General features: G+C 42.9%; 2 protein-coding genes across 3 annotated transcripts; both read left to right on the forward strand.

The window, feature by feature from the left end:
• Window positions 1-451: 451 nt before the first annotated feature.
• On the forward strand, window positions 452-52922 carry LOC137323423 (activin receptor type-1B). The gene is made up of 9 exons (XM_067986897.1): window positions 452-500; window positions 1349-1594; window positions 10770-11003; window positions 18655-18885; window positions 23524-23691; window positions 26766-26922; window positions 31690-31811; window positions 44375-44505; window positions 52806-52922. The coding sequence occupies exons 1-9, from the start codon at window positions 452-454 to the stop codon at window positions 52920-52922; spliced, it is 1455 nt and encodes a 484-aa protein (XP_067842998.1).
• A 30671-nt stretch (window positions 52923-83593) lies between these two features.
• On the forward strand, window positions 83594-91426 carry LOC137323668 (cytohesin-interacting protein-like). 2 transcript variants are annotated; one of them, XM_067987435.1, is made up of 8 exons: window positions 83594-84014; window positions 84473-84522; window positions 84861-84915; window positions 85026-85128; window positions 85259-85352; window positions 87241-87307; window positions 88077-88143; window positions 89411-91426. In XM_067987435.1, the coding sequence occupies exons 1-8, from the start codon at window positions 83832-83834 to the stop codon at window positions 89869-89871; spliced, it is 1080 nt and encodes a 359-aa protein (XP_067843536.1). In that variant the 5' UTR covers window positions 83594-83831; the 3' UTR covers window positions 89872-91426. The 2 variants fall into 2 exon arrangements, with proteins under 2 accessions (XP_067843536.1, XP_067843537.1); XM_067987436.1 differs by lacking the exon at window positions 84473-84522 and having other exon boundaries at window positions 83597-84014.
• The last annotated feature ends 52753 nt before the right edge of the window (window positions 91427-144179 follow it).

The raw sequence follows: 144179 nt of genomic DNA on the forward strand, positions 1-144179 counted from the left end.
AATCACTGACGAACCAGTAGGAGCAAGTTCACGATTTCTGCGTTTCAGTGTGCTTGTGCAAACACGGGAACTTGCTTCTTCGATTCTCCATTAAAAACGGAGAGTGCTGTTCAGCTCCTCTGTTCTTTCGGGAGCAATTTCTGGCTCAATAATTATATCTATAGGTGGACTAAGACCTGAAGGACACTGAGTATGGAACCATATAACTTGGTAACATCGTAATGTTTCGGGTAGGAAACGACCATAAGCTGATTTATTTGTCCCCCCTTGTGCTCCAGGAACACCCGAATGAGAAGCTCAGTGCATTGGAAATGTGGATAATGACCCATAACACCGGGTCTCTGCCCTTGAACTTTCTGCTGTTTTTATTTCTGAAGGTCCACATTGTTGCACAAGGGGCAAGTGCAGATATTTTAAATAAAGTCCTTTTGGCCGTGTTTAAAGTGTCATGATGACCTGCAACCCAATTTCCAGGTTTTTACAACGGTCGCAGATTGTGTGTAAGCTGTCCACATAGAATGTTTTAGGCACTTTGAAGCATGAGTCAGCCATAATTTTGAGATGGAGAAAGTTTAAAATTACTTAACTAACTTCATCTTGGTTTTGCTGATCAAACCTTTGGAGGGATTATGTCTCTTGAAATTTTTAGCAGTTGTGAAGGGCACCTGTCAAAGCTGCATGATGGGGTGGAGAGGGTCCTTTTTGGAATCTGTCTTTAGATGTATTATTTGGAGGAGGATGAGCAGGAACCTCTTTTGGATGTACATGGGGCGAGACAGCACCAGCGAAGGAGAGCACCAGCTCAGCTATCCAGCTGAATGGGTACATAGACCCTGATGGAATTCTTGAAGCTAAAGTGGAAAAACTTTAACACCAGAGAATCCGGTTTAACAGGGAGGTGGTGAGTGTTGTCACTTGCTGGGAGAGATCCTGCAACCACTTTTGTGAGCCACACTATGCCAATCAACAACACCATGGCACCCAATTTCAGTACCACTGGGCGGCTTTAGGGGGCCATCAAAGGTGAAAAGTTAGTGCACCATCCAGTTCCACATTTTAAGATTTATGTAAGTCAGATGTTCTTACCTAACCTTTAATTGAAGGTCACAATCTCAACCAGTAACTTGCTTCATGGTGAGTGGGGGTGGAGGTGTTAAAGAGAAATTTCCCCCCCTAATTAGCCTTGGGTTTTTATATGGTTTTTCGCTTTTCCCAGGAAATTACATGATCCTGGGTGAGTAGGGAATGTCTTACGGCATCACAACTGTGTGGGACAGGCTGAATGGACCATGTGGTCTTTTCCTGGTCAGCGTCACATTCTAACGCTGGTTAATTTTCATTATTTTAGGCCTGAAATGTTTCTGCATCACCTGTGTGAGTAAAAACTACACTTGCGAGACAGATGGAGTTTGCTTAGCTTCTGCCACTCTTGCTGGTGGGATAGTAGAACAGTGGAAGACCTGTGTCCGGCTCCGGGAAATGATTCCACCAGGGAAACCCTTTTCCTGTGCCAATTCAAAAAATGTGTCCAAAACATTCTGCTGTGACACTGACTATTGTAACAGTATTGATGTACAGCTGCCATTACCCAAAGGTAAGAATTAGAGCTTCTGATAATTTTATTACATCTTGATCCAGAATTTGAAAGTCATTTTGAATTAATGTTAATTTGCATGATTGAAACAAATATCTTGTGTTGTTTTTGGTTGTAATTATAGGCTACAGATGCTAATTAATATTATTTTGCTGTAAATGATTTCAGTATGTAATCTGATTTGTTTTTGATTTTTTTTTATAATCAGTTGTATGTCTGATATTTTATTTTTGTTAAGTTTGCTGTTTGTAAATCACTGGATTCTATAAAGGTGTCAGTAGCTATTTATAAAACCCATGTAATTATGATTTTATACTTGAGTTTGTATTAATGACAAATCTTTTTTCAAACTGTTTTGCTTATAGATGTGCCATATTTTTGTGCAATTTTACAAGCTGTTTTCTATGGTCAGTTTTCATGAGTTATTAAACACCATGTCGGTTTGCACTGAACATCTTTAAACATAGAGAGCTACAGCAAGAGCATTGGATGATGATGAAGGGGAATGCGCTGGGAGAGTGCTTTGGTTAGAGGAGGAAGGAGAATTCCAATGCTAACCGATTGGGACTAGAGAGAGAAGGTGTAGACACATTGCCCTAAAAATTGCCTTGAGGGTGTCCTCAAAGTGGAGTCAGTAGCCAAATGAAACTGGGATACTAAATGGCTAAAACTGTGGGTGCTTTTAAAAACAAGACATTGTCACAGAAATTAGAGCAGCATATGCTATCAAGGCCACTGAGCCAGAGATAGCTCCCTAACTGAAAATAAAATATCAGTTATTTGTACTGAGAGACTGAGAAGTTAGGTGAAATAAATCGCCACTACAGCAACCTCAGGTCACCAGAGTTACAAACATGGCTGAGGTGATCGACACCAAAAGAGATGAACTCTTCTAATACACATCACTCAGATTGATCAATTGAATGGAAGGATGTGTCTTTGAAAATCAGTGATCTGTAAGAGAGGGTGCTTTGACACAAATTCATGCTTTTCTTCTTTGCAATTTTTGTTCTTGTTTTTTTAGTAGTCTTTACCTAGTGTAGTCTTTACCTGATGTATGTAGAAGGGTGTCACTGTAAAAAGGCAAAAATGTATTTCTGACAGAGAGAGGGAGAAGTTACAGAAGTCAGATTGTATAATTACACCAGCCAGACATAAATAATAACAACAACAACAATTTGCCTTTATATAGTGCCTTTAACATAGTAAAGCTTCACAAGAGCGTTGTCAAACAAAATCTCACACCGAGCCATATAAGGAGGTATCAGGACAGGTGGCCGTAGCTTGGTCAAAGAGGTACATTTTAAGGAGCGTCTTAAAGGAGGAGAGTGAGGTAGAGAAGCAAAGAGGTTTAGGGAGGGAATTCCAAAGCTTAGGGCCCAGGCTGCTGAAGGCACGGCCATCAATGGTGGAGTGATTAAAATCGGGGATTGCCAAGAGGCAAGAATCGGAGGAGCACAGAGATCTCTGAGGGTTGTAGGGCTGGAGGAGGTTACAGAGATAGGGAAGGGCGAGGCCATGGAGCGATTTGAAAACAAGGATGAAAATTTTAAAATCGAGGTGTTCCTGGACTGGGAGCCAATGTTGGTCAGCGAGCTCAGGGATGATGGGCGAATGAGACTTGGTGTGAGTTAGGATACGGGCAGCAGAGTTTTGGATGAGTTCAAGTTTATGGAGGTTGGAAGATGGGAGGCCAGCCAGGAGAGCATTGGAATAGTTGAGTCTAGAGGTAACAAAAGCAGGGATGGGGGTTTCAGCAGCAGATGAGCTGAGGCAGGGGTGGAGACTGGCGATGTTACAGAGGTGGAACTAGGCGTTCTTGGTGATGGAGCGGATATGTGGTCGGAAGCTCATCTTAGGGTCAAATAGGAGGCCAAGGTTGCGAACGATCTGGTTCAGCCTCAGACAGTGGCCAGGGAGAGGGATGGAGTCAGTGGCTAGGGAACGGAGTTTGCAGCAGTAACCAAAGACAACGGTTTTGGTCTTCCCAATATTTAGTTGGAGGAAATTTTTGCTCATGTCGGACAAGCAATGTGATAAATGAGAGACAGTGGATGGGACAAGGGAGATGGTTGTGAGGTGGAGCTGGGTGTCATCAGTGTACATGTGTCACTTAGTAGTGCAAGTTTTCCTGTCATCAAGGGAGGTGAGATTTAAGCAAGCTAGTCTGGATACAGTTACCAGCACGTAAGGAGCAGAGGATTCGAGAGGAACGGATAACACCTCTGCAGAAGCAGGTTTAACACCTGCACCCCGGAAGCCAGCACCATCATCTCAAGGGATGGCAACACTTGTACCAGCTTGAATGAGGGAGAGTGGAAGATGTGTACCAGCTTGAACTAGATTGGAGAAGAGCGTCAGGATGAACTGGAAAGGTTGGAGGAGGACAGTGGGCATTAAATTCGGGAGCACCTATTTTTGAGTGCCCTAATATAGACGACGCTGCGAGAAGAGGCAGAGCAAGGTAAGTGCTCCAAGTTTGTGAGTGGTCAGGAGTTTTTGTGCTTGGTATCGCAGAGGTTGGGGAGGGATTAGGGGCCTCGGACTGGAACGGGGATTGGACTTTAGATCGGGAGCCTCAGGAAGAAATCGAGGGGATGGATCGTGGAGGGATTGTGGGTCCAGGGGGCCTGGAAGTTGGGGCCGGTAGGGGGTAGAGACATCGAGGTCGGGGTGGGAGCCAGAGCCTGGAGGTCGTGGCCCTCTGGACCAGGAGTGGCGGCGATCGGGCTAGTGATTGTGGTGAGTACTTACCTTTTTATTTATGCTATGGTTAGGGTTGTCAGTCAGCACTGGCGAACCAATGTTGGAGCGCGTACCTGGAGTAGGCGTTAGGTCCCTTATTTGCATATGCAAAGGGACTAACGTTTACTTCAGGTATGAGTAAAGGATGCCTCTTGTTTGTCCTTACCCAATATAGCGGTCGGCACACTTTCGGACAGAAGTTTTCGCTTCCTGCCAGCCATTTTGGAACCTTAGGAGACTGAATCGTGCCTGAAAAAATGGGCACTAGAATCATAAAAAATTTATGGCACAGAAGGAGGGCATTCCGTGCCGGCCGAAAACGAGCCACTTAGCCTAATCCCACTTGGTCCGTAGTCTTGTAGGTTACGTCACTTCAGGTGCATATCCAGGTACTTTTTAAATGAGTTGAGAGTTTCTGCCTCTACCACCTTTAAGGCAATGAGTTCCAGACCTCCACCACCCTCTGGGTGAAAAAAAATTTCCTTAGCTCCCCTCTAATCCTTCTACCAATTACTTTAAATCTATTCCCCCTGGTTATTGACCCCTCTGCTAAGGGAAATAAGTCCTCCATATCCACTCTATCTAAGCCCCTCATAATTTTGTACACCTCAATTAAATCAACCCTCAGCCTCATCTGTTCCAAAGAGAACAACCCCAGCCTATCCAATCTTCCCTCATAGCTAAAATTCTCCAGTCCTGGCAACATCCTCGTAAATCTCGTCTGTACCCTCTCTAGTGCAATTTCATCCTTCCTGTAATGAGGTGACCAGAACTGTATGCAGTACTCAAGCTGTGGTCTAACTAGTGTTTTATACAGTTCCAGCATAAACTCCCTGCTCTTATATTCTATGCCTCGGCTAATAAAGGAAAGTATTTCATATGCCTTCTTAACCACCTCACCTACCTGTCCTGCTACCTTCAGGGATCTGTGCACTCCAAGGTCCCTCACTTCCTCTACATCTCTCAGTATCCTCCCATTTATTGTGTATTCCTTTGCCTTGTTTGTCCTCCCCAAATGCATTACCTCACTTCTTTGGATTGAATTCCATTTGCCACTTTTCTCCCCACCTGACCAGTCCATTGATATCTTCCTACAGTGGACAGATTTCCTCCTCACTATCAACCACGCGGCAAATTTTTGTATCATCTGCAAACTTCTTAATCATGCCCCCTAAATTAAGTCCAAATCATTCATATATAGCACAAAAAGCAAGGGACCTAATACTGATCCCTGCGGAACACCACTGGAAACAGTGGCAGGAAACAAAGGGTAACGGTCGATAGGTGTCGACCATTACCCTTTGTTTCCTGCCACTGAACCAATTTTGGATCCAACTTGCCACTTTCCCTTGGTTCCCATGCATATGTACTTTTTTGACCAGTCTGCTATGTGAGATCTTGTCAAAAGCCTTCCTAAAATCCCTGTAGATCACATCAATTACGCTACCCTCATCGAATCCTCCTTGTTACTTCCTCAAAAAATTCAATCAAGTTAGTCAGACACGACCTTCCTTTAACAAATCCATGCTGACTGTCCTTGATTACTCTGTGCCTTTCTATGTGACGGTTTATCCTGTCCCTCAGAATTGATTGCAATAATTTGCCCACCACCGAGGTTAGACTGACTGGCTTGTAATTACTCAGTCTATTCCTCGGTCCCTTTTTAAACAATGGTACAACATTAGCAGTTCTCCAATCCACGCCTGTAGTTGGGGAGGATCGGAAAATGATGGTCGGAGCCTCCGCTATTTCCTCCCTTGCTTCTCTTAACGACCTGGGATACATTTCATCCGGGCCTGGTGATTTATCTACTTTCAAAGATGCTAATCCCCTTAATACTTCCTCTCTCATTATGTTTATCCCATCCAATATTTCACATTCCTCCTCCTTAACTACAATCTCTGCATCGTCCCTCTCTCTTGTGAAGACAGACGCAAAGTATTCATTAAGAACCATACCAACATCTTCCGTCTCCACACATAGGTTACCTCTTTGGTCTCTAATAGGCCTTACTCTTTCCTTAGTTATCCTCTTGCTCTTAATGTATTTATAAAGCATCCTTGGGTTTTCCTTGATTTTACTTGCCAATATTTTCTCATGCCCTCTCTTTGCTTTCCTAATTTCCTTTTTAATTTCACCTCTGCACTTTCTATACTCCGCTAGGCTTTCGGTAGTATTGAGTTGTTGGTGTCTGACATAAGCTTTCCTTTACGCAGCCCAATTTAACCCCCAGTGTCTCTGAAAAGTTGGGAAGTTGAATCCATACAGTGTCTTTGTGAATTGAGTCTGGAGGGCCATACAGTGCAATTGTGAACTGGGGAGGGGGTTTTCTGGATATGGGAGAGTGATTAGGGTAACTTTTGGGTAAGTGTTTGTTGAAAAACCAAATGTCACTTTCAGATTAAAAATCTATTCTGAAATAAAGAAGTGCTTAAAATTAATCAAGACTGAATCATTTTTTAATATAAAAATTTGAAATTTTCCATTTAAGCCTAGTGAAAAGATCTTCATTGACAAAGGTAGATGTAGGAGTTAATATTTCTTGGGTCATGCCCAGGGAACACCTATTGCTTGGCTGCAATGGTGTTGACCCGGGACTTATGGGGATTTGTCTGAAGCAGGGCCTGTGCCCGCAATAGGCATGGAGCAAGAGCTGCTATGAGCCTGGAGGGGTGTTACTTTTGATGTGCAGGAAGACTGCCCAGACCCCTGAAAAAGCTGACAATGGGCCTTGTGTTTGAACCCCCGTCAGGCTGGAGGCTCTGAATGGGCTATTCACCAAGCTAAAGAAAGCCCAAAAAGATAAGTGGCCACCTTTTTGTTGCAGGGACCCTTTGGATCCTCGAGTCTGAAGACCTTCTGGTTGCTGTTCTCCAACAGCAGCCAGAAAGTCCCAAGGCAAACGACCAGCTGCCTGCAATTGGGCTTCTGTTTTTGCCCCTGTTCTCTGGTGCAAGGTTTTACCAGTGTTTGAGGCTGCCCCGGGAGTGTGACTGGGTCAGGTTCATTTTATGGTGGACCAAATTTGGGCGCTTTGAAGCTTGTACAGGCGAAATGCATTTTGGGTGCAATCTGCCTGTTCCAAGACCTGGGCAAGAGGGAACCAGGAAAATTGGCCCCATAATTGTTGCAAAGTTATTCAGTCAAGCTTTTATTAACGAGGTTAATCAAGTAATGGGAAGTGCAACTCTTTGGTAAGGCTACATTTAAAATATTTGCTGTTTTGAGTACCTTACCTTCACAGTGATAATGATGCATTGGAGACAGTTCAGGGAAGAAATACGAGGATGATTGGGGACTCAGGGTGATAAGTTATGAAAAAAGACTGAGCTGGTTTTTCTGGGAGAAACAAACATTGAGTATATGATCCAGATATTTAAAATGATGAGTAGCATAGATAATGTAGATAAATTAGTTAACTGGAAAACACCAGGAGGAAATTAACAAGCTTTTAAGTACAACTAGAGTAAACCATTTTCATATTCTTACTGAATGTGAAATAGGCTCAGCAATTGCAGTTAATTTTATGCCAATTAACTCCTTTTTTTAAAAAAATGAATAAATATCTAATATGGATGGATGCAAGTGATCAAATGCTTTTGGCACTTGATGGTTATTTTACTGCTGGGACTGTGGAACAGATTGAAGGTGAATAGTATGGGTTGTAAATTTTAGTTAATACTGCCAACTTTTTTTTGAAGCAAAATTTGCCTTCCTGATGGTTTTATCTATAGTTAGTTGAATTGGATAGAATCTACGATAGCATAAATTCTCCATGGCCTATCAAAGGTTTGGATTTTTCTTGTAGTAATATGAGTTATTGATCTTAGCAATGCTGTTGCTGAAGTGTAGAATGATGGTAAAATCCCTCCTGTTGGCCAGAACACCACATGAAGGTTACCTGCCTGAGCCTAGTTGTAGAACGCTGTGTGAAACATGGTGCTGGTATGAGAAAACAATGTGCAAAATCAGAGTAGGAATAATAAGTTATAAGGAAGAAATGCCTTCCCGTTAATCTACTGGTCTTTGAAGCACAGCAAGTATTTACATTTTTGTAGCTCAATTTGAAATACCTACAGCTGCACTAAAGTTATGTTAAATCCTGCCTGGAGATGGTACAAGTTAAAGAATGTGATTGTGGTAATTATATCTTCACTGATCAAAATTATGCATCAATTATTGCTATGGGAAGCAGGTTTCAGAGAACTAAACCACATGGGGGCACTCAAGGTTCTTGAAGATAATTTTAAAATTAATTGAAATAAGTTTTATTAATATTGCCATTATTCAAAAACATAATGTAAATTATGAAAATGCATCATCATGTCACTTGCACATGGTCATTGTACTTCATTAGCTGTGAAGTGCTTTGGAATATCTTAAGGTCTTAAAAGGCACTATATCAATGCAATTCCTTTCTCTTTTTTTCATATTATGTTCACATGTAGTTCACAGTTTGAGGTTACTGGTAAACTTTTTATATTTCAAAGTTTTATAATTTTTCTTCAGCAAAACCAGTATGCTATAATGTGTTTGTTTTAAAATTTAATGTTGTGGAAATCTTATTTGGTGTGCTTTTGAAGCTATATTTTTAAAATTTTAATAGTTACTTTTCTGCCTTGTTGGCTCTGAAATATTACTGTGCTGTGAGAAGAAAGCTGGCAACCATCCTCATTTTTGTAAATTGTGGTTAAACGGCCGCTTAAGTCTCCAATGTGGTGGGCAGGAAGCGCACACTCATTATGAGCCGAAAGTTTGCTGCCCACCATTTTGATATAGGCAAAAAACTAGGCATCCAGAGCCTCCACCTGAAATGGGTGTTATGCCCTTTGCATGTGCAAATGAGCGGCCTAATGCCTGTTTGAGACCCCCATCTGCAATATTGGGTTGGTCTACATGCGGCCTAACTGGCCTTCTTAAAGGGACCGCTACAGGCCGGCATCAAAATGGTAAGATTTTAAAATATACTTAACCGATTGTGGAGCCAGGAGGAACAGAAGTGTTCCTCCTGGCTCCACAGTCAAACCACGCGGGCCGCTGCCGGCCACCCTCCCTATCCCGGCCACCGTCTTCCCCCCCACCTTCACGGTCCCCTTTAAGGACTTGCCTGAGGATCGCTGCTGGCCTCACAGTGGCCCGATTTTTGAGGCGTCCTATTCAGCGAGCAGCCAATTAATTATCCCAAGGCTTGCCCTGAATCCCCACAGCTTTGAATTTAATTGATAACCTTTTGTGTGGAACTCTGGGTACACCGAGGGTGAAATTGGTCTTGGACGGTAGTACAAAACAAGCGATAGCAAATCAGAAGCCTGTTTTACAGCCCACATGATTTTCTATTCCACAAAGGGGTGTAAAATGGGTTGCCGATTCACTATTGCCTATTTGCACTCGTCCCCAAATCCAATTGCACCACAATGTCTTAGGGCCCTTCACAGTTCACTTGGGTTGTCACTTCCTCAAAAGTAGAGGTTGATCAGGCAGAATCTTTTCCTTCTGAATGCACATTGACTGCTAGTTACTAGGTTATTATTGTATAGATAAGCCTCAAGTTTATAGCTGATAATTGATTAGATTATTTTACACAGAATAAAAGCAAGACTATAGTAGCCTGTGTCTGTTTTGTCACTCTTTTTGAATATGGACACTGTTAGCCTGTTTTCAATCTTCTGCTACCTTTCCAATTTCTAGTCACTCCCTAATGATGATTGTCAGTGCCTCACACTCCTTCCTAGTCTCTCTGTGTTCTGGGATAAATGCTGCCTCTGCCAGATGATGGCACAGGCTCCATCTGCGACAAGCCACTTTTTCTTGCTTTTTGTAGTAGCCAACATGACTAAGATGTGTTGAGTAATGAACATTTTTAATAACACATGGACATTCCATTCTCCATATTTGCATCTCCATGCCTCTCTGTTCCTACCTGCCTGCAGATTGGAAGAGGAAGCTCCTCACCTGTTCAGGACTGTTAAACTGGCATAATTTATCATCATAACTATGTAACTTGGCTATTCCTACAATATACAGTTAGCATTTCAAAACGTGCATTAAATTGGTGTGCAGATAAGCTCTATCAGAGTGGTAAGGTACAGTTTGATGCCCACCATCTCAACTGCACTGTCAGGGTAATATGAGCAATGGAAGCTAAGGATTTACTCATGGGGTGGGAAATTGGAGGGCATGTCACGTGAACATGGAACAGTCTCACCCTCTACTTTACTGATAGTTGCAGAGATGAATGGAAGGGGTCTGGGTGAAGATCAGTTGGCCACTCTTTCCAGGAAATGGTGTGTTGTATAAAGGACCTACTCTGAGGAGATGTTTTGTTAATGGAGAAGGAATGGCTGATACCTTAAAGAATATATTTAATAAACTGATGTATGTGTTATTAAAAAAAACACTAAAATGTGCTTTCAATTTTCTCTCTTTATAGAAAACCATCTTAGTGAATCAAGCTGGGGACCCATGGAGCTGGCAGCTGTAATAACTGCACCTGTGGGTTTCTTATGCTTGGCTCTTTTGGTGACAGTGCATGCCTTCTGTAGACAACCGTGTGCACACATGAAAACAAAGAGGCATGATGATGAGGACCCTGGACGTAGCTATGTTACAGCAAGAAAAACACTGAAGGATCTTATCACCAATATGACTACAGGATCAGGCTCTGGTAAATTACATGGAGTCTATAGCTCAGAAACAGATCATTCGGCCCAACTTGTTTATTCCAATGTTTATGCTGCATAAGAGCCTCCTCCCACCCTCTTCATTTATCCTTCTATTCCTTTCTCCCTCGTGTGCTTATCTAGCTTCCCCTTAAATGCATCTATGCTATTTGCCTCAACTACTCCTTGTGGGTAATGCGTTCCACATTCTTATCACTCTTTGGGTAAAGAAGTTTCTCCTGAAATCCCTGTTGGATTTATTAGTGACTCTTATATTTATGACCTCTAGTCTTGGACTCCCCACAAGTGAAATCATTTTCTCTACTCTATCCTATCAAACCCTTTCATTATCTGAAAGACCTTTATCAGGTCACCCCGCAGCCGAAAGTACCCCAGCCTGTTAAGCCTTTCCTAATAAGTATTTCTTCTCAGTTTTGGTATCGTCCTTGTGAATCTTTTTTGCTCCTTCTCCAATGCCTCTATATCCTTTTATAGAAACTAGAACTGTGCACAGCACTCCAAGTGTGGTCTAACCAAGGTCCTTAACAAGTTTAACTTAACTTCTCTGCTTTTCAATTTTACCCTCTAGAAATGAACCCCAGTGTTGGTTTGCTTTTCTCATGGCCTCGTCGCTACATTTAGTGATTTGTGTATCTGTACCCCTAGATCCCTTTGCTCCTCTGCCCCATTTAGGCTCTTATTATCTCAGCCGTATGTGGCCTCCTTATTCTTCCTATCAAAATGCAGTACCTCACACCTATCCATATTGAAATTCATTTGCCAATTACATGCCCATTCTGCAAATTTATTAATGTCTTCCTGTATTTTGTCGCATTCTTCCTTTGTATTAACTACACCTCCCAACTTGGTGTCGTCCGCAAATTTTGAAATTGTACTACCAATTCTCGAGTCCAAATGTAATGTAAATTGTGAATAACAGTGGTCCCAGCACCAATCCCTGTAGAATACCACTTCCCACCTTTTGCCAGTCTAAGTAGCTACTCTTTACCCCTACTCTCTGTTTTCTGTTTGTAGCCAGCTTGCTATCCATTCTAGGTCAATAACAGGATAACAATTAGTAAGAAAGTTGTTATAATATGCATTAGAATCATCGTTAAGAAAATCCAAAGGAAATTATGGTTAACGAGTGAATTCTTTCTATTATTCAGTCTGTTGCTGGTGTAGCTGATTCCAATGCATTTACTTTTCCCAGTGGTGAAGAGCAAATGGAGGCCTCGACTGGAGGGAGGGGGTGCTCCCTAACTTGCCTAATTGGACAAGCCTTGTGTACTTCATATTTCATGGGGAGAAGATGTCCTGGAGGAAGAGAAAATGAAGGGGGTGAAGAGGAAGATTATGTGGAGAATAATAGTGACAAAGATGCATCTGAGAATAGTACTGCAGAAACCAGGGCTACATTTACAAAAAGATTTAACGTTGGATGGTGAGGCAGCTAAATGGTTATTTCTAGTAACCCAGGAAGAGCACTTTCTTCACAAATCACACTCTGCACAGCCTGTCACGTTTTAATTGATTTATTATGCTATTGTCCTTTTGGGCAATTGTTACAGCAGTGTGTTTTGAAATGAGGTTAGAGTGGTTTTACAGGATACACGCGGGCTCCACAGACCCTCTAGATCAAGTACTGGTAGCAGATTCTTGCTTTCATTCTCCAAGTCTTTACCTGTTAAGGAAAGCCAGTTACCCAAGATGCTTTTCTGAATCACTGGAGCAAGTGTCCAAACATATAGACGTCTTGGGGCACCAGGTTGGTGTACAAGCACAAATAGGTTGTTCATCTCCGAGCAGCTCGGTTGCAGTCTGGCTCGCCTACAGGGTTACTGAACTTCAAGCTTTAGTTGTAGATTAACCCCATTTGATTTGGCCTGAGAATAGAGTAGTCCTTAGGACTTGCCCAGCGTTTCATTTAGGTCAAGAGATTGTTGTATGTGCATTTTATCTGCCTCCATATCAGTTGGATAAGGATCATAGTGTCCATTGTGTAAATATACACAAGTGTTTGTTTTGATTTGGGTAATTTAGTGACTGATCTGTGATCTAACTCCAAATATCTGGCTTAGCCCCATATCCCTTAATACCTTTGGTTAACAAAAATCTATCAATCTCAGATTTAAAATTAACAATTGATCTGGCATCAACTGCCTTTTGCAGAAGAGAGTTCCAAATTTCTACCACCCTTTGCATGTAGAAAGTGTTTCCTAACTTCACTGCTGAAAGTCCTGGCTCTAATTTTTAGGCTATGTCCCCTAGCCCTAGACTCCCCAACCAGCAGAAAGAGTTTCTGTCTACTCTATCAGCTCCCCTTAATATCTTGAAAACTTTGATCATATCACCCCTTAATCTTCTAAATTCCAGGGATCACAACCCTAGTTTTTGTAATCTCTCCTCGTAATTTAACCCTCGGAGTCCAGGTATTATTCTAGTACATTTATGCTGCACTCCCTCCAAGGCCGATATGTCCTTCCTAAGGTGCGGTGCCCAGAGCTGAACACAGCACTCCAGGTGTGGTCTAACCAGGGCTTTGTATAGCTGTCGCATAACTTCTCCCCCCTTGTATTCTAGTCCTCTAGATATAAAGGCCAGCATTCCATTAGCCTTTATGATTATTTTCTGTACCTGTCCATGACATTTTAATGATCTATGTACGTGGACTCCTAAGTCTCTTTGGACCTCCACCATTTTGAACTTTTCTCCATTTATAAAATACTCTGATCTATCCTTTTGAGGTCCAAAGTGGATGACCTCACACTTGCCTACATTGAAATCCATTTGCCACAGTTTTGCCCATTCCATGAGCTTCATCTTTAGCTAACAGTCTCTTATGAGGGACTTTAACGAATGCCTTCTGGAGTCCATATAAACAACATCCATAGGCATTCCCCTGTCCACTACTTTAGTCACCTCTTCAAAACATTCAATCAGGCTTGTCAGGCACGACCTACCCTTTACAAATCCATGCTGGCTCTCTCTGATCAGCTGAAAATTTTCAAGGTGTTAAGCCACTCTATCCTTAATTACAGACTCTAGTTATTTCCCAACAACAGATGTTAGGCTAACTGGTCTATAATTCCCTGGTTTCCTTCTCTCACCTTTCTTAAATAGCGGAATGACGTGCAACTTTCCAATCTAAAGGAACGGTTCTTGAATCGAGAGAACTTTAGAAGATTATAGTTCGGGCATCTGGAATGTTCTCACCTACTTCCTTTAATATCCTGGGATGGAAACCATCTGGTCCTGGGGATTTGTCACTCTTTAGTGCCATTATTTTCTTCATTACTGTTAATTTGCTTATGTTAATTATGGTGAGTCCCCGTCCCTGATTCACAGTTAATTTCCTTGGGGTGTCCGGCATGCTATCCTCTTCCTCTACTGTAAATACTGACGCAAAGTAATTATTTACCATGTCCGCTGTTTCCTTATTTTCATTTACAATATCACCATTATCAATTTTTAGGGGCCCACATTGCTCTTGACCAGCTGCTTTTTCCTAATATAATTGTAAAAAATTTTTGTGTTGATTTTGATATCCTTTGCAGGTTTCTTTCCATACTCCCTTTTTGTAGGTCTTACTGTCTGTTTTGTCACCCTTTGATGTTCTTTGTATCTCTCCAGGGTCTGTGTGATTTTTTTGTTTTGCATTTTTGTATGCTTTTTCTTTCGCATTTTTGTATGCTTTTTCTTTCATTTTTATGTTGTCCCTTATCTCTTTTGTCATCCCATGGCTTTTTTTTGGCAAGTGGAGCTCTTGCCCCTTAAGGGTATAAACTTGTTCTGTATCACGTTAAATTCTTTTTTGAGCACCTCCCACTGATTTTCTGTCTTATTACCCATTAACAGAGTTGCCCAGTTTACTGTGTAAGGAATCTTACAACACCAGGTTATAGTCCAACAGTTTTATTTGAAAATCACAAGCTTTCGGAGGCATTCTCCTTCGTCAGCCTCCGAAAGCTTGTGATTTTCAAATAAAACTGTTGGACTATAACCTGGTGTTGCAAGATTCCTTACATTTGTCCATCCCAGTCCATCACCAGCATCTCCACATCAGTTTATGTGGACTGTCTCTGTCTCATCCCATTGAAGTCAGCCTTACCTAAATTTAGAATTTTAGTAGCTGATATGGGTTTCTCCCTTTCAAACACAATGTTGAACTCTATCATATTATGATCGATATTAGATAAATGTTCACACACCATTAGGCTGTTAACTAAATCTGGCTTATTACTCGTTATTAAATCTAATATGGCCTGCATCCTTCTTAGTTCCAGGACACATTGTTGCTGAAAACTATCCTGAACACACTCAAGAAATTCGCTACCTTTCTGACATGAGCTCGTCTGCTTATCCCAATCAATATGAAAGTTAAAATCCCCATTAAAACCACTCTGCCTTTGCTACATGCTTGTTTAATTTCTGCAATTATTCATTCTTCCATTTCACAGCTGCTACCAGGGGACCCATACATAATTCCCACTACAGTCTTAAATCCTTTTCTATTTCTTAATTCTACCTATAAAGTCTCCACTGCCTGCTTACCTTAGCAGGACACATTCTGCTAAGATGTGTCCTTAATGACTTGTGAGTGGAGAAAAGAGATATTGTTAAAAACCATGCGGCGCATTAAGTGGTTATTGTGGCTGTAGACTTAAGTTTTGTGTGGCCAATGTATACCTGGCCTAAAGAGTGTCTTACAGTGTTGTGGTGTGTTGCATCTTTCACAACTTATCAGTTCAAGGGGGACAGGAAATGGAGCCAGCACTGACAGAAATCCTCTCATCATCCGATGAGAAAGGGCCCAAGAACAGCGTGGATAGGTGAAAGTTGGAGGCAGACCATCCCAGCGTGCAGTCAGGACTGTGCACCAGCAACGTTTCAGCTGAAATGTACCGTCCACCTAACCCTGCATTAACATTCATCTACACCATATGAACAAGTCCATCCACCCTGCAATAAAGAATCTCCATTCACTGACCAACATTAACACAGATGTCACCTGCCATTTTTGGCTCAGTACCTCCTAAAACATACATAACAGACAAAGTCGCAATTTCTAAATGTGTGACTTTTTAATGGCTGACACAACTGCCATAGCACAAGATAATCACCCAAGTGTTACCCCATGGTGCTTTTCTTAAGTTATTTACTGCCTATTCTACTTTTATGGGGCGCTCCCCCATTGGCTTGAGCATGGGTGGTGGAAAGCTGCTGATGCCCAGATAGTGTCCCTTGAGATGCTTGTGGTCAATGATGTCTAGTAGCTTGGGGTCGTGAGGGCCCAGCTGTAGATTGCAATATCTTGGCTGCTGCTGGGACAGCCTGACCCAGCTGGCTTTTCTGAAACATGGTGGCCGTTGGTTGAGTGAGTGGCGAGGGAGCTGACGTGCTGTCATTCCTGCGACGGCACTAGCACGTCCATGGTGCTGCAGCTCATCACTCCCACTGATGTGGGATCACTTTAGGTGATCTGAGACACTGTTGAAGCCCTTATCCAAGTGGTCCACCAGCCTTTTAAAGCTGGTGGAGGTGGTGAGCTGAGAGCCTGAATGGCACCAGTTTGAAGTTTGAACAAAACTGTAAGAGCTGGTGATGCAGAATCCTGTGCAGAGGGCAAAGGCTGCAGTGTCTACAGAGGTGACCACATGTTTTGTGGTCGACTGCAGGGTACTAATGCCATTGGCCAAAATGCTACACATGCTGGAATTGTACTTCTCCATACTCTCAGGGTCTGGTGATGGGAAGAAGCTAGATAAAGGGAAAAGGGTCAGCATGGAAAAGGTTATGTAGTAGCAGATGACCAGCAGCACTAGTCGGCAATAGGGTGCCATGCTGCTTGTAGAAGTAAAATATGAAAAGGCAGATACCCCGCAGAGTGCTGGCTCCAGCCTTGCCATTGCCGACGCTTGTTGAGCTGCCTCCTCAAATAATCAGCAAGGTTTCCTCCCCTATCTGCTTGAGGGCCTGGATTGACCCCTTCCCCTGGTTTTCACCTCCACTAAGTCCAGCACTCTCATCACCCATGTGCTTCCTAAGCTCCAACGGATCCTGTGTCCTATCAAGTTGACTTTGAAATTCTTGTCCCCGCTTTCCAATCCCCTCATAATCTCCTCCTCTCTTATCCTATGTCCTGTATGCATCCTATGCCCCTCTAACATTGGACTTCTCCTTGTCCACCCACTCCCTCTGCTACACCATCAATCAGTCACTGCCTTCCTGCACAGTCCCCTCTGTCCTGTCACCTCCATACTCTCAAAAGTTTCCTCAAAACCTTTCCCTTTGATTGTGTCCCTTACCCAATGCATTTTTTCCTTTTCCACTCTGGTGTTATGTCCATTATTTTGCCCTTCTGAATGTGACCAATCCTGTGGAATTCCAGTTGTTGGTTGGAGCTGTGTAGGACACCAAAGATGGAAAGTTTGAAGTGGAATGGCAATTTAAGTGGGAAGCCACAGATGACACTGTGATTAGCAAATTTTTTGTCTTTGTGGGCTACTTTGTTGTATACCATGGAGTCTCATGGGCTACATGTAAAGAATTACAAAACAAAACACAAAAACATTTTCTCAAGTTAAGTTATAGCTAAATTAATAATTCATTTTGTGTTATTAAATTGGCATTAAAGTACTCCACCCAACTGCTTGAATTCAATCTGAATTTCATGGGCCATTTCCAGTTTTTTTTAATGCTGCTCCATTTTCTTGTTTGAATTTAGCAGCTCTCATGATTTGGAAAGGCCTGTTCTCGGCACTACACCCCCACTCATGGAGTTGTGCACCAATGAGGAAGCAGTGCTGAGAATGGACTTTTCCAAATCACGAGGACCACCAAACTTGAGCAAAACCTGGAAGTGGAAACTGATCAGACTGTGGAAACAGACTGCAGGAATATGAGTCCCTGGAGCTCTGTGCATTAGATAAGATTGGCTTGTGGACCACAAATGGCCTATGGATTATGTTTTGGACATCTCTGGCACACTAGTTTAGAGAAAGTGGCTGTAAATCGCTGTCTCGTGTTGAAAGTGTGTTTCAATCTATGAACAATGTTATGGGAAAAAGCAAATGTGGGGAGTGTTATGGTTGCATAGTAAAGTGCCAGGGGCAGAGTAACTGTAAGGGGGTGATGGAAGAGTGTCACGGACACAGCTGCTCCTCAAGAAAACAGGAAGGGAGGGAAAGAATTACTTGGTGCTAGGAACACATTATAAGCAACGGAAGATGATCTGACAAAAGATGATTGGCAAACCTGATATTTAAGACATGTGACGTTATTAAATCTCTGCCTTTTTGTTGTTGTAGTAGTTTGTCTATCTAATTCCTGTTGTTCTCTCTGATGAAGGGTTTCTACCTAAAACTTAAACCTGTCTTTTTTCAGATTATGATGGACCTGTTGTATATTTCCAGTATTTTCTACTTTTATATATAGTTTATTATGTACTTAGAATTATTTTTCATACTATCCGCTATTTGACATGCAACAAACTTTTTTGGATGTAATAAAGAAGAAAATATTGGAACTGTATTAAAAATCTGCTGAGGAATTTACTCTTCAGAAACTAAATACAGTATTTTTGTGCATTCTTTATGAATGTGAAAACTGAAAATAGCTCTATTGAATACTGAGTCTATAATACTTTCTTGTTAGGTTTGCCACTACTTGTCCAAAGGACAATAGCCAGGACAATTGTTCTTCACAAAATTGTGGGAAAAGGACAGTTTGGTGAAGTATGGCACGGAAAGTGGCATGGGGAAGACGTAGCAGTTAAAATTTTCTCCTCGCGTGAAGAGAGATCCTGGTTCAGAGAGGCAGAAATCTACCAAACTGTCATGCTACGACATGAAAATATCCTGGGTTTCATTGCTGCTGACAATAAAGGTGATATATTCATAAGTTTAAAAGAAAGGAATTTTAAAATGAAACTAATACCCAAGTAAATAATGTACTAATTAGATTTGTTGATTAGTTTACCATATCAATTGTTTAAAATGTGCATGAGATCAAAGAAAAAGATTGCACAATGTCTGTTACTTGATTCATGTTTTATTTTGTGTATCAGCTCTGACAACTGCCAGCAGTGATATTCCCTCTAGAAGCTGCTATTTTACCATGAGTAATTCATCGTGTCTATGATGTTATCAAACAAGTCTTCAGATTTCTTATATAAGATTCCAGAAGAGTGCTCGTAGATCAATAATTAATTACTTCTGAATCAATGTGTGTTAGGTTTTTAAAGGAACTTTGGATTCTGTTTAAATTACAAAGTATTAAATGGAAACAAAAAGCCCCCAGGCATTATGTAATTTGATATGCTGATTGCAAAAAACAGAACATACCTGATGGTGTTCAGATGTCTTCCTCATGCATATCAAAGTTCAAAAACAGATATTATGAAAATGGTAGAGTAATTAATAGGAGTGAGACCTGAACTGAACTGAAAATCTGAATTGCACCAGATTTCTCCTTTTTGTTTATTGTTTAGTATCATTACAACTGGGTGAACTGGAGAGAGCCCTAACAAGGGAGGCAACTTAAACTGACCTTGGTGGCCCCTAGAGGTACAAAAGAGGACCAACTAGCAAGTCAGATCCTTTGTGATTACTTACATTTCGTCAAGGGTTCAGGGTGTCCTATCATTTTACAAAAGATGTTTCTCTGAGCGTGTACACTGTTATTTTGCCTATTGTACTATAAATTTTCATGCTCTAGTAGTGAGTTGTAATGCTGCAGCCAGAGTCACAAAAACAAAGGAACACTGGTGTCGTGGGGCATATGACTCTTGTTGGAATCTGCACCTGATCTTTGATAGTCTAGTGGGCGAAGATTTTTTATCTTGTAACAGATACTTGTCTGTCCAGTAGTCTTTGGGGAAGTTGGTAGGTGGTCTTGTTGGGAATGACTCATCTGTATGATCCTTGGGGGGGTGGTTCATCTGTACGATCCTTGGGGAGTGGCTCATCTGTACGATCCTTGGGGAGTGGCTCATCTGTACGATCCTTGGGGAGTGGCTCACCTGTACGATCCTTGGGGAGTGGCTCACCTGTACGATCCTTGGGGAGTGGCTCACCTGTACGATCCTTGGGGAGTGGCTCACCTGTACGATCCTTGGGGAGTGGCTCACCTGTACGATCCTTGGGGAGTGGCTCATCTGTATGATCCTTCAGCTGCATAACTGTCAAATTTTGGACCTTCAGAGTTGAAAGGTAACCTGAAAGCTGAGGGAAATCAAATTCACTCTCCAAGTAACTGCCCGTTTCCCTGGGTCAAACAAGTAGCAATTGTTCATCAGTTTGTTGTCGTGATGATTCTAAATATAGAATAGTGGAAAACTGTGTGCATAGGCTAGAGTAACTACAGATGATCTAAACATTATAGCCAAATTTGTATGTCCATCAGAATTTGATTTCAATTTTAGAGACTAGAAACAATTGATCTCTTCTTCATTTTTGTTTTCTTTTATTATTCTCCATTATTTTCCTTCTTTGACCACACATCACTACTTGGTGCTTGCACCCAACTGTGATTGTTAGCTTGGAGAACAATTTACAGACTTCCCATGGCCTGTGGTAACTATGCTGTTTCAGGAGACACTCATTTACAGGTGAGATGTCGTTATGTTACAAGTAAGGTGAGAACTGACGACACACTTCAGACGTACTAGCCTGACAATCCATATTATTTTAACGCTGGCATTAAACCAAATAAATAAATGGGTTAACCTTGGTGTTAAAATAATTCCAATTGCAAAATCTAGGATGTTGTGTGTGAGTTGAGCTGTTGGCTACTATTGTGACTTAAGGGAATGGAGTTCAGTTATTTTCCACAAGGTATTTTCATCAAAGGAAAGAGTCAAACTGGACTCCTCCGGAGGGTCGCTGCCCTCAGCTTGACATGTATGCTCAAGCTGTCAGGAAATGCGTCAATGCCAGATTCATCAGCCGCACTCACAAGACAGTCCAGAATGTCACCCGAGCACAACGCAACGCCATCAACGCTCTCAAGACCAACCGCAACATCGTCATCAAACCAGCGGACAAAGGAGGAGCCATCGTCATACAGAACAGAACGGACTATTGCAAAGAAGCATACTGACAACTGGACAACCAGGAACACTACAGACGGTTACCCGCAGATCCGACCAAAGAACACACCCACCAGCTCAACAAACTGATCAAGACCTTCGATCCAGACCTTCAAAGCATCCTACGCGCTCTCATCCCACGTACTCCCCGCGTGGGAGACTTCTACTGCTTCCCAAAGATACACAAAGCCAACACACCCGGACGTCCTATCGTATCAGGCAACAGAACCCTGTGTGAGAACCTCTCTGGATACGTCGAGGGCATCCTGAAACCCATCGTACAGGGAATCCCCAGCTTCTGTCGCGACACTACAGACTTCCTACAAAAACTCAGTACCCACGGACCAGTTGAACCAGGAACACTTCTCACCACGATGGACGTCTCGGCACTCTACACCAGTATCCCCCACGATGACGGCATCGCTGCGACAGCGTCAATACTCAACACCAACAACAGCCAATCTCCAGACACCATCCTACAACTCATCCGCTTCATCCTGGATCACAATGTCTTCACCTTCGATAACCAGTTCTTTACCCAAACACACAGAACAGCTATGGGGACCAAGTTCGCACCCCAATATGCCAACATTTTCATGCACAAGTTCGAGCAGGACTTCTTCACTGCACAGGACCTCCAACCAACACTATACACCAGATACATCGACGACATTTTCTTTCTATGGACCCACGGCGAAGAATCACTAAAGAGACTACACGATAACATCAACAAGTTCCATCCCACCATCAAGCTCACCATGGACTACTCCTCAGAATCAGTTTCTTTCTTGGACACACGAATCTCCATCAAAGACGGGCACCTCCAGCACCTCACTCTACCGCAAGCCCACGGACAACCTCACGATGCTCCACTTTTCCAGCTTCCACCCTAACCACATCAAAGAGGCCATCCCCTATGGACAGGCCCTGCGAATACACAGGGTCTGCTCAGACGAGGAGGAACGCGATGGACACCTACAGACGCTGAAAGACGCCCTAGTAAGAACGGGATATGATGCTCGACTCATCGATCGACAGTTCCGACGGGCCACAGCGAAAAATCGCATAGACCTCCTCAGAAGACTAACACGGGTCGCAACCAACAGAGTACCCTTCGTCATCCAGTACTTCCCCGGAGCGGAGAAACTACGCCATGTTCTCCGCAGCCTTCAACATGTCATCAATGACGACGAACACCTCACTATGGCCATCCCCACACCTCCACTACTCGCCTTTAAACAGCCACCCAACCTCAAACAGACCATCGTTCGCAGCAAATTACCCAGCTTTCAGGAGAACAGCGTCCACGACACCACACAACCCTGCCACGGTAACCTCTGCAAGACATGCCAGATCATCGACACAGATACCACCATCACACGAGAGGACACCACCCACCAGGTGCATGGTTCATACTCCTGTGACTCGGCCAACGTTGTCTACCTCATATGTTGCAGGAAAGGATGCCCCAGAGCATGGTACATTGGCGAGACCATGCAGACGCTGCGACAACGGATGAACGTACACCGCGCAACAATCGCCAGACAGGAGGGTTCCCTCCCAGTCGGGGAACACTTCAGCAGTCAAGGACATTCAGCCATCGACCTTCGGGTAAGCGTACTCCAAGGCGGCCTTCGAGACACACAACAATGCAAAATCGTCGAGCAGAAATTGATAGCCAAGTTCCGCACCCATGAGGACGGCCTCAGCCGGGATCTTGGGTTCATGTCACGCTACACGTAACCCCACCAGCGAACAAATGTTATCTGTTTTTAATATAACGAGTCATTTGCTGTCTTTCTGTTCCTTCTGGATGCGTCTATGTTTCTGCCTCTCTCTCTTTTTTTTTGGTTGTTTGTATATTCGGTGGCCCTGTAGGTAACACCTCTCTGTCTGCACACTGTGATTTCCTTGGCAACGGGCAGTTGGAAAGACTATCTGTAATCACCAGGTATTGTTCTGTGATTTATAAATGCGAAGGGTTCGAGGATTTCATTTCCACAACATTCACCTGAGGAAGGAGGAAGCCTCCGAAAAATTGTGAATTTCAAATAAAATTGTTGGACTAATTGTTGGTGTTGTAAAATTGTTTACAATCTTCAAAAAAAGTATAAGGTTTTGTAACAAACTTTGTTACAAAGTATTATTTACCACTTTTGGAGTAAGGGTTATTCTCTTCAGTTACAGATTATTCTACTTAATTATAGTTTTGAGCTTTGATTGCCCTAAAAGTGATGGTATTATAGTCAAATAATGGCCTTCTGAGTGGAATTGTTTAAAGTCACACTTCCGTATGTGACTAAATATTGAATAGTCACAAACCTAACTGAAATGACCATTTAGAAAACAATATATATTCTTAATAGATTTTAAAAAGAAAGTGTTCTTATTAGTTAACAATGATAAATATTGTTTACATTTTTCTTTTCTGTCAGATAATGGCACATGGACTCAGCTTTGGCTTGTGTCAGATTACCATGAGCATGGTTCACTGTTTGACTACTTAAACAGATACACTGTGACTGTAGATGGTATGATGCAACTTGCCTTTTCCATAGTAAGTGGACTAGCACATCTCCATATGGAAATAATTGGCACACAAGGTAAAATATTTTAGTTTCCAAGTTATGTAAATGGTTGAAATGAGGGTTATTGTTCATCCTATTTCAGTAGCTTTACAGAATTTTACTAGGTAGCTATTTTTTATAAAACCAACCAGGTTTGATTTAATTTAATTCAGTTAGGATGTGTCCAAAATCTGAATAGGCATAATAATACTTAATTTTTTTCTGAAACTGTTAAATACACTGTGAAATGCCAATTATTGCTCAGAATGAAGAAAAGGCTTTGTGCTTATTTTTTGTAATAGTATGCTTGACATTAAACCTGGCAGGGATGTGTACAAAGTTTAAATTAACCCTCCTGATGACTGATAAAATAACACACAGCTTTGATGGACTGCTGGCAGGTCCACAGAAATAATAGCTCCCTAAGTCAGCTAGTTTTTTAAGTGTGATCACCCAAGTAAGCACTGCAAGATAGAGCCATGAACTTCTTCCAAACACGGTTGTTTTACATATGTATATATATCACACAGTATTTAACAATAACTAGTAACGATGATACCAGTCAGCACGAATAAAAGTAGCTTGCCACTTCCTTCGTTCCTTCTCTGGCCTCGATATTAACCCCTTCATGACGGGTGAGAGAGGGTCAGGGGTTAATCCGTGAAATGCGCGAAACACGATCCTATACCGCCGTGCACACACCCGATGCCATTTTTAAGGCGGTGTGTTTCGTGGCGTCAGTGTCCCGCTGTGGAGAGGCAAGCACTTTGTTAACATGTTCAAATTGGGCTCTCACAGTGCAATTGGGAGCCCAATTTAAAATTCACTGCTGCTGCGTGGGTTTCCCAGGGGGCGGGACTTGGAAATATATCACCATTCCTTCATCGTCGCTGGGTCAAAATCCTGGAACTCCCTACCTAACAGCACTGTGGGAGAACCTTCACCAAGCTGACTGCAGCGGTTCAAGTAGGCAGCTCACCACCACCTTCTCAAGGGCAATTAGGGATGGGCAATAAATGCCGGCCTTGCCAGCGACGCCCACATCCCATGAACAAATTTTTTAAAATGGCAGCGAAAGGTTGGCAGGAGCTGCAGGCTCCACAAGGTAAGTACCTTGTCCAGCAATGTCTTGTCCTGGCCAATATTTATCTGTCAACTAATATCACTAAAAAACAGATTATCTGGTCATTATCAAATTGCTGTTTGTGGGGGCTTGCTATGCGCAAGTTAGCCGCTGCATTTGCTACATGACAACAGTGACCACACTTGACAAAAAATCTTCATTGGCTGTAATGCATTTTGGGACATCCTGGGATCATGAAAAGCGCTATATAAATGCAAGTCATTCATTCGTTCATTCGTTCGCACACTCGCTCACTCACTCGTTCACTCATTCACGCACTCACACACTCCCTGTGGGCCAGGAGGAGCAGGAATGCATCTGCCCCCCCCTCTGCCAATCGCGGCCTCTCTCTCCCCTCCCGATCACCGCCATCCCCTCTCTCCACCTCCCTCCTCCTTGCAGGCCTGTGTTCGATCTCTTCCCTTCCTCTGCCGCGATGGCCGACCATCCCCCCTCCCGATTGCCGGGCACATCCCCAAAGAGACCCTGGCTACGGCCACCTGCTGTTGGTTTTCCCTCCTGGCCACCAGCCAGGCTGTCAATTTGACCTTATCGGGCGGGAAACAGATCCAAAAAATTATAATAAGATGCTGCCATTAAATTCGGCAAGATCTCCTCGCCCCCGGCCTTGCCAGGTTCTTTGGCCGTTTTTTGGCCTCCCCCGCACCCTCCATGCCTCACTGTAAATATCGGGGCCTCTGTCTCTCTCTGTCTCATACACTCTCTTCCCCTCACTCTACAGAACCTTCTAGGTTTTCCTTAACTCAACTTCCTCCTCCCCTTCCCCAGGGATGAGAGAGCCACAACTCCACCTTTCCACAGCTCAGTTCCCCTTGAATCATCATCTAAGTTTTCATCTTACATACTGTGATAGTGAACTAAACACTAATATTGGTTTAAAAGACTACTAGAACACTGCAATGCTGTAATATTAACCCTAGACAACTAAAATATATAGTTAAATATAACTTTGAATAAAGACTTTAAGTACTTCCTTCCATTCTGACATTTTTATTATATTTTAATTTTTTAAACCTAATCCATCTATTTTAACTTTTTTCTTTTTTTAAAAAAAAGAAAAAAAATGATAAAACATTTTACTTCCCTTTTCCTTTTTCCCTCCTGAATTCAACTGTCTCTTTGGAGCTGATAACATTTTCCAAAAACACAGTGGGCTTCCTTCGACTAAAAATTAGCTCCAAAGGCTGTATTTTTCATCCAATTGTAAGTCTGAAGGAATGGAAGGATTGGTACTGGGAAGTGGTTAGTCAGTCATCATACTGATATAATATGGAAGACTTAGTGAGATGGTTAGTTAGCACATTGTCCTTCATCTTTAGGACTTGTTCTGAATCCAGCCCAGGCTGATGGGATGAAAGTCACTTCTCTCTTCTGGTTAGAAGGATTCAATGGAAAATTTACTTTAGGTAGTCTATTCAATAGAGTTCTTAATGGCTGTGGGTTCACAGCAAAAAATGCTTTTAACAGCACTAAATTGGCAGTTTCCTTCAACGAAGGCAAATAGATGGCTGATGGGAGAAATAGAAAATTTCACACTTTATATTTGGGGCTATTCTAAGGAAGTTGGGAGCACCCGATATTGGCACCGGGTAGTAAAAATGGAAAAATATTCCATTCCTCTGCAGTGACAACGCCTCACTTTAATAAACACAAAAGATCATCAAGAAATATAAATTTAATGCTGCTACAGCATTATTCATTTTTCAAACATTTTAGGTTAATGTTACAAATCCGTGCTGTAGGCAAAGAGTCTTGCCCGCCATTATCGCATATTGTAAATTTAGGCGTGTACTGCCCACAGTTTTCCAAAACAGGTGGGTTCCAAATTTCCAACATATGCTGCTGATGGGTGAGGCTTCCTGCTCACAGCATGGACTTGTAAAATGACCCGTTATGTGAAAATTACTGACAATGTAAGCACCAGTGACAGGATAACAACTTTAAATGAATCATGATTTATGTACAGGTAAACCTGCTATTGCACACCGTGACCTCAAATCAAAAAATATTCTTGTGAAAAAGAACGGAACATGTGCCATTGCTGATTTGGGTTTGGCAGTACGGCATGATTCAGCGACAGATACCATTGATATCGCACATAATCACAGAGTGGGAACCAAGAGGTATTGCTTAAAATCATTCTATATAATCTTCAATTTTTTTTTGCGTATGTACTTTTACTTAGCTATTGTAAATCTTTAGATTGGATATTTTCCACTATTTAAATTCATAGAAGGTGCTCCGTAATAACCATTCTTCTATGCATGAAGAATTAATCCCAAGTGAAAAAGCCAGATAAGTCATGAAGCTTTCCTCACAGGAAAAATAAACTCAATATTGTACTATGGTAGGCAAAACAGTAATTGAACAATGGGAGAGCTTCAAGGAGGAGATAGTTCAGGTACAGAGTAGACACATTCCCACGAGGGGCAAAGGAAGGACATACAAAACTAGAGCTCCCTGGATGACTAATGATACAGAGATTAAAATGAAACAGTAAAAGGAGGCTTATGATGAATGTAAGGTTCCTAATACAGTAGGAAATCAAGGTAAATACAGAAAGTACAGAGGAGATCTAAAAAAGGGAATAAGAGGGGCACAGAGAGAGTATGAGAATAGATTAGAGGCTACATAAAAGGGAACCCAAAAGTCTTTTATAAACATACAAATAGTAATAAAGTAGCCAAAGGAAGGGTGAGGCTGATTAGGGACAAAAAAGGAGATCATCTTGTGGAGGAGGAGGGTATGGCTGAGGTAATAAATGAATACTTCGCATCGGTCTTCACGAGACAAGACGATGCTGCCAATGTAGCAGTAAAGGAGGAGGTAGTAGCGATATTGGATAGGATAAAAATAGAAAAAGATTGGCAATACTCAAATTAGAAAGGTCACCCAGTCCAGATGGGATGCATCCTAGGTTACTGAGGGAAGTAAGGGTAGAAATTGCGGAGGGTCTGGCCACAATCTTCCAATCCTCCTTAGATACGGGGGGTGGTACAAGAGGACTGGAGAAGCGCAAATGTTACAACCCTGTTCAAAAAAGGAGAGAGGGATAAACCCAGCAATTACAGGCCAGTCAACCTAACGTCGGTGGTGGGGAAACTTCTAGAGACAATAATCCAGGACAAAATTAATTGGCACTTGGAAAAGTATGGGCTAATAAATGAAAGTCAGCACAGATTTGTTAAAGGAAAATCATGTTTGACTAACTTTGATGAAACAACAGTTGATAACGATAGTTGATGAGGGTAGTGCGGTTGATATTGAGTATGTGGACATCGATAAAGTACATAATAGACTTGTTAGCAAAATTAAAGTCCATGGGATTAAAGGGACAGTGGCAGCGTGGATACAATATTGGCTAAGGGACAGAAAGCAGAGTGTAGTGTTGAACGGTTGTTTATCAGACTGGAGGGAAGTATATAGTGGTGTTCCCCAGGGATCAGTATTAGGACCACTGCTCTTTTTGATATGTATTAATTACCTGGTCTTGGGTATAGAGGGTATAATTTCAAAGTTTGCAGATGACACAAAACTCGGAAATGTAGTAAACAATGTGGAGGATAGTAACAGACTTCAGGTGGACATGGACTAGTGAAATGGGAAAATACTATGGCAGATGAAGTTTAACGCAGAGAAGTGTGAAGTGATACATTTTGGTAGGAAGAATGAGGAGAGGCAAAATAAACCAAATGGTACAATTTTAAAGGGGGTGCAGGAACAGTGAGACCTGGGGGTGTGTGTACACAAATCTTTGAAGGTGGCAGGACAAGTTGAGAAGGCTGTTAAAAAAGCATATGGGATCCTGGGCTTTATTAATAGAGGCATAGAGTACAAAAACAAGGATGTTATGCTAAACCTTTATAAAACACTGGTTTGGCCTCAGCTGGAGTATTGTGTTCATTTCTGAGCACCACACTTTAGGAAGGATGTTAAGGCATTAGAGTGGGTGCAGAAGAGATTAACTAGAATGGTACCAGGGATGAAGGACTTCAGTTATGTGGAGAGACTGGAGAAGCTGGGTTGTTCTCCTTAGAACAGAGAAGGTTAAGAGAAGATTTGATAGAGGTGTTCAAAATCATGAACGGTTTTGATAGAGTAAATAAGGAAAAACTGTTTCCAGTGGCAAAGGACACAAATTTAAGGTGATTGGCAAAAGAACCAGAGGTGTCATGAGGAAACATTTTTTTACACAGAGAGTTGTTATGATCTGGAATGCACTGCCTGAAAGGGTGATGGAACCAGATTCAATAGTAACTTTCAAAAGGGAATTGGAAAATACTTGAAGGGAAAAAAATTACAGGGCTATGGGGAAAGAGCGGGGGAGTGGGACTAATTGGTTAGCTCTTTCAAAGAGCCGGCATAGGCACAATGGGCTAAATGGCTTCCTTCTGTCCTATAACATTCTGATAACGTTCCCCATTGTTTATTTTCTTTATGCATCCGGTATGTGGATAATTTGTTTTTAAAATGTACATGCATCCTCTTGTGATCTGGAGAAGATTTTTGTGTCTTTTGCACATGTATTTCTTAAATCTGTTCAAAGGTGAACCTGTAGGTGAGGTGAGGCTCGATAATAATTGGTACAACTTATCTTAATGTAATGATACAAAATAAAGGTCACGCCATGCTTCACATCAGCGGGTCAGCTTACTTGACTGAATCAAGGGTCTCCTAACTATCCTCCAGCATCTCTAACCTCTTCACCTCAGCAAAGGCCCTCACAGCTTTCCCTTTAACATTCCTGATTGCCCATTCAGTCATACTACTTCAAAAGGGCCTTTCTTCCAGCCTCTTGCCTGCATCGCTTTATAGATAGCCAAAAAAGGAGAATAAAGCACTTTGCAATACAACGGGTCTGAGGTGTTTTCCAATTGTCGAGACAAGCTAACAAATGGGTTATTTATTTATACTCTGAGGAAACAATATTACCGCTAGCTCATCAGCATCATAACTACTTATCATCTCAGCCTTTCTTTTAAAAAGTATAGTTTATAGTTTATAGTTTATAAAGACCCAACATTAAACGTTTTTTTTTTCAAATCCTTCCTGTGGAAAAATGGTCAAAAATCCTGAAACTTGACACCATTTAACATCTTTTTGAAAGGTTGTATTGGCTCAGACTTTATTGCCTCCTCCAGAATCATGTTCCACACGTCATTACTTTCTGGGAAAAGTAAGACTTCCGGACATGCAACCTCAATACCTGCTTCCTCAATTTGTTTGGGTGGCCAGTAGTTATTTCTACATGACCCCATCATCATCAATATCACAACTTCCATTTACATGGGTCCTTTAACATATAGCAGAGAAAAATCCAGGACCCAATAACCAAGTAATTTGGTTATCACCGGGAACCGGTGCAAAATTGGTGACTTGTTTAGAACGTGCTGCCGAAGACGGAGGCCCCAAGCTCACTGCAAATTGGGCCTCGGGCCTCATCTCTATCATACCAGCTAGCTGTAGACACCAATTGGGCACCTGATGCAGCTTGCCGGTCAGGGCCTTCCCAAAATTGGCCAGCTTAGCAACCAAACCAGCCTGCAGGTAAGCATGGGGAGGGAGGAGTGCGACCATAGGCCGGCAGTGTCCCACAGTATTGCTGTAGATTTGGCAGTCTCCAGTGGTCCCTTTAAGGACTGTTGGTTAGGTTGCTGTAGACCTGGAAAAATTGAGTGGAGCATGCACGGCACATGCTCCTTTCAGCTTATGCCGAATATGGCATCAGGATCCTGAAATAGGCATTAAGCCCCCGATTAGCATATTCAAGGACTTAACACCTTTTTTAGGCAGGTGTCTTAGGCATTTGGAAGTTGCTGGCTGCTAACTCAGAGATCGCACCTGGAAATTGGTCCCTCCGATGTGCATTTTGCACCCAAAAAACAGGGGACCAATTTCTTTTCCAATGTCCTTCCTGAGGTTGGGGGACCAAAACCGCACAAATGATGAGATACTAGAGCATTATATAACCCTATTATTGTAGTGACTAGCCTAGGCAATGCGGCACATGGCCATATTGCTTTGGTCGTGCTTAGGGAAACTAAATATGAACTTTGAGGGATTGGCCAATGATCACTCCCAAAATCGTTCTCCCTCTCAGTTACTTTTAACTGACACCTACTTATTATGTGTATTTATATACATAATCACACACTTGCCTACATTGAAGGATTTTTTTTCCCAGTGTTGGGGTCACTTCCCCAATCTATTCAAATCTAGCTGCAACCTATATCCATCTGAGTACAATTTGGTGTTCTCTACAAATGTAACTACTATGCCCTCTTCCAGATCATTAATGAATGTAATGAACAGAAGGGGACCCAGCACTGAATCCTGGGGCACTGCACTTATGATTGGCTACCATTGGGAATCTTCCTTATATAAAACACAGTTGTACACTGTCTCCTAGTTAATTTTTTTAATCCAAATTCTCATTTCATTCCCCAAACTATAAGGCCTAATTTCCTTGCACAATCCTTTTATTAAATCCCTACTTTATTAAAAACTTTTTGGAAATTCAAGTAGATGATGTCTACTGGGCCTCCATGATAGACCATTCTAATCGTCCGTTCAAAATTTGTAGTGAAATTATAAGAGCATTTACAATTTTGCTGCAAATGCTGAACAGAAGAAATCTTGTCCCATTGTATAAACTCACATTTATCAGAAGATTTGCAGAAAGGGTGTTCAGGAAATGATACATAACGTGCCTAATGATCTCCCTCCTAATTTAACATTTTCAGTTTTATGGCTATTCTCTTTGAAATGGATTAATTTAAATGGAAAGGATTTCAGTATATTTCAACATTTAAATGATCAGAGATTGATTACGTTCATTGTTATGCTTAATTGAAGTTCATGATGTTAGTTCATATATTATTGAATTTCAGGTACATGGCACCAGAAATTCTTGATACTATCAATATGAGGCATTTTGACTCGTTCAAACGTGTAGACATATACGCCTTGGGTCTGGTATATTGGGAGATAGCACGCAGATGTTCTGCTGGAGGTAATCAATTTTGAGATTTGAAAACTGGGAGGTAAATACCAATAGACATCAATATTTTAGAAGTGGACTGTAACAATATCAAAATAATTCTGGATGTCTTTTTTTTGTTACATTAATTAGTAAACTTACATTTAATTAGTAAAACCGATAAAGTGTTTTGTATAATTTGCAACAAAATTCCACATTATTAACAATGTAGAATGTTGGACTGTTAATATTTTGCTTCTCTTTATATACTTGTGGAATCTTGCTGTAGAAAAATCAATGCTCACTGTTTTCCAACCAACACAGTTTGCTTGTAGGAATATTTTGTGGTTTTATCATGTTTCTGACTGGGAAAATTCATACATCTATGAACTGTGAATTTAATTGTTTGTGAGTTATATTTATCTAAAACTTTTATAGGAAATCATTATTTTTCCTTGGCTGGAGTGATGGCACAAAGCACGAGATCACCCGTGTGTTATGCTACAGATTGCTGAGTATTGACCCACCCCCCAACCTGCTACTGAGTATTGACCCCCCCCCCCAACATGCTGCTGAGTATTGACTCCCCCCCCCCCCCCCCCCAACATGCTGCTGAGTATTGACTCCCCCCCCCCAACATGCTGCTGAGTATTGACCCCCCCCCCAACATTTTATTGAGTATTGACCCACCCCCCCAACATGCTGCTGAGTATTGACCCACCCCCCAAACATATTATTGAGTATTGACCCACCCCCCCAACATGCTGAACTCCTGTGGAGCTGCAGGGAAGTTCAGAGCAGAGGCAAAGGGGTGAAAGGTAGATTTGGAAGCAAAGTAGCCGTGGGCTGTTGCTGTGTATTTCCTAGTGACTAGTTTTAGAGAAGTATTGATAGATGGCTTGGCTGCAGGTTGCCGATGCTGCAGAGCAGGAAGACCCCAGGAAAAAATAATAAACTAATGGCATAAAGAAAAGGTCACTTTTTTGTTTAAAATAAAAATCATATTTTGCATGTTTACAAAGTATACTGGGAAATGTATTTTTAATGCACTTCTGTTTGAAACTGCACAGAGGGAGGAAGATTTTGCAATAACCTTTCTAGTTTTTCACCTTCTTGGGTCTGCGGTATATTATGTTCAGTTATATTCAGAATATTTGAAGTCTGAGATAAGCTAAATATATTTGCCCCAAAACTTTAGGTCGGAACTGGCCAGAGCTTTGCAGGGCGATGGAACCGAAAAGATCCGCCAAAGGTAAGTATCGAATTATTTTTGTGGGTCCCGGTGGAGCATGAGTGCTCCTCCGGGGCCCACAAAAATAATCTGGGCCACTACCGCCCCGAGACCTCCATCATCCATGATCGTGACCTCCTCCCCCATCGACTTACCTTGCTGGTGGATGCCCCAGCCTGTTCTTAAGGCTTCAATCCGGCAAGCTGCATCGGGACGCCTGTTTGGCATCCCACAGCTCGCCTGCCAAATTTAAATGAAGCCGGGGCCTCAAAACCGTGGGAGCCTGTTCACTGCTGTAATGGGTAGCCAGCCAGCTGCTCCACCGGTTGGTGAAAATCAACCCCAGTGAGCGTACTTACCGTTGGCAGACCTCTTCCATTCCATCGCCCGTGGAACTGGTCAGAGCATGCACGCTTAGGCCAGTTCTGACCTAAAATCGCAATTGGGGTCCAATTTATGACATAGGACCCCAATTTCCACATTAAAAGGGGCCTATTGCCTGAAACAGGCGGACGCTTTGGATACCTGGCGATAGGCTTTTTTCAAAATGTAGGAGTAATCACCTGATGAAATATGTACACCCTTTTCTGTATGACTCCAATCTCCATGAATAACTGAATATGATAGCATAGTATCATAGTAGGTATAGCACAGCAGGAGGCCATTTGGTCCATCATGCCTGTGCCGACTCTTTGAAAGAACTATCCAAATAATCCCATTCCCTTGTTCTTTCCCCACAGCCCTGTAAATTTTTTCCCTTCAAATATTTATCCACTTCCCTTTTGAAACTTACTATTGAATCTGCTTCCACCACCCTTTCAGGTAGTGCATTCCAGACCATTGCAACTCACTGCCTAAAAAAATGTTTCCTCATGTCACCTCTGGCACTTTTGCCGATCACCTTAAATCTGTGTCCTCTGGTTACCAACCCTTCTGCCACTAGAAAGAGTTTCTCCTTATTTACTATGTCAAAACCATTCATGATTTTGAATACCTCTATCAAACCTTCCCTTAACCTTCTCTATTCTAAGGAGAACAACCCCAGCTTCTCCAATCTCTCCACATAACTCATCCCTGTACCATTCTAGTAAATCTCTCCTGCACCCTCTCTAAGGCCTTGACATCCTTCCTAAAGTGTGGAGCCCAGAATTGAACACAGGACTCCAGCTGTGGCCTAACCAGTGTTTTATAAAGGTTTAGCATAACATGCTTGCTTTTGTACTCTATGCCTCAATTAATGACGCCCAGGATCCCATATGCTTTTTAAACAGCCTTCTCAACGTGTTCTGCCACCTTCAAAGATTTGTACATGTGCACCCCCAGATCTTTCTGTTCCATTAAAATTGTACCATTTAGTTTATATTGCCTCTCCTCATTCTTCTTACCAAAATGTAAAACTTCATATTTCTCTGTGTTAAATTTCATCTGCCATGTGTCTGCCCATTTCACCAGTCTGTCTATGTCCTCCTGAAGTCTGTTACAGTCTTCTACGTTGTTTACTATATTTCCGAGTTTCGTGTCATCTGCAAACTTTGAAATTACACCCTTTATACCCAAGTCCAGGTCATTAATATATATCACAAAGAGCAGTGGTCCTCATACCGACCCCTGGGGAACACCAAACTATACTTCCCTCCAGTCTGAAAAACAACTGTTCATCACTAGTCTCTGCTTTCTATCCCTTAGCTAATTTTGTATCCATGCTGCCACTGCCTCTTTAATCCCATGGACTTTAATTTTGCTAACAAGTCTATTATGTGGCACTTTATCAAGTGCCTTTTGAAAGTCAATATACATGGACAACATCAACCGCGCTACCTTCATCACCCCTCTCCATTACTTCATCAAAGAACTGAATCAAGTTAGTCAAACACAATTTTCCTTTAACAAATCTGTGCTGTCTTTCATTTATTAGCTCATACTTTTCTAAGTGCCAATTAATTTTGTCCCGGATTATTGTCTCTAAAAGTTTTTCCACCACCGACGTTAGGTTGACTGGCCTGTAATTGCCGGGTTTATCTCTCTCTCATATTTTGAACAGGGGTGTAACATTTTCAATCCTCCAGTCCTCTGGCACGTCCCCATATCTAAGGAGGATTGGAAGATTGTGGCCAGAGCCTCCGCAATTCCCACCCTTATTTCCCTCAGTAACCTAGGATGCATCCCATCTGGACCAGGTGACTTTTCTACTTTGTACTGCCAATCTTTTAAGAACCTCCACTTTATCTATTTTTATCCTATCCAATATCGCTACTACCTCCTCCTTTACTGCTACAATGGCAGTATCCTCTTCTCTAGTGAAGACTGACGCAAATTATTCATTTAGTACCTCAGCCATGCCCTCTGCCTCCTTTTTTCTCCCTAATCGGTTCCACCCTTCCTTTGACTATCTTTTTACTATTTATATGTTTCTAAAAGACTTTTGGGTTCCCTTTTATGTTAGCCTCTAATCTATACTCGTACTCTCTACCCCTCTTATTCCCCTTTTTAGATCTCCTTTGCACTTTCAGCCTGGTTCTCTATTGTATTATGAACCTTACACTCATCATAAGCCTAATTTTTCTGTTTCATTTTAATCTCTACAGCTTTAGTCATCCAGGGAGATCTAGCTTTGGATGCCCTTCCTTTCCCCCTCGTAGGACTGTGTCTACTCTGTACCTGAACCAACTCCTCTTTGAAGGCCTCCCATTGTTCAATTACTGTTTTGCCTACTGATTTTTGATTTCAATCCACCTGGGCAAGATCCCTTTTTAACTCATTGAAATTAGCCCTCTTCCAGTTAAATATTTTCACATTTGATTGTTCCTGTTCCTTTTCCTTTTCCTTTTCCATAACTATTCTAAACCTAATGACATTATGATCACTGCTCCCCAAATGCTCCCCCACTGAAACATACTCCACCTGGCCCACTTCATTCCCCAGAACTAGATCCATTATTGTTTCCTTCCTCATTGGGCTGGAAACGCACTGTTCCAGAAAGTTCTCTTGTACACATTTCTGGAATTTCTCTCCCCCTTTGCCCTTTACACTGTTACTGTCCCAGTCTATTTTGGGATAATTGAAGTTCCCCATTATCACTACTCTATAGTTCTTGCATCTTTCTGTAATTTGCCTGCAAATTTGCTCCTCTATCTCCTTCCCACTATTTGGTGGCTTATAGTATGCACCCGTAATAGCTCCTCTATTGTTCCTTAATTCTAACCAAATAGACTGGGGGTTAAATTGGACAAGGCCAATAATCAGGCGCGGGTAGTGCGATCCGTGACTAACCGAAGTCAGTATCTGGCGCATAGCACCACGAACATGGATTCAGTGCAGGAAGAAGATCAATGCTTTGACACAAGTGGTCAAGGTGAGTGAGGTCAACTGTAAAGTGGCATCTTCTATCAACTGCACCACTAGCCGCATCCACTGCTTCACGCACTACATCCCCCATCACCCACATACCAACAAACTCTTTCCATCAGTACTCAACTCTGTCAATCAGATGCTTCCTCTCACCCTCACACATTACCACTGTTGCAAGCCGCCCTCCCACAACTCACAGGCCACAAACACTGGCAGCTATTCAACCATGACAGGAACATCACCCAGACACACATCCTGCTTTCTTGCAGGCGAAGGTGGCGCATAACGGGATGCAGCAAGTGGCAGTGGCATTTAACCCCTTGAGCCTGCTCCGCCATTCAATGAGATCATGCTTGACCTGTGACCCATCTGTCTTAGCCCCATATCCCTTAATACCCTTGGTTCACAGAAATTTATCAATCTCAGATTTAAAATTCATAATTGAGCTAACATCAACTGCTGTTTTCAGAAGAGCGTTCCAAACTTCTACCACCCTTTACATGTAGAAGTGTTTCCTAACTTCACTCCAGCACGTCCTGGCTCTAAATGTTAGGCTATGTCCCCTTTTCCTAGTATTCAAGTCTAGGAGACCCCCAAAAACAGTTACAACTGCATCAGCAGCCAGAAGCAATCATCCAGCAACTAAGTTGTAAATCCTGCATGGTCCCTTTAAATAGTGCTGGTGGGGGGTCCTCCAGGCGCTCTTAAGACATGTTCAGATGGTTGCGGTTAAGACTGTGCGTTGAGTGGAGCGTTCCCAAAATGGTGTCTATTACTTTTAATCAGCGTTGCACACTGATTGTATCCATTTTCTCCTTACTTTACATGCTGCCGGCATTCGCTCTCTGCACATGTGCTAATACCTATACCAAGATGGCGCCCAGCGTCGTCACACTAAAAACGTGCATGCACAGCCAAGACGCCATCTTGGCACTTTGAGAGGCTGCGTAGTACCGAAACAACGGGCGCTACATGGCCCAATTTCTAGCCCCTTCTGTCTTTGACCTCTCAATTACATCATCCCTTTCCAGTGCTATAATAGTTTCTTTGATCAATACTGCCACCCCGCTCCTTTCTTTCCTTCCCTATTTTTCCTGAATACCTTGTAAGGAATATTAAGTACCCAATCTTCCCTTCTTTGAGCCAGATCTCTGTTATTGCCACTATATCATAGTCCCATGTGGTGACTTGAGCCTGCAGCTCACCAACTTTAATTACCGCACTGCGTGCATTTACACACATGCACTCCAATCTCATCTTAGTCTGCCTTGTATTTCTCCCCATCTGATCCCTCCTATTTCTGAACTATTCTTTATTCTAGTGCTACTTGTCCCTCCCATTCCTCTGTGTACCTTTTTTCTCCTCTCTAATGTTTCATCCTGGTGCCCATCCCCCTGCCAAATTAGTTTAAACCCCCGCCCACTCCCCACGGCACTCTCCAATATCAATGCACGTCCTATTTTAATACAATAAACTCCAAAGTGGGTAAATGTGCCTTTCTTCCTCCTATTGTACTTCTCTTAGGTGTAACCTGAAGGCTAGTATCGCAAAAAGGTCGTTGGCTGCTCTTTTGCCACAAAAAGGTCGAGGGACTGAGGTAGCCCTCCTTTCATGGCAGCCTGGTGTCGCCTGCTATGTACCACTGGCATGGTGCTCTGATGGAGAGGCTGCAGTCCTGGTATGTGCTGCTGCACTGAGAGACAGCAACCTCAGGCAGGTCAACTCCAGCCGTTGGCATTTCATTGGGCCCTCGATCTGTGGCCTCATTCATCAGCGGGATGGCTAGTGTAATGGAAGCTATTGGATCTCAAAATCCCTGAGAGGCAGCAGCCTCCATCCTGGCCATCGGGTTCTGGAAGCCGGTGCACAGGGTACTGTCTACTTTGTCTCTAACTGCCCCTCTGGCAGTCGTCTGCATTTCTGTGAGGGTGGAGGCACCAACTGTGACTGGTCGCTTCTTGGGTGGGGGATTGCTGCAGATTGCAATGAAGCTGCCACGTGCTTCAGTTATAGATATCTGTACCAAAGAAAAAGTGTCCCTGCTGGAAATGAGGGCTGTAGACTCAATAATCACACCTGCTAGTTGTCGCACATCCTTGGAGTCTGACCTCAGAGCATACACATATTCAGGTGAGTCCCCATGAGATCAGGGTCCCAGAATTCGGAAATCATGAGCAGTCTTCTCCTCAGCCCCAGCTGGGAAGGTGGCATATCCTTATCTATGTCCCACTCCCTTGTGCTCTGTAAACCATCCAGCGCCACATCTTCACTAACACTGTCTGATTCCCCACAAGTGAAAGTTTCTGTGCTGGTGCGTGGGATTGAGAATGCAAGTGATTCTAGGAGTGAGATGAAGAAGGTTGTGACAGAGGAAAATTGAGCACAATCCAGGACCAAGGACTCATGGGTGGGCTTCACCTTGACTTCCTCTCCCTTTTCATTATCCTCCTCATTGCCTTCGTTTTCCTCGTAACCCATGAGGAAGAAGCTCTGTTCCTTCCGTCTTCCTTCTACTCCTCCTCCTCCTATTCATCTTCCTTCTCTCATTCCTTATTGTCTGTCCCCCACTCCCGTTCTGTGGTGGATTTGCAGAAAAGGAGGGTAAAAGCTAAGAGTGGCTGAGCTTTACGCATTGGGAATAAGGAGACAAAAAAAAGAGTATGAAAACTTGTGGCTTTGGTGCTTCACAGGAATACCGCAGGGACATTGTACATGTGCAGTCACTAAACTGGCATTATTGTCCAGACCATGCTGTCAGCTACAGTAAGAGCAAAGTGACTCCCCATGAGCTCCATGCCCTGTTCCTTGTAGGGAAGATGCCCACTTCGGTGCCCTGCTTCTTGTGCAAGTTTGTCCTGCAGTGAGTTGAGTGAATTAAATGAAGGATACAACTGAGGGTTGTCACCCAGTTGGCATCAGACTGCTAATATAAGTAAGCTATTGGTATCACCCTGTTAAAGTGAAGAAAGGGGTTTTAAGATTGTGTATGCACGATGCTGTTAGGGGAGATGGCGACACTTACAGTAAGATCTCTAGTTACTGCCCCCTTTAAGTAGAGTGCAATATGAAAGATTAGTTGCGTAGCTCTTAATTTTAGAAGTTGGAGTGTGCTGGTGCCCAGGGTTTTTAAGAAAGAAAGTGTTAAGCCGCTGATTAGACAAACATTGATAAAATCCTGGAAACTTTCTTCGTGGCTGTTCTCTATGGTAGCAAAATGATGCATAGTATGGGGAGAGATTTTAAAGTGGGGGAGAAATAGATTCAAATCTAAATGATTAATTTATTTCTGGGGTGAATGTTAACTGCTCAGTATATAAATGTGTAATTTTGGCAGTTTTAACACGCTGCATATAGCAAAAGTTTTCTGCAAAAATGTTGGGATTAGGTAGTGAAGTTTTAGAAATAACAAGAGAGGAGCTATAGATATTTTTGCTTTCTTAACATGCATTTTGCCAATGAGAAACAAACATATTGTGATTGGTCCACTCCTGATGATTTGCTTTAGTACACAGTACATTTATGACATTAACTTTTGCACAATACTTGCATTTGTTCTATAAGCAGTGTGATCTTTGATATTTAACATTTGTAGGCTTGGGAATAGAATGTAACATGTCTCAAGTAAGCCTTTCCATTAACATTGCTATACTCAACACTTTTAATAGTCAAGTTTACCAAATATTAGGCCAAAGAAACAAGAAAGTGCTCCATAGTTCACAATCAAAACTTTGCTTAATTCCTTGCTAATGAAGTTAAAGCAAGTAAAAGCTTAAGAACCCACTATCCCCATTCACCAAAATGCACAAATGCCATAGAGCAGAGAATGAACCTGGAACATTCCTATTATGTCCTCAGCAACTCTGTCTTAACCAACTGAGCCACTGAGTGAGCTGAAAATTTAAATTTTTATATTTCATGAATTCTAGATGCTCCTCTACGTCCACCTTATAAACCTCTGAATTACCAATCCACAGTAGTCACTGACTTTGTTAGCTTCTCGATAAACTAAGTAAGGAAGCAATCCTGCACCACCATAGAAGCATTCACCCCCTTTAGTTTTTCCACTCCAGTTGTCTGGGTAATTGAAACCCCCCCATGATTAATGTTTTGACTTTTTTGCATGGTTTCCTGCTGTGCCAAAACCTCTCCCAATCTGTTTCTCCTGCGTTTTGCTCGTAATGGTGAAAAGACTTCTTCTGCTGGTTGGGGGGTGGTGGGGGGTCTAGTTTACTGTCACCTTCATCTTGATGGGAGAGTCCGTTATTGGAAAACACTAACTCGCGACAATTGGCTTTTATGTTTAAAGGTAAACTAAAGCTCTTTGATCAAATTTGGAGAGATGCCATGAAATCTTAAATAAAAACTGAAAATGCTGGAAATACTCAGCAAGTCAGGTAGCATTTGTGAAAAAGGAAACAGTGTTAACATTTCAGGTTGATTCGTCCCTTCATCAGAACTGGAAGAAGTTGAAGATTAAATGTTTTTTAAGCAAGTACAGAGCCAGGAAAAGTGGGTGGGGGTGGGGGGGGGGGGGTGGAGGAAGGGAAGGAGAGGAAAGAACAAAAGGGAAGGTCTCTGATAGGATGGAGGGCAGGAGTGATTAAATGACAAAAGGGATGATGGTGCAAGGCAAGGAGGATGGAAATGGGACAAGTAAAGAAACAAAAGATGGGTCTAGAGGAGCTGTAAATGGCAACATCAGAACCATTACCAGCATCTGCTGTCTGGAAAAAATGGGAGCAGTGATTATATAATCATAGAAGAATCATAGAAAATTTACGGCACAGAAGGAGGCCATTCGGCCTGTCGTGTCCGCACCGGCCAAAAATGAGCCACCCAGCATTATCCCACTTTCCAGCACTTGGTCCGTAGCCTTGTAGGCTATGGCACTTCAAGTGCTTCTTAAATGTGATTAGGGTTTATGCCTCTACCACTCTTTCAGACAGTGAGTTCCAGACTCCCACCACTGTTTGGTGAAATTTTTTTTCCTCATCTCCCCTCTAATCCTTCTACCAATCACTTTAAATCTATGCCTCCTGATTATTGACCTCTCTGCTAAGGGAAATAGGTCCTTCCTATCCAGTCTATCTAGGCCCTTCATAATTTTGTACACCTCAATTAAATCACCCCTCGGCCTCCTCTGTTCCAAAGAAAACAACCCCAGCCTATCCAATCTTTCCTCATAGCTAAAATTCTCCAGTCCTGGCAAAATTCTCGTAAATCTCCTCTGTACGCTCTCTAGTGCAATTTCATCCTTCCTGTTATGAAGTGACCAGAATTGTACGCAGTACTCGAGCTGTGGCCTAACTAGTGTTTTATACAGTTCTAGCATAACCTCCCTGATCTTATATTCTATGCCTCGGCTAATAAAGGAAAGTATTCCATATGCCTTCCTAACCACTTTATCTACCTGTCCTGCTACCTTCAGGGATCTGTGGACATGCAGTCCAATGTCCCTCACTTCCTCTACACCTCTCCGTATCCTCCCATTTATTGTGTATTACCTTGCCTTGTTTGCCCTCCCCAAATGCGTTATCTCACACTTTTTTTTATTCGTTCATGGGATGTGGGCGTCGCTGGCGAGGCCAGCATTTATTGCCCATCCCTAATTGCCCTTGCACTTCTCCAGATTGAATTCCGTTTGCAACTTTTCTGCCCACCTGACCAGTCCATTGATATCTTCTTGCAGTCTACAGCTTTCCTCATCACTATCAACCATATAGCCAATTTTTGTATTATCTGCAAACTTCATAATCATGCCTACATTTAGGTCCAAATCATTAATACATACCACAAAAAGCAAGGGACCTAGTACTGAGTCCTGCGGAACCTCACTGGAAACAGCCTTCCGGTCACACAAACACCCGTCAACCATTATCCTTTGCTTCCTGCCACTGAGCCAATTTTAGATCCAACTTGCCACTTTCCCTTAGATCCCATGGGCTTGTACTTTTTTGACCAGTCTGCCATGTGGGACCTTGTCAAAAGACTTCCTAAATTCCATGTAGACTACATCAAACGCACTACCCTTATCGACCCTCCTTGTTACCTGCTCAAAAAATTCAATCAAGTTAGTCAGACACGACCTTCGCTTAACAAATCCATGCTGACTGTGCTTGATTAATCCGAGCCTTTCTAAGTGACCATTTATCCTGCCTGTCAGAATTGATCGCAATAATTTGCCCACCATCGAGGTTAGACTGACTGGCCTGTAATTACTCGGTCAATCCCCCTCTCCCTTTTTAAACAACGGTACAACGTTAGCAGTCCTCCAATCCTCCAGCACCTCGCCTATATCCAGGAAGGATTGGAAAATGATGGTCAGAGCCTCTGCGATTTCCTCCCTTGCTTCTTTTAACAGTCTGGGATACATTTCATCCGGGCCTGGTGATTTATCTACTTTCAAAGATACTAATCCCGTTAATATTTCCTCTCTCACTATGTTTATCCTACCCAATATTTCACAATCCTCCTTAACTACAATGTCTGCACCGTCCCTCTCTTTTGTGAAGACAGACGCAAAGTATTCATTAAGAACTATATCAACGTCTTCCTCCTCCACAAATAGGTTACCTTTTTGGTCTCTAATAGGCCTTACTCTTTCCTTAGTTATCTTCTTGCTCTTAATGTATTTATAAAACATCTTAGGGTTTTCCTTGATTTTACTTGCCAATATTTTTTCATTATGATGGACAGAAGATATTTACTAGAATGATTCCAGGGATGAGGGACTTTAGTTATTTGGATAGACTGGAGAAGCTGGGGTTGTTCTCCTTGGAACAGAGAAGGTTGCGAGGAGATTTGATAGAGGTATTCAAAATCATGAAGGGTCTAGACAGAGTAGATAGAGAAACTGTTCCCATTGGCGGAAGGGTCAAGAACCAGAGGACATAGATTTAAGGTGATTGGCAAAAGAACCAAAGGTGACATGAGGAAAAACTTTTTTACACAGCGAGTGGTTAGGATCTGGAATGCACTGCCAGAGGGAATAGTGGAGGCAAATTCAATCATGGCCTTCAAAAGGGAACTGGATAAGTATTTGAAAGGAAAAAAATTGCAGGGCGGGGAAGTGGGACTAGCTGGATTGCCCTTGCATAGAGCCGGCCCGGACTCGATGGGCCGAATGCTGTAACCTTTTTATGATTTTATGATCTGAAGTTATTGAAATCAGTGTTGAGTCCAGAAGGTTGTAAAGTGTCTAATCAAAAGATGAGGTGCTGCCATGAAAATCTTTTTGTGTGCGAAGCTAAATAGCTAGGTCAAGTGGGAAAGGATTACATAATAAAATTCAAGTTGGGGAAGGGATTCTTATTCCTAATCGGAAATAAGCAATTTTTAAAAAACTTTTTTCTCTCAATTTATTTGTATTTTCCTCGTGATTAATGGGTGTGAAGTGCAGGGATTTATTGACTATTATGAGTTAGAAATTTGGGTACACGGGTGGTGCAAGGAGCAATCCATGCATCTGAATGGTGAGGCCCAAGACAGCCTCGATATTGGGTGTCAGGCCTCATTCCCTTCAAGCCAGCAAAGAATGATCAAAGATAAGGCCGCTGCTAGCCTCGCAGCGGCCCTCAAGCAAGGGAGGACCGAGCCTGGGGAGATTGGATACCGGGGAATTAGGGGCCGGGAGATTAGAGGCCGGGGGGCAGGATTGGCAGCGATCAGGCGGAGATGTTGATAGTGGGTTACTCAGGGCTGGTGGTTGGACCTTTTCCTGTTGGAGATGATTGGCTGCCACATTTGTGGTGAGAATGTAAACTTCTATTTGTCAGCTTAAGCCTGGATGTTGTCCAGGTCCTGATGTCATGTAAATACACCCACCATTTGTTATATTGTAGATATCTATGATTATATGGAGGGGACTTTTATAATGGGCCAAAATAGATTTTTTAAATTGGGTATCTTTAAATGAATTTAATATAATATGAGCATTTTAACATTAATATGTTTAAGAAAAGTGTCACATTTGTGACAGTGCCATAATCAATAATGCATATGCCTATTTTTTACGTAGGACTCCACGATGAATACCAGTTGCCGTATTATGATCTTGTTCCTTCGGATCCTTCCATAGAAGATATGAAAAAAGTAGTCTGTGATCAAAAACTTAGGCCAAGCATTCCAAATCAATGGCAAAGCTTTGAGGTATGGCTTGCACTGTTTGTCAACTGATATTTGTACATTTTAAATTTATACAATTTTCAGCTCATTTCAGCATTAATGGCAGAGAACATATTAGTGTTCTATAGTCAGCTACCAGCTTTCATTTATTACCACAAATGATGTATATTTTTTAATCAACATGTATTTGCCAAATAGCTGAAGCAAACTGACAAAAGTGGTTTAAAACCAGCAATTTAAGGTACATTATAAAAAGAGCAATTAAACCAAACCATGCTAAGTAACTGCAAAAAAATATGATTTGCCTCAAAAACAGCATCAACACACTCCTACTTGATCAGCAAATTGGATAATCAATTATTGACCGTGTTAGTCATTAATTCTACTTAGAACTCACAAATTACATACACTTAGAGCTCACATTCACATCAGGTATTCCATTAACTTCTCCTTAAAGTGCGAGATGGAGATAACACAATAGTTTCAGAGCAAATCTTTCCATCTGTAACATATTGTGGCTTTGGTCTATTTTCTTCATAAGAAAGATGCCTACCTTTCCCCTGTCATCTCTCGAGCCTAAAAAGTAATCAAGCATACACAAAGATAAACTCTGTGGTCAGATGGAGCTAATTTTGCACAGAAACATTAAAGCAGGCCTGAAATGTCTGTCATCTCAATGAAACTGTTGTTCCTAGGGAACCAGTTTCTGGCAGTCTTTCTCTTGCAGTATCAAGGGCAGGTGGGCCTATGTCTGAAGCTCCCTCGTGCGCAGGCTTTGGTGAGGCGTTAAGGAAGCTGGCTTATTGCCACCAGCTGTAACGTCTGCAACCACTCCTTGCAGTCCACTGGAACTGGGCATAGGCTCTGAGGTGCTACTGGTCGGTGTCTGGACTGGATAGTTCAAATCAGGTCTTTGAAGCCTTGTGAAAGTGTCCTGTTAAAAGCATCTGTTGCAACGCTGTTGGCTTCCAGGGCATGACTGCAGTCTGCCTTTCAGGGAGCTGGTAAGAGGGCAGCACATTTATGCTACTCAGAAGGTGGAAGAACAGGGCACTCAATGTTAGATCAGGAAATCACAGTGTACAGGTCTCTGCCATTCATTTTTATACAATTTAAATTGCAGTGCTCTATTCAGGCACAGTCAGGTGCAATCATTTGAAAAGCCATACAGGAAATTTAACTGTAATGCTATTCAGATGTAAAGTACGGACAAAGGATTAGTGCCAATAGTCCTCATTTTTCAGCCACTATTTGGGTACTAAGTCCAGGAAAATCAACCAGTTATACCTTACTTAAGTTTGAATCCATATTCCGTAATCCTGGAGCTTCGTAAGTACTGAGCTTTTTTGCTTGATGATCTTAAATATCTCAATAAGGTCATCTCTAAACTGCCTTGTTTCCATCCCTTGTACCCTTAATCTTTTGTCATAGCTCAAGTGCCCAATTCCCTTTTATAAGAAATAGGAGCAGGAGTAGGCCATACAGCCCCTCGAGCCTGCTCTTCCATTAATCAATTTAGTTGCCTTTCTTTGTACTCCCTCCAAGGCCAGGATGTCCCACCAGTGGTGAGATGTCCAGAACTGTACACGATACTCAAGGTAGGGTGGACCAGTGCTTTATATAAGCCAACTATCAGTTGTTAGGACTCGTGTTCTATTTCTTGAGCAAAAGATTCTATTTGCCATTTTCACCACTGCTGCACATTATGCTGGCGTTTTAAGGATATTTTCCACTAAAACCCACATCCTTCTCCTCTGTTGCTTCCTGGACTTTTCCCTATTATTTGTACTCTCATGGTTTGATTTCCTCCCCCAAATCTATGACATAGCATTTCTCTACATTAAAAGACATTTCCCACTTTTTGGCCCAATCTGTCCAGATCCCTTTGCAACTGGTCCACTCGTCCCATACTATTTATAGCTCCTCTCAGTTTGATTCCATTGGCAAATTTGGACGCATTTGTTACTGTCCCTTTCTCTGAATCTTTAATATACATTGAAAACACCATGTATATTGTATACCCCAGAACAGATTTCTAGGATACCCCACTAGTCACTCTTTTCCCTGTGGATACTGCTGCCTTTTGCATCCTCTGACTCAACCAGTTAATTAATCACTTCAAAAGTTTACCTCCCCTTCTATGCCTTTATATTTTGTAATTTCCAATGTGGTACTTTATAAAAGGCTTTGCTAAAGTTGCATCTACTGAGTTTGTCTTGCCAATTAACTCAGTTACATCCTCAAAGAACTCTAGTAGATCTGTGAGGCATGAACTATCATCTGTAAATCACTAGATTGATTCCTGGGATGAAACGGTTGTCCTATGAGGAGAGATTGAGTAGAATGGCCTATATTCTCTGGAGTTTAGAAGAATGAGAGGTGATCTCATTAAAACGTATAACATTTTTAGAGGGCTTGATAGGGGATGCTGAGAGGCTGTTTCCCTTGGCTGAGAGTCAAGAACTAGTGGTCATAGTCTCAGGATAAGAGGTTGGCCATTTTGGACTGAGATGAGGAAAAATTTCTTCACTCAGGGTTGTGAATCTTTGGAATTCACTACCCCAGAGTGCTGTGGGTACTCAGTCGTTGAGTATATTCAAAACTGAGGACAATAGATTTTTGGACACTAAGGGAATCAAGGGATATGGGGATAGAATGGGATAGTGGAGTTGAGGTAGAAGATTGGCCACAACCTTATTGAATGGCGGAGTAGGCTCGAGGGGCCGTGAGGCCTACTCCTGCTCCTATTTCTTATGTTCTTATGTGTATTGACTCCTTTTTATCATTCTTTGTTTCTCCTGATGCTTCACTATTCTCTCTTTTTCTGTTATTTTCCCAAACTACTAATGTCAAGATCATAGGTCTATAGCTCCCTGGGTTATTCTTTCACCCTTTTTCACAAATTGGCACCAAATTTGCTCTTCTCCAGTTTCTTAGCACAACTCCTGTATTTATCAATTCTCTTAACGTATCAGTCAAGATATGAACAATTTCATTTGCCACCTCCTTCAATACTCTGCTTTGAAGCCTGTTAGGGCTTGTTCTTTTTTAGTGTCCTTAGCCTGTATATCACTTCTATGTAGATAATTTCTATATCTATGTTTTCTTTCTCTCACCTTTTAAATTTTCTTCCTGTATGGGGATAATAATCCTTACATTCATTTGTAAATACTGCGCAAAGAAATCATTAAGAACATCTATTATTCCTTGGTCATTAGTTATCATATGCCCCTGGGATCTCTCAGGGTTTCCATTGTTTCCTTTGTCACCTGGTTTCCTTGAACATGTTTATAAAAACTTTTCATTTTTTATATTCGCTGCAGTCCTAATCTCATTGTGCCTTTGTCTTTCCTAATCAATGCCTTTTCTGTAGCAATGCCTATCTTAGCTGTTGTAAACAATTTTACAACACCAAGTTATAGTCCAACAAATTTATTTTAAATTCCACAAGCTTTCGGAGGCTTCCTCCTTCCTCAGGTGAACGGTGTGGAAATGACATTTTCGAATCCTTCGCATTTGAAAATCACAGAACAATGCCTGGTGATTACTGCCCGTTGCCAAGGCAATCACAGTGAGCAGACAGAAAGGTGTCACCTAAAAGGCCACCGAATATACAAACCCCCAAAAAAAAAGAGAGAGAGAGAAGGAAGACAGTCAATGACCCGTTCTATTAAAAACAGATAACATTTGTTTGCTGGTGGAGTTACGTGTAGTGTGACATGAACCCAAGATCCCGGTTGAGGCCGTCCTCATGGGTGCGGAACTTGGCTATCAATTTCTGCTCGACGATTTTGTGTTGTCGTGTGTCTCGAAGGCCGCCTTGGAGTATGCTTACCCGAAGGTCGGTGGCTGAATGTCCATGACTGCTGAAGTGTTCCCCGACAGGGAGAGAACCCTCCTGTTTAGTGATTGTTGCGCGGTGTCCGTTCATCCGTTGTTGCAGCGTCTGCATGGTCTCGCCAATGTACCATGCTCTGGGGCATCCTTTCCTGCAACATATGAGGTAGACAACGTTGGCCGAGTCACAGGAGTATGAACCGTGCACCTGGTGGGTGGTGTCCTCTCGTGTGATGGTGGTATCTGTGTCGATGATCTGGCATGTCTTGCAGAGGTTACCGTGGCAGGGTTGTGTGGTGTCGTGGACGCTGTTCTCCTGAAAGCTGGGTAATTTGCTGTGAACGATGGTTTGTTTGAGGTTGGGTGGCTGTTTAAAGGCGAGTAGTGGAGGTGTGGGGATGGCCATAGCGAGGTGTTCGTCATCATTGATGACATGTTGAAGGCTGCGGAGAACATGGCATAGTTTCTCCGCTCCGGGGAAGTACTGGACGATGAAGGGTACTCTGTTGGTTGCGTCCCGTGTTAGTCTTCTGAGGAGGTCTACCCGATATTTCGCTGTGGCCCGTCGAACTGTTGATCGATGAGTCGAGCATCATATCCCGTTCTTACTAGGGCGTCTTTCAGCGTCTGTAGGTGTCCATCGCGTTCCTCCTCGTCTGAGCAGACCCTGTGTATTCGCAGGGCCTGTCCATAGGGGATGGCCTCTTTGACGTGGTTAGGGTGGAAGCTGGAAAAGTGGAGCATCGTGAGGTTGCTCATGGGTGCGGAACTTGGCTATCAATTTCTGCTCGACGATTTTGCATTGTCGTGTGTCTCGAAGGCCGCCTTGGAGTATGCTTACCCGAAGGTCGGTGGCTGAATGTCCATGACTGCTGAAGTGTTCCCCGACAGGGAGAGAACCCTCCTGTTTGGCGATTGTTGCGCGGTGTCCGTTCATCCGTTGTCGCAGCGTCTGCATGGTCTCGCCAATGTACCATGGACTACTCCTCACGATGCTCCACTTTTCCAGCTTCCACCCTAACCACGTCAAAGAGGCCATCCCCTATGGACAGGCCCTGCGAATACACAGGGTCTGCTCAGACGAGGAGGAACGCGATGGACACCTACAGACGCTGAAAGACGCCCTAGTAAGAACGGGATATGATGCTCGACTCATCGATCAACAGTTCCGACGGGCTACAGCGAAATATCGCTGAGGTGCTGAGGTGCCCGTCTTTGATGGAGATTCGTGTGTCCAAGAAAGAAACTGATTCTGAGGAGTAGTCCATGGTACATTGGCGAGACCATGCAGACGCTGCGACAACGGATGAACGGACACCGCGCAACAATCGCCAAGCAGGAGGGTTCTCTCCCTGTCGGGGAACACTTCAGCAGTCATGGACATTCAGCCACCGACCTTCGGGTAAGCATACTCCAAGGCGGCCTTCGAGACACACGACAACGCAAAATCGTCGAGCAGAAATTGATAGCCAAGTTCCGCACCCATGAGGACGGCCTCAACCGGGATCTTGGGTTCATGTCACACTACACGTAACCCCACCAGCGAACAAATGTTATCTGTTTTTAATATAACGGTTCATTGACTGTCTTCCTTCTCTCTCTCTTTTTTTTGGGGGTTTGTATATTCGGTGGCCTTTTAGGTGACACCTTTCTGTCTGCTCACTGTGATTGCCTTGGCAACGGGCAGTAATCACCAGGCATTGTTCTGTGATTTTCAAATGCGAAGGATTCGAAAATGTCATTTCCACACCGTTCACCTGAGGAAGGAGGAAGCCTCCGAAAGCTTGTGGAATTTAAAATAAATTTGTTGGACTATAACTTGGTGTTGTAAAATTGTTTACAATTGTCAACCCCAGTCCATCACCAGCATCTCCACATCATATCTTAGCTGTAGTAATGCAAGATTTTTTTTGTCCCAACATCCCTTTCCAGAATCATTATTTTAAAATTCGAATTACTGTTGCTTTTATATTCCAATGTATGAGACTGCTGAGACAAAAATTCCTATTTTTGTCACAGAAATGATCACCCCTTTTATGCCTGATTTATTGTACACATCTGATTTTAAAAGCAACTGTATTCATTTAGGAATTCATCCTCCTGTTGACTGAATTGGTCTGATTGTACCAGATTTACTGGGAGCAGGGTGAAAGTGCCAGTCAACCAGACAGCTTGACTGAGCAAAATTAAGGCAGAAGAAACTGGTGTTCGGAACTGATACAGGTGATAAACGAGGACTACTTCCCTTTGAAAATATACATTTTTACATCAGGGTGTAAGTGAGATGTGACCAGATGCATAGTGAACCATAAACTTCTTAAAAGAGATTATTGGTTTACCTAAAGATATCAAGGACTGAATGGGACAAAATCTGATGTAGTAACAACAACAACAACAACAACAACAACAACAACAACATGCATTTACATAGCACCTTTAATGTAATAAAATCTCCCAAGGTGCTTCACAAAGGCATAAGGAATAAAAGGATGTCAAGCCAAAGAGTAGAGATTAGGAGGGGTGGTCAAAAGCTTTGTCATAGATGTAGGTTTTAAATAGGGTCTTAAAGTAACACAGAGAGGTGGAAAGGCAGAGGTGTTTAAGGAGAGAATTGCAGAGTGTGCGGTCTAGTTGGTTGAATACATAGCTGCTGATGGTGGAGCAAGGTTGTAGGATGCTCAAGAGGCCAGAGTCAGAGGAATGGAAATTTTGAGGGAGGGGTTCTAGGACTGGAGGAGGTTATAGAAATACGGGAGAGTCCATGGAGGGATTTAAACATAAGGATGAGAATTTTAAATTTGAGGCATTGAAGAACTGGGAACCAGTGTACATCAGTGAAGACAGGAGGGAAAGCAGGCAGGATTTGGTGCAGAGTAGGATGCAGGCAACAACTATTTTATTTCAATCTGGTCAAAGATAACCTGATTGTCGTCATCATAAGCATAACAATAACTCAACCTCAAAATTATAATAACACAGCATTAGCTGGGTTCAATGTAATATAGCATAACTCAGTCATATCCAAAGTTGAGGGCTATAGCACACGTTTGGCAAAGTTAGTCTTTTTCAGATTATATAGCAAAGTAACAGATAGCATTCATACTCTTCCTTTTTAACTCTATCTTGGATTAAATGAATATGAAAGCCTACAACCTCATTGATCCAGTAGCTATTTAAGTACTGTATTAAAACCCTTCCATCTTTCTCTACAGTGCATTGGTTTCAGCTTCTAGAGTACAATTTCAGCAAGTCACTTGTCATCATCTTTCTTCCTGGTTGTTCTTTTCCTAACTTTTAGCTAGTATTTGACATATAATTACACTATTTTTGAACACACTAGCACTGTAAACATTTGCCAATTTGCAAATTATATTTACAGACTTTTTTCTTTTAAAAACTTCTGATTTCTGAAATTTATTTCAAAAACCTTCCCTTTTAAGTACCTTGCCTTATCAAGTTTAAAGCATTATTGTTTTGGGCAATCTGATCCATCAATCAGTCCTCTTCAAAGATTGAGATTCCAGTAAAGTAGTGCAAACAAAGCTGTCCAAATAAGTTAACTTGCAGTTTAATGCAGAAGTAAACACTTCGCATGCTATTGTTCATAGAACCATCTCTAAAATTGCATCAAAAGTTGACAAATGTCTGGTAGAATCTCCTTGGCTCAGTGTACAAAAAATGGTACTTTAAACTCTTATCAGCTCAGATTTCAAGACTTCTTGTCTCCTACTTCCAATGACTGAATATATTCAAAGATGTATTCTTTATCTGATTGAACCTTTTGCTTATCAGGGTCATTTTGGGGTGAACAAATCTGGTCAGTGGTTTTTTTTTAACCTCTGTCAGCAATATTGTCATCTCTGAAATTGGCAGACAGTTATTAGCCTTGTGATGCCAGATTGGCTATAGCCTTTTCCAGAAACTGACAAGATTTAGTTTGTATGATGGGTGATATTAAAGTTCCTGCAGAGAAAAGAAGATTTGTTTTAGACATTGGCCCAATTTTGCATTGAAAATTATAGATCACCCTCACAGCCTGGGAAATGAGGGCCGAGTGCCATCAACAGACTCTGGCAGCTCACTCCATAAAACCATCCTGCTTTTCTCAGGAATTCAGTTGAGATTGCTTGGATATTTATTTGAGAAAAGTTGACCTGAGAACTGAGGACACTAGCTTTTGTCCTAAAATGTTGTAGGGATATGAATTATGTAAAGTGAATGAGAAGCGGTATGATATATTTAAATTCTTTCATTAAATCCGATCTATTTATTTGTTTCAATAATATTTTGTTTAATTATTATTTAAAATGTTGCTACTACAAGCTAAGGAATATAAACAATACCAAAAGATAGATTGTATTATTGAAACTGCTATTATTAATCTAGTGTTAATTGCTGCGTATGTTCTAACCCTAATAACAGCGCTGGCTGATTATTAGCAACTGAAGCAAATAAATATGTAACTTTTCTTTGGTTTGATTTTAAAGGCACTACGGGTGATGGGTAAAATCATGCGGGAATGTTGGTATGCCAATGGAGCAGCACGACTCACAGCACTTCGCATCAAGAAAACCCTCTCCCAACTAAGTGTGCAGGAACAGTGAGCATCCAGTGGTCATTATGCTACCTCACAACTGCCAAGTGCCCAAACCTCAGAATTGAAAAGTTGCTTCTGCCAATAAATTGAGAACCAGGTACTGTCAGTGTTTATATTTACAAAGATGAAATAGTGACAAATCTGTCTGAAGATTGGTTAAAAGATGTGATTGGCCAGGTTAATTAACCAGAGTAGCAATGGCATTTGGTTCTCTTTCTTGTCAACAAAAAACATATTTGTGCAATTAATAATTAGTATGAAAGGAATTTTTACACTGAGCACGTATAGCTTTTTGCCAATTAGTTTTTCAGGGTAAATTAATTCATTTGATCAATTTATTTATAGTTTTTTTGATGTGATATTGTACCATGAAAACAAGTATAGAATGATACAAAGCTTCTGATTGTGATGTAAGAGCACTGTAATTGTTATTTAAAAGTATCTGTTTCCATTGAGAATAATACTTTTGGTGGAAAACTAAATGTAAGACCTGTGTTTAATCATTTAAATGAGCAAGTGAGTCAAGCTTTTAATGTCATTGTAATATGAGTTGATAACTCAACAGTTCATTCATAGATTAATCTTGATACTTTATCACTATTGATCTCATTAGATTGCACACAGCGGCCATTGCTGAAATCATCATAGTTCAAATTCTAAAAAAAAGGCAGTTTGTTCTCTACCTTCTGTTGGAATGTAGAATTGAACTGAGGCAGATACTTCCTATTGGCATTTTTTATTCCATTTTTATACAGGGCTGATGGCCGGCGCGGACACGATGGGCCGAAGGGCCTCTATCCGTGCTGTATAACTCTATGACTCTAATTTAGCCTAACTGATAAACTGAGAACCATAAAAAATTGATAATACCAGAAATCTAATAATAATAATTGTGATAGAGATAAAATTTTATACAGCAATGTACCAAAGTACATAAATCATAATAAGATAGACAGATCCTTCTGCAAAAAATACTCCTGTTTGAAAAACGCTATAGGGGATTCTCACAGATTTTTAAGATAAAATGTACATTATCAATTTTTGTTTTGCTTTTTTTGACCTACTTTCATGTAAGTTTTCCTCTACAATAAAGCAGCCTCCTCACACATCTTGCCTTTACCATTTTATCATAAGCCACAAGAATGTGTGCATGAGCGATTCTAGTCAAATCCCCACTCTAATTTTAAGTGCCTCCCTTAAAGAATTGCCAGATGGGACATCTTGTGACAGTTTCTGAGATTGGGAAATCATTGTGTGGAATATATGTGCATTAATGTTTGGGCCAAATTATAAATCTTATAATTTTTCTATTATGTCTTTAATATTACGGGTATCATTTATAAAGTATCATCTAGCAATCAATTGGTGATCTTGAACCTGAGTTTTCAGACCAAGCTACTCTTGGCTGTTCCTGATGACGGCCCTTTTAATCAAGTAATTACCGTAGCCTCAAATGAACAAAATTTGTAATTTTAAACAAATCTTTTAAGGTGTTCATTAGAACTCGAGCATCTATTTTCATATGTGCACTTAAAGAGCAAGCCAGACCTATGTTGGGCATAGACTAAGACAATCATGCAACTAGATTCAATAGGGCAGTGGGGGAAACAAAATTGATTCCATGAGTGAAGGTAATGTTTTGTGTGACAGCAATAAGTCTTAAAAAAAACCTTATGTACAAGTGGAATTAGTTCTGTATTTTATACTTCCCTACTAAGTGTTCTGTTTATCCAATGCATATTTATATGCCATAATTTGCATAATTTATTCAACATTTTGGAAACATAACAGTCTGTACATCCACACTGAGATGCTATGAAGTGAGTATTAACCAATGAGAAATATCAAAAATATGTTTTTAAAAAAAACAAACTCAGCTTTCCAAGAAGTGGAATAGCCACCTGAAGTCATTGTGCTCGTGGGGGAAAAATGGTCACGGTTTAGAGTTGCAGGTCGTGTTACAGTTACAATAAGTAACTGTTATGGTTAATGAAGAATTCTATTTATTAAGGGGTAATTTCCTCCCTGAATGTACTGGCCATGTATGCTCCATAACTAATTCAGGAGAGGGTTTGGAAAATCCCGTGAGTTGCACAGACCCGCTGTTATCCAAGAATGCAGAGTCACATATCTCTCATAGCTACCTAGTCCTGTCAGAGATCTGCCTTTGCCACTTATGCTTCACTAGGAAGACCTTTCTTCAAGTCAGAATTGTGTACTTAGTGTGTTGCACAAGGAGAAATGTAATACTGAGATACTGGAAATTGAAGGAGCATATGCATACTGACATTCATGTGCTCAATGTGTAGGCCAATCTGCATGCCAGTAAGTGACAGTGTCATAGGTTGACACTCCAGTGCAGTACTGAGGGAGAGCTGCACTATTGGAGGTGCCATCTTGCGGATGTATTGTTAAACTCTCAGGTGGACATAAAAGATTCTTATTAAAAGACAATCAGGAGAGTTCTCCCAGTGTCCTGGCCAACATTTATTCTTGAACCAACTTTACTAAGACACATTACCTGGTTATTTATTTATTTGTTATTTATGGGACCTTGCTTTGCGCAAATTGCCTGCTCTGGTTCCCTACCCTACTAGTAATTACATTTCAAAAGTACTTCATTGGCTGTGAAGCACTCTGGGACACCCTAAGGCTGTGAAAGGCACTTTATAAATGGAAGTTCTTTCCTTCAGCTAGGTTGTTATATAATGACTTTGTGCGATGCGCTTGAAAAATGTGTGTGTAATCGGGCTTCAATTATATATTGCATTTTGAAGGTGTGCCCAACTGAGATATGGGTATGCACAAGATGCAATGAAGGAGCTGTAAGTCTGTATGAGACATTGCGAGCAGCAAATATGGAACAAGTTGACAGGTAATAGTTTTTGGCAATAAGTCTGATGGTACTACCTGTTGGTCCTGGCGGATATCTTTAAGTGTGTGATATAAACAGAAAATGGTGGAAATACTCAGCAGGTCAGGCAGCATCTGTGGAGAGAGAAACAGAGATAACGGGCTCGATATTAGCACCTGCAATCAGGTGCGTTCCTGGCGGGGGGGGGGGGCTTCGAAAATTGGGGAATCCCGGAGCGGGTCGGAAGCCCGGCTCCAACCCGCCCACTTCCGGGTTCCCCACAGACGCGCTGACGTGCGCGCGCACCCCCGCATGTGGGACTCCCGCAGACAATTAAAGCCTGCGGGGTGCCACTTAAGGTATTTATTCTGGTATTTCAGGTCGTTAACAGACCTGATTAAGAAGATATTTTAGGAGGGGTGGGATTTTCCAAACAACTGGGACTGTTTCCCCTACTGGGGGAAACACTCCCAGTTGAAATGGACGTGTTGCAGCCATCAGCCTGAGGCAGCTGCAAAGGTCCATTTGACAGGTGGTGGGGGGGGAGACCCTCACTCATTGTAGGAGGCCACTCTGTTACTTTGGACAAAGTTTGACCTCCACCACCCTCCTCCTAACAATTAAATTCACCAACTTGCACACTTATCCTGGGGTCCAGACACATGTACCTACCTTGCGGACCCCCTCAGATGTACATCTTCCGGATGGGGGCCACCGTAGCTGCAGTCATGACCTCCTCGGAGGGCGAACAGCAACACCAGCCTCGCCGGCCACGCCGTCCACCTCTGACACGTGGAGCTCCACAACCACAGTGCTGTGACACATCCACCTGCACAGCAGGAGGGAGGGCAAAGGCAGAGAGAGATGCGTCGCAGAGGGCACTACCCTCGCCACAGGGTCCACAGACCGAGGCTCAGCTTCCTGGACCTCTCTGAGCAGCAGTGCACACGGAGGCTCAGAGTCACTCGACATGTAATCGTGGACATCTGCAGCCTCCTTCATGCCGAGCTGCTCCCGACTGGCCCGAGCACCATCTTCTTACCTGTCGCTGTCAAAGTCACCACTGCCCTCAACAACTTCTCGTCCGCATCCTTCCAGGGTGCCACCGGGGACATCACCGATGTCTCTCAGTCGTCTGCACAAAAGAGCCCTGCAAATACTCCTACACCCACTCTGCAGTGACACAATGGGCGGCATCAGGTGTGGGTCTTCATTGTGATCCTTAGGAAAGGGCATTATTGCACAAACCAGACAAGATTCGCAAAGAAGTGGCAGTAGTGGTGCCAATATAATATGTAATGTGAGTTGCTCAGAAATTAAATATCAATAAAAACCATGATAAACCCTCAAACACCCTTGTGCATCCCCTTCATGCTCACGACACGTTTGCCTTACGCTTCCTACTGCACATATGTGATGCATGTCCTGTGGCTGCAGCACAGGTAGTGGCAGGTTGAGTGAGGCTGACCATGAAAGAGATGCATGAGAGGGTGAGTATGAGATAGATCCATGAGATTGTATGAGGATTGGGTTGAGTGGTAGTGGCGGGATGAGTACTGGCGAGGTGAGTAAGTGCAGGTAAGATGAGGATGAGGTTTGAGTGGGTGTGAGGGGTGATGTGACAGAGTAGTGTTGGTAGTGCAGAAGGAGGTGTGGGTGGGGGCGGTGATGTGGCAGACGGAGTGTAGGGGAATGAATAAGTGTACTCACTTTGGCTGACCTACTTAGGTCATTGCAGCGCCTCCTGCACTGTATGCAGGTGGGCGATATGTTGATGGTGCAGGTGACCTCCTCTGCCACCCCGAGCCAGGCCTTCTTGGTGGCAGAGGCAGGCCGCTTCCTCCCGCCCGCCAGGTGGAAGATCTCTGTCCTCCCCCTCCTCCTCACCCCATCCAATGATACCTGGAGTGAGGCTTCATTAAACCTGGGAGCAGCCTTCCCCCTGGGGTGCTCCATGCTGTACTTTTTCCTATTTCTTGCAGCATCAGTCAGTGGAGGACTGCCCCTTTAAATAGAGCTCCTCCAGCTGACAGACCTTACTGCACATGCGCAGTCCGCCCGATGCGCAGCTCAGCAGTGGGGAACCCGGAACAAGAGGTAAGTGTATCCAATTAGCCTGTGATCGCGCGTGGGGCATACTGATTTCACCGGGCGCATTACCCACGCGCCCAATAGACCCCCCCGCCGCGAACCCACCGCCCTGGTAATATCGAGCCCAACATTTCAGCAATGAACCTTTGTCAGAACTTTAAGTGTGTCATCTTACGTATTTACTCCCAACTCCTGCAGAGAGTGTATATAGCATTGAGCCTGGTCACTACTTGCTGAATAAGTGACATTCCATTTTTATTACATGTGATTTTTACTGGAGTTCTGGGAAGTGTTTTCGTTGATTCTGTCTGTTTAGAATTAGGTCCACTGGTTTATGATGAAAGGATAAGTCAAACTCCATTTCTATTATATAGGATTATAGTATTTTTAGGGATTTTATTCTGAAATTTCATCCATTTTTCTAAGAAAACCACAAATTTGCCTTGACATTCAGTGTTTCACAGAAAGGATGAATACAAGAGTGGTAACAAATATGGCCTACAGCAATATGTTAAGCCTAAATAGTAATTATATTTCAAAAACACCAGAATCAGGAGCAGGACAGGCAGTGATACTACAGTCAACTTTCACAGTTAAATATGGAAATCTTACAAGATCAGGCACGTGCACCTTCTATACTAACAAAAAAGCCAACAGTACCACAGCTACCACTCTTGCTTCTGATTCTGGAGCTTTTCCAGCACGGCCACTGTGCATGATCGCACTGCTTGGCCCCTGTCGCCCAGATCCTAAGTATCCCATTATGCTGCTTGTTTGCTAGTAGTTGACTGCATGCAAGTTGGGCTGTGGGAGAGCTGTGTGAGCTTGCTGGCTGCTCCAGGTCTCTGCTGCTGCAGCTTTTGCTGTGCTGCTTTGATTTCTTCATCAGCTCTTCTCTTCATCAGGTATTATAAGTGTGCAGTTTAAGTGCCTCTCTTAAACTGCGCTTTTTAAAATCTAAAAATGACTTATTACAATTTTCTTAATACATATAAAAATGTATAGACCATTTAGTAATGTGTTGCAAAACTTGGTTGTTCTTGCCACAGAAATTGATCTTAAGGTGTTTCAAGTTCTAGGGGCCCTGCATATGACATTTCATAACCTGTCTGCTTTATCAGCTTTACAACATAGTTAGGAAAAATATTGTAAATTTAGCTGCACAAAGTTTATGCGCCCAATTCTGCAGCATTTAGTTTTGTGACTCATAGTTTAGGATGCTGCTCAGTTCACCTTAAATTAAAAAAATAAATGTTAAAGCTGTTTGTGTTAAAGTAGAACACACTGTATTGCAAATTTGTCTTTCTGCAAAAAGTTTTATTAGCAACAATGCCAAATGTATGTTTTCATTAAAAAAAAGTATGCAGAAGCTTCCATGTTTCATTCCCTCCAAAAATCTGAATAAATAAGTTAAAAGTAAAGCTATGATTTTGTTCATTTTTAGAAAAAATATATATTGATTTTAGCATTTTAATTAGAGTGTAATTGAAATCTGTATGATGTGATTGTTTTTATATTGTATGTTTTAACAAAGGTAGAAATTCTATTGTAGCACTTATATTGCAGATGAACCCTATTGTGGTTTCAGCTTTTTTTGTTGAATGATAACTTGCATTATTTTTCAGGAGTTTTAAAAAAAAGTTTAATGTAAATGGTACAGTAATAACAGATCAGAGTGTAAGTACATGGAGATGCAGAATTACACTTTTATATGGTAGAAGCTAGGATAACCAGCTGTAAGGGAAGATGGATGTTTTATTATCTCATTAAGTATTTTTTTTGTTTTGGTATTGTAGAGATGAGTGAAAATCTACAGAGAATTTCTGTGCAAATCTATAGAAAGTTTCACCTCATCCCATGTATATTTTCCCAACATTTTCATTAATAAAACCCCTATATCATGTTGTAATTAATAAAAAAACATTAGATGTGAAACAGGTTGCGCCTCTCAGACTGACTATATAATTTGCAAATGCAACTGAGTACATAATTCACAAATTATAGTTGCCCCACATGTGGTAATATTTAATCATAACATAGGACTAATGTTTTCTGTTCAATAATTACACTAAGCTTTCAAATAGGGGGAAATCATTTTAATAATATTTTTCTAACCCAATACAACAGATTTTTATTTCCACTGATATTTTGGCACATACATTGGTTGCAATGTGTCACATGTTACAGAAGGTGATAGGATGTCATAAACCATAAATGTGAAACTTGAGCAGCTATCAACATAATTTCAACCATTGGAGCATGTTACAGTCTCTCATTATCCTTTATGGTTACTGAAGTGTACTTTGTGAGAGACAATTTTGTTTTTCCTTTTTTTGTTGGCAAGTGTCATGCAAGTGTAGATAACTTAGAAAAATGAATATATAGCATTTAAGATTTCACAGTTATATGTGAGTGATGTAATGTTAAGTCCATAAGAAGCAATGGGGTGAATTTTCCTTTTTATTGTAAGGCAGAAAAAGTGAACATTCATCCCAAAGACTTTAAAAATGGCTGAATATTTCAAATTTAGTCCTTGTCATTAACCCTGTTAACCTTTGGAAATAAGTCTTTTAACATGTGTCACATAATTAAGACCACTTTTGGAATATCAATTGATGAGATCATTAGGTAGGTGAAAGCCATTGCAGTTTACAGTGGTAGATTCTTAGAGCCATCATTTGGTGGCTCTGAAGGTTTGGATGCTATAAACCTAAGGGATGAGCTACAGCAATGGAATCCATCTAATGGCTCTCTTGGTAGATTTTTGACTGACAGCTTGTTATAAATTGGATAGCCAGGTGGTGAAGGATAGAATACTAGAGCCTGGTCTTCAGTTGCTTCCAAGCCTTTATTCACAGAGATCCATATTACCCAACAATGCACCCCCTAGATAAACTCTCATATAAATGGATACAAGAGAGTCCCCAATTGATATGCATCACCTGAATTCAATTAACACGAGTTGATATAAATCATATGGATACAATTAACAAGCTTACAGCAACGCAAATGCAACCTCTGTTGTCACACTGTCCTAATTTTTTTGTGTGTGTATGTGCTGCACAGGTGGTGAAATTATATATATTCACTGATGTCTACTTTGTAACAAGTCAGAAGAGGTTACTTAATGTGAAAAATAGAACTATGTGCTATGTCTAAATAAACTATGGCATGACTTATGAGAGTTGTATTTACAAGTTATATTGACTAGGTAATTGACGTGACAAAGTCGTGAGCTAGTATGGTCATTGTTAAGATTTGGGTGCACTCCATATACTTTTTCTCATGCCCAACACAAGTACAATTCCATAGGCAACCCCATGTTCTCTATAAACCAAAACATGATCGTGTACGTGAAGTAATCAGGGATAGCAGACTATAGGGCAAACAATACCAAGGAGGTAGACACTGGAAATAATATGGATTACTACAGTGAGCTCCTGATCTCTGCAACTGATGAACAAATAACACTCTGACAGACTGTATATCTCAGGATAAAATTAATTAGCTGAAGCAAAAGTCAGCAGCAAAGAGCTACATATCAGTGGTTCATTTAACTTAACAAAATGGCGTTAGAAAACAATAAAAAGTCTCAAAGCACTTATAGACCTTGGAAGTAATGCTGTTAATTTGTCCAACATCTGTCCGGCAAAGTTTATATATGAAATCAGATGTTCACCGAGTATTCCACTAGCCCCAGCTTGTACCTGTGTGACAAAGCAGATATTTACTCAAGGGACCCCAATTATAATCTCTCTTTACTTTGAAGTCTAAACTAGGACAAAGGAAGAGTAAAAGGTTGTATTTCATAAATACAACTGTAAATCACAAATAAGCTTCAAAGGCACACAGTCTGCCTGACAGGTTTTCCTGAAGGGAATAAAGCCTTCCTACCTGGTGGTCAGGTCATCTGTGTTACTGGTCAGACTGCGCACCTAGACAGAGATGAGTTACCTGCCTTTGAGTTGCACGTCTGCATGTTCCTTCTCAGTAATACCAAGAAATCCAGTCTGCAGATGATTTCCCCCAAAATGTAGTTTTCAGAAACCATTACAAACTGGCACACTACAGATTCTTCATAAAGTAATATTAAAATATCTCTTTGTCATGCAATTAAACAAATCTGTTTTATAACACTTGTTTTGTATGGTCATTACATTCTATTTGTAATTCTTGTTGAATTTGAACTGAAAAAAAATAATTAAAATGATTGGCCCAGAATTTGCTGGAGCGGGAGATCTCGCGGCATGCCCCGTTTGTTAGATTTTTCTTTTCCCTCACCCTTCAGCTTGAAAATTTTTGCAAAGTGCAAATTGATAATGGGTCAGTGGGACATCTGGGACCTTGGTGAACGACGGGACCCAATGGTCTATCTCATTAACCAATGAGATTTAAGGATAGAGAAAGAAACAGAGAAATGACGGAGAAGGAAAGAGTGAATTCGAATCAAATTAGATACAGAAAGAGAAATAGAGAGGGAAAGATTGGATTGAGAGGGAAAAAAGAGGAAGGAAAAGTTTTTTAAAAATGTTAAAATCTAAAATTTAAAAAACCTCTAGGAACAATTTACTACCTGCAGGAATGAGACTCCACAGTTTCAACTGTTCTCTTTCCAGGCTGGAGAGATTGAGTGGCATTGCAGGAACATAAATCTCATCATTAACAATGTAAGGACCCTTTTAAGTACCAGCCCAAACTTTCTGCAGTGAGTTTAATTTGTTTTAACAGTGCCAATGCAGTAATTTCTTGAAACTCACGGGGAGGTTGACGGCGTTTTCACGAGGCTAATGGCGGAGTGGCGCAAATCGTCCAACAATTTGTGACGATTCACAACTCACGGCGTATTTCTTCCTTGCCACAAATTGCTGGATTATTTACACAGTAATAACGGTGTGCGCATTAAACTCATTGTTATTTTCCCAGCAAATTCTGGGCCATTATTTTATCCACAAAAATCAGTTGAAACTGCTTTGTGTTGCCCTTTTGATTTCATAACAGTGGAAAAATGATTTTTAATTTCTTTGGTATTTGCCTTCACCTTAATATAGATCTGTATGTGTATTCAGTATAGATGATTTTAATTACATAGGAGTAGGCCATTCAGCCCCTCGAGCCTGAGCCTGTTCTGCCATTTAATTAGATAATGGCTGATCTGTACCTCAATCCATTTACCTGTCTTTGATCTAAATCCCTTGATACTATTACCGAATAAAAATTGTCGATCTCAGTCTTAAAAATTTCAATTGACCCAGCATCCACAGCCTTTTGGGGAGGAAGTTCCACATTACAACTACCATTTGTATGAAAAAGTGCTTCCTAATTTCACTTCTGAATGACCTAGCTCTAATTTTAAGATTGTGCCCCCTTGTTCTGGAATCCCCAACCTGTGCTGTTGAATATCAAGTTAATTGACTGCAAATTAATGTTATATTACTGAATGAATTGCTTGCTTCTTGTTAATTGATAGATTTGATGCGGTCTTTTTAAACAGCCACATGTAAAGTAATGTTGCATCATGCAATATTTTGGTGTGTACAACTGAATGTATTTCTATATTATAAATATTCATTATGTGAGAAGCTTTTGTGCATTGTATTTTGGTTTATAATAAATTAATTTTTAAACCAAGTTCGCTGTGGCATTATTTTAAAATTTGTACAGCAATAAATGATTCATTTTGAAGAAATGGTACTCTTTCCCAGTTCCAGTATAATTGGTTTTGATAAAAGTCATTTTCACCTTTCAATTGTGCAGAAGGAGTTCACCATTCACAGAATCCACCATTATGGTTTTAAAATCACTGTCATTAAAGGCCCGATTCCCAATCACAGAAAAAGCAGTTACAATTGTGGTTCTTGTGTTTAGTCCCACGCTGCGAGAATGACTGCAGTCTTTGCTAGATTTAGCAAGGCTATCTAATTTAAACACACTCCTTGTGCATTTTCCAGGGAATGCTATGTGTTAGAGGATGCATTCATTTATTATTAGATATTCCATCTATTCCCTCAATCAATAAGGCTCTTGAAACGTTGAGGTCAGGCAGAGGAAATTTCAGGCTACTGAGTCTGGAGGAGTGATTTTAACCTGCCCATCTGGCAGAAACTGGGCAGTCAGTTAAAATCACCTGTAGGACTCGCCCACTGATGTCCCTCACTGATCCCACAGGCTATCATTTTAACCTAGTCTGAGCAAGTAAAAAGGACATGTGTTGGAAACCACTGTGATCCTTCTTGTAAAATGCAGATCAAGGCCCAACTGCTATTTTAACCATGGGCCTGAGCAAGAAAGTAGTTATGATTTTACCGCTAGGTCCACCTTGTGGGAAGAAGATTCAGGGTCAGAAGTGGCCCAAAAGGTAAGTCTTTTTATTTTTTAAAAAACTTTCCCTGTGGGCTAGAAGGAGCAAAATTGTTCCTCTGGGCTCCACAAGGAAAGTTTGGGCCTCCCCTGCCCTGGGCTTCTTCTCTGCATTTCCCCCCCCCCCCTCCCCCTCACCTGCCCCAATCATGGGGCCCAGCTGAAACCCCCCCCCCCCCCAACTCACCTGAGTTCCACGGATTGTTACTTTGGTCCCTGGCAGTGGCCTCCTGCCCAACCAGCTTTGTGCTCCCACCCGCTGCTGCCGGCTAGCTGCCACTTCCTGTGGTTTCAAGCAAGAAACTGGCTGGAAGCATACTGATGAGGCCCGGGAGTTGAAATCTCACGCTGCCGAGGTCAGGGCGGTTTGCTGTCCATCTCGGTCCCCACCCGTCCGATTTCTGCCCCGAGTTAAAATTGAGACTTGGATGTAAACAAAGGTTAAATTCAGGTGTAACCCAATCTTTCTCTTTCAGAAATCTGATTGACCTGCTGTGCATCTTCGACATTCTCTCTGGCCTTGAAAATTATTTTCTTGTTCAATTTGTATCAGGTTGACAATTGGCATTAAAATATGAAGTATAATTATAATATTTTTATAAATAATTTCTTAATCTTTTTTAAGTGCTCGATTTGATAAAGATTGGAATATATAGAATTTTTACCCATTTTTGCTTTATGGTTAGTTGTCTTTCCTACTTCTAAGTTTTATAAACATGTTATTATCACTAATTTAGCAGTTCTTGAGACAAGATGACCTTCCAAGCAGGTAGTAAATTACAGGAGAAAGGGTCATATCCTGCCATTTCCAGGGTAGCTCTCATATGATGATATTTTTGGTGATATTTATGGACCGTGATATTTTTGAAATGTATCTATGACAATACATTCTGCTACACAAATGATCATTAATATCATCTTGTATATATTTTCTATAAATGTTGTAACCATGTCAAAGCAATAAAGTGTGCGAATATTATTCGTAGTCTGAGTGATATCCTAATATGTAAAACTGTTTGTTGACTTGCTGATGACCTTGTATGGAGGATATTTCTGCACTAGCAATCAAATACTCAGGATGTGATGAAATACTATGTGATCTAATTAAAGCTGATTGTTCTCATAGGATCATCATCAACAACAACAACAACAACTTGCATTTTATATAGCGTCTTTAACGTAATAAAACATCCCAAGGCGTTATCAAACAAAATTTGACACCAAGCCGCATAAGGACATATTAGGACAGGTAACCAAAACCTTGGTCAAAGAGGTAGGTTTTAAGGAGTATCTTAAAGGAGGAGAGAGAGGTGGAGAGGTTTATGGAGGGAATTTTAGAGCTTAGGGCTTAGTCAGCTGAAGGCACAGCCACCAATGGTGGAGCGATTAAAATCGGGGATGCGCAAGAGGCAAGAATTGGAGGAGTGCAGAGATCTCGGAGGGTTGTAGGTCTGGAGGAGGTTACAGAGATAGGGAGGGACGAGGCCATGGAGGGATTTGAAAACAAGGATGAGAATATTAAAAATTAAGGCGTTCCCGGACTGGGAGCCAACGTGGGTCAGCGAGCACAGGGTTGATGGTAGAATGGGACTTGGTGTGAGTTAGGATACGGGCAGCGGAGTTTTGGATGAGTTCAAGTTGATGGAGGGTGGAAGATGGGAGGCCAGCCAGGAGAGCATTGGAATAGTCAAGCCTAGAGGTAACAAAGGCATGGATGAGATTTTCCTTTTTTTAAAAAAAACATACATGATGGGAAATGTGCCAACTTGGCACTGTTTCTTGGAAACCATGTGAACAGCACATTGTGATCCAAATAAACATAGTATTTGAAACTTTGAGACTGGGCACGAAGCAACTTACAGATTCTGGAAACACTGCAGTAGAGTTTCTGCTTAGGGCGCAATCGGCATTTGGGCGCAAATTGCACCAGTGGATTTTCAATCTGAGTTTCCACTAAAATGCTTTAACATAATCACAAAAGTAAAATCTTCCATGAATCAGCGCAATCCGGCAGCTTAACAGAGCGTAATCGTTTATTTCTTTTTCTTAAAAATATTCATTGATGTATTTCGGATGTATTTATGAGTGGTAACATGGTGCAGCTTTGTTAATACAGCTGAATATGGGTTTATCACAAAAAAAAAGCATTTTTTTTAATGTGTCTAGTCTTCCACCTGTGAGTAACCTGATTTTAAATCACTGAAAATGGCTTGAAAAAACTATACTGAACCATTTACTACTTTCATTGGTGTACACTAGTCAGTTTCTTAGTAAATTAATTTTCTTTTATATTTAAAAATGTTTAAAACATGCCTACCAATGCTATACGCTTAAGAAAACAAGCTTAATTTGAAGACCCTCATTGAACGGCTGCAGGTGGGCGCAATCCTCATTATTTTGTTCCCGGTGGGGGGGTGACCAATTTTGTGGGCAGAGCTGGCTTCAGTAGGTGATTTTTGATCCAGCGCAAAAGATCGCAGAAACTCAAATTACTGTGCGTAACTTATGCCCAGTGTAAATCAAAATTTTGCGCTGATTCGGTTGGATTGCCCTGAAAAAGCCAGCGCAGAAACTCTACCCCACTATGTTTGGCCTGGATGGACAGGTTGTTGCCATTGTAACAAAAGGACTTTGCAACTTGTAACCAGCAACAGGACTTTGCAGCTAGACATGTCAATCAATTGACATCTTGTTCTTTTTATATCTTTCTTGCATCAGAAAGATATAAAAAGAACCTTATCCGGATTCTTGGCACTGCAGTCAGTGAGGACGACAGAAGACCCATCTCAGAGGATGTCCAAGAAAGAAGACCTCAAATGCCGTGGAACTGATCACTCCACTGCCTTGACGTGGAACAATTTGTACATATTGTCTGTGAAATATAAACAATAGTTTAGTTTACTGGACTGTTGTATTATTTGGCTCTCTATTGCTTGGGTCCATAAATCCAGGTGCGAAGAATTCCTACACTTTGACGCCCGAACAGGGATCCGACGAATATCTTGTCCAGTGGTAGAACAGAAACAGAGTTTCTAGCTGGGAACATAGCAGGATATTAAAATGGAAGACGCAATACAGAAGTATATAGAAAATAAGTTGCCTAGGAGAGAGGAGTGGTTCCCAACAGAAGACCACCATGTCAAACCCTTCATGGCATACGATAATGGGTGGCCATGTATGTTGGAAGAATGGCCAGCTTGGAAAAAACAAGCAGTCATTGTATACCGTAAGCTTAGGCCATATGGTTCCTTGCCCTCAGTAAACAAAAAGACAAAGGTAAAAAAGAAAGGCACAAACTAAAAACAGAAGTTGATAACCTAAAAAGGGAGTTAGAGGAAGTAAAAGAGCAATTAAGAAAGACTCTCAATGAGTTGAAAGAGAGAGGGTCGGATTAATGATAAACGTATGCAAATCCCAGAAGGACACGTAGAATATTTTCAGAGCCGGGCTCTGGTTAAAGAGGGAAAACTAGCTGTGAATCAGGCAGCCCAATAAGAAACATTAGATAAAATGATAAAGTTGGAAAAACAAAGAGAAGGCTTAAAGGTCAATCTGTAAAAGACAAGGTTTCCTTTTTGGGAGTAAATTTTAGCAAAGGAGGGAGGGACATTGATGAAATGAAGGTAAAGATCATGCAGGAGTTGCCCTTACCAGAGCACGATCATTTTTGGGATTAGTGGGGTACTGTCAGAATTTTATAGATAGCTTTGCAACATTAAGTGTGCCCCTCTATGCTTTGCTGAAAAAGAACGTTAAGTGGGAATGGATGACAGCCTGTACTGAGGGAGTCAAACACTTAAAGAAAGATTTACAGAAAGCACCCATCCTAATCCCAGCTGGCCCAGAAAAGCCGTTCTAAGTAGAAAAGGCAGCCAGCGAATTCTGATTTTCGGCTGTCCTAACACAAAAGACGCATGAGAAACAGAGGCAGGTCGCCTATGCATCTTGGGCTCTCGCTCCAGTAGAGCTCAATTACTCTACATGTGAGAAGCCTCTACTAGCAACCTTTTGGGCCATTAAACACTTTACCTATGTAATGGGATTGGCACTGCTACACTTGTTGGCCAATCATACACCAACAGAGTTCTGTTGGATGGAAGGTTAAAAGACGGTTCAGTGACTAATGTCCGATTGGCCAGGTGGACCCTATTATTGCAGGGGATATATGGATACGCTGTAACTCTGGTCCACCGAGTCTAGCAGGGAGTTTGATATACCAAGGTGAAAGACCTTTGTAAGGTGGAAAATCAAACCTACCCGAAGGGACCAACTAAGGAGTGTTGCCTAACACATGGAATACATACGTAGTTGGGTCCAGCAAAATGAAAGATGGATAAAGAAAATCAGGGAGTGGCACGTACAATCCTGATATACAAACAGAACTAGCACTGAAGCTGCCCGTACATATGTCTGCTCAAATGGCCAAGTTGGCAGCTATAGCGTATGTGGTAACACATCCCATTGAGTTTCCAACCCCTTATATGATACACTCATGCTCCATGTATGTGTGCAATTCTCTAACAGAATATCTCTCGATATGGGAAAAGAGGGGGTTCATTGCGCAGATGGGAAAGCCTTACACTCCATTCCAATTTTACGGGTAATTTTTAATAAGGCAAAAGAAGTGCCCGGAGACATTGCAGTCCATAAAGTAAGGGCACATACCAAAAACTAACCTCTATGGGAGGGGAATCAGAAGGATGATGAATTGGCCAAGTAGAAGGGAACGGATTGGGATCTGGTAGAAATGTTCCCCCAATGGAAGCCAATCAGCCTGTGAAAGTACCTGACCCGATTGATTTGAAACAATTGCAAAATGGGGATCCTGAAATAAAGGCTGTAATAGCGACATTAGAAAGGATAGAAAGTCCACATGGAGAATATGCTAATAAACCAAAATAGGAGGTGAAAGATGGAGTCTTATATGACCAAAAATGGGTAGTACCGCAGAATGAGAGAAATGCTTTGCTAATGCACCAAGCCCATGATGCACCTTCCTCGGGAGATCCTGGTCCACAGGCCACCTTTGAAAGACTTCAACAGGTGGCCTGGTGGCCAGGAATGCGAGTCCAAGTGAAGCACTATTGCCACAGCTGTCTAATCTGTGTGCAACACAATTCTGCTGTAAATACCAAAATGGCACTGTTGCGCCAAACCTGGCCGACAGCAGGCCAATGGACCAATTTGCAAATAGATTATATCAGGCCATTTCCCCCATCCTCAAGAGGAAATAAATATGTATTAGTGATAGTAGACACCTTCTCTAAGTGGGTGGAAATGTTCCCAACCGCCATTGTGACGGCTCAGGCCACAGCAAAGATACTGATAAACCATGTGTTCACCAGATGGGGTCTTCCGAGATCCATTGATTCGGATCAGGGGAGCTACTTCACTGGAAAGGTTATGCAAACCGCAATGTAGCTGCTAGGAATCAAAACACAATTCCATATTTCACACAACCCTACGTCATCAGGTAAAGTTGAGAGGATGAACTGCACATTGAAAACTATACTAAAGAAATTAATTGGACAATGCCGTTGGACATGGGATCAATTGCTACCCTTGGCATTAATGGCCATGAGGTCTAGTGAGTCACATACCACTAAGATCTTGCCTCATGAATTAATGATCGGGAGGGTTATGAGAACAACCGAACATTTAATGTATCAGGATATGTCTGAACCCTAATACCAGGCCCTGACCCAGGAGCGGTATGTTACATGACCAATTACAACAAATAATGATTTTTGCCACTGCTAATATTGGTCAGTCTAAAAGAGCCAATAAAATGTATTTTGATGCAAAAGTTAAGCTAATAAAATGGGACGTGGGACAGACGTTAATGGTAAAAGCATACCGACAGTTGGGAGCTTTTGCTGCTAATTTTACGGGGCCTCATCCCATTGTTGATAAGGCTAGTCGATCTGTTCATAAGGTCACCCTCCAGAAGAGGAAGGAAAAGTGGTTCCATATTAACCAGCTAAAGGAATATAATGCAGATATTCTTGGCATGGTGGACATTATGGATGACACCCCCAGAATCGGATCCATCATGTGGGACGATGAAGGGATGGTTGTGCCCCAGCTGGGGTACACCAGGGTAGGGGGATAAATGCTATGGATTTAAGACCACAACCAACCCCCAGTCCTCAGATGTTTGATAGTCCCAAATGGACTAGAAAAAGAAGGCTAAACGTAAATAAGATAGTTATCAAAAACAGCTACTACCTGATGTGTTCTTCCTTTTGCAGTAGTCGGCTGATCAGCAGGAAGGAACACATACAGAACAAAATGGAGATATTGTGGTGGTGGATTTTATGTGTGGCACTTATGTAATGTACCTATGTTACAAACTAGTGGGAATGATTGGAAATGTGTCTTGATTGTCTATACGTCTACTTTCCCATATGGTATAACATGGGGAATGTCCTTTAAAAATAAGAAAGAAAACTATTCTGTTAAAATACAGAAGAAAGCGTGTGTTTAACCTGTTGCCACCCACAATGTAACTCTTATACAGATCAACATGACACTCCAGGCTGAGGCTCTGCGAGCAGTTGTTCTGTTCAGACATCCCATACCTCCTTTATCTTTTAATCTACAAGCTGTGATGACCCGAATCAGTACATCACAGAAACGCCTTGTTAAAATGTTTCAACAAAACCAACAGATTGAAAAAGGGAATCAAACATTGGGTGACAATGAGTGGTGGGAGTTGGTGTATAACACGGGTTCCTGGGTTAGAATGATATCTATGCTATTTATAGTTGTGCAAATGATACTGGTGGTTGTTTTGATTATTATGATATGCTGTGTTAAGTGAACTTTGAAAAAGCATATTGAAGAATTGTGTTTTTTTTTAAATTGTCCCGGAAAATGTGAAGCTTGATTGTACCGGGATGCGAAGTGTTAACTTGAGAGTGATGTATGTGTTAGCAAAAGTGAATCAGTCAGAAGATCTGAAGACTCACTTGAGGAGGGACTGATGGGAAATGTGCCAACTTGGCAACGTTTCTTGGAAACCACGTGAACAGAACATTCTAATCCAAATAAGCATAGTAGTTGAAACTTAGAGACTGAGCACAAAGCAACTTACAGATTCTGGAGACACAATGTCTGGCCTGGATGGACAGGTTGTTATCATTGTAGCAAAAGGACTTTGCAACTTGCAACCAGCAAAAGGATTTTGCACAAGTTGCAAAAGGACTTTGCAACCAGACATGTCAATCAATTAATACCTGCTTGCATCAGAAATATATAAAAAGACCCTTACCTGGACTCTTGGCACTGCAGTCGGTGGGAACGACAGAAGGCCCATCTCAGAGGACGAACAAGAAAGAAGACCTCAAGCACCATGGAACTAATCACTCCACTGACTTGATGCGGAACTTTCAAAGGAACAGGTTGTACATGTTGTTGTCTATGACATAGTTTAGTTTACTGGACTGTTGTATTATTTGGCTCTCTATTGCTTGGGTCCATAAATCCTGGTGGAATAGAATTCCTACACACTTTATGATTAAAGCAATAATAACAGTAAACAGAGCAAAGCACATTTTTGTTTTATAGAATTATTTTAGTCTCGAGTGATGTTACGTGTTCCCTGTCTACTGAAAAATAAATTGGAAGAGAAACAATTTTCTTCTACTTTATGTGTCAAATAGATTTGTTTTCATGTTACAATGCAGAGGAAAATTATGTGGAGACCCATGACACTGGGTGTGTACTGCCCACGTACTTCCTCTTGCGGATTGAGCAGGGGCCACAGCGTTGTGCCTCAAAGAGGCGTCCCAATTTAAATATTATTTAAATCATGCTCCAGTGATGCCATTTGGCTTGTTTCCATTGGTTGCAGATAAGGTACCGGCTGCTCCCATTTAAACTCAGTAATGAGGCTCTTAACATTGCCTTTAAAATACACTATCATTTAAAGATACAGGCTATTAGTTCTGTACTAGTGCAATATTCATTTTGAACCATTATGTTTGCTTAAATAATGACATTTGCTGCTGCACTCGGAGTGCATTTCTGGCCGCATGTTTTTGGGACAGCTGAAGGCGCATTTCTTAGGGGTTGAGAAGGTCAAAATCTGCAGATGGCAGTATTGGAAGGTCAGCATTGTGCTGAAGGAGGTGTTGCAGAGCAAAAAGAGAATTGTTCAAAAGTGCACATTGTATTGTGAAGTGCACCCATGGGAAGATGGGGAGAAAGTGAAAGAAACTATGCTTTGGAAGATTCAGATCATGGTAATATTAGTTAGGTCACAGCATAAATCAGAGGTGGCATTGTCATAGCCTACCTTGTTCCTCCTGCTGAGATCATAGAATTTCTTCCTGCAGTTACATTCTCAGGAAAATGCTATTGGCATTTATCATTCCTGCCAACTCCTGCCCTGCTTGTGTGCCCACATTCTTGGCAACTTTACAGCAAAGGCAAGGAAATAGGATTTCTTCATCTGCTCCACTTCCTACAGCAATAGCTTCATCTTTGAAGCCTATTTTTACTGGAATAAAAGTCCTTTATAAGCAGGGTGACTAAGCAGGGTCACAAAAAAAGAGTGCTGCTAATCAAGGAATATCCACAATCACTGTGCCAAAAGATTCCCAGAACAATTTCATCACTACAATGGTAACAAAAGAATAATTTCCGAAAAGGACAGCAATCAGTACCTCTAACTTGTTTCACACCTTTAAGGTCTGCTGCAGCACTCCAATTTCATCCATGATTCCAGAGCTTTAATAATGCCTCATCTCGCAAGCTGGCAGAATGCCTCAATATGCAAAGCATCTGGATCCAGGAATGCAGATGGTTTCAGGTGCTTCCAGTTTCCAAAGGGGGCAGAAGGGCCCCACAAATTGTTTGATTGCCAGGTCCATGTAATTGCTGTCAGACCATTGGATTGCACAGGCCAAAAAGGTTTGTGCAGATTTTCTTTTACATCTTGTGGCTATTACACAAGCAGCACGGAGGCTGTCTGCACTCCTACATTGCAGCAGGACTCCTGCCACAAGAAACCTATGTCTTTATTTGAGCAGGACTGCCCAGCAGAGGCCAGACGGTTTCCCACCAATGTCCAAATTACCCTGAGGTCAAACATCAGCTGGGACCAATGCACATCTCTGTGGTGGGTGCAAGTCCCTCCCACCTGCTTTGGTGATATGTTCCAATGTCAGAATGGTGAAAAATCTAGGTCCCCAACTTTGAGAACAGAGCAAAAGTAAACCCAAGGCTTTCGGGAGAGGCCAGTGTAGAAATAAATTACTGGAGACACTGGACAGTAATCTGGCAGAGTGGATCATCCACTCTTTGTAGAACCCACCTGATTTTAAAATCAATGGAATGAAAATCATGTGGGTTCTCCTCTGCACTGCCAGAGTACTGCCCAGGCAATGGTGACAATTACATCCATTTTAGGATGATTTGGGTAACCTTGGTTATATTTTTGTGAATTGTCTATTTTTTTTAGCTCATTATAATGTTGTTAATGTGATTTTTAGGTATATATGCTAGCATGGATGAGAAACCAAGATGGTCACTGAAAGCTATTCATTATTAACTTTTTCTTTGCTGTTTAGTAAATGGAAATGGGTTTGATTGGTTCTGTTTTAGACAATAAGATACATAAAGCAATCAAATGGTTCACTAGTGTTTCACTAGATAGTTTGTAATTCATTTTTTTTAATATACAATTCCTCAACCAATCATGATTTTTTTGTTCCTACAGACTCCCGGGGCCAATGGACACTTTCTCATTCTCTGTGTATGCTTTTCTATGCCCTATGGGCATGCACCAGGCAAAAGACTTTTAATTATATAAATAACAATTCACATCAGTGAATTGTTGCCTGACAGTCTGTACCATGTAGCTTTAAAGCCAACTGTTTTGAATCATGGAGGATAAATAAGTAAATAGATCAAGTACCATGGTGATGATTTTGCATTGGCACTCTTCCCCTCCCAAATGAGCTAAAAAGTTTCTGTCACTTGGAAAACGTTATAATAAATTCAATTAGCCTGATACCTTATATTTAAGATCTAGATCAGAAATTCTCTAAAGTTTTTCAGCAGATGCATTTTGCATATATGATAAAGTTTTTTTTATTTGTTTCAGACTTAGTAAGACATGGATACGTTAACCAGTGATTTTAATTCTGATTACTGTTTGTGGCTTTTGTTACTGGAAGCGTTTCAAGATTCTTGTCATTTTTTTTGCTACTGCAGGTAATTCACATGCAATGAACCAACGAATGAATCACACATTTTGTGAGGTTCATTTAAAAGGAAACAGAAATGACTGTGAATTAGGTTAAATTATTGATAAACGTCAGTTCACCAAAATTCTTTTTAAATCCAGCTTTTATTTTTCTTGATGTAAAGTGCTAAGAAGACCATATTGTTTTCCAGCACTAATTGTGCAAATACTGTGTTGGCCACATTTATACCATGTGTAGAAACAAATGTTTAAAGATCCTAATTCTATATAAATATTTTTCTTATTAGTGTTTTGAACATTGGACAATTTCTCAGCTTCATACAGTATTGGTTCTTAGGAACAGTTGGTAGATGGCATTGATGAGAAAACCATGTATGAGAAAAAACGACTTCAATCAGATCTAGATGTAATGGAGCAATAAGCCTGCGTCTGGAAGATGAAATTTAATATCGATAAATGTAGTCCTATGCAGGTGGCTGGGGCTAATTCCAAGCATGTGTATACCGTGCAGGGTTCCAAACAAAAAGACTGTTGAGCGACTAAAGGCATAGATGTTATAAGTCAATGAATCTTTAAAGGTTCACGACCAACGCCATGAGTCTGCAGCAAAAGTGAATAAGAATATTAAGATGTATTGCTAGGATAATCTAATATAAAACAAAGAGCACTATATTTTCCTTGTACGAAATCTTGGTTTGGCCTCATCTAGAGGCTAGACTGTGTCCACATGGACAGACTATTTGAATTAGATAGGTTAGGGCGAACCAGAGGACACGTAGATGAGTGATGTAAGCATAGAACTAGGTTAGATGTGAGGAGGTTTTTCTTTTTGCAGTGGGTCCTCGATCTTCGGAAGAAGTTGCCAGCTTGTGCAGTGAGTGCGGGTTCGCTGCAAGAATTCAAAAGGAAACTGGACGAGTTTCTGGCTGTGGTTGATATCACAAAAGGTAGGTGGGATATTGGGCGATGTGTGTCATGGCCACTGTGATCTCCCGGAACTCGGTTTGATTGCCTTCAGGGGTTGGAGATGCATTTCCCAGATTTTTATTCTTTGTTCTTCCCAGGAGATTACATGGCTGCTGATGGATGAGGGGCATTTGAGATCATGATGCTCATTTGTGCCATGACTGTATGGGACAGGCTAATGGACCAGCTGGTCGTTTCCTGTCCACCATTTTGGTATGTGTGTACTTGCACTTTCAGGGAATTATATATTTGAATCTCTAGGTTCTCTGTTCATCCATCCCTTTCAGCATCTTTCCATTATAACTTGGCCACCAAGACATTTGCAACACTATTCTGTGTTTCAATCACACTCTGGGTTCCAGCCTATGCTACGATTTATCAGCCTTATAAGGGGTGCAGCTGTGGTGACCAATGATGCAAAGGAGGACAGAGCTAGGGACTCCCTATAGTAGGAGTTCTTGCTTTCTTGATCCAAGTGGGACCAGATGTAAGGTTGGAGGCTGGTACCTCCAATGAGATGAGGCATACCGACCTCCGGAAGGGCACAAGTGGGCTGCACCAGGGAGTTCAGGCCAGGAAAGCAGCCTGGACCCCGAAAAAGAAGCTAATTATATTAATTTAGAAATTGTTAGCATCGGTCCCTTTGGTAGGGGTGCCAAGAGGGGTGGAAAATGTGTTTCTCGGAGACAATCCCCCTCCTTGATGGTAGCAAGCGGTGGAGTTTCCAGCACAGTGGGGCTCGTAGGCACCCAAGATGTGCCTGTACAGGCACGGTCACGCACCAGCCCCATACAAGTATGCTGCCCTCCCACTGACCCTACCAGGGTCAGTGCTGGAGGGCGCATGCGGGCACGACCCTGGTGTAAATGATCTGCCTCAAAACCTCAAATCGTAGAATCATGGAAAGTTACAGCACAGAAGGTGGCCATTCGGCCCATCGTATCCGTGCCGGCCGAAGAAAAGCTATCCAGCTTAATCCCACTTTCCAGCACTTGGTCCGTAGCCCTGTAGGTTACGGCACTTCAAGTGCTCATCCAAGTACTTTTTAAATGAGTTGAGGGTTTCTGCCTCTACCACCCTTTCAGGCAGTGAGTTCCAGACCCCCACCACCGTCTGCGTGAAAAAATTTCTCCTCAGCTCCTCTCTAATCCTTCTACCATTTGCTTTAAATCTATGCTCCCCGGTCCTTGATTAACCCGCGCCTTTCTAAATGCCGATTTATGCTGTCCCTCAGAATTGATTGCAAGGGAAATAGATCCTCCCTATCCACTCTATCTAGTCCCGTCATAATATTATATACCTCAATTAAATCTCCCCTCAGCCTCCTTTGTTCCAAAGAAAACAACCCCAGCCTATCCAATCTTTTCTCATAGCTAAAATTCTCCAGCCTTGGCAACATCCTCGTAAATCTCCTCTATAACCTCTCTAGCGCAATCACATCTTTCCCGTAATGTGGTGACCAGAACTGTGTGCGGTACTCAAACTGTAGCCTAACCAATGTTTTATATAGTTCTAGCATAACCTCCCTGATCTTATATTCTATGCCTTGGCTAATAAAGGAAAGTATCCCGTATGCCTTTTTAACCACGTTATCTACCTGTCCTGGTACCTTCAGGGATCTGTGGACATGCACACCAAGGTCCCTTTGTTCCTCTACACCTCTCAGTATCCTCCCAATTATTGTGTATTCCCTTGGCTTGTTTGTCCTTCCCAAATGCATTACCTCACACTTCTCTGGATTGAATTCCATTTGCCACTTTTCTGCCCACTTGACCAGTCCATTGATATCTTCCTGCAGTCTACAGCTTTCCTCCTCACTATCAACCACATGGACAATTTTCGTATCATCTGCAAACTTCTTGATCAAGCCCCCCACATTCAAGTCCAAATCATTAATATATACCACAAAAAGCAAGGGACCTCGTACTGAGCCTCGCGGGACCCCACTGGAAACAGCCTTCCAGTCATAAAAACGCCCGTCAACCATTACCCTTTGCTTCCTGCCACTGAGCCAATTTTGGATCCAACTTCCCACTTTCCATTGGATCCCATGGGCTTGTACTTTTTTGACCAGTCTGCCATGCAGGGCCTTGTCAAAAGTCTTGCTAAAATCCATGTAGACTACATCAAACACACTACCCTCATCGACCCTCTTGTTACCTCCTCAAAAAATTCAATCAAGTTAGTCAGACACGACCCTCCCTTAACAAATCCATGCTGATTGTCCTTGATTAACCCGCGCCTTTCTAAATGCCGATTTATGCTGTCCCTCAGAATTGATTGCAATAATTTGCCCACCCCGAGGTTAGACTGACTAGCGTATAATTATTCAGTCTATCTCTTTCTCCCTTTTTAAACAATGGTACGTTAGCAGTCTTCCAATCCTCTGGCACCACGCCTGTGGCCAGGGAGGTTTGGAAAATGATGGTCAGAGCCTCCGTTATTTCCTCCCTTGCTTCTCTTAGCTGCTTGGAATAAATTTCATCTGGGCCTGGTGATTTATTTACTTTCAAAGATGCTAATCCCCTTAATACTTCCTCTCTCACTATGTTTATCCCATCCAATATTTCACACACCTCTTCCTTAAATACAATCTCTGCATCGCCCCCCTCCTCTATGAAGACAGACGTAAAGAATTCATTAGGAACCATACTCACATCTTCCGCCTCCACACATAGGTTACCTTTTTGGTCTCTCATAGGCCCTACTCTTTCCTTAGTCATCCTCGTGCTCTTTATGTATTTATAAAACATCTTTGGGTTTTCCTTAATTTTACTTGCCAGTATTTTTTCATGCCCTCTGTTCGCTTTCCTAATTTCCTTTTTGATATCACCCCTGCACTTTCTATAGTCCTCTAGGCTTTCCGCAGTATTGAGCACTTGGTGTCTGACATAAGTTTCCCTTTTTTGTCTTATCTTACCCTATATGCTCCTTGTCATCCAGAGGGCTCTAGATTTGGCAGTCCCACCCTTTTTCTTTGTGGGAACATGTTTACTCTGAACGCCTTGAATTTCCCCCTTGAATGCCTCCCACTGATCTGATACTGATTTACCTTCAAGTAGCTGTTTCCAGTCCACTTTTGCTAAATCACTTCTCAGCTTAGTAAAATTGGCCTTTTTTACTCTTGTTCTATCTTTGTCCTTTTCCATAATTATGCTAAATCTAACTGAATTATGATCACGACAACCAAAATACTCTCCCACTGATACTCCTTCCACCTGCCCAGCTTCATTCCCCAAAACGAAATCCAGAACTGCCCCCCCTCTTGTTGAGTTTGCTACGTACTGGCTAAAAAAGTTCTCCTGAATGCAATTTAAAAATTTTGCGCTCTCTATACCTTTTGCACTCATTGCATCCCAGTTAATATTAGAGTAGTTGAAATCCCCTACTATTAACTGCCCTATTATTTTTGCAGCTCTCAGAAATTGGCCTACATATTTGCTCGTCTATCTCCCTCTGACTGTTTGGGGGTCTATAGTACCCAGCAGTGTGACTGCCCCTTTTTTGTTCTTTAGCTCAGCCCATATGGCCTCATTTGATGATCCTTCTAACATATCAGCCATCCTTACAGCTGTAATTGTTTCTTTAACCAATATTACCACCCCCCTCCTTTTTTATCCCCCGCTCTATCTCGTCTGAAAACCTTGTAACCAGGAACGTTGAGCTGCCATTCCTGTCCCTGTTTAAGCCATGTTTCTGTAATAGCTAAAATATCGTACTTCCACGTGTCTATCTGTGCTCTTAGCTCATCTGCCTTATTCACTATACTCCTTGCACTGAGGTATATCCCATTAAGCACTGCCAAACACCTTTGTTGTCTAGTTTCTAACCGTTGTTTCCTCTGCCTTCCAAACTCACTTACTAATTTTCTGCCTTCCATTTCCAGCTTTGCTTCTCTCCCTTCTGAATCTAAGCTCAGGCTCCCATACCCCTTCCAAGCTAGTTTAAACCCTCCCCCACTGCACTAGCAAGCCTCCCCGCGAGGATATTGGTCCCGGCCCTGTTGAGGTGCAACCCCTCCGACCTGTACAGGTCCCACCTCCCCCAGAACCGGTCCCAATGCCCCAGGAATCTAAAGCCCTCCCTCCTGCACCATCTGTCCAGCCACGCATTCATCTTCTCTATCCTCCTATTTCTATACTTGCTAATATTGAATATATGCCTGGTTTGAACTTATGATTTATGCATTTATAAATATTAACTTTGGAATGTGTGGTACAATTATTTCTATTATTTCTCAGCCCTGTGCCTCTTTCTCCATTTCTCTGAATAATCTCTTTCAATCTGTTTTCTCAACCGTTTTCTATTTTTTAATCTCTGAATCTCTCAGTAATGTCTTTCTTTTCTGTCTCTTTGCTATAAGCGTATCTCTCTTATCTCTACAATCTGGTTTCCTCTTACGTAGTCTTCTTGATCTGTAGGTGAGCTGCCATGGCCTCACTCTCTCTTTCTCTCTCTATTTCTCTCTCTCTTTGAGTCAGTGGACCTCAGTCCTTTACCGTTAATATTCATATCTCCGTGGCCATTTCCTTGCTTACCATTATACATCTATTGCACGTCATCAAAAAAATATTTTGCTAAACTGTTCAATCTACTCCGACCCTTTGTCAGTACCCCACTCTCTACCCCTCATTTCTATTTTGTGCTCACCTTATATTTTCTCAGTTGATCACTTTCATTTTTGTGATTTATGAATCAGTCAAATTAGATCAAAATAGATATTTTTTATATGAATTGTTTGCAGCTCCAACATGGACTGATGAGAATTCAGAATGAATGTTGATGGAGCAAGGAAAGGCATGGATTCCTCTCCACCAACCCTTGGAAAGTAGATGGTGAAAAATTGATTAGGTTCTCCTTATTTCATTCTTTCATAGAATCTTAGAAATTACAGCACAGGAGGAGACCATTCAGTTCATTGCATCTGTGCTAGTGCTAGCTTTTCAACTGAGCTATCTACTTGTATGACTCATTTCCATCTTTTTTCTTATCATGTCTGTCCATTCTACAGATGTGTGATGCCACAACGGGGGTGGGGGGGGGGGGGGCGGGGTAACAATCCAAAAAGGAGTTGTGCATCTTCATTACATTCTGGATTTTTTAGTTTTGTAGCTAGAAGGTAACAGTATTTTCTCCTTTTTATTTTTATTTTTTATACTGTTGATTGAGTCCAATTGTTACAGCTCTGCAGTCCTGCCACATCCAGTCGTGAATGGCGGTGGACAATTAAACAACTAACGGGAGGAGGAGGCTCAGCAAACACCCCTATCCTCAATGATGGTGGAGTCCAGCACCTGAGTGCAAAAGACAAGTCTGAAAGGTTTACAACCATCTTCAGCCAGAAGTGCCGAGTGGATGATCCATCTCGGCCTCCTCCCGATATCCCCACCATCACAGAAGCCAGTCTTCAGCCAATTCGATTCACTCCACGTGATATCAAGAAACGGCTGAGTGCACTGGATACAGCAAAGGCTATGGGCCCCGACAACATCCCAGCTGTAGTGCTGAAGACTTGTGCTCCAGAACCAGCTGTGCCTCTAGCCAAGCTGTTCCAGTACAGCTACAACATTGGCATCTACCCGACAATGTGGAAAATTGCCCAGGTATGTCCTGTCCACAAAAAGTAGGACAAATCCAATCCGGCCAATTACCGCCCCATCAGTCTACTCTCAATCATCAGCAAAGTGATGGAAGATGTCGTTGACAGTGCTATCAATCGGCACTTACTCACCAATAACCTGCTCACCGATTCTCAGTTTGGGTTCCGCCAGGACCACTCGGCTCCAGACCTCATTACAGCATTGGTCCAAACTGGACAAAAGAGCTGAATTCCAGAGGTGAGGTGAGAGTGACTGCCCTTGACATCAAGGCAGCATTTGACCGAGTGTGGCACCAAGGAGCCCTAGTAAAATTGAAGTCAATGGGAATCAAGGGGAAAACTCTCCAGTGGCTGGAGTCATACCTAGCACAAAGGAAGATGGTAGTGGTTGTTGGAGGCCAATCATCTCAGCCCCAGGACATTGCTGCAGGAGTTCCTCAGGGCAGTGTCCTAGGCTCAACCATCTTCAGCTGCTTCATGAATGACCTTCCCTCCATCATAAGGTCAGAAATGGGGATGTTTGCTGATGATTGCACAGTGTTCAGTTCCATTCGCAACCCCTCAAATAATGAAGCAGTCCAAGCCTGCGTGCAGCAAGATCTGGACAACATCCAGGCTTTGGCTCATAATTGGCAAGTAACGTTCGCGCCAGATAAGTGCCAGGCAATGACCATCTCCAACAAGAGAGAGTCTAACCACCTCCCCTTGACATTCAATGGCATTACCATCGCCGAATCCCCCACCATCAACATCCTGGGGGTCACCATTGACCAGAAACTTCACTGGACCAGCCATATAAATACTGTGGCTACAAGAGCAGGTCAGAGGCTGGGTGTTCTGCGGCAAGTGACTCACCTCCTGACTCCCCAAAGCTTTTCCATCATCTATATGAAATACTCTCTGCTTGCTTGGATGAGTGCAGCTCCAACAAAACTCAAGAAGCTCGACACCATCCGAGATAAAGCAGCCCGCTTGATTGGCACCCCATCCACCACCCTAAACATTCACTCCCTTCACCACCGGTGCACAGTGGCTGCAGTGTGTACCATCCACAGGATGCACTGCAGCAACTCGCCAAGGCTTCTTCGACAGCACCTCCCAAACCCGCAACCTCTACCACCTAGAAGGACAAGAGCAGCAGGCACATGGGAACAACACCACCTGCACGTTCCCCTCCAAGTCACACACCATCCCGACTTAGAAATATATCGGCGTTCCTTCATCGTCGCTGGGTCAAAATCCTGCCACCTCAATTTGTTCTTCACTAAAAATAGGGAAGAAGGAGGGCAGCAGCTTTTAAAGGGCTATTGCTTCATTTAAATATTAGTGTTTGTTGTGGCTGTGTTCCTTCATTGGGTGTTCCTTCCTTACTCTCTTTTTCTGATTCTCCTGAGGTGGATGAATCTGAATTGGTGTCTACATGGTCAGGTGTATGTAATGAATGTTCATGAGATGGCCCAGCTTCCTGCTCGTTTCTGATGGCTGGTATGTCATCGTGGGTAGGCCCCTACACAAAGAGAGAAAAACCACGACTTAGCATGGTTTGAGCAAACAATACCAATGCCAATACAGACTGCCAAGCTGCTGATGGGCATATAGGCCCATATGTTACTGCGTGAATTGACTTGAAGGGAAAGCAATAAGAAATTAATAGGATATTTGTCTTGTTGTGCTGCCACCAAGCTTTCCCTGGCCCATCCCCTCTATTGTCATAACATCCACGAGAAGGGGATATACACTCCAAATCAAGCAAACAGAAATTCTACCTGTGTGGATTTTTCTGTGGTTTTGGTTTGGATATTTTGAGCACGGTGATGAATTTCCACGCATCTCAGATATCTGTCTGACCAAAAAAAAATTGTAGAAACATAGAAAATAGGAGCAGGAGTAGGCCATTTGGCCCTTCGAGTCTGCTCTGCCATTCAATATGATCATGGCTGACCCTCTATCTCAATACCATATTCCCTCTCTCCCCATACCCCTTGATGCCTTTGGGCATATTTGTTGAAGTGATTGCAAGGTTGTGGTGTCACATATTGCTCCCTTACACCTGTGATTTGTCATCTGAACCCTTCATGAATTACCCCTCTGTAATTGCTCCTAGGTGTCCCTATGCCCTGTGTATAGTTTTATCTATATGGGTATAATGTGCTGGTTTTTACATAAATCAGTGACATAGACTCACATAGATATTTGCTACACTCTGACTAAATTTACAGATAAAAAAACACATCGATACCCAAAATGGAAATGTACTGCAGGTCAGCAAACATCTGAAAGAGAAAGATATAACTCCGGTAGGGACTCTGCTCCGTCTCTCCGTTTTGTCCGCCTACAAAGCTCGATTGTTTAAATTCTTCATTTTGTACAAACGTGTTGTATGTAGTTCAAAGAAACTGGGCGTTTTGTACAACTGAAATACGACAAAATGCTCTTACTTATACATGATCAGATTGAATTGCTTTTTATTGGATGGATTTCAAATTAGGAAGGAAAACGGAATTTCATAAATGGGGCCAGAAATGTGCACTTTCCTGCTCTTTTCCGACTTTTTTTCACACTAACTTATTGTTTAATTTTGGAAACTGCATCGAGCTCAGCGCTTTGCAAAAAGTTAGACAACGTAACGCTTTATGAACCAGCAACTTGCGTAACTGTGAGCACCAAACCCGATTGATGTAAAATGTTAAAATGCCCACAAAACCAAATCACATGATTTGAATTTCCGTCTTGACACTTATTCTGTGAGCGCCTTGAGTTGAGCTCGATGCAGTTTTGCTGCACTCCATGGCGGTCACTTTACAGCAATGAGACTGGTTGACCCGAAAACAAAACCATGACTTTCCAAAGTGTCGTTCAACTTAATGGCAACGCGAATTACATGGCAGCGAATTCTTTGCCATCAAGCTACGATTCCTATTCTGAGGTCTCTAACAGGAGCTTCTCTGGTGAAACTGACAACAAGTGCCTTCCGATTCTCGCCAACCCCCAAGGGACCCTGTCTCGGGGGCGCAGACAGGTAAAGCAGTCACCTCCAGACTCAAATATAGTCCAGCGTGAACAAGCAGCTAAAATATAAAAGTATTGTCTATGTATAACAAATATAGTACCACAAAAAAAATTGTTCTTAATGTGTTTTTCTGGTCTCTGGTTGTAATGTTTGCTTGCAATATAGAATAGACATATTGTTTTGAATGTTTGACACGTTTCCTGACAGACATAAAATGAGTAAAAACTGCAAAGATTAAAATAGACTATTAAATTGAACAATCTGTTGAGTATGTGTTTATTTTCTTAAGTAATCAATAAAACCTTCAGAAACAGTAATAGATTTGTAAAGTGGTACAGTGTACAAAATGGATAGGTTTTTAGTCAGACTAGTATTGATCTGTTATTCCATAAGTGGATGCAGTTAGATATCCTAATAAAAGCTTAAATTGTTGAAGAGAACAGTAATCTTGATTATTTCTTTTACAGCTTGCATTGACTAGATCAAACTCTTTGGCAGACTCTTCAGATTTTCAAAAGTAAGATATTACAAATAAAAATACATATACATATATAAATTCATTGTTTAGTGACACTAATATTAAGAAATAATCTGGTCCCCAGAATTTAAATCTGTTGTGGTGTAGAAAGAAAGTTCACATTGACAGTGTGATTCAGATTAAAAGTGCATGGATGATATGTGCCTGTAATAGTGAAGATGCAACATAGCTGCACCCACCTCTCTGCAAGCAAGGGAGTGATTCATTTTTTTCAAGGACATTCAGTCTAATCAGATTTGCATTTATTTATTTTACAATGAAAGAATAAAAACAGACAAAAATAAAATTACATTAATTTATCTTTGTTTTCCAAACAGAAAAATGGTTGTTCTACAGAAACAAGATAATGAAACTTTTGGATTTGAGATTCAGGTGAGAAATTTACTGTTTATGTTGTGTTAATGTTTTCAAGATACAACTTAAAGCCTACTTTGCAATTGGTTTCTGTAATAATTAACCTTTTTTTTGTTTTTCACCTGCAGACGTTTGGAATGAACCAGCAAAATGCTAATGCATTGGAGATGTGCACTTACGTGTGCAGGGTACGTGACAACAGTCCCTCTCATTTCGCAGGACTGAAGGCTGGTAAGTATTCACTTCCTCTTTTGGTTTTCTTGGTTCTGTCTTTCTCACGGATGTGCACTAATTACATGTAGCTCATTGCACAATTTCCTACATCAGTATGACAACCACTCTTTCTGTTTTTGTATAATAGGAGATATGCTAGTTAACATTAACGGAGTGAATACTGAAGAGTTTAGTCACCGAGAAATTGTAGACCTAATTAAGTCATCTGGCAATTTATTAAGGTGAGCATCAATGTAAATGCTTTTTAATATTTCAAGGGCAGTCTTCTGCTTCTGTTACCACCAGTAGCCCCAATTTTGGCAACAGTGTTGTAAAGCAAACGCTGTGGCAATGCTATCTCAGGAGCCTACTCACAGGACCTGTAGAGGCAGTGGGATTTCTGACGGCGATGTAATCGTGATTGCTGAAGGAAGACATGTTTTTTCTGGCTGCTAACAGGCTTCCACAAATGTGAAAGTCTCTGAATGCAGAGAAAAATTGCTGCCACCCCTCATTCTAATGAGAAGATTCACAAAATGAGAAAATAATAATTTCTGTCCTCATTATATCATTCGAATAGGAAAACTCTTCAGTGGTGCTTTAGATGAAATGGGATTTCTACTCTTCCTGCTGATTTTAACTTCTATTTCAGCTTATATTAGTAGCAGTTTATGGTAAATGCAAATGACATCACTGCAGTGGCACTGCCATGCCTTAAAACCTATTTGGATTAGAAAAAAAGTTCTCAGAAATAAAGAAACCTTATTACCTCAATTGGTAATATGGATCCAGGAGATTCTCTTTTCTCAGATTTCATTTAGAATCTAAGATTAATTCTGACTGGCTGTGCAAATTACTCACAATGATAAACTATAAGTGTTCCTGGTGCACTCCCAGCTTGTGATTTTGAACCCAAAAACAGAAATTACACAAAGCACATTTAAAAGTAACGATCGCAAAGCAATGTGATTATCCATTTAAGTATGGAATTTTCAGACATGGTTATTAGTCTGATCTCAGTTCACCTGATGCTAAACCCTTCATCCATGCTTTTGTCATCTCCAGACTCAACTATTCCAATGCTCTCCTGTCCGACTTTGCATCCTCCATGCTCTGCAAACTTCAGCTCATCCAGAACTCTGCTGCCTGTATCCTATCCCGCATCAAATCCCGCTTGCCCATCACCCCGTCCTTGCTGACCTATATTGGCTCCTAGTCCTCCAATGCCGCCAATTATATTTAAATCCCGTCATGACCTTGCCAGCCCCTATCTCTGTAACTTCCACCAGCCCTACAAATGTCCAGAACTCTGCATTCTTCCAACTCTGGCTTCTTGTGCCTCCCCCACCTCCCTTTGCCCCACCATTGACGGTAGTGCCCCACGCTTTTGAATTCCTTCTCAAGCCCTTCCACATCCCTCTCCTCCTTAAAACCCAATATTTGACCAGTATTTTGTTCAACCCTCCTATCTTTCTCTCTGACAGTGACATTGAAGGGAAATAGGTTTGAATAGTCTGATATATCTCTGAAATAGATCTACCATTTTTCACTCCCACATCATCATCAGATGATCTCACAATTGACAGTGACTTTCAGAAACTCTTTTACTTAAATGAAAAACCATCATAATTTTGAATTATGACCTTTCATGACTCAACACCATAGTGCACTGTCACTCGTGGGACACCCTCCTCATTTTCTACAGTTTAAAAAGATTTGTTTATGGGATGTGGGTGACGCTGGCATCCCTAGTTATCCTGTGAAGGTGGCAGTATGCCTTCTTGTTGAATCCTTTCAATCCTTGTAGTAATGCTCCCACAATGGTGTGAGGTAGGGAATTGCAGGATTTTTACCCAGTAACAATGAGGAAATGGTGATCTATGTCCAGGTCAGGATGGTTGTGACTTGGAGAGGAACTTGAAAGTGATGATGTTCGCATGAAATTGCTGCTTTTGTTCTTCTAGATGGTTGAGGCTGAGGTGTTGTTGAAGTAACCTTGGTGCATCCTGTAGAAAGTATATACTTCAGCCACTGTACATTGGTAGTGAAGGGGGTGGATATCGTTTAAATGCAAGCCTGTGTCAGACAATGTTTTCTGTATTCACACCTGAACTTTGCCTCTGTTTACAGCCTGATGACTGTTAATAAAGACTCTATCAAAAGAGCTGAACTTGAAGCAAAATTACATTTTTTAAAGGTATTTTTCCCAATCTTTTGCTTTGTGTCAGTTGAATTGTGAAATAACATGAACAAACAGTTAATTCAGCAGCACGCTCACAATATGAAAATGGAAAACTGCATGAGCTAATTATCCTGTAAAACTCATAAGGTGTGCAATGAATATAAATAAAAGTAATTATTCATGTTATAGTAGTTTGTGCAGCTGCTAGGGGGATCATTTTGGCTCAACTCTCAGTTTTTCATTTGGTTTGGAATTCTCTTTTCTAGAGAAATTTGCACCATGTCCAGTTGCTGCTTGGCTGAAATAAAATATTCACAACTGCAGTTATTTTAGACAATACCCTAACCCTTGTGAACAGCAGAGAAGTGCTTTGAAATTTGTGTCTTAGTTTAACAATTATATGTGAAGATATCCATCCCCTATTTTCATTTGAAACAGAAGCTGCCTTTATACACTTATTATTTAATCTGGAGTTTTAAAGTTCTAGCATCACTTTTTATTGGCTTTTTGTAAGTTTGTATAGGATTGACAGGATCAATTTGTTGAATGTAATTGATTATTTCTTCATCTTCTATTAAAATGTAATTTGATTTTGGTTAATTAATGATGCGAAAGATAACCCAACAGCAACTGGTTAATGCTAGTTCCTTGAAATATACAGAAACATCTACTGAAAAAGTGATGCTGCATTTTTTTGTAGCACACATATTGCAATAAAGCCTCTCTGCAGATGCCTTATGTATTTTTGTACTTTATCAACACTCTGCCTTCCTGTGTCTCTTAGAAAACACTTCGAGAGAAATGGGTGGAGTACAGATCACTTCTGCTACAGGAACAACGCCTAGCTCATGGTAAGTTCCTATTGGGAAACCACAATGTAGCATAATTTTAATTCTAGCACAAATCTTAAAATTTAGTTTGAAACCTTTTCATGTTATGGGATATCTAAAATGAAACAGTAAGATGGTATGATTCAGAAAAAAAATCCTGTTATTTCAAAATTCTTTGTATTTCTATTTCTGGTGAATTTGAATTCAACAAGGTGAGGGATCTCAGCACTAGTGAATGAACATGATTCCACCTTGTGCATCCAGTGTCAGCATCAAGCACTCCCAGACCACCTATAGCATAGAAAGATGCAGAGTAAAGCTTCTTTCTACTCTAACTATGTGCTCTAACTCTAGTCTTGGAAAACTACTCCTAGTGAACCAATATGATTTTTTTTTTGTTTCCCATACCAACCATCCCGTTGTTTTTATAGGTGAGATTGCTCATTTAGTGCCAATTTGTGGGTAGTTCTGAAGGGTAGGGCTGTATCCACAAAGAACTGCAATGAAACTTCCCAAGCTCATTTCCCACAGGAACCTTACAGTCAGCAGACAGATAGTGGAGTCAGTCTGCATTTGATTTAAACCCAAGCTCTGCACATAAAAGAATAATGTACTACCTATTTCACTACCCAGCTTCCTAAATTTATGTTATTTTAAAGTGATTGTATGGGGTGGAGAATGATTACTTTCTCTCACCTTCTTAATTGTCTTCCCTTACAGGGTGTTTCCCATCATGCATTCTGTTGCTGGGGAGTCAGAGAAAAGGCTATAATGTGGATTTTTCCATAACTGCATAGTATTAAGTTTGGTTTTCCAGCAGGAAGGATCCACTTAAGTGATTTATTTGGTGGGTCTGTCTTTGGCTGGGTATAGTTAGGATTCGCATCTAGCCAGTTCTAAGTATTGATCCTGACATTCAAATCCAAATAAAAGCAAATTCTCAAGTTGCTGACATTTGCCATTTTGAGTGGTTCTTTTATGAGACCTGAAGCAAGACTTAACATGCAAGTTTCTGTAGTTGTACTCAAGGAGTGAGGAGTTAGATTGAAGGTATTTTTGATCAGCATATGGATCCTCTTTAGAAATGCTCATTTTAATAGCACTCAGAACTCTAAATCAGGATCGAGGAGCATGAGGCAAGACAGATTACATTAAATGGCACATGGCAATTGGGACTAGCTTAGTGGTGTAAACTGGGCGACATGGACATGTTGGGCCGAAGGGCCTGTTTCCATGTTGTAAACTTCTATGATTCTATGATTTACATTTACATTGTTTCAATTTTTAGGACTCTTGAGGAACAACAGCACAGCAGAATCTGCAGAATCATTTCTACCCAACGATATTGCCTTATTTGGATCAGCCACACGGAACAAGGAAAGGGTTTCTAGTGACAGCAGCTGCAGGAGCCAATTCAGCCTAATGACTGATGACAGCGAGGATGGAGTCTTCAATATCAGTGTGTTTGATGACTTAGCCACTGGGAGCCACTGTAGGCGCAGCAGTATGGATGAAGAATGCTTCTTCCACAGGGAAATTGATATGTTCACGCCAAAAACCCGACTGAGCAGGAGCAGGAGCATTAGTATGACCAGCAGTGGGAGTGGACATATGTCACCATCATGGGACTTGCACAGTGGCTGTGGGACAATTCCTCGAAAAAGCAAGAGACCAAGTGTTAGGAAGCGCCTCATGAAGTTCATTCCAGGCTTAAATAGGGCAGTGGAAGAGGATGAGAGTCATTTTTAGATTTTCATTTTAATATTTTAATACGGTAGCGGTACTGCTAGTTTCATGATAGCATTAAGGAACAATAAGAAACTGTGGCATTAAACCATTTAAAAAAAATTCTGATTACAGGCTGGATCTGTGTGTTATAAGAAGATGTATTAAAACCTTGTAAACAAATTTTATAGCTTTCATCAAAAGTTAACTTCTCTTTACATTTTTGCATGATCCACTCTCCTATAATCAACAGAGACATTGGAATCCAAGTATTGAAGGTGGTTCATTGAGCAATATGTTCACATTTCATCTAAAAAAAGTGCTTCTGCAAACTTATGACTTTACAAGTTGTAGTCCAAGAATGAATAGACTGTACTGAAATGGCCTTATTGTAAGTACACTCCTATACCCAGATTACTTATCTAATTATATATAAAAGTTTTGAGAGCTTCGCCACACTACAAATTGTCAAAAGTATATAAAAAAGGAACAAGATAAACGTCCTTTTTTTCTTATCTGGAGCTGGAAATTTACAAACTTCCTTCACCAAACAGCAATGAAACTCGGATTGACCTCAGGACCTATTTAAACCACTTCCCACAGGGAGAATTTGAGTAGTGGCTTTAAAAGAACAAAGTGAGTTATCAACTAAACATCACAACCAGGCTGCCGAACCCAATTTGCCTGTGAATGACACCATGAAAAATTGACTCATTTGTTTAGATAAGTTAACAGGACTTGAAGGCCTACAATGTTCCAAAAAATTAAATTCAAACTGGAGAAAACTTCTTCATTTTTACATTATACAGTAAGAATGGCCCCGGAAATCTATTGGTCGTGGTGTGGTGTAACCACTGGTGTCATTGAGCACCAACCCTGCTGGAGTTTGAAGAGTCAGCAGGTGTGCATCCTAATTTGCTTGGAGCCAGTGGGTGCCTGACCTGCTACGGGTGCATTTCCGGCACCCACTGCTCCATGCAGTCGGAAAATCCAGTGCCTACCTACCAATGCGGGATGGGGGGGTTGCCCAACCCCCTCCTTAAGATTCCATTGTGCCCCCCCACCCATCCTCTGCAAAGCGGTCTACCAATTAAAAAAAATACTTACGATTTCTTTGCGTATCTAAGCTCCCCTCAGCTGGACTTTCCCATCTTGCCCCCCCACCTCCCCACAACATTGGTGGGGCCCACGTACGCCCAACTAGAGGCTGGTACACCTCAACTCACTCAACCTTCAATCCAATACCAGGTCTTGACTGAGCCAGAGAAGTAGGAAATTCTAGTATAGGGATCCTCACCCCAGGGCCAGCTCCCTGATGTCACTGGCCTTTAAGCGGCAAGCAGAGGTTTTGCCCCTTACAAGGCCAGCTGGAAAATCCTAGAAGCAGCAGGGAACTGAAGCAAACAGGTCACTGCTGTTCCACCAGGTTCCCACCGTAATTACTGCAGGAGTCTGGATGCTAGAGGAGTCTAACCCTAATGCAGTCTGGTGCAACTCCTGAGGAAATACGGGGCCAATTTGTGCATTTATGCTTTCATTTTTATCTTCATTAAATACAAGTAACTTCTATAATGGTGTACATGCAATTCTCTTTGGAGTTCTTTTTTTGTTATTTTCATTTTTTTCTTTTTGATCTTGTGTTTCCTTCCTTCTACTCTGTAATTCATTCTATGAGATAGTTGTGGGGTGGCAAAGTAACTGAAGTATTTGATATGTTTTAAGTTAGTGAAACCTCGGTTTAGAAAATGTCCTTGATGAGGATGCACGAGGTCATTCATTTCACATTTATATAATTTGCACTCAGCTTTGAGGTGTATAGAACTAAATTTCCTAATAACATTTTAAAATCAACTGGTATACAGAGCATTTATTTTGACAGTTCAAATAAGGCCAATTAAAATGGCCCTTTCAAACACAAAGAAATAATAACCCCAAGCTGACTTTGTAGTTTGCAAATAAAATAAAATGAGACTGACAAAACCATTGAAAAGGAACAGAGACCTCTGGCTCTGGCGATATCCAAACATACTACCAGTTGATTTAAGAACATCTCTCAAGTCTTATTGATTGTGGAATGGTAGCGAAGGTGAATTCTTCAGACTATTGATAACAGCTTGATATTTCTCCTGTAAAAAAAGATGTTCAAAAGGGCTGGGAGGCTGTAGCTGGATTTATAATGTGTCCTAACAATGTCAATTAAATAGGTTCTTATGCTTACTAGTACAGAAATGGTTTACACTCAACATTTAATTTGACTTGGGGAGATCTGCAAATGTAAGTTATAAATGCGAACTAAGAGTATTGGATAATGTAAATAGTTTGCAGTGCATACTGATCTGTGTGGCATTTTTGATAAACTCCTTACTCAAAGATAATGTTAAATTCAGCATTATTTATATGCTTCAAACTAACTATTTGAAAAATGAAATGTTTTTTTGGAAAACCAGAGACCTGATAATATTAAAACAAAGAACCAGTGGACTCATTTTGAAACCAATGTAGATGGAAAAAAGTGTCTGAAGTGATAACATGATTCAAATGTTATTGAGGGGGTAGAGTGTTACCAATGGTGAATAGCGGTTTCTTTTTTTCATGTTTGTACAAAGTTCATCTTTCATTGTGCATTGACTACAGGGGATTCATTTTATTTGTGATACAGGGCAGCAACACTGTAAAATAGCCTGGAGCCAACACAGTAGGCACAGCTGAACCACTTATCTCTGCAATGAAGCTCCATTAAGGCAGCGCCTATTGCCATATTGACTAGATTTATATGCATTAGATGGAGAGAAACTACCAAATTAGATTAAAAGATGCATAAAATTTGCAAATTGCTGCTAGTATAATGATTAAATTAGAAACTAGTTAAACCAATTATCTTTTTTCAGAATTAATTGGTACAATTATTTTAGAAATACTTAACGTGTTGAACATGTGTGATCTACATCCAGTTAGATTGGGATTATTTAATGCACTATGATATCTAGTTGTACATAGATGCAACACTGGAAAGTTATATACTGTACTGAAAATGGGGTCATTTGAACACAATAAGAGACGTGGTTTTCGGCCCAGATGTGCTTTAGAAGAAAGGTTACAGAGTCAAAGTAAAGTCTCGATATAAGGTGAAACTCTCAAACTAGGCAAGATGCTGTTGTGAGGCAAAGTTCAATGGACCAGAATTTGCTTCAAAAATAACGGAGAGCCGAACAGCGCTCACCGTTATTTATGGGCAAATGGAAGAGCAACTTCCTGCGAGCGCACATGCGCAGTCAAACGCAGAAATCCAGAAGTTGCACTACTATTTGCCTTACTTATTTGAAAGCTGCAGGGGAAGGACAGCTCACCGGCTGAATGAATGGACCAGCGTGAACTTGCTCTCCTGCCCAGCTGGAAACGAACTAATCTCGCCATAAAAAAAGGTACGCTGGGTTTTTTAGGTCTAAACTAACATTTAATGGCGTGTTAAGTCTTAATGACTGATAATCAATTTCTCTGGCACTGAAAATTAACTGTTAAAAATGCAGAGTCTCATTACTTCCAATTTTAATTTTTGTTGGACATTTATATAAAATTTTTTTAAAATAAAAATATTTTAAAAACTTTTTCTGTCTGTCTCTTTTATCTCTTTCTTTTAATTCGATTTTTCTAACCCTCTGTTTATTTCGCTTTCTCTAACTGATTTTATATTGAATTTACTGTTGTAGCTTTCACTTCCTGGTTCTGACTCTGCGCGGCTTGCCAAGGATGGTTGAGTTGAGTGAAGAAAGCAATCCTTTCCCCACTCTCACAGCTGACAGAAGCCCGGGAAAGACCGTTACACTTTTTGCAACTCACCATTGAAGCAAGTTGCCGCCCAAAAGCCCGCAAAGTTAATGAGTGTGTCTCTCACTAACGAGCTGTGGGTGATGTTCGTTCGCCACTCAACGCAATTTTTGGGCCAATGGCTATTTCACCCTGATCATTTCTGCGAAACAGTTGGCATCTATGGGGCATTATTAGCTGTCGAAAGATTGTTTCTCTCTGTGTTGTGAAGAGCAGTTTGTCGTTTAATTTGAAATTTTTATTCTACCACATTCTTCAGAGGCTCACTGTGAAATGTAGTTGCGAGATGATTCAGAGTTTAATTTTGCATTACTATACTGTGACAGGTATAGAAAATAAAAAACATATGCATTCTGGAAGATGATCTTTGCAGTTATCTTCTATACAAATATACCCATGAAAATCGATGTATATGTTATGTATATATGATCATTTTTATGATTGTGTGAGCAAACGGAAAGCACTTAGTTTTTATATCCATTTGGAACTTTGAATGTAGTGGGTGGGACACTGGTGACTTAATTTTTACCTTTTTTTATTTAAATGTTCCTAATGTTTTCAATTTTAATTTATAACTGTACTTGAAGTTCACTGTCATTCTTACACCAGTAAGACTGTCACTAGCTGTGAACTAAAATTATCCCCCCCCACACACACACACACACACACACACAAAGCCAATATTTACTTTATTAACTGTATAGATGCAGTGTTTCACATCTAAAGTGCTGGCATTCATCAGTGTAGGACCGATGTGCCCAAGCTTTTTGTCTTCATGGGCCACACAGGTGTGTACCATTGAGTCTCAGGGACCCCATAAAAGTTTAAATCCATTAATTTGCATAAATTGGATGCTGATGCTAACAGCTCAGTGTACTAATTTAGGATTTATCTGAAAAATGAACCAATTGTGCTAAAATCAGTCCTCTCCAAATCTTCAGGCCCATAAAACTCAAACAAGACAAACCAGCAAAAAGGAAATACAAAATCAAAATTTATTTTTTAATATTCGTTCATGGGATGTGGGCGTCGCTGGCAAGGCCGGCAGTTATAGCCCATCCCTAATTGCCCTTGAGAAGGTGATGGTGAGCCGCCTTCTTGAACCGCTGCAGTCCGTGTGGTGAAGGTTCTCCCACAGTGCTGTTAGGAAGGGAGTTCCAGAATTTGACCCAGCGACGATGAAGGAACGGCGATATATTTTCAAGTTGGGATGGTGTGTGACTTGGAGGGGAACGTGCAGGTGGTGTTGTTCCCATGTACCTGCTGCTCTTGTCCTTCTAGGTGGTAGAGGTCGCAGGTTTGGGAGGTGCTGTCGAAGAAGCCTTGGTGAGTTGCTGCAGTGCATCCTGTGGATGGTACACACTGCAGCCACTGTGCGCCGGTGGTGGAGGGAGTGAATGTTTAGGGTGGTGGACGGGGTGCCAATCAAGCGGGCTGCTTTGTCCTGGATGGTGTCGAGCTTCTTGAGCGTTGTTGGAGCTGCACTCATTCAAGCAAGTGGAGAGTATTCCATCACACTCCTGACTTGTGCCTTGTAGATGGTGGAAAGGCTTTGGGGAGTCAGGAGGTGAGTCACTTGCTGCAGAATACCCAGCCTCTGACCTGCTCTTGTAGCCACAGTATTTATGTGGCTGGTCCAGTTAAGTTTCTGGTCAATGGTGACCCCCAGGATGTTGATGGTGGGGGATTCGGCTATGGTAATGCCGTTGAATGTCAAGGGGAGGTGGTTAGATTCTCTCTTGTTGGAGATGGTCATTGCCTGGCACTTGTCCGGCGCGAATGTTACTTGCCACTTATGAGCTCAAGCCTGGATGTCATCTCGGTCTTGCTGCATGCGGGCTCGGACTGCTTCATTATCTGAGGGGTTGCGAATGGAACTGAACACTATGCAATCATCAGCGAACATCCCCATTTCTGACCTTATGATGGAGGGAAGGTCATTGATGAAGCAGCTGAAGATGGTTGGGCCTAGGACACTGCCCTGAGGAACTCCTGCATCAATGTCCTGTGGCTGAGATGATTGGCGTCCAACAACCACTAACATCTTCGTTTGTGCTAGGTATGACTCCAACCACTGGAGAGTTTTCCCCCTGATTCCCATTGACTTCAATTTTACTAGGGCTCCTTGATGCCACACTCGGTCAAATGCTGCCTTGATGTCAAGGGCAGTCACTCTCACCTCACCTCTGGAATTCAGCTCTTTTGTCCATGTTTGGACCAAGGCTGTAATGAGGTCTGGAGCCGAGTGGTCCTAGTGGAACCCAAACTGAGCATCGGTGAGCAGGTTATTGGTGAAGTAAGTGCTGCTTGACAGCACTGTTGACGACACCTTCCATCACTTTGCTGATGATTGAGAGTAGACTGATGGGGCGGTAAATGGCCGGATTGGATTTGTCCTGCCTTTTGTGGACAGGACATACCTGGGCAATTTTCCACATTGTCGGGTAAATGCCAGTGTTGTAGCTGTACTGGAACAGTTTGGCTAGAGGCGCGGCTAGTTCTGGAGCACAAGTCTTCAGCACTACAGCCGGGATGTTGTCGGGGCCCATAGCCTTTGCTGTATCCAGTGCACTCAGCCGTTTCTTGATATCAATAGGTCTGAGATGCCTGGTTGCCAGGGATCGGGGCCTCATATGGTCCGTGGGCTGTAGTCTGGACTGCTTGATCTAGGAAACCATTCAGTCGCGGGCAGCATTACTTTTATGACGTTATTGTTCAATTAACTTTAAGGGCTGAAAATCTTCTCCTGCTCTAACCTCAGTCAGAGTGCACTGGAAGGACCACAAATTATGCCTGGACCTGCATACACCAGATCTGGTCTTATGTCAGGGCTTCTGCAATGGCCTATTCGTATCAAAGCCTCCATCTGCTCTAGACAAGGTCATTGGTGAATGAGGGGGCGGGGTTGGGGCTCTTACATTGGGGTGGGGTCCGGACTCTTACATTGGGAATCTTTGCTTTCTTACCCACCCGACTGTGGAGGTGGAGTCCGTATGAAAGTTGTTTGAAGGGCAGGCGATGGAAACCTGCAGCTGGCCACTTTACCATGGACTTTCCAGCCCCAGATGCATGCCAGTTTGGGTGCCCAGCAATGCCACTTGAATGAGGGGATGAATCTCCCCTTGACCTCGCTAATTTTGGCAGGGTCAGCGGCGGAGGTCATGAGCAGATGCATCTCAGCACTTATGCCTGGATGTACTCCACCTCCCCCTCCACCACAGAGTTTCACTGCCATAGTGTTTTGACAGTGGCTTTTTATTTCTCACTGCTGTCACTTGCTGGTGGTTCTAACAATCTGCTATAGTGACCTGATAGTATGAAATTTTGATGTCAAATGACTGCACATTAGCCAAACTTATGTAAATAGTCCAAAATTTTAACTATTCTCTTTATATTAAGTCAGTCTAAAAGATTGGACTGTTTTGCATCCTGTTACTATATTGGCCTCATGTAATGGTTTATTCAAAGTCCAGATTGGAATGCTCACCGTTATGCCAAATTATGCAAAAATAACAACTTGAAAAGTGCAAAGAAAATATTTAATTTAGTTTGCCTCAAAAGTTGTTTCAAATAACTGATATAATCAAGAGGGTATGTGAAAATAAGAATTTTGTAGAAATGAACTATTAAAAGTTCACGTTAATGGGAGCAATTTAGTAAACCAATTCATTAATGGGGTTAATGTTTCAGGTTAATGACCTTCCGTCAGAAACGGTTCTGATGAAAGGTCATTGACCTGAAATTTTAACCCTATCTTCCTCTCTTCATAGATGCAGCCTAGTTTGCTAAGTGTTTCCTGCATTTTCTGTTTTTATTAAAGATTTCCAGTGTCTGCAGTATTTTTCTTTTTGTTTCATTAATGGGGTTATTTTTGAAGTCACAAGCTTCACACCTAGCATTCTATCATTTAAATCAGGCCATGGCCTGCGTACTGAATTAAAAACAGGATGTGGTGCCTGTGCGCTTGCTTTCTCAAGTGTAGCTCTTCTTCCAACTTGTAGAATCAGCAGAGATTCATTTTCTTGCTAATGTGAGACTTAAATTAGCCAAAGCACGGAGCCCAAAACAAACTTCATATCATAAATAATATTCAGAAACATATATTAAAAATGCCTTATGATAACAGTGATCCTTGTACAGGATGGCTTTTCAGCAAATCTGGGGTAGGCCTAAGTTCAAAAGATAGAATCAGAAGCAGCAGGATCACACAAACGTTTAATTGGATCCCAACACCACAATTATTCTTTATCTCTGCGTGCTACAAAACTTAATTTGATTGCCACAATGCAACTCGAATTCCCCAGTGATCAGGAATACAGTGCAATCCCACATACCTATCTAAGTATATCCCAGATTTCTGTTTAATGCTGTACTGTGTTTTGTTTCTTTCTGTAGTCTGATACAAATAAATAGATAATTAAACAAGAAATAATATTTAAATAAAGAATGATCCTAGCTGTTTCCTTTCATATGGTGTGGATATAGGGAGTTTGTTTTTTCAGGCCTTTCTTCTTCTCTGGTTCACTAGGTTCTGCCCTAAACAGCTGCAGTTTGGTTATTTGGACGTCGCATTTAGTGGAGTCCCAGTACCTGAAAAGCGAGGTCAGAAGATGGAAGTGTCTGCTGCATTTCCCTTTAAACACTAAAAGAAACACCACAGTGTTTCACGAGGGAGGAACTTGGTACCGAGGGCAATTCATGTTAAAAAGTTGTGCGGCCTCTAGATCCTCATTGTATCTTTTCCATTTTTGGGTGGCCCAAATCCCAGAGCAACCCTATTTATATTTTTGGCACAGGGCTTGGAAGGCTTTCTGACTTCTTAGCCATTTTATGTCCCTTTCTGGGTTTTGAGTCCTTTTTGCCTCTGAGAAGGGATTTTGCTGTGCAAAGCCTTCTGGTGCATTGTGGAGCGCTCCTGTTGGCTGCTTCCAAGCTGGGATGTAGACTGCACATTGTGGATTTGATTCAGGCAGCCCAGAGTGTTTTATAGCAGTGTCTATCTTGGTGATGGTGTTCCTTCTATTCTGCGCATCCAATTGTGCTGTGGGAAACACCCTTTGCTATTTGGTTATCAGAATGCAGGATTATAGCCCACTTTGCCCCCAGGGACATAGTCCTAATGCTTGGCTGAAATCATGGAATGAGAATAGACTATTTGGCCTACCTGGCCCATTTCTTCAACAGACTATGAATAATCCTCTCTTTTGTGCATTTCAAATAATTTAATCAGGGGCTGAAATTCTGCTCCCATGGTCCAGTGATACACATGTACCAGGTAAGAGGGCCGGAAAACTTAGTGCAAACACCTTGGGCAGGATTTTGTGGGTTGGGGGTGGGGTAGTAATCAAAATCACTGTTATAGGGAGTGGGCACACATCCCGGCTGGAACCCACACATTTTTGAATGAGACTCAGGCAATCTGCATGCGCGCATCAGTCACCAGGAAGTCCCGCCCCCACTTAAATCTGGCGGGCCGATAATTAAAGGGGCAAATGTACCTCATTGAGGTACTTAAGGTAGTTTATTTCTTGTGTATTGGACACTTAAAAAGATTTTAACGTTACCTGGGCAGCTTTCCCACAGCTTCCGATTCACACCTGTGAAAGCAGGCAGGAAGGGCCGGATCAATGAAAAATAGTTTAAATAAGTTAAATAAAATTACATTTCTCATTGTAAAAAAAGTAAATATATATACCTTAAAAATGATGTTGCCTGAATTTCCCCCCCACCCTGATCTCTGATGTCCGATGTCTCCACTCTGATCCTGATGTCTGATGCCTCCACTCTGATCCCGATGTCCGATGTCTCCACTCCGATCCTGATGTCTGATGCCTCCACTCTGATCCCGATGTCCGATGTCTCCACTCCGATCCTGATGTCTCCTCTCTGATCCCGATGTCCGATGTCTCCACTCTGATCCCGATGTCTGATGTCTCCACTCTGATCCTGATGTCTGATGTCTCCACTCTGATCCCGATGTCTGATGTCTCCACTCTGATCCCGATGTCCGATGTCTCCACTCTGATCCTGATGTCTCCACTCTGATCCCGATGTCTCCACTCTGATCCCGATGTCCGATGTCTCCACTCTGATCCCGATGTCCGATGTCTCCACTCTGATCCTGATGTCTCCACTCTGATCCCGATGTCTGATGTCTCCACTCTGATCCTGATGTCTGATGTCTCCACTCTGATCCCAATGTCCGATGTCTCCACTCTAATCTTTGCACCCCGCCCCCCCTATCTCTATCCTAACTGCCGATAAAGTCTCTCTCTCTCTCTTTCTCCCTCCAACTCCATGGATATGCAGCTCCTTTCGGCACTCAGCCTGTCAATCAGGTTGGCTGCCGGGCGCGAAACCCGGAAGAGGCTTTGATTGGCGATTGCGACCCGCCTACTTCCCTTCCCTTTCGCACCTGCAAATCGCACCCCCCTCCCACCGGACTCTTCTCGCTGGCATATTAAAATCCTGCCTCTTGTACTTGTTTTGTGCTGATTTGTGCTAACTCCAGGTTTTCCAATTGGCCTGCACAGGAAGCCTTGGAATCTACCACTTTGTTGTGGCATGCAAGCCTCATTATAGCATTCACTTGGAGGTGTGTTCGGGACAAGCCCTGGGAATTCCAATACATTACTTCCCAGAACGAGCCCAGCGCTGTGTTCCTTAAAGCTGGAGTAAAGCACACTTTTGCAGGCACACAGCCACTGGGGATATTTTTAAAATTGACTTTAGGCTGTACTTTATGAGAGCTCATTTTGGGGTCATTTTTGCTTTCTTTGCATTGCACTTTTGTTGGCTCATTGTTTGTTTGGATTGGATCTTTATTTTGTTTTGAATCTTAGCTTTGCTCCACTGACATTGAAATTGTGACCCTGTGGATAATATGGACATTCCTTTAGAAATTCCTCTTGTCCTCAGGAAGATATCCAGGAGCAGACACGGGTACAACACCTGCATAGCTCTCTCCAGTGGGGCCCATGGAGTGGTGAGCCACTGTGTGAAGGGTCCGTTTTTCCAGGCATGTCAATGGCCTCTTCCATTTGCAAACATTTCCTTCTATTGTGGGATTTCTTTGTCGGCCATGATAATGAGATTGATAAAGAGACTGATGGTAGTGTAATGGTTATTGTACCTGGACTTACAACCCGAAGGTCCCACCTTCACAAGTTGTGAAATATAATTGAATAAATCTGGTCATTTGTTAATAACAGAAAAATAACCATGAAAACTGCTGGATTGTTGTAAAAATCCAACTGGTTCACTAATGTCTTTCAGAGAAGGCAGCCAGCCACCCCAACCCATTAAGACCTACATGTAACTCCAGTTCCACACTACTTGGTTAACTCATAATGCCCTCTGAAGTGACCTAGCAAAATACTCAGTTGCAAAAAATTGCTACAAAATTCAAAAATAAGGAAAAATCAGATGAACCTATTGTCAACGACCCAGGCATCGTACTGGGACAAGACTTAGGTAATCTTAGCCCAGTCGACCCTGCAAAGTCCTCCAACATCTAAGGACAGGTGCCCATGCTGGGAAAGCTGTGCCACAGATTAGTCAAGCAACAGTCTGATATAGCCATACTTACATAATCATATCTATAAGGCAACTCCTCCATCATCATCCCTGGGTATGTCCTGTCCCACCAGCAGGTTAGACCCACCAGAAATGAAGACTAGTACACAGTAGGACACAATCAGGTGAGAGTCGTCCTCAATGTTGACTCTGGCCCCCATGAAGTTTCAGGGCTTCAGGTCAAACACTGTCAAGGAAACCTCGTGCTGATCACCATCTCAACTGACGAATCAATACTCTGCCATGTAGAATATTATAAACAATTTTACAACACCAAGTTATAGTCCAGCAATTTTATTTTAAATTCACAAGCTTTCGGAGATTTTCTCCTTCCTCAGGCAAATGTTTCAAGATCTCCTTGAAGCCTACGCATTTATACATATTGAACAATAAAACATGGTGTTTACAGACTGCCCCTGCAACTGCCCGTTGCCAAGGCAATCACCGTGTTCAGACAGAGAGGTGTTACCTGCAGAACCTCCGAATACACATTCAACAAAAAAACAAACAGGGAAAAAAAAACAGAGAAAAAAAAAACAACACAGAGAGAGGCAGAAACATCCGGAAGGCAGAGAGAGCCAGCAAATGACCCATTATATTAAAAACAGATAACATTTGTTCGCTGGTGGGGTAACGTGTAGCGTGACATGAACCCAAGATCCCGGTTGAGGCCGTCCTCATGGGTGCGGAACTTGGCTATCAATTTCTGCTCGACAATTTTGCGTTGTCGTGTGTCTCGAAGGCCGCCTTGGAGTACGCTTACCCGAAGGTCGGTGGATGAATGTCCATGACTGCTGAAGTGTTCCCCGACTGGGAGGGAACCCTCCTGTTTGGCGATTGTTGCGCGGTGTCCGTTCATCCGTTGTCGCAGCGTCTGCATGGTCTCGCCAATGTACCATGCTCTGGGGCATCCTTTCCTGCAACGTATGAGGTAGACAACGTTGGCTGAGTCACAGGAGTATGAACCATGCACCTGGTGGGTGGTGTCATCTCGTGTGATGGTGGTATCTGTGTCGATGATCTGGCATGTCTTGCAGAGGTTACCGTGGCAGGGTTGTGTGGCGTCGTGGACGCTGTTCTCTTGAAAGCTAGGTAGTTTGCTGCGAACGATGGTCTGTTTGAGGTTGGGTGGCTGTTTAAAGGCGAGTAGTGGAGGTGTGGGGATGGCCATAGCGAGGTGTTTGTCCTCATTGATGACATGTTGAAGGCTGCGGAGAACATGGCGTAGTTTCTCCGCTCCGGGGAAGTACTGGACGACAAAGGGTACTCTGTTGGTTGCGTCCCGTGTTAGTCTCCTGAGGAGGTCTATGCGATTTTTTGCTGTGGCCCGTCGGAACTGTCGATCGATGAGTCGAGCGTCATATCCCGTTCTTACTAGGGCGTCTTTCAGCGTCTGTAGGTGTCCATCGCGTTCCTCCTCGTCTGAGCAGACCCTGTGTATTCGCAGGGCCTGTCCATAGGGGATGGCCTCTTTGACGTGGTTAGGGTGGAAGCTGGAAAAGTGGAGCATCGTGAGGTTGTCCGTGGGCTTGCGGTAGAGTGAGGTGCTGAGGTGCCCGTCTTTGATGGAGATTCGTGTGTCCAAGAAAGAAACTGATTCTGAGGAGTAGTCCATGGTGAGCTTGATGGTGGGATGGAACTTGTTGATGTTATCGTGTAGTCTCTTTAGTGATTCCTTGCCGTGGGTCCATAGAAAGAAAATGTCGTCGATGTATCTGGTGTATAGTGTTGGTTGGAGGTCTTGTGCAGTGAAGAAGTCCTGCTCGAACTTGTGCATGAAAATGTTGGCGTATTGGGGTGCGAATTTGGTCCCCATGGCTGTTCCGTGTGTTTGGGTAAAGAACTGGTTATCGAAGGTGAAGACATTGTGATCCAGGATGAAGCGGATGAGTTGTAGGATGGCTTCCGGAGATTGGCTGTTGTTGGTGTTGAGTATTGATGCTGTCGCAGCGATGCCGTCATCGTGGGGGATACTGGTGTATAGTGCCGCGACGTCCATCGTGGTGAGAAGTGTTCCTGGTTCAACTGGTCCGTGGGTACTGAGTTTTTGTAGGAAGTCTGTAGTGTCACGACAGAAGCTGGGGGTTCCCTGTACGATGGGTTTCAGGATGCCCTCGATGTATCCAGAGAGGTTCTCACACAGGGTTCCGTTGCCTGATACGATGGGACGTCCGGGTGTGTTGGCTTTGTGTATCTTTGGGAGGCAGTAGAAGTCTCCCACGCGGGGATTACGTGGGATGAGAATGCGTAGGATGCTTTGAAGGTCTGGATCGAAGGTCTTGATCAGTTTGTTGAGCTGGTGGGTGTGTTCTTTGGTCGGATCTGCGGGTAACCGTCTGTAGTGTTCCTGGTTGTCCAGTTGTCGGTATGCTTCTTTGCAATAGTCTGTTCTGTTCTGTATGACTATGGCTCCTCCTTTGTCCGCTGGTTTGATGACGATGTTGCGGTTGGTCTTGAGAGCGTTGATGGCGTTGCGTTGTGCTCGGGTGACATTCTGGACTGTCTTCTGAGTGCGGCTGATGAATCTGGCATTGACGCATTTCCTGACAGCTTGAGCATACATGTCCAGCTGAGGGCAGCGACCCTCCGGAGGAGTCCAGTTTGACTCTTTCCTCTTCGGTTGCTGTACCGCGGATCCCTCTGTCTGCTGTTCCGGATCGTCGATTGTCTCATTGGGTTCGCTGCTGAAATCTTGGGGTTTGTGGTAGAATTCCCGGAGCCTCATTCTCCTGATGAATTCCTCTGTGTCCGCCGCGAGACTAGTGGGGTCCATTTTGGTAGTGGGGCAGAAATTGAGCCCTCGGCTGAGAACTTCGATTTCGTCTGGTTGAATGTCACCCGAGCACAACGCAACGCCATCAACGCTCTCAAGACCAACCGCAACATCGTCATCAAACCAGCGGACAAAGGAGGAGCCATAGTCATACAGAACAGAACAGACTATTGCAAAGAAGCATACCGACAACTGGACAACCAGGAACACTACAGACGGTTACCCGCAGATCCGACCAAAGAACACACCCACCAGCTCAACAAACTGATCAAGACCTTCGATCCAGACCTTCAAAGCATCCTACGCATTCTCATCCCACGTAATCCCCGCGTGGGAGACTTCTACTGCCTCCCAAAGATACACAAAGCCAACACACCCGGACGTCCCATCGTATCAGGCAACGGAACCCTGTGTGAGAACCTCTCTGGATACATCGAGGGCATCCTGAAACCCATCGTACAGGGAACCCCCAGCTTCTGTCGTGACACTACAGACTTCCTACAAAAACTCAGTACCCACGGACCAGTTGAACCAGGAACACTTCTCACCACGATGGACGTCGCGGCACTATACACCAGTATCCCCCACGATGACGGCATCGCTGCGACAGCATCAATACTCAACACCAACAACAGCCAATCTCCGGAAGCCATCCTACAACTCATCCGCTTCATCCTGGATCACAATGTCTTCACCTTCGATAACCAGTTCTTTACCCAAACACACGGAACAGCCATGGGGACCAAATTCGCACCCCAATACGCCAACATTTTCATGCACAAGTTCGAGCAGGACTTCTTCACTGCACAAGACCTCCAACCAACACTATACACCAGATACATCGACGACATTTTCTTTCTATGGACCCACGGCAAGGAATCACTAAAGAGACTACACGATAACATCAACAAGTTCCATCCCACCATCAAGCTCACCATGGACTACTCCTCAGAATCAGTTTCTTTCTTGGACACACGAATCTCCATCAAAGACGGGCACCTCAGCACCTCACTCTACCGCAAGCCCACGGACAACCTCACGATGCTCCACTTTTCCAGCTTCCACCCTAACCACGTCAAAGAGGCCATCCCCTATGGACAGGCCCTGCGAATACACAGGGTCTGCTCAGACGAGGAGGAACGCGATGGACACCTACAGACGCTGAAAGACGCCCTAGTAAGAACGGGATATGACGCTCGACTCATCGATCGACAGTTCCGACGGGCCACAGCAAAAAATCGCATAGACCTCCTCAGGAGACTAACACGGGACGCAACCAACAGAGTACCCTTTGTCGTCCAGTACTTCCCCGGAGCGGAGAAACTACGCCATGTTCTCCGCAGCCTTCAACATGTCATCAATGAGGACAAACACCTCGCTATGGCCATCCCCACACCTCCACTACTCGCCTTTAAACAGCCACCCAACCTCAAACAGACCATCGTTCGCAGCAAACTACCTAGCTTTCAAGAGAACAGCGTCCACGACGCCACACAACCCTGCCACGGTAACCTCTGCAAGACATGCCAGATCATCGACACAGATACCACCATCACACGAGATGACACCACCCACCAGGTGCATGGTTCATACTCCTGTGACTCAGCCAACGTTGTCTACCTCATACGTTGCAGGAAAGGATGCCCCAGAGCATGGTACATTGGCGAGACCATGCAGACGCTGCGACAACGGATGAACGGACACCGCGCAACAATCGCCAAACAGGAGGGTTCCCTCCCAGTCGGGGAACACTTCAGCAGTCATGGACATTCATCCACCGACCTTCGGGTAAGCGTACTCCAAGGCGGCCTTCGAGACACACGACAACGCAAAATTGTCGAGCAGAAATTGATAGCCAAGTTCCGCACCCATGAGGACGGCCTCAACCGGGATCTTGGGTTCATGTCACGCTACACGTTACCCCACCAGCGAACAAATGTTATCTGTTTTTAATATAATGGGTCATTTGCTGGCTCTCTCTGCCTTCCGGATGTTTCTGCCTCTCTCTGTGTTGTTTTTTTTTTTCTCTGTTTTTTTTTCCCTGTTTGTTTTTTTGTTGAATGTGTATTCGGAGGTTCTGCAGGTAACACCTCTCTGTCTGAACACGGTGATTGCCTTGGCAACGGGCAGTTGCAGGGGCAGTCTGTAAACACCATGTTTTATTGTTCAATATGTATAAATGCGTAGGCTTCAAGGAGATCTTGAAACATTTGCCTGAGGAAGGAGAAAATCTCCGAAAGCTTGTGAATTTAAAATAAAATTGCTGGACTATAACTTGGTGTTGTAAAATTGTTTACAATTGTCAACCCCAGTCCATCACCGGCATCTCCACATCATGTAGAATATTACTTAGAGAAAACTCTGAGGGAGGCAAAGTCACAGAATAGCCCAATTGTTGACTTGCACTGAGCCCCAATCAAGGAATTTCAGGGCCTGAAGTCACAATCAGGCTGGGTTTTTAATTTCAATATTTCATCAAGGCAGAACTGTGAAACTTTGAAGTCAGCAAAGGATGTGAGGATGTGGCCAAGGAAGGGAGATGAGGGGTAGAAAAGATAAGATTGGGGATGAAACAATAGCCTGAATATTCCAGCCCTTGCTCACCCAAAAAATGGCGCAATAGTGGTGAGCATGGGCGGAAAGTGATTCAGGATCATGCTGCACCGAGTTCAACTCCTGTGTATTTGCCACTCCTCTTTCCATAATCTTTTTCTCTTTTGTATTATAGGTTGTTTTCCCTGCAAAAGAAATGCAGAGTTTATGACATAATAGTCTCACTCAACTCATCAGATTATTGTGAATGGCACCCAGTGACCGCAAGCAAAAGCCAAAACTAATAACTGTGACATTCAGAGGGTTGACAGATGCACTTTAAGTGGGATCACGCATTATCAAGTCGGGATATCAACAACGTGCAGAAGCTTAGGGGTGTGGACACTTTCACACAAGCAAAAATTTCACTGTAGACATGTTGATTATGCCAAGATCACAATTTACTAGGTGCTGGTTGTATGAGCTTTACTGGGGAGGGTGGGGAGCTTATGTTGCTCATTCTGGTCAAATCATTACATTTTTTCCCTGCACTGCATTGCTGATCTTAAAGTTGTGGAGGTGAGACTAACAGCTTCATTCATCTCCTGCCATTTTGGCCCGAGATGGTCTCTTTCCCTACATGCCAGACAGTCCTGCCCTTCTTGCCCTCATAGCTTCCAGTAATACATCCATCTCTGCTTCACTGAAATTAGAAACTCTCTTCCTCACAGGTCTTCTGGCTGCCATGATATCTCAGCTTCTCTCCATAGGATAAACACCGACGTGGGCTGGTTGAGTCGAACGGCCTGTTTTCCGTGTTGTAATTTCTATGTAATTATTTGTAATCGGAAACTGTAATTGCTGCCACTTCCCATTTAAGCTGCTGTCGGCCTTTAAATCCTTTGATGGTTTGCTATTTTCCCCACCCCCCCAATCATTTGTGCTCAATCACTGGAAATTGCTGCTGAACAGCTTCAACAACAAGCCATGTATAACGTACAAACAGGTCTGAAATTTATATGTCATTTCTCTCATATACTGCCTTGTTGATATTGAGAATCAATGGTTTAATCTGGCCTCATCAATTGAGCTTGAGGGCTGATAGTCCTCTTGGGCCTACCCCTGAGTGCTCAATACCTTTGGCCACCCATTTCTGCTCAGGAATCATGAACATGGAGTGAGTGTATGCCGGGTGAGCATGATGTCCAGCTATTGGGCACAAGCAGGATGAAATTCAGATATGTTGCAGGCCTTAAAGGGCAATGTCAGCTTAAAGGGGCCGTGGCTGGGTGGAACCAGTTCTGTGGCTCCATTTACTTATTTTGTAGCCTTATTTTGCATTTTCAATGTTCTGGTCTGTGTTCTGAAGCTTCGGGTATTTTGCTGTCTGTACTCTGATTGCATTGTAATGTTTTTATGCCTGTGGTCTGGTAGCATTACTGATGTGTTCTATCTGTCTTCACTCTGGTTCTCTGGTTTTCTACCTCTTGAACTGGCTGCAATTCTTAATTTGTTTCTGTTGGGGTAGTAGCCTGTCCTGCTTGATGGTACACCTGGAAGAGACAGGGCCTCTTGCTATGCTGAGGACAGCATTGAAGTCCTGCTCCAAGAAGCCCAGGAAGGGGTGGGGGAAGGACTTATTTCCCCCACAAGCCAGGAAGGTGAGCAAAGCAGTGGGACAAAAGGCATGGCAGCGGATGGTTGACACAATCAAACTAGCTCCACAGCACAGAGGACCTAGTTGCAGTGTTGCAAAAAATTCAACAATCTCACCAGAAGAGGCAAAGTAAGCAGGTGTGTGGACATCTCTTTGCTACGCTCTCCACCAACTTGCAGGACCAGGATATCTGACCTATCTATCCCATCTGTCACCATTTCTCCTCTTTTGCCAATGGCCTCCACAATGCATTTTTCATTATTCCTCTTGCTCGACAACCTTTCCTTCAGCACAAACAAGCCCAGAACAACCTGATGAAAAGCTTGTCATGCCCACCATCTGCATGCTGCAAATCTCTGTCTTTAGACTCCACCGTCACACATGGTTACTCAGATTCCATGCACACTTGATCACCTCCTCTATACCTCAATCTTTTCTAGGTGAAAGTAGCTGCATGACTCATCTCATTGTTCCAAGCACCAGCACAGAGCCTTTCCCCCACCCCCCCCAGGGGAGGTAGAACATCAGCTGGAGGCAGCACAGATGCCTTGGCTCATGATCCCTCCCAGTACGCCAGGCGAATGCCGATATAATGAGGCCCATGCCTGATCACAAGATACTTACGGATGTGGAAGGCCATTCGGGCCAACTTAATTCATCCATCCAGAACAACCCTACAATCTCCCATTACTGCATCTAGTTGTTCCTTAAACAACTAGATGCAGTAATGCCTTCACCATTCTGCCTGAAAGTCCATTTGAAGTGTTGATCACTCTTTGTATAAAGAAGAACCTCCTGATATCAGCCCTAAGGTTACTCTTTACTTATTGTGGTGTGCTGAATTCTTCACAACCTGGCCATCAAGAAAGGTATTCACCTGGAGCAGTGGCATCAGGAACCCATGGAAGAGGAGTTGCCACATGAGGTAGAGAAGCTGAAGTCAAGGAACAGCCAGAACCACAAGACCCTTTGTGTATTTGGGCACCACCAAGTAGGCAACAAAATGGGCTGGACAGTGGCAGGAGTCCAACCTGAAAAGCTGCACCATACAGTGGGCGATGGGCCTGAGGTAGTACCTCGTGACTGGTCTGCAACTTGACAGGTCGCAGGCTGTGGATGCATTACAGCCTCAAATTTACTATTAGGAGAGCAGTTGCCCACTTCCCCTTCAGGCTCAGCTGTGGTGATGGAAAACAACACCCACGCGTAAAATTACCTTTTTTAATTTAAACCACGCTCACAACATCAATATTCTCCACCCACACCAATACCTCAGTTTTGATGTGCGCTTAAAAACAGTCAGGGGATGCGGAGAGTTGAAGTGTCTCTGTCCAGTTTTATTCTTTACCTAGTTTAGATGGAGTTAAAGAATCAAAATAAAACATATCACATTGAATTATCTCAAAGGCTGCATCTTAACATCTGATCTAGCAAGTTCTAAATGTACATTTTCTGTATAAGGCCTTGCCCTGTGATTCTCTGCCCCCTGTTAGTCATAAATGATTCCCGGAGCTAAGATTTTTAGTAACCTTTTGGTCAGAATCTTCCAATTGTGGGTTGAATGGTTGTGCAGAAGGATCTTTGACTGGTTATATTTGATCTGATCTTCACTGCAGATAGCGGGGGTAAAATTCAACTTCGGCAGGGGTGGAAAACGGGACGCCCAAATTTCCACAGGCCGGCAGCTGTTTCCCATCAGATCCGAACAGGAAGTCGGCTAGCGCGTATTAATGAGGCCCAGCGGTTAAAAATGCCTTGGCCACGTTCTACTGCGGGCAGCCAGGAATCTAACTGAAGCCAGTGGGATCTCACCAGAAACCTGCTGGCAGTTAAAATCTCCCTGTGTTTCATTTGATTTAAAATTTCACATATGGAGAAATGCTGAGGATCCAGGGGACAATTGTATTGAGGCAAAAGCAGACCATACTTACTTAATTAATAAATAAGCTTAATTAGAGAATTTTGTGATTGTACAAAAAAATGTTATGCCCTGCATGACAGATCAGATACTTGTCCTGTTTAATATCAAAAACAGAAGCCAGAAGGCCTCCTGTGCCGATCACTGGTCCAATGTCCCTGTAAGTATAAGGTTCCGGCGTTTTTGATATCTGACCTTCTCCAATCGAAGGATCGATCTTAAGCTGGACATAGGACTTTAAACCAAATTCTTCTGGGCATCCCTCAAAATAGGTTCCACGCCAGAGATATAAAAGGAAATGAAGCAGGAGGAGTGGAAGGCTCCCTTCTGACTCATTACATGGAAGTGCTTTGCCTGTGCCTATTGCAAGTGCAGGCACTCTGTCCCTCCTCAAGGAAAGCTGTGGAAATCTTAGAACGAGGAAGTAGAAACCTGAGGCTGTATTTTCCTCCACTAATCTGCCTGAAATCAGGAAGATTAACAGCAGAAAAGGATGAAAAATTGGATGGTGGTAGGCCTACCATCCCCAGCAGAATATGCATCCCCCCTGGGACCACTGATGGCCGCTCTTTCCTTGCCCACTGCATGCAGAGGCTGGCAGGGAGGGGCCGGGCCTAGGTTCCTGCTCTTCAGCCTTGGCCGAGACCTTCGGTGAGAGGTTTATTTTATCCTTTAGGGCTGTTCTGACCATTAAACATGACTCCTTCCTCCTCTGGCGCTGTAGCAGCAATCCTGCTTCAGCACTGACCAGAGTTTGCTGGGGGCCATTGGCTGGCTCCCACTTGCAGATGGGAATCCCACATGGAATCTGCCAGGAATGCTTAATGCCCACTAAACCAAGAAACTGGGCTGGAGTCATGGCAATGTCAGAGCAATAGGCAGAAATCCTGCCCCGACCCTGTAGGAGTGGGAAGAGGGAAATCCAGCTCCTGGTATCATGGGTTTCTGCCCTTTTCCCTCAACTTTGGTCTGGAAATAAACATTCCCTCGGTGTAAAACACAGGAAAATTGGCCCTATTATGTTCGTATTGTGGATATTTTAAATTGGTTGGTGCACTGCTAAAAGCAGGATGTTTTGTTTTGTCTACATTTTCAATAATGCATTAGTTTTGTTGCAGTTTAGGCCTGATATGTTGCACTGTACCTTTTTTAAGCCTGATTTTGGAAGGGTCTGTTGGTGGTGCTGAGTGTCACTACAGGTGAGTGTGGGTGGAAAAATTGGGTTTACAGATCCATGTGTTGATGTTCTGCACATTGAATTTTGTAGCAAGAGGATAGGCACAAAATGGGCAATGATTGCTCCATTGGCCTGGCCTGCAAAAAAGTCTTTCCTATAGTGATCACTTCAAAAAGCTAATAGAACGTGTGACTTATTTTTTCATTAAGATTTTGTTCTGGCTACATTTTACTCAGTGCATTAATTCGTGTTGCTGTGGAGTGTTGAGTTTTTGTAAGATATTTGGCAATAGCACTCCTGCAAAATTCTTGTTTGTAGCTGCAATTGAAATTACACCAACCACAGCGCTAAGGATGGGAATTCCTTTAAAGGTTTCTATTGTGCTCCACGATTTAGAGGATAGTAAAGGCAGGTGCAACTACACTTGAGGTGTTATGTCAGGACCTGTTGTTTACAGGCCCAAAGATTTGTACCTGAGCATGTCAAAAGAGACCTGTCTTCACCCCTTTCACAAGGGGAGCTATCACAGAGCTATGCTATCTCCTTCAGGCTGGTCCATGGACAACTTTGAAGGCAGTGAAGACTCTTCCTGTAGCTGTGAAAGTGACCAAAACATGAAACATTTATGCCACCTGATCCTTCCATCCAGGAGTCATCCACCAGATAAGCTAGACTGCTGTCTATGGAAACATGAAATGAGTGACACACGCAATGTTTGCAAGGGGCAACATCTTCATTACTTACCCTGCGCCAGTTTCATAGCATTCTTTTTCTATGATGGTTTATTTATTGGATTTTTTTTCTTGTTGGACACAGCATACAAAGGGTTAAAGTCAATTACTGTTAGCTGTTTCTGTAAACTGCACAGAATATGGATTAAAGTCTGGCTGATATTCGCAGCTGAAGGCAAGAGAATGCATAATTCAGGAAGGTTTTGGCCTGCTTGTTTTAACTGCTGCCAGTGTACTTGGACGGGGACCTGTCTAACAGGTTATTCAAAGTGTTTGGCACAGATCAATGAGTCAAGCCCTTCCATTCAATTCAATCATCCTATGTAACTGACAACCTGGAAATGGCTGACCATCTCATGTAATTATACATTTTTAATATCCTTTTTTCAGTGCATCTTCATCGGAGTTTGGATGTTCTTTCTGACTTTTTCCCAATCAGTAGTCAGTCTGAGGCAGTCATCATATTGTTTCACCACGTAAGGAGCAAGTGGCCGTTTCAAGGATCAATTTAATGTTGAAGGTTAGTGCAGGAGAAGCATCTTTGTTGCTATGACATTTTGAGGAGAACTGTAAGGTTTGGAATTACTGTAAATATCCTGTTTGTACTGAGTACTGTTCATTTAATTGTTTAATGTTAAATAAATTTGTTTTTTTGGGTTAAAAGCCTGTGTCATGGTCTAATAGAGTGTGTGTTTTTTTGCCTTTCAAAGTCATAGAGATTACGTGGCAGTATGTGATATATTTCAGTAACCTGGAATACAGTGGCAAGAGTTCTCTGTTCGACCTTTGGGTCTCAATACATTTGCCTAGATATCGTGCAGGTAAAACCACAATCTGTTTCATGAGGATGCAAGGTCTACTTGTGGGAGAGGTCACTGTCACTGAACTGAAAGAAATATCTAGCTTAAAAATCCAAAATCGGAAAAGGTACATCCCTTTGAGCTGCTAGGTCCCCGTTCAAGAACATAGCTGTGCTGGTTCAATTATGCTAATTATTCAAGTAATTCAACCCTGCAGAATTGCACACAGTCAGCTCAGTGTACTTTTGTCCAGCTTTTGGTAGGGGCTAGTGATGCCTAGCACACATTTCACTGGAATTACAAAATTGAGCCTGTTTTATCAGGACATAAACTGCAGTATTAACGGCTCACAGCTTTTTAAATAATGTGATTTTTGGATTTTTTTCCTTCTCTGATATCTTTCCTACAGAGAATACTTGAGTAACGGACTTAAAGGGACAGGCCAGTTTAGTACAGCTCCTTCTTAGGAGTTAAACATCATTGGGCCAATTTTCCTCATCAGAACCCTAGGTCTTCACTCCAATAATGTTTGATTTGTAATTCCAGGTATTTGTTGGAAGCTTCCGCTTGAACAACTACTATTACTACAACAACTTGCGTGTATCTATAAGAACATAACAAATAGAAGCAGGAGTAGGCCATATGGTCCCTCGAGCCTGCTCTACCATTCAATAAGATCATGGCTGATGTTCGACCTCAATTCCACTTACCCACTTGATCTCCATATACCTTGATTCCCTTAGAGACCAAAAATATATTAATTTCAGCCTTGAATATACAATATATGGTGCCTTTGACATAAAAAAATGTCCAAAGGTCTTTTACAGAGGCCTAAGCTAAAGAATGGATGCCAAGTTCAAGTTGGAGGGATTAGGGGGTGGCTAAAAACTTTGTCAAAGAGGTGAGTTTTAAGGAGGGTCAAAGGAGGAGAGAGAGGTGGAGAGGCAGAGGGGTTTAAGGGAGGAATTCCAGAGCATGGGGCCTAGGCTGCTAAAGTCACAGCTGCCAATAGTGGGCAATCAGAGAAGTGGGTGCACAAGAGACCAGAGTTAGAGGAATGGAGAGTTTGGGGGTACAGCCGTAGGACTGGAGGAGGTTACAGAGATAGGGAGGGCAAGACCATGGAGGGATTTAAACACAAGGATGAAAATTTTAAATTTGAAGTGTTGGGGGCTGGGAGCCAATGTAAGTCAGTGTGGACTGGGGTGATGGATAAGGACTTGGTGTGGGATAGGATACAGGCAACAGAGTTTTATATGAGCTGAAGTTTATGGTGGTTGGAGAATGGGAGGCCAGCCGAGAAAGCATCGGTATAATCATGTTCTGGAGGTGATGAAGGAATGAATGAGGGTTTCAGCGACAGATGGCTGAAGTTGGGCAGATGCAGGCAATGTTATAGAAGTGGAAGTAGGTGGGCTTTGTTATGGAAAAGGATTGGAAGCTCAGCTCAGGGTCGAATAGGACACAGAGGATGCTACCAGTCTTGTTCAGCCCAAGGCAATGTCCAGGTAAGGATTGTAGTTAGTGGCAAGGGTACAGAATTTGTGGCGGGAGCCAAAGACAATGATTTTGGTCTATCCAATGTTTAGCTGGAGAAATTGTGGCTTATCAAAGACTGGATTTTGAAAAAGCAGCCTGAAAGCCTGTAGTAAGTGGAGTCGTCGAGAGAGGTAGTAGAGAGGTAGAGATGGGTGTACATGTGGAAGGTGTTCCCATGCCTGCGGATAATGTCACCAAGTGGAGCATGTAGATGAGGAAGAAGAGTGGTCCAAGGATAGAATCTTGGAGGACTCCTGAAGTGATGGTGCATGGGTGAGAAGACAAGCTATTGGTAGAGATGCATTGGCTATGATCATATAGGCAAGAGTGGAATCAAGGAAGGGCAGCCTCACTGACCTGGATAGTAGAGCAGATGCATTGGAGGAGGATGGTGTGGTCGACTGTGCCAAAGACTGCAGGAGAATGAGGAGGGATAATATACCATGGTCACAGTCACAGTCACAACCACAGAGAATGAAGCAAATGGGAGCAACATTATCATATTTAAATAATGTGGGATCATTGCTCTGATGCCTCCTGTATTTTTGCCCATGCTTTACACCATTAGGAAATAATGACCATTGTAACTGGGCATCCAGGGTTGCCAAGCAATGAATAATGCAGATGGGTAAATTTAAAGTGTCACAAAGAATATTTCCCCCCCAGTATTAATGCCATTTCTGACCTGTTTTCTGATTTTCTTTTCTCATGGTATTCAGGTTCCCTTGAGTCTTTGGACCAATTGTTTTATTACACAGTATCATTGCAGCAGTTAATGGGTTTCCTATGTGAATTCCCACTGTCTGAGCGATTGGAAAGAAGATTAGGACCCCTGAGGGATGACACATGGGTTGTGATCCTGAAGGTGCGCTGTGCTCACGGGCCAATATCCACACACCTGCTGCATACAGAGGTAACCAGACCTTGTTTTTGCAGAAAATTACTGCAAGTGGAGGCTTCAATTTTCAAGTTAGTTTCTAAAAATTCTTTCTCAGGATGTGGGCATCGCGAGCAAGGCCACCATTTATTACCCATCCCTAGTTGCTCTTAAGAAGGTGGTGGTGAGCCTTCTTCTTGAACTGCTACAGTCCATGTGGTGAAGGTTCTCCCACAGTGCTGTTAGATAGGAAGTTCTAGGATTTGACCCAGCGATAATGAAGGAAAGGTAATATATGTTCAAGTCGGGATGGTGTGTAACTTGGAAGTGATGGTCTTGGTGATAGTATTCCCATGCACCTGCTGCCCTTGTCCTTCTAGGTGGTAGAGGTCGCAGGTTTGGGAGGTGCTGTTGAAGAAACCTTGGCGAGTTGCTGCAGTGCATCCTGTGGATAGAACACACAGCAGCCACGGTGTGCCGGTGGTGAAGGGAGTGAATGTTTAAGATGGTGGATGGACTATCGATCAAAGTAGACTGCTTTGTCCTGGATGGTGTTGAGCTTCTTGAATGCTAATACAGCTGCACCCAACCAGGCAAGTGAAGAGTATTCCGTCATAGTCCTAACCTGCCAAGGTTATTTCTTCAGTCATAGGCTACAGATATAAACTATATTCTGTTGGTGGGAGAGTCTCTACGTACATTTCAAATGACTGGCTTTCCTTCTCTTTTTAAAAAAAAATTATTGGAAGAAATTTGCATATGAATCAATCAGCTGCAACAAATTTACCTGGCATGAATTTGCCTGTAATTAACTGTAAGAGAAGTGTAATATAGCAAATTGATGGGTTAGGCAGGAAATGCATCACTCACAGTAAGGCAGAGATTATGATGGAGAAAGTGTAACAGGGAACACGTTACAGGAAGTAAATGTGACACATGCAGGAAGTGTGGTCTATACACAAGACTTTTAACACATTATCAATATGGACAAATATATGTAAATTGAAATAAAATTTAAGACATTGTTTTAATCCTAAGTTCATGTTGTTTTGTTTGTATTAAAGAAAACAAGCAAACAATGATTAAAGTGTAGACTGTGCAAAACATGTAACAGGATCCTGCCTGGTCACTGTGACCACCTAATTAGATTGAAAACCCTTTGGCATATTGCTGACTATTTAGGGCTTTGATCTGATCTGTGGAGCAGTTTGCAGTAGCTAATTCTGTGCCTAATAGCAGCCTCATCTCTAGGAAATAACCTGAAGTTGTCTTCGAATGATTGTACAACTGTGAAAACATTGAATATTATGCCAAGCAAAAATTCAGCGGACTATTTTTCAGTTGTAAGTTTGAAACGGTTAATTACATAGAATTAACAACACAAAAACAGGCCATTCGGCCCTACTGGTCTATGCCGGTGTTTATGTTCCACACATGCGTCCTCCTATTCTTACTTCATCTCACCCTATCACCATAACCTTCTATTCCTTTCTCCCTCACGCACTTATCTAGCTCCCCCTTAAATGCATCTATGCTATTCGCCTCAACCACTCCATGTGGTAACGCATTTCACATTCTCACCACTCACACCCACAAGTTTAAACATTAAATTCATTATTTAAATTTACCACTGGCAGAATCAAGTACCTTACCCTTGAAGTGATGTTTGAGTGGTTCAGCTTGGTAAATTCATACAAGAAAAAAGTAAGTGCCCAGTCACAGAAAAAATGCATCGCTACAACCCTGCCCTCCGGAGATCAACAGTGTAGCTAATTACAGTTTTAAAAAAATAAAATTGTTGTAGTGGTGCTAAGTGCCAGTGTTAGGAAATGGAAAATTGGCCAGAGTTCCTATTCCCGATCATTATCTAGTAAGCCCTGCTGGAAATGCGCACATATAGAATTAGATGAGGATGGGGATGATTCCCCCCACCACCACTCCTCGCTCACAGTTGTGTAGCCTGCCAGCATTGAGTGCCTAAGCTGCATAGCTTTCTGGCATTCACCGTCTAGGCTCACACTTAAAGAATGGCCACTGCTATCTCTAGAGATTTGTAGGCTGTCTGATTTGTACAACAATATCTGTGAAAGTAGGTTTGCTTTTGGGGATAGTACTCTGACATTAATATGGATAAATATTTTTTCTCAATGGAATGTTCTCGATTGAAAAGGTTTTTGTAAAATCCCTGCTGTAATGTGGATTATTTTTGGTTCGCAATAGAAAGGCAGAGCAAACAGCTTTTGTTAACACATTCCGAAATTTAACATGCTTTCATAAGAATCTTAAAGAAGGTATAAAGATGATATTCAAATAGGTTGCTAAAGAACAGGGTTTGCATATTACTGTCATGAGGAATGACATGAGAGTTGCATGCTATAGTTTGTTAACAGGTTATGCATTAGAATAAAGAAAGAAGCAGAAATTCAGCACAAATTTTCCGTTGGCACCTGCTCTCCTATTTTCTGACTTTCTCTATGGCCTGCCTCCCTGGGGTGTGAAGATGTTCCTCCTCATAGGTGGTGAGAGGGCTGAACTTTGAGGGTCTACCACCTATCTCTTCTGATATGGGTTGTCTTGTCCTTAAAAACCAATGCAAAAAAATGAAAATGACCTTTGGTTACCATGAAATGCATAAAATTCAGATGTCAGTGTGCAGATCATAATGAGGGCGATGGCAAGTGCATGTATCAAGCAATTACATACCATGTGAGGCTTTAAATGGGATTTATGCATGTAAGGCTGTGAGTGAAAGAACATTTCCAGATAAAGGGTGCAGATTTAAAGTGCACCATAATTCAAGCACTTTAACAGAGTGTGGGGGAGAGGACATAGCGAGTGGCAGGTATACCTCATGAAGGGCATTCTTGAAAGGTGTGGATGGCTCCTCTTACCTTGCCAGACCTGGTAAGGTCATCAAACTTTTTGCAGCTCTGAGTTGCCATTTGTGCAGTGTTAGAGCTGGCACTAAATACCCTGGTCACCTCCTGTCACCGTTGCTGTACTCTTCTCCTTGCAGGCTTAGGGTGCTTGTGCCAAACAATGCCTCACTCTTCTATTGGATATCATACAGAAGTACTTCCATGGTTTTGTATTTGAACGTGGGGACTCTGGGCTGTCTTGCAGACCTAGCTGACCTCACAGACATTTTTCAAAAAAGCAAAAGATTATGTTCTGCACCCAAAAGATTATGTTCTTTATGTTGTGGCCCTTTCAAATTCTGCTGCAGCATGCTAGTTCCCATTCTCCAAAAGATGAGCTGCCAATGACTGGCGTTCCTAAAATTGGCAGCTCACTGCCATTACGGAAATTAGTCTGAGCTCAGAAACTGCAACGTGATCAGCTTTGGGCGGATATAAACCATGTTCTGCTATTTTTTTACTTGGGATATCATCTGACATTTTGCTGTTGTCTTATTTGAGTGTTTATCTCATTTGTGATGAGTGTTGACAGATCTCCAGGGTTCTAGTGGAGATATGCGTCTGGTCCTTGGTATTCTGAGGGGAAGGATGCCTATTAAATCCCTGGTGTTCTAGAGGTTAGTCTGGATCTAATTATTAGTGTTCTAGGGGAAAGCCTGTATCTACTCCATTGTGTTCTAGAGGAGGTTTGTATATGATCTCTAGTGGTCAGTGTGTTTGGGGTAGAAATCGCTCAGATCGCAGCATTTTTGACAAGCCGCCTCTGCAGGCTTGGAACGTTCAACCAGGAAGTGAAAGGTACAACATTTTAAATCAATGTAAAAGCAGTTATAGACAGTGAAAAAAAGAGAGGGTGAGAAATAATTGAATTAAATAAAAGCGGCAGAAGGGAAAAGTAAACAAAAAATTATTTTTTAGTTTAAAACTTTTTTTTAGTGACCAAGAACTATTAAAATAATGAGAAATGAGACTCCACATTTTTAAAAGTTAATTTTTAGTTGCTTGGCAGTCATTAAGACTTACCGTGCTGTTAAACTTAGTTTAGGCCTGTATTTTTAAATGTACCTGTTTTGTGGCATAATTAGTTACTTTTCAGCTGGGCAGATAAGCAAGTTTGTGCTTTTTCAACATTTCTCTGATTACAGTGTGTAATGTCCCTTTAATTCGAAGCTGTCATATCGCCAGCGAACCATTAGGAGCAAGTTCCGGGGAACTAGCATTTCTGAGGGAGCCTGCCAATCACACCTCCTAAAGTGACATCAAATGGAGGAAGGAGGGTGGAAGAAATGCCTGCCCCGCTCCCGTTAGAATTCCCAGCAGAAATCAGGAATGGCGTCTGACCTAAATTCCTTCCCTTGCGCAGATTGTGCAATTTCACCCCCCAAAATAGTGTTGAATTTCTAGGCTCTGGTGTTCTAGAGAACATAGGAACTGGAGTAGACCATTTAGCCCCTCGAGCCGCTTCTGCATTCAATGAGATCATGACTGATCTGTGACCTAATTCCATATACCCACCTTAGCCCAATACCCTTTACTACCTTTGGTTAACAAAGATCCATCAATCTCAGATTTAAAATTGACAATTGAGCTAGCATCAACTGTTGTTTGCAGAAGAGAGTTCCAAACTTCTATCACCCTTTGCGTGTAGAAGTATTTCCTAACTTCACTCCTGAAAATCCTGGCTCTAATTTTTAGGCTATGTCCCCTAGTCCTAGACTCCCCAACCAGCGGAAATGGTTTCTCTCTATGTACCTTATCAGTTCCCCTTAATATCTTGAAAAGTTCGATCTAATCACCCCATAATCTTCTAAATTCCAGGGAATACAACCCTAGTTTGTGTAATCTTTCCTTGTAATTTAACCCTTGGAGTCCAGGTATCATTCAAGTAAATCTATGCTGCACTTCCTCCAAGGCCAATATATTCTTCCTAAGGTGCGGTGCTCAGAACTGAACACAGTACTCCAGGTGTGGTCTAATCAGGGCTTTGTATAGCTTTATCATAACCTTTTCCCCCTTGTATTCTAGTCCTCTAGATATAAAGGCCAGCATTCCATTAGCCTTTTTGATTACTTGCTGTACCTGTCCATGACATTTTAATGATCTATGTACATGGACTCCTAAATCTCTTTGGACTTCCACTGTTTCGAGCTTTTCACCATTTAGAAATTGCTCTGATCTATCCTTTTTAGGTCCAAAGTGAATGACCTCACACTTGCCTACATTGAAATCCATTTGCCACAGTTTTGCCCATTCACTTAATCTATTAATATCTCTCTGTAAATTTATGTTTCCATCTACATTACTTATGATGCTGCCTATCTTTGTGTCATCGGCAAACTTGGATATTTGGCTCTCTATCCCGTCATCTAAGTCATTAATAAATACAGTGAATGGTTGAGGCCCCAACACAGGTCCCTGTGTCACATCCTATCAATTTGAATACCTGCCCATTAACTCTACTCTCTGTCTCCTGCCACTCAGCCAATTTCCTAATTAGGTCAATAATTTGACCTCAATTCCATAAGCTTCAACTTTAGCAAACAGTCTCTTATGAGGATTTTATCGAATGCCTTCTGGAAGTCCTTATAAACAACATCCATAGACTTTCCTCTGTCCACTACTTTAATCACCTCTTCAAATAATTCAATCAGGTTCGTCAGGCATGACCTACCCTTTACAAATCCATGCTGGCTCTCTCTGATCAGCTGAAAATTTTCAAGGTGCTCAGTCACTCTATCCTTTATTATAGACTCTGGTAATTTCCTGACAATAGATGTTCGATTAACTGGTCTATAATTTCCTGGTTTCCCTCTCTCACCTTTCTTAAAGAGTGGAGTGACATGTGCAATTTTCCAATCTAAATCTAGAGAACTTTGGAAGATTATGGTTGTGGCATCTGCAATGTTTTCAACTACTGCCTTTAAAATTCCAGGGTGGAAACCTTCTGTTCCTGGGGATTTGTCACTCTTTAGTGTCATTATTTTCTTCATTACTGTTAATTTGCTTACGTTAATTATGGTGAGTCCTCGTCTCTGATTCAAAATTAGTTTCGTTGGGGTGTCCGGCATGCTATCCTCTTCCTCTACTGTAAATACTGGTGCAAAGTAATTATTTAACATGTCCATCATTACCTTATTTTCATTTGCAATATCACCATTATCAGTTTTTATGGGGCCCACATTGCTCTTGACCACACTCTTTTTCCTAATATAATTCTAAACATTTTTTGTGTTGATTTTTATATCCCTTGCAAGTTTTTTTCACACTCCCTTTTTGTAGCTCTTACTATATGTTTTGTTATCCTTTGCTGTTCTTTGTATCTCTCCCAGTTGCCAGGATCTGTGCCACTTTTTGCATGTTTGTACGTGTTTTTCTTTTAGTTTTATTTTGTCCCTTACCTCTTTTGTTGTCCATGGCTGTTTTTTTTGGCAAGTCGAGCTCTTGCCCTTAGGGGTATAAACTGGTTCTGTATCATGTTAAATTCTTTTTTGAACACCTTCCACTGATCTTCTGTCATTTTACACATTAACAGATTTGCCCAGTTTACTGTGGACAGTCTCTGTCTCATCTTGTTGAAGTTCACCTTACCTAAATTTAGAATCCTAGTAGCTGATACGAGTTTCTCCCTTTCAAACACAATGTTAACTCGGTCATGTTATGAACAATATTAGATAAATATTCATGCACCTTTATAACACTGTCCCCGTGTACAGTACAAAACTGTACCCCCACCACACACTCCTCCCTCACTCCGTGAGGAAGATACGAGGCAATGAGGGAGATCAGGACAGTAGGAATAGTCCAAAGAAGGTCTGTCTTTAATCCTTGGTGTTCTAGACATGATTTGTATCTGATGCCTGGGGCATGATTACTTGGAGCTGGGAAGAGAGGGGGGAGAACTATTTTTGGGCGCGAAACCCAGAAGTAAAGTTAGCCTTTCAGAAAGTTTGATCACGACCTAATTGAATGATAAAAATATTATTTCCGGGTTTCATGCCCTGACTAACAGGCTGGTTGGCTGTCAGGTGGGAAGGCCTATGGTAGCAGGCCACAGCCGGGGATCAGAGAGGAGGGAGGGAGAGATCAAGAGATTGTGGGCTGTGGAGAAAACGATGGGTTGGGGGGGAACCATTAGGAAGATCAGGGTGGGGGGATCTTGAGAAGATGGGGGGAGGGACCGTTGAGAAGATCTAGGGGGCCCATTGAGAAGATCGAGGGGGGGGGGTGTCTGTTGGGAAGATCAAGGTGGGTGGCCGTTTCGAAAATCAGGGAGGGACCATTGAGAAGAGCGTGAGAAGAGGCTGTGGAGGACATCGGGAGAAGAATTAGTGATCGAAGGTAGGGAGGGGTCTCAGACATCGGTGGGGGGAGGGGGGGCGTTGAACAATGGCTGGTGGGGGGGTTCAGATTTATTTTAGTTAGTTTTATTTTGTCCCTTACCTCTTTTGTTGCCCATGGCTGTTTTTTTTGGCAAGTAGAGCTCTTGCCCCTTAGGGATCTAAACTGGTTCTGTATCGCATTAAATTCTTTTTTGAACACCTCCCACTGATCTTCTGTCATTTTACTTATTAACATGTTTGCCCAGTTTACTGTGGACAGTCTCTGTCTCATCTCGTTGAAGTTCACCTTACCTAAATTTAGAATCCTAGTAGCTGATACGAATTTCTCCCTTTCAAACACAATGTTAACTCGATCATATTATGAACAATATTAGATAAATATTCATGCATCTTTATAACACTGTCCCCGTGTACAATACAAAACTGTACCCCCACCACACACTCCTCCCTCACTCCGCGAGGAAGATACGAGGCAATGAGGGAGATCAGGACAGTGGGAATAGCCCAAAGAAGGTCTGTCTTTAATCCTTGGTGTTCTAGTCATTATCCGTATCTGATGTCTGGGGCATGATTACTTGGAGCTGGGAAGAGAGGGGGGAGATGGGGATGGGTTGGAAATGGGGGGCTGGACATCGGTGGGAGGGGGGAATGGGTTGGCCCATCACGGGGGTCCAATCATGGCAGGTAAGCTTGTTGAGCCTCGAGGAAACACTCCTGCTCCTCCTGGCCCACAAGCAGTGCAATAAAAGCACTTTCCTGATGATCCAGGCCTTCTTTTCACTGGCGAGAATCAGAAGACCAGGGAAACCCGTGCTGCAGTAGTTAAATTTGAACTTATGTCAAATTCAATTAAAGAAAAGGTCCTTGACATCTCATAGCGCGTTAATTGCCCCCCTAATAACCTGCCCGCTGACACTAATTGGGGATGCAACCTCGGCCAGTGCATTCCTCGCACGCGTTCCAAATGCGCCAACGTTAACCTGGAAGTGGGCATGTTGGGGCTGGGTTGCAGTCGCGATCAAAAAAACTTTGATTTTCACCTCCCACCCGCCGCCAACCCACCTGTTCTTGGGAGGTAAAATTCCCCCTCTGGTGTTTTAATTTGGGTGTGTACCCCATTCCTGTTCTAATGCAAGATCTATGTTTGATCCCTGTAGTGGTTTTGAGGTTCTGTATCTGATCCCTGTATTTTTAGTGTGCATGTATATCTGATTCCTGGCGTTCTTTTATGAGTGCACATTTTATTCTTTATGTTCTATGGTGAGTCTATAGAATCATTGAATCATAGAATGGTTACAGCACAGACGGAAGCCATTCAGCCCATCGAGCCCAGGCCGGCTCTTTGTAAGAGCAATCCAGTTAGTCCCATTCCCCCGCAGCCCTGCAAATTTTTTCCCTTCAAGTATTTATCCGATTCCTTTTTGAAAGCCACAATTGAATCTGCTTCCACCACCCTTTCAGGCAGCGCGTTCCAGATCATAACTACTTGCTGCGTAGAGAGTATCACAGTTCTTGGGACAATCAACATGGTTTTAGAAGACACAAATTGTGATTGAATTTATGAGGAATTGACGAAGAAAGTGGATAAAGGATGGTTAGTGGATATTATCTAATTAGAATTCCAAAACATTTTTGTTAGGTTCCACATAGATAACTATTAGCACCAAAATTAGAAATCATGATATTATTGGGAGCTTGTGAAATGAATTAGGAGTTGGTTGACATTCTGTGAACATAAACTTGTCTATTAACACGACGTGTTCGGATTGGGGCTGGTGCTACGTGACGTTCCCTGGGTATCTGTGGTGGATGCTTTCTTTCTTTCTTTCTTTGTCTTTCTTTCTTTCTATCTATCTATCTATCTATCTATCTATCTATCTATCTATCTATCTATCTATCTATCTATCTATCTATCATCATCTCCAGCTCTCTAGCTCTCTAATATTAAATTTGACACATAGGTGCATGTTTGATTCAAAACTTTCATGGAAGCATTGCTCCTATGGACAAACCAACTGTACTGCCTGTAGTACCAGTTATACGTGTAGGTGGTACTGTGATATAAGTTTTCAACTGTAGGGGGATCACAGCTTGCCTATCACAAATTCACCCAGCCTGGTGGCACGCACAGTAACTGCTATGTAGTAGTGAGACTTTATGCTTAAGAAAAACTTAAACAATGTATTTCAATTTCTTTGTAACTTCTTTGACATGATTTTTACAAACCTTTTTAAATGTATTCCCCCCTTCTAGGCCTCATTATCTCATCTTTTGTCACCCACCCAACAATCCTACCTCTAAACAGCTAGAATATATAGCCGTGAACTATTAATATTAACTCAATATCCATTAACCTTTTGGCCATGTCGCACCATGGCTCCAACTCCATGGGGTAGATTTTCAACTTGCCGCCCGTGTATAAAACTGGTGTTGCAGTTAGGCTGCCCGTTATAGAAACTTTCCAGTTTTATTTCCATTGAAATGAATAGAAATGAAAATCAGGCAGTTTCTCAAACAGGTGGCCGACTGCATCATTAGTTTTATGCCCGGGCGGCATGTTGAGAAACTACCCCCAAAGGTTCAAAGAAGGAAAGAAATATCTTTTAATGAACTAACTTTTAGGCCGGAGATTCAGCTTGTGGCAGGTGCATCTCAGGACTTATCTGCCTGGAGACAATGGCCATTTCAGTCCCTGGAGGCTCATATTGAAGTGGAGCAGTCACCCTCATGAAATACCCCTGACACTGAGGATGATATCTAGGAGATCACCAGAGGTGGCGGTACAGTGATATACAGTCAGGAGGGAGTGGCCCTGGGAGTCCTCAACATTGACTCCGGACCCCATGAAATCTCATGGCATCAGGTCAAACATAGGCAAGGAAACCTCCTGCTGATTACCACCTACCGTCCTCCCTCAGCTGATGAATCAGTTCTCCTCCATGTTGAGCACCACTTGGAGGAAGCACTGAGGGTAGCAAGGGCACAGAATGTACTCTGGGTGGGGGTCTTCAATGTCCATCACCAAGAGTGCTCAGTAGCACCACTACTGACCGAACTGGCCGAGTCCTGAAGAACATAGCTGCCAGACTGGGCCTGCGGCAGGTGGTGAGCGAACCAACACGAGGGAAAAACCTACTTGACCTCGTCCTCACCAATCTACCTGTCACAGACGCATCTGTCCATGACAGTATTGGTAGGAGTGACCACCACACAGTCCTTGTGGAGACAAAGTCCTGTCTTCGCACTGAGGATACCATCCAATGTGTTGTGTGGCACCATCACCGTGCTAAATGGGATAGATTCAGAACAGATCTAGCAGCTCAAAACTGGGCATCCACGAGGCGCTGTGGGCCATCAGCAGCAGTAGAATTGCATTCCAGCACAATCTGTAAACACATGGCCCAGCATATTCCTCACTCTACCATTACCAACAAGCCAGGGGATCAACCCTGGTTCAATGAGGAGTGTAGATGAGCAGCACCAGGCGTACCTAAAAATGAGGTGCCAACCTGGTGAAGCTACAACTCAGGATTACATGCATGCTAAACAGCGGAAGCAATATGCTATAGACAGAGCTAAGCGATTCCACAACCAACGGATCAGATCAAAGCTCTGCAGTCTTGCCACATCCAGTTGTGAATGGTGGTGGACAATTAAACAACTAACGGGAGGAGAAGGCCCTGTAAACATCCCCATCCTCAATGATGGCGGAATCCAGCACGTGAGTGCAAAAGACAAGGCTGAAGCGTCTGCAACCATCTTCAGCCAGAAGTGCCGAGTGGATGTTCCATCTCGGCCTCCTCCCGATATCCCCACCATCACAGACGCCAGTCTTCAGCCAATTTGATTCACTCCATGTGATATCAAGAAACGGCTGAGTGCATTGGATACAGCAAAGGCTATGGGCCCCGACAACATCCCAGCTGTAGTGCTGAAGCCTCGTGCTTCAGAACTAGCTGCGCCTCTAGCCAAACTGTTCCAGTACAGCTACAATACTGAGATCCACCTGACAATGTGGAAAATTGCCCACGTATGTCCTGTCCACAAAAAGCAGGACAAATCCAATCCGGCCAATTACTGCCCCATCAGTCTACTCTCAATCAGCAAAGTGATGGAAGGTGTCGTTGACAGTGCTATCAAGCGGCACGTACTCATCAATAACCTGCTCACCGATGCTCCGTTTGGGTTCCGCCAGAACCACTCGGCTCCATACCTCATTACAGCCTTGGTCCAAACATGGACAAAAGAGCTGAATTCCAGAGGTGAAGGGAGAGTGACTGCCCTTGACATCAAGGCAGCATTTGACCGAGTGAGGCACCAAGGAGCCCTAGTAAAATTGAAGTCAATGGGAATCAGGGAGAAAAGTCTCCAGTGGCTGGAGTCATACCTAGCACAAAGGAAGATGGTAGTGGTTGTTGGAGGCCAATCATCTCAGCCCCAGGACATTGCTGCAGGAGTTCCTCAGGGCAGTGTCCTAGGCCCAACCATCTTCAGCTGCTTCATCAATGACCTTCCCTCCATCATAAGGTCAGAAATGGGGATGTTCGCTGATGATTGCACAGTGTTCAGTTCCATTCGCAACCCCTCAGATAATGAAGCAGTCCGAGCCCGCATGCAGCAAGACCTGGACAACATCCCGGCTTGAGCTGATAAGTGGCAAGTAACATTCGCGTCAGACAAGTGCCAGATAATGACAATCTCCAACAAGAGAGAGTCAAACCACCTCCCCTTGACATTCAACGGCATTACCTTCGCTGAATCCCCCACCATCAACATCCTGGGCATTACCATTGACCAGAAACTTAACTGGACCAGCCATATATATACTGTGGCTACAAGAGCAGGTCAGAGGCTGGGTATTCTGCGGCGAATGACTCACCACCTGACTCTCCAAAGCCTTTCCACCATCTACAAGGCTCAAGTCAGGAGTGTGATGGAATACTCTCCGCTTGCCTGGATGAGTGCAGCTCCAACAAAACTCAAGAAGCTCGACACCATCCAGGACAAAGCAGCCCCCTTGATTGGCACCCCATCCACTTCCCTGAACATTCACTCCCTTCACCACCGGCGCATGTGGCTGCAGTGTGTACCATCCACAGGATGCACTGCAGCAACTCGCCAAGGCTTCTTCAACAGCACCTCCCAAACCCGCGACCTCTAACAGCTAGAAGGACAAGAGCAGCAGGCACATGGGAACAACACCACCTGCACGTTCCCCTCCAAGTCACACACCATCCCGACTTGGAAACACATCGCCGTTTCTTCATCGTCGCTGGGTCAAAATCCTGGAACTCCCTACCTAACAGCACTGAGGGAGAACCTTCACCACACAGACTGTAGCGGTTCAAGAAGGCGGCTCACCACCACCTTCTCAAGGGCAATTAGGGATGGGCAATAAATGCTGGCCCTTGCCAGCGATGCCCACATCCCATGAACGAATAAAAAAAAGCAGTAGATTAAGGTTACTAGGTAGAAAAGCACAAACTGGCACAAAGGGGAGCATAATGTGAAGAAAAAGTAGGCACATTTTAAATTCAAAATAAGAAGTATGATAGCACTAACATTGATGTGTGCCCACTAGAATAGGAATAGGCCACGTCTCACCTACTTCCTGCTCGGGAGTTAAAATTCCTCCTGGCAGAGGGTCTAGAACTAGGGGTTATAGTCTCAGGATAAGGGGTCGGCCATTTAGGACTGAGATGAGGAAACATTTCTTCACTCAGAGGGTTGTGAATCTTTGGAATTCTCTACTTCAGAGGGCTGTGGATGCTCAGTCATTGAGTATATCCAAAACTGAGATCGATAGATTTTTGGACACTAAGGGAATCAAGGGATATGGGGATCAGACAGGAAAGTGGAGTTGAGGTGGAAGATCAGCCTACTCCTGCTCCTATTTCTTATGTTCTTATGTTCCTTCCATAGAGGGATATTCCCAAAGGAAAAGTCATGATGTGATTTTAACTCTACCTGCCTGGTGGAAACCAGGAGCTGACCTGCTGGGATTTTCACCGTAAGTGGCAAGGACACTCGCCCTGAACCAGCGGGGTCCTTTTTAATATGTGCACGTCATTGGGGCCGAACTACAATGTAAAGTCGGAGGCTTGAGCGGGAAATGGCAGCCTCCCCTTGACATTCAACGGCATTACCATCGCCGAAACCCCCACCATCAACATCCTGGGGGTCAACATTTACCAGAAACTTAACTGGACCAGCCATATAAATACTGTGGCTACAAGAGCAGGTCAGAGGCTGGGTATTCTGCGGCAAGTGACTCACCTCCTGATTCCCCAAAGCCTTTCCACCATCTACAAGGCACAAGTCAGGAGTGTGATGGAATACTCTCCGCTTGCCTGGATGAGTGCAGCTCCAACAAAACCCAAGAAGCTCGACACCATCCAGGACAAAGCAGCCCGCTTGATTGGCACCCCATCCTCCACCCTAAACGTTCACTCCCTTCACCACCGAAGCACCGTGGCTGCAGTGTGTACCATCCACAGGATGCACTGCAGCAACTCGCCAAGGCTTCTTCGACAGCACCTCCCAAACCTGCGACCTCTACCACCTAGAAGGACAAGGGCAGCAGGCACATGGGAACAACACCACCTGCACATTCCCCTCCAAGTCACACATTATCCCGACTTGGAAATATATCGCCGTTCCTTCATCTTCGCTGGGTCAAAATCCTGGAACTCCCTTCCTAACAGCACTGTGGGAGAACCTTCACCACACGGACTGCAGCGGTTCAAGAAGGCGGCTCACCACCACCTTCTCAAGGGCAAGTAGGGATGGGCAATAAATGCTGGCCTTGCCAGCGATGCCCACATCCCATGAACGAGTAAAAAAAAATGTTTAACGCCAAGCCAACCCTGCACGCGACTGGATTGAGGCCCATAAGGATAAGGTTGAATGTTTTTTATTTCCATATGGGGCTAGTTGGAATAATATTTTCTAGTACTTTCAGGTAAAATTTTGCAAAGGTCATTTCCATGTGCAGGGATGTAGTGTAATATCTCCCTACCCATTTTGTGCTCCCCCCACCTCAAAATTGCCTGAAATTAGGCTGTTAATAATTCTGAAAATCCAAGCCTCCAAAACAACAGATTTCACTGATTGCACACCTGTTCTTCAGCCTCATGGCCCCTTTCTGCACCACTTGCATATCTGTTTTATGCTGCCTTCTTCTACATGCAGAAACACCGAAGGCCTGATTTTAACTCTGGGCCAGTTATCGGTGGTGAGTAGTGGGGTGTGAATTAGAAACTCACGTGCTGCTCCAGAAATGAGGCCCAGGGTATGATAACTCCTGGGCCTCATTTAAATCCTGCCGGATGACTTTCCACCTGTTCCAGCTGGGAAGTCGGTGGGAAGCGGTAGAAAATCACACGGCCTGGAGGTCACCTACGTAGACTGGATGGGTAGCAGGATTGACTGCTGGGGCCATTCTGCAGGGTCTCGCGTTTGGAAAGGAGGCGAGTCTGTGGCTGGTGAGGCTTAAGATTTAAGAGGCCCCCAACAAGGAAAGTAAATAAAAGTTTTTAAAAACTTACCATTTTGGGCCTCTTCTGGCCCCAATCTACCTCCCCGCTGGATTGTATGATGAGATACAAGTTTGATCATTATTTTGATGAGTTTCTGATCTCGGCAGTTCTGCTGTGGGGAGGCGATGAATAGAACCAATGTGGCTCTCCATGGGGAGTGAGAAGTGGGGTAAGAAAGTCATTCATACACTTCTTAGCAGCTGGCTCAGGTGTACCATTGGTGGAGAGAGCAAGAGATGTGTTGCTTGGGAAAACCAGAAGAAGAATAAAAATTTAAGGAAAATGAGAAGATGACATACTGTAAGAAAATAGATTTTAGAAAGAAGAAATTGAACGTGTCGTCTGATGTTTCTTTCCTCTTGCCGAGATCACTAAGTATAGCCAACAGTTACTGGGGTTAATTTTTCTGCGAGAAGCAACCAGGGAATACTATTCTCCAGGTGTACAGCACAGGAAATAGGGTCTATGAGCTCTTCACATTGCCCTGGCATTTCTGGGACTTTCCCTGGGGAGGGGGGATGTGGAGGCGGGTTCTTCAGATCAGTAATGTAAATAAGGTGGGAAGGGGTGTTGCTGGCCTTCCTGTCTCATTTTGCTCTTGGTTTATCAGCGGGGAACCCAGAAGATATGGGCCTTAGGCTCTACACCCAGTTCCTCTCCAATCTGAGAACCCAAAGCTAAATCACTTTTCTTTACGTGGATGTTAGGCCTGCAGGCCGTCTGGCTGCTGTTTTTGAAGCTCCACCCCCTCCATGACAGCCATTGATGCTGCTTTTTAAAATTTGTTTATGGGATGTGGGCGTCGCTGGCGAGGCCGGCATTTATTGCCCATCGCTAATTGCCCTTGAGAGTAATATGTGCTGAATCGCCATATGACTTCCTTCATTGTACTTCATAACATCCAGCATGTTACAGAAAATAATTTGTAAAGATTTTATGACAGAAATATATGCACTTGGTAAATCAGAAGAGAAAAAGCTATTTGAAACACTCACAGAATGTCTCCCTGAGGCAAGTCAGTGACAGAGGGATTGATTGTAAAGTTCTGTAAAATATAAGTGTTCTTAATTAAAAGCATTCTGACAAAGATTTTGTACTATGATTTGATGGCTGCTTTGCGGAGGAGCACTGCAGTTGAACTGAGTGCCAATTTTGTGGAGGTAGGCAAGAAGCCAATCTGAGCGTTTACATGAAAAGGCCAATACACAACCTTAGCAAACAATTGAATAATTCTGAAGAAATCTATTTATTATTTGTAAAGAGCTGTAATATGTATCTAGTGAAACAAAGATTCTATGTTTATGAAGAAGGAAGCAAAAATATTATCTGCAGTTAGGAGAACATTTATATAAGACTTTTCACATCCTCAGGACATTCCAACGTGCTTAATAGGCAATTCATTACTTCTTTTTCATGAAATGCAGTCACTGTTGTTAAGGCAAACATGGCAGGAAAGTCCTGCAAAGAGCAAATAAAATAAACAAGCAGTAATGGTGAGCATCAATGGGCTATAAGATAGTCTTAGCATACTTAGTGGCATACTTTGCTCTGCAATAATTAACAATAATTAACTTAACCAATCTGGTGAGGTCTCTAAGCATCTTCCCTCATTTAAAGCCACATCCTCTGGGTATGCATTAGTCTTTAGATGGAGGCGACCTCCTCCCTTGCACTGCTTTTGTGGGTGGTTTTGTGCAATGCCAAACAGAGTCATGCTCCTCTGCTGCACTTCATTGCACATCATATCTACAAATAGATTTGGAAATTTGAGGGCTCTGCATGGCTTGGTTCCAATGCAAACATACAAAGAAAAAGAACAGGCAAAGACCAACTGATCCACCAAGCCTGTCATGGTGTAACCTTTACAGACCCCCATCCATGCACCCACCTCACCCGCACCCCCCCCACCCTCCTGTTCCCCACCTCCCATCCACTCACCAGCTGCACAATCTCTTGGGAGAGGCAAAATAAAAGAAGACAAAACCTAAGGCTAAATTAGTTTACCAAGCAGTGAATGTTCTGATAATGTAATTCACTGCACAATTCACCTAGAAGTACCTAAGATTGTTCCGGCTACCAGTGATGTCCCATAAGGATTGGTATTAGGACCTATGCTCCTCACTATCTTCATTAATGACTTCGATGTAAATGTTGGGAGATTGATCTGCAAGTTTGCGGACTATACAAAACCATAGATACAAGGTGTTCAGGAAAGATAGGGAAGGAAAGAAAGGAGGTGGGGGGTGGCAGTATTGATTGAGGAGAATATTGCAGTAGTGGAGAGAGAGGATGTCCTGGAGGGATCAAGGACAGAATCTATTTGGTTAGAGTTAAGAAATAAAAGAGGTGTCATTACACTACTGGGTGTATTCTGTAGGCCACCAACTAGTGGGAAGGATATAGAGGAGCAAATTTGAAGGGAAATAAAAGAGAGGTGCAAAAGCCATACAGTAGTGATAACGGGGGACTTCAACTATCCTAATATAGACTGGGATAACAATAATAATATAAGGGACACAGAGGGGGAGGAATTTTTGAAATATGTTCAGGATAACTTTCTTCACCAGTACGTTTCCAGCCCAACGAGGATAGAGGCATTGCTGGACTTGGTTCTAGGGAATGAGGTGGGCCAAGTGGAGCAAGTGTCAGTGGGAGAGCATTTAGGGAGCTGCGATCATAGTATCATAAGGTTTAGAATAGCTATGGAAAAAGACACGGACCACTCTAAAGTAAAAATACTCAATTGGAGGAGGGCCAATTTCAATGGGAATAGAACAGATCTGGCCCAGGTAAATTGGAATCCAAGATTGGCAGGAAAAATTGTAATTGAACAATGGGCGGCCTTTAAGAAGGAGATGGTTCAGGTATAGTCTAGGCACATTCCCACGAGGCAGAAAGGTGGACAACTAAAGACAGAGCTCCCTGGATGACAAAACAGAAAGTAAGTAAGATGAAACGGAAAAAAGGGGCGTATGACAGATGTCAGGTTGATAATACAAGTGTGAACCAGGCAGAATATAGAAAGTTCAGAGGGGAAGTGAAAAAGGAAATAAGAGGGGTAAAGAGAGAGTATGAGAATAGACTGGCGGCCAACATAAAAGGAAATCCAAATGTCTTCTACAGGCATGTAAACAGTTAACAGGTAGTAAGAGGAGGGATGGGACTGATTAGGGACCATAAAGGAGATCTACTCGTGGAGGCAGAAGGAATGGCTGAGGTACTAAATGAGTACTTTGCATCTGTCTTTACCAAGGAAGAAGATGCTGCCAGAGTCTCAGTAAAGGAAGATATAGTTGAGATACTGAATGGGCTAAAAATTGATAAAGAAGAGGTACTGGAAAGGCTAGCTGTACTTAAAGTAGATAAGTCACCCGGTCCGAATGGGATGCATCCTAGGTTGCTGAGGGAAGTAAGGGTGGAAATTGCGGAAGTACTGGCCATAATTTTCCAAATATCGGGGTACAGGGGTGGTGCCAGAGGTCTGGAGAATTGCAAATGTTACACCCTTGTTCAAAAAAGGGTGAAGGATAGACCCAGCAACTATAGGCCAGTCAGTTTAACCTCAGTAGTGGGGAAACTTTTAGAAACGATAATCTGGGACAGAATTAACAGTCACTTGGACAAGGATGGATTGATTATGGAAAGCCAGCATGGATTTGTTAAAGGCAAATCGTGTTTAACTAATCTGATAGAGTTTTTGATGAGGTAACAGAAAGGGTAGATGAGGGCAATGCAGTTGATGTGATGTATATGGACTTTCAAAAGGCATTTGATAAAGTGCCGCACGCTTATTATCAAGATTGCGGCTCATGGAATAAAGGGGACAGTGGCAACATGGATACAGAATTGGCTAAGGGACAGGAAACAGAGAGTAGTGGTGAATGGTTGTTTTTCAGACTGGAGGGAGGTGTACAGTGGTGTTCCCCAGGGGTCAGTGATGGGGCCACTGCTTTTCTTGATATATATTAATGACTTGGACTTGGGTGTACAGGGCACAGTTTCAAAATTTGCAGATGACACAAAACTTGGAAGGGTAGTAAACAGTGAGGAGGATAGTGATAGACTTCAAGAGGATATAGACATATCGATGGCATGGGTGGACACATGGCAGATGAAATTTAACGCAGAAAAATGTGAATTGATACATTTCGGTAGGAAGAACGAGGAGAGGCATTATAAACTAGAGGGCACAACTCTAAAAGGGGTACAGGAACAGAGAGATCTGGGGGTATATGCGCACCAATCATTCAAGGTGGCAGGGCAGGTTGAGAAAGTGGTTAAAAAAAGCATACGGGATCTTGGGCTTTATAAGTAGAGGCATAGAGTACAAAAGTATGGAAGTCATGATGAACCTTTATAAAACACTGGTTCGGCCACAACTGGAGTATTGTGTCCAGTTCTGGGCTCTGCACTTCAGGAAAGATATGAAGGCCTTAGTTAGGGTGCAGAAGAGATTTACTAGAATGATTCCAGAGATGAGGGACTTTAGTTACGTGGATAGACTGGAGAAGCTGGGGTTGTTCTCCTTGGATCAGAGACGGTTGCGAGGAGATTTGATAGAGGTATTCAAAATCATGAAGGGTCTAGACAGAGTAGATAGAGAGAAACTGTTCCCATTGGCGGAAGGGTCAAGGACCAGAGAACATAGATTTAAGGTGATTGGCAAAAGAACCAAAGCTGACATGAGGAAAAACTTTTTTACACAGCGAGTGGTTAGGATCTGGAATGCATTGCCTGAGGGGGTGGTGGAGGCAGATTCAATCATGGCCCTCAAAAGGGAACTGGAAAAGTATTTGAAAGGAAAAAATTTGCAGGGCTACGGGGAAAGGGCGGGGAGTGGGACTAGCTGGATTGCTCTTGCATAGAGGCGGCATGGACTCGATGGGCCGAATGGCCTCCTTCCGTGCTGTAACCTTCCTATGATTCTATGTGCAGTTATTAGGATAGTAGAGGTTGCTAAATTACTGCAAGCAGATTTTGATGTGTTGGGGGAATGGTTCCGGGTTTGGCAAATTATGTTTAACCTAGAAAAATGTAGTGTCATGCATATGGGCAGATCTAATGCTAAATATACATAGACCCTACAAGGAACAGAAATGAAGCCAGGGGTGAAAGAAAAAGATCTGGGTGATATGGTGCATCATCCTCTGTAGGTTCTAAGTTGTATTCACGGGAAATTCACTACAAACAAAATATACCATGTTGTCCTTGTACAAGACCTTGGTTAGGACTTATTTAGAATACAGTTTTGGTGTGGGAATTTGGGGTTTTGGAAATGGTGCAGAGGAGGGCCACAAGATTGATTCCCAGTTTAAAACAGCTCAGCTACTCAGATAGGCTTAAAGAGCTGGGTTTGTATACTTTAGAGGAGCGTAGATTCAGGGGCGACTTGATCAAGGTTTATAAAATAATGAAGGGACTAGATTGTGTTTACATGGACAAATTATTTCAACTTGATAAGTGAGGGAGGACCAGGGGTCATGTAGGGCAGAACTACATTAGATGTTAGGCGGTTCTTCTTTTCTAAGAGAATTGTAGACCTGTGGGACATGTTGCCGGCTCGTGCGGTGAACACTGATTCGCTGTATTCCTTCTAGCGAGACCAGGACCTGTTTCTGCTGGGGCGGAGATCACCTTGGACAAGAGGTAGGTATCCTGTAATATAAGTTAGGGTCAATGTGGTCTCCTGGACTAGTTTCATTCGCTTAAAGGGGTTAAAGAGGAATTTTCCAGATTTTCTTTCCCTATCTGGTTTTCATCTGGTTTGTCACCTCTCCCAGGAGATTACATGGCTGCGGGTAGGTAGGGAAGGGTAGGTTGTATGCACCTGATGGGAAAAGACCAACTGGTCCATCGAGCCTGACACAAAGGCTGTCCATTCTGGCTGTTCCCGGAAAATTTATTCTTACAAAACTATTTCTAAACTGTGTTAACAGTCAGATTAAATTGAAGCAATATAGTTGAAGTAAATGGATGAATATCTCATTTTAAGGCAAAGTTGCACATACAGGGCCATCTAGAGGACCATGAGAATAATTTTTATTATAGCCTGCAAGCAGCAAATGTGTTTGTTTATTGCAAGTGTAACTGAAAGTATCACCACAAACATAAATAAACACAGGCTTTTACACACCTATGTGCCTAATAATAGTGATCAAGCCAAGGCCATTTGGACAACATGTCACGTAGGGGGGAAAAATTCGATAAAGGTTGTTTTTGGGCGGGGGTTGCATGATGCGCTAGTACCCCGTGCCCGATGGACCCTATGCAGGCAGCACGTGAACTTTGTGCTGCCTGCTAATTATCATGATATCTCTGTGTGGACAGCGCAACCCGTGCTGCTGAGAGGCTGCACAGAGAATGAGGAAGTTGGAAATGGGGCGTGCACAGCCCACGTCATCAGCAGCCTGCACCTCTTAAAGGTGCAGGTGCACATTTAAAATGGCAGGTACACAGCTGACTTGGAAGAGGGAAAGATGGCCATGAGAATAGCAGGATTGGCACGAGAGAGGGCTCCACGCTTCTTTGATGATGCTCTGGAGGCCCTGGTGAATGGCGTGGACGATAGGAGGGCCAACATGTACCCGCAGGGTGGCCAGAGACCCTCCAGACGGCAGCTCCGCAGGTATTGGCAGGCTGTGGCGCAGGAAGTAAACGCCAGGAGCATTGCACCATGCACGTGGGTGCAGTGCTGAAAGAAGTTCAATGATTTGACACGAGTGGTCAAGGTGAGTGAATGCAAGTGTCAAGTGGCACATCCTACCAACTGTACCACTGCTCCAAACATCACAGTCCCCATCACAGGCCCACCAACAAACACTGCCCATCCATACGCAGTACTACACTCGACATGCTGCATCTCACCCGCACATAGTACCACACTTGCAGGCCACACAATCACCACTCACAAGTCACACACACTGGCAGCTATTCGACCACAACAGGCACATTACCCACACACATTGCAGGACACTCACAGACACACTGTCCTCTGTCTTGCAGGAGAAGGTGGCGCATAACAGCCGGCAGCAGGAGGGACCTGAGGGTGGATGAGCACGTTTACACGTCCTCACCCCCCCTAGAGGAGAGAGTGCTTAGGATCATTGGGCGGGCTGTCGCTGCAGCCGTCACAACATGCTGCGATGGAGGTCCCAATGAAGGGGGTCTCTGCATATTTAATGCTCCTTCTCCTTTTCCACATCTCCCTCCTCCCATAATCTTTTCTGACTCATGTGCTGCAGATGCTGTCCGCATGCACGTCTTACTTGCTCCTCTCCCCGCTCCACAACTCAACCTGTTTCCCTTTGTCATTGCAGACACCCAAGAACACGTGACGGCACCCGAGGAGGAGGAGGAGGAGGACATTGAAGCCACACCGTCACTCGAACTGACACTTGCTTCCACCAGCTCAGAGACTGAGCGTCCTTTAGAGGCTAGTTTAGAGGAGGGATCTGCACATGGTGAGACACCGAGCACAAGTGTGCAGGAGCCGGGGCGGGGGAACGGATACCACAGGTGCCAGCTGGCCGGAGGGCGAGGTCGCTCTCTAATTCTGCTGCAGATGAGTCAGATGAGGACTTCGATGGGCCAGGCTACAGAAGACGTACAGATGATGGGCGTACACCACCAAATGCTTGGGGCACTGGAAAACCTGCCAGAAAGCCTGCGGACAATGAGAAGGGGCACGGAGGAATCCGGCTCCAACTTTGCACAGCAGTTTACGCAGAGCTTGGAGCCCATCCTTTCCAATATGGAACGGGTGGTCACCTCCATCAGCGCACCTGTGGAACCCACCATGATGCACGTCTGATGACCGATGTCACAGCTTCCATTGCAGCACAATTGTCTGCCATCCAAGGTCTGACTGCTGCCTTGGAAGCTCAACTGCTGCCTTGGCAGCTCAGACTGCTGCTATCATGGGTCTGGGGACAACTGTGGAACGAGGCTTCCACGGTGTCACAGCACTCCAGCAATCTGTTCTCCAGCTGATCACCAGGATTGCTGAGGCGCCACCCCGGGAGAGTGGCAGTGGCACCATGGCAGTTGGACCTACTGCCCTCTCTCAGGACGACAGCATTCCTGCTCCCATTCCTGCCACTCTGCCAGTGCCCATGTTGTTGCCTGTCGGCCAGCCAGGCTGAGATGGTGCAGTCTGAAGCCGGGCCCTCCAGGCCCAGAGCTGCTCAAGGTCGTCCTCCAAGGTTATCTGCATGTTCCTCCATTGAAGGCCAGCAGCCTCCCACCACCCATGCTCCAGCCACTGGGGAAGCACCTTGTAGGAGCACTAGGATAGGTAAAGGCACACGAACAAAAGGCACTAAGGGAATGTACAAGGATGAATAGTTCTGTTATGTTTGCATAATTTCATTTATTCATTGATAAATGAGACTTTGATTTTGCATTTGGTGGTGGTTTTTATTTACGCAATGAGCTGAGAGGGAAACCAATGTGTAATCAGATGGAGGGCGATTTGATTGTCTTGTGGGAGCAGAAAGGTGGGGAGTGTAGGACTGTTGGTGAGTTGGGGGATGTAGTTCAAATTATTGAAAGCGGGCACAGATCAGGCGAGCACGCAGAGCCCTTGCAGACAAGGCTTGTGGTTCCTGTTGCACCCTTGGGTCTTCCTCCACTTTCTCTTCCGGCTCCACCCCCTCCTCCTCCTCCTCCTCAGCCTCCTCCACCTCCGCCTCTGGCTCAGAGTCTTCTCCAATCATTGGTGGCAAAGGCTGGTCCTTCATGATGGCGAGATTGTGCAGCATGCAGCAGACCACCACAATTCTGCCCACCCACTCAGGGGAGTACTGCAGGGCTCCTCCAGACCGGTCCAGGCAGTGGAAGCGATGTTTGAGGAGGCCTATGGTGTGCTCTACGATGTTGCGTGTGGCAGCGTGGCTCTCATTATAGGCCTGCTGTGCACGTGTGCGTGGGTTCCTGACCGGTGTCATGAGCCACGGCGTGAGGGGATAGCCCTTGTCACCCAATAGCCAGCCTTTGACTTGTCGAGCCGGGTGAAAGATAGCTGGCACGTTGGACTGCTGCAAGACGAAGGCGTCGTGACTGCTCCCAGGGTAGCGGGCATCGACCTCCAAGATTCGATGCGTGTGGTCGCACACCAGCTGCACGTTGAGGGAGTGGAAGCCCTTTTGGTCGATGAAGACGGCTGAGTTGATGTGCGGGGCACACAGGGCGATATGCATACAGTCAATGGCACCCTGCACCATGGGGAAGCCAGCAATGCGGGCAAACCCCCGTGCTCGCTCATTCTGCTTGTCTCTGTTGAGAGGGAAGATGATGAACCTGTTCCTCATCTGGTACAGTGCGTCTGTGACCTCCCTAATGGAGCAGTGAACTGTGTACTGTGAGATGTTGCACATGTCGCCAGCAGAGGCCTGAAATGCTCCTGAGCCGTAGAAGCTCAGTGCCACACAGCCACAGGCAATGCTGTCCTTCTCCTGCTCTGAGATTGCAGTTGTGGCCGCACCAGTTGACAGATCTCGGTCACGGCTTCCTTGGTGAACCTCAAGTGTCGGATGCAATCCTCCTCGGTCATGTTGAGGTAAGAGAATTGGTCCCGGAAGGCCCTCATTGGGTAGGGCCTCATGCTCAGTGCCCTGCGCCTCCTCGTCGCTGTCTCCTTACTATGCGTGGCCTCTCTGCATGCTCCCAGTCATGTTCAATGCCCAGCGGGAGCCCTAGCAGACCGCCCATGGTTGACAGGAATGTTGTTCAACCATGGTTGTAACTTTCCGACCCGTAAGGCAGTACCTACCAAACCACTCTCAAAAGTAGTCTAGGAACTCTCAGTAAGAATAGGGAGCTTCAAAAAACACTTCCTACTCCACCAGCAGCCAGAAGCAATAATCCAGCAACTAACCTGCAACGCCTGCATGGCCCCTTTAAATAGCGCTAGTGGGGGGTCCTTCAGGCTCTGTAAGACACATTCAGATGGTAGGGGTTAAGACTGTGCATTGAGTTGAGCGTTAAGGTCGAAAATGGTGTCTATCACTTTAAATCAGCGTTGCACACTGATTGCATGCATTTTCTTCCGACTTTGTATGCTTCCAGCATTCGGAATTTATGCATGCGCTAACTCCTCTACCAAGATGGCGTCCGGCGCACGTCACGCTGGAAATGTGCGTGCGCATCCAAGACACCATCTTGGATGTCAGAGAGGCTGTGTAGTGCCGAAACAATGGGCGCTACACGGCCCAATTTAGCGCCCATTGTCTATAGTCTAGAAATTTCTGTTGATGATATATTGAGTTGTTAATTGAGTGGTAATTTAGATTTTTGAGAGTTACTAGGCATGCTGATTAATCCTTGCATTGTACTGTTTCCTATAGCTGAGTTAAAATATCTGCTTTAATGACCTCAGAGTGGGCCTTAAAGTGACAGTTGCAAACTGAAATTAGGACCCATTTAAACAGCAGAAAAATTGCGAGGGAGGCCAGGACAGATGTTAACTGAGCAATATTGCTGATGAATGGAGTTCAACAGAGTGAGGAAAACTAGGTTAGTTGGCCCTAGTGAATGAAGCCCTCACCATGTGTAGTGGGCAGGGATGAAGATCTCCTGGTGGTCTCACTCTGTCAGAAGCAGGGAAAAGCAAGTCCAGGTCTGAGTAATAACACTGCAAAACGGTCATTCCCAGCTGCAGAAATCGTTATTCAAACTCTCCACACTCTTCCAGCTCAAAAAACTCCTCACTTTCACTTGTCTCAGCTGCACCTTATAATTCTCAGTCTAATTTACCCCGAGTGCAGCACGAGGGTAAAAGTAAAAACTCAGAGTTGAAGCGCCATTGGTTCTTGTTATAATATATGTAAATGAGATACTCCGGACTCAGTGGATGGATCGTGTGGAAGGGCCAAAAGTATGAAGGAATTCTGAGGATCGATTTTGGGGTGGAAAACTGACGTAAATGGCTTCTGCCCCATTTTGATGCCAAAGTTACTTATCCTGGAATTAAGTTGAAAACGGCCTGGAAGCGGGTGTTCTGAATTATTTTTCTTGCTTTTATTGTTGCTTTTCTTTTTGCCTAAGTTTTTGCCTTTCATTTGTTTTTTATGTCTGTACATTTCCATCTATGGTAATTTGGAGCTGTAATTTTTGTTGCAAAATTCCTAAAGTGGAGATTTTCTGGGTATTCTCCTCTTTCTGCTTGTTTTGGAGATGAAAGAGGAGGGTCTGAGGAGGGACCAGAAGCCGTTTCACTTGCATCTTAGACCCATGCAAGTTTACAGCCCAGGAGGCCAGTGGGCCCATTGTGTGTGCTGGCTCTATCCATGACCCTGTATCTTCCTCTGCTTCAAATATTGATCCAATTTTCCTGAAAAAGATGAAATGGTCTCTTCTTCTTAACTCTCTGTGGCAAAGCATTCCATCCTCCGACAACTCTCTGCGCGAAGAAATTTCTCCAAACTGCTCTATTCGCTCTTTTAGATTGACGACCTTTATCACTTCCCCCAACCATAGGAAATAGTCTTACCCTATTCACTATGAAAACTCTTCCAAATATTGAAAAACCTCTATTAAATCTCCTTTTAGCCTACTGTGGAAATAGTCCCTGTATCTCAAGTCTCTCCTCATAACTATAGTTTCCCATCTCTGGCATGAACCTGATGAATCTACATTGAATGCATGCTATAGCTTTAGTGTCTGTTCTATAAGTTTGAGCCCAAAAATGCACACAGTACTTTAACTGTGGCCTAACATTGTCCTCCAACACCTCCAATTTAAAATTCTCATCCTCATGTTCAAATCTCTTCATGGGCTAGCTCCTCACTCTCTCTGTAACCTCCTCCAGCCCTATGAGAACTCTGCGTTCATCCAACTCTGGCCTCTTGTGCATCCCCCACTCCTTTCGCCCCACCATTGGCGGCTGTGCCTTCAGCTGTCTAGGCCTTAAGCTCTGCAATTTCCTAACTAAACCTCTACACCTTTTGACCTCTCCCTCCTCCTTTGAGACCACTGTTCCCTCTAAGCTGCGCGTGGGCGCGGCTGCGCAGCAGTCTGTTGTGTGCCGTGCACTTAATCATTCCGTGAACGCTGCCCCGGCGCCTGTGTGTTCTGTTATTGCTCTCAACACATCTTTTCTGACTTTTGCAGACGTTTTAAAGCTTATGATCTAATGCACGGTTTACCTGAGGCCTCTCCAATCTAATTGAATAGCTTTTCTTGTTACTTTTTTTATAAACACAAAGTTCTCTACTGTTTACAGGGGCCGATATTGTTTTATTCAACGCGCAGTCCCAGCTAGAAGGAGGGGGGGTGGGTGGGGGGGGGGGCAGTGGTTGCTGTTGCGGGGGCGGGGGTTCCGTACAATCTGAATTATATACAGGTTAAAATGGCGGCTGCAAACAACGGTGGGAACCCGAAAAAAAGACTGAGTTGGAATCAATGTAACTGGAGCGAAGGGTCCTCGGCGACCCGGGACGGACTCGATACTTGTAGGTACTGTGTCTGCTATGCAGGGGGACAGCAGTAACAGCCAGGAGGTCCAAGTGTGCACATACTGGGAAAATTCTATGTCTGTTTTTTTTAAAAATCAAATAAAACATTAAGAAACAACTTCAGCTGTTTGAGAGAGGCTGCACTCTGTATTTCTGCAGAAAGAGCCACGAGCTCATTCGCACTCCACTGCAGAACGCTAGCCCGGGGAACGCACTCGTTGGCCTAGTTCCAGCTCCGAAACCCCCCCCACCCCCCACAGCTCCTTCAGCTGCCACAAAGCTGCTAATTAAAGGGGCAGTGCTCATAGGGCTGTGCACATGCGACTCTCTGCAAACAAAAAACACCTCTCTTTAAAAGGCACGACATCCCCTTTTAATACTCCTTTTTAAAGCTGTCAAACAATTTGAGTGATTTCACTTTTTTTCATTCAAGAAGCAAGTGTACTTTTTAAGGATTCCCGCAATGGTATTTTTAAATAACGATAGGGACGTTGGAATGTATTACCAGGACCACTGATTTACAGTAAGTCATATACTGTTTTACTATGTAGGACTCATAAGAACATAAGAAATAGGAGCAGGAGTAGGCCATATGGCCCCTCGAGCCTGCTTGGCCATTCAATAAGATCATGGCTGATCTTCGACCTCCACTCCACTTTCCCGCTCTATCCCTATATCCCTTGATTTCCTTAGTGTCCAAAAATCTATCGATCTCAGGCTTGAATATACTCAACGACTGAGCATCCACAGCCCTCTGGGGTAGAGAATTCCAAAGATTCACAACCCTCTGAGTGAAGAAATTTTTCCTCATCTCGGTCTTAAATGGCCGACCCCTTATCTTGAGACTATGACCCCTCGTTCTGGACTCTCCAGCCAGGGGAAACAACCTCTCAGCATCTACCCTGTCAAGCCCTCTCAGAAATTTATACGTTTCAATGAGATCATCTCTCATTCTTCTAAACTCCAGAGAGTTTAGGCCCATTCTACTCAGTCTTTCCTCATAGGACTACCCTCTCATCCCAGGAATCAATCTAGTGAACCTTTGTTGCACTCCCTCTAAGGCAAGTATATCTTTCCTTAGGTAAGGAGACCAAAGCTATACACAGTACGCCATGTGTGGTCTCACCAGAGCCCTATATAATTGCAGCAAGACCTCCTCACTCTTATACTGCCACCCCCTTTCAATAAAGGCTAACATATCATTTGCCTTCCTGATTGCTTGCTGTACCTGCATGTTAACTTTCTGTGATTCATGTACAAGGACATCCAAATCCCACTGAAAACCAACATTTTTTAGTCTCTCACCTTATAAAAAATATTCTGCTTTTCTATTCTTCCTATCAAAGTGGGTAATTTCACTTTTCAAGCTTCATGTGCTGATTGTGAGTGTGGCTTCAGCCTTATGAATAATATAAAAACAAAATCACAAACGGTTTGAAAGAAAATCACCTTGATATGCTTTTGCGGATCAAATCTCATCTGTCAAGTGGTAAACCTGAACAAAATATATGAACACTGGAAGAGAGGGAGAGACAGAAGAGAAAAACATCCAAACCAAAGACCGTCAACCAGAGTTTCACAAACCAGAGACTCTTCTCCATCATCTGGTGTGTTATCTACAGACTCTGGGTCTCAATCAGGATGTCCCCATTCCTCTGGTGGTGTGTTTACTTCTGAAAT

Source organism: Heptranchias perlo, chromosome 7 (assembly GCF_035084215.1).
Source record: "Heptranchias perlo isolate sHepPer1 chromosome 7, sHepPer1.hap1, whole genome shotgun sequence".
Classification (NCBI taxonomy): domain Eukaryota; kingdom Metazoa; phylum Chordata; class Chondrichthyes; order Hexanchiformes; family Hexanchidae; genus Heptranchias; species Heptranchias perlo.

Bases quoted from the DNA above. Each gene is read 5' to 3' on its own strand.
- LOC137323668 (XM_067987435.1), top strand. From the start codon at position 83,832: ATGACTTTCCAAAGTGTCGTTCAACTTAATGGCAACGCGAATTACATG. The intron at 84,015-84,472 runs GTAAAGCAGTCA...TTTCTTTTACAG, and splicing joins TGTCTCGGGGGCGCAGACAG to CTTGCATTGACTAGATCAAA. The intron at 85,353-87,240 runs GTGAGCATCAAT...CTCTGTTTACAG, and splicing joins TCATCTGGCAATTTATTAAG to CCTGATGACTGTTAATAAAG.
- LOC137323423 (XM_067986897.1), top strand. From the start codon at position 452: ATGACCTGCAACCCAATTTCCAGGTTTTTACAACGGTCGCAGATTGTG. The intron at 18,886-23,523 runs GTGATATATTCA...CTTTTCTGTCAG, and splicing joins CATTGCTGCTGACAATAAAG to ATAATGGCACATGGACTCAG. The intron at 26,923-31,689 runs GTATTGCTTAAA...ATTGAATTTCAG, and splicing joins CACAGAGTGGGAACCAAGAG to GTACATGGCACCAGAAATTC.